This window comes from Crinia signifera, chromosome 3 (assembly GCF_055691185.1).
Source record: "Crinia signifera chromosome 3, ASM5569118v1, whole genome shotgun sequence".
NCBI classification, from domain to species: Eukaryota; Metazoa; Chordata; class Amphibia; order Anura; family Myobatrachidae; genus Crinia; species Crinia signifera.
Genome location: NC_139219.1, coordinates 73049362 through 73193540, shown reverse-complemented (window position 1 = coordinate 73193540; position 144179 = coordinate 73049362). Strand labels below are relative to the sequence as shown.

The 144179-nt window shown below is 44.1% G+C and overlaps 3 protein-coding genes across 10 annotated transcripts in view; 2 read left to right on the top strand and 1 right to left on the bottom strand.

The window, feature by feature from the left end:
- The window catches only part of LOC146063548 (two pore channel protein 2-like), a 52117-nt gene extending 5996 nt beyond the window's left edge, over positions 1–46121 (top strand). Inside the window, exons 2-19 of one of the 2 annotated variants that reach the window (XM_083176009.1) lie at positions 7591–7673; positions 14883–14997; positions 16685–16813; positions 17280–17396; positions 25404–25522; positions 26726–26827; positions 28776–28902; positions 30166–30367; positions 30705–30849; positions 30958–31143; positions 32281–32345; positions 32641–32728; positions 37066–37135; positions 37595–37814; positions 40290–40380; positions 42628–42741; positions 43646–43758; positions 44824–46121. In XM_083176009.1, the coding sequence (XP_083032135.1) occupies positions 7591–7673; positions 14883–14997; positions 16685–16813; positions 17280–17396; positions 25404–25522; positions 26726–26827; positions 28776–28902; positions 30166–30367; positions 30705–30849; positions 30958–31143; positions 32281–32345; positions 32641–32728; positions 37066–37135; positions 37595–37814; positions 40290–40380; positions 42628–42741; positions 43646–43758; positions 44824–44969 (2232 nt within the window). In that variant the 3' untranslated portion in view covers positions 44970–46121. Of the gene's footprint in view, positions 1–7590; positions 7674–14882; positions 14998–16684; positions 16814–17279; positions 17397–25403; positions 25523–26725; positions 26828–28775; positions 28903–30165; positions 30368–30704; positions 30850–30957; positions 31144–32280; positions 32346–32640; positions 32729–37065; positions 37136–37594; positions 37815–40289; positions 40381–42627; positions 42742–43645; positions 43759–44823 lie in introns of those variants that run through there. The other variant, XR_014471611.1, reaches the window with a different exon arrangement.
- Positions 46122–57698: 11577 nt separating this feature from the next.
- Positions 57699–120857, bottom strand: BUB1 (BUB1 mitotic checkpoint serine/threonine kinase). 5 transcript variants are annotated; one of them, XM_083176005.1, is made up of 29 exons: positions 120655–120857; positions 111400–111459; positions 107752–107893; positions 107423–107619; positions 106728–106774; positions 105659–105750; positions 103083–103153; positions 101326–101516; positions 98946–99088; positions 97990–98387; positions 97852–97904; positions 97055–97180; positions 94701–94837; positions 92077–92471; positions 91944–91996; positions 91525–91650; positions 89762–89875; positions 87531–87636; positions 86012–86084; positions 71470–71650; positions 69193–69289; positions 67307–67581; positions 66608–66754; positions 63722–63834; positions 63481–63642; positions 62797–62954; positions 59630–59807; positions 58725–58831; positions 57699–58287 (listed from the first exon to the last, which is right to left on the bottom strand). In XM_083176005.1, exons 1-29 carry the CDS (start codon positions 120675–120677, stop codon positions 58092–58094), a joined length of 4161 nt encoding a protein of 1386 aa, XP_083032131.1. In that variant the 5' UTR covers positions 120678–120857; the 3' UTR covers positions 57699–58091. The 5 variants fall into 5 exon arrangements, with proteins under 5 accessions (XP_083032131.1, XP_083032129.1, XP_083032130.1 ...); XM_083176003.1 differs by having other exon boundaries at positions 97055–97190; positions 97853–97904; XM_083176004.1 differs by having other exon boundaries at positions 71470–71647; positions 97055–97190; positions 97853–97904.
- Positions 120858–128681: 7824 nt separating this feature from the next.
- The window catches only part of ACOXL (acyl-CoA oxidase like), a 392072-nt gene continuing 376574 nt past the window's right edge, over positions 128682–144179 (top strand). For 2 of the 3 annotated variants that reach the window (XR_014471599.1, XM_083175998.1), the window contains exon 1: positions 128683–128991. Coding sequence is in view for 2 of the 3 variants with exons in the window: in XM_083175998.1 (XP_083032124.1) it covers positions 128864–128991 (128 nt within the window). In the remaining variant the exon portion in view is untranslated. Of the gene's footprint in view, positions 128992–144179 lie in introns of all 3 variants that reach the window. The other variant, XM_083175999.1, reaches the window with a different exon arrangement.

Below are 144179 nucleotides of genomic sequence, written 5' to 3'. Positions count from 1 at the left end.
CAGTAGCAAGCATGCAGAGGATATAGGGAAGACACTGATATATGTACAAGTCAGAATAGCTCGTAATGACATAACGATGCATGCACAGTTTATAGAACCTTACCGTCTTCTAGTATAATAAATGACACTTGCAGTGTTTATAGGAAGGAAATAATTGGAGAAGTCTCTTAATTTAGTGCCTCTATATAAATAATGTGACCTGTAAATAATGTACTTCCTCTTTGTCAGCCAGCACCTGTGCACTAGTAGTTCTCTGTTTAGAACCAACCAGGGGTCAGGGAACTTTTTTTTTACCTTTTACCCCCTCAAATATATTTAGATACGCCAACATTGCCCCCAGGGCTTAAAGTGGTCATGCAGAGTTGGGGGAACTCATTCATTGTTCTGTGCCACCTAATTACCCCCCCCCCCCCCCTCCCATTACACAGAGACAGGGCCAGTGGTAGGGTTTTGGCAGCCCCCTGCAATCTAGAATGCTTTTCTGTGAGAATTACTGTTCATGGCCAATGTGGAGGTTAAAATGTTCCACCTCACCATTAGAGGTGGTGGACCTCAGTTGCACCCCGTTCCCCCTCACTTTAACCCCTGATTGCCCCCTTTATTTGAAAGGAAGGAATGCCTATACTAATAATAATTATCACAGCAAAATATATATACTGTGTGTGTGGATTTATCTTACATACATTTAATATAGCCGAGGAGGGCTCATGATTGCAGCTGGCACCGAATACGCACTGACACTGATTATGAAATGGGGCTGAAGACTCCGCTGCCAGTGTCTCCTGGAACAAATTTGCATGAGCCAGGTCCCGGCGGTGCTCTGTACGGCAGAGCCGGGAGCTTCCTGGGGGTAATGTGCGGTCACGTTGCCGATTCATATGCATGCCCGGTTGTGTCTCGGTAGCTAGACTGTCCATTACTCCCAGGAATTATATTTTTGATCTACACCATAATTTAAAGACCAAAATATGATCAGTTTTGATCACTTATGCTTGTAAAGGCCCCCATACACCAATTGGAGAAGTCGCATTGGATCTCCTTGAACTGTCCAACTGCTTCCTGGGCAGCAGTAATGCATGCAAAATATTGTATACGATCATTTTGTATACAATACATTGCATGTGATCCCAGCAAGGCCTGCGGGATCTGATATATCTATAGTGCAGGCCTTGTAATCTAGGAGCCTCTATCCCATGCACCCGGGATGGATGGATGAAACCAGGCAAAAATGCTCTCGTTTAAGGGTTCTGTGGAGGAAATTGCACATGGATAATCCTTTTCGAAAGGAGCACAGGTGCTGAGAAAGAGGGAGGGGGTGGATACAAAGGGGGTTATTCTGGTTCAATCGCAAAGACAAATTCACTCTCAGATGGACAAAACCATATGCAATGCAGAAGGGGCCCCAGTCGACATTTTGACTGTCAACATTGCCCATGTCGACCTAATGCTTGTGTCGACCTTGCTGCCTGTCAATCCAGTGGTGTCGACCCAATGCTTGTCAACCTAGTTGGTGTAAGACCTAAGAACCCACACCCCTCAGAACAAAGGCATTGTCATCAGTCACATGACTAGTTACTAGTTTTGAAAATGTTGACGTTAGAAAATTTTGTTGAGTAGCATAAAAGATAAACTTTTTTATTGTATTATACAGGATATCAGATACTGTATATAGATGTATTAGCAAAGCATTTACATTATCCTCTGTTTAATAATTTCCTTAAAACCTCATTCATGTGTGTGCGCTATACCTACTGTAAGTATTTATGTAACAAATGTAGCTTTAGTCCATGCTTTCAGCATATTTGCTGAGCTACAGATTACTAGGAGAACGCGAAATATCTTAAACCCTTTACATACTATGCAATAAAGGCAGACATTTGTACGATCAGGAAAACCTTGACAATATTATCGTACACAGGGGCGCCGATTTATATTTTTCCCGGGGGGTGCTCCCCCCTGGGGACTAACCAGTCAGGGATCCTGGATCCAGCGGGGTCCTAGCAGCGGATATGCCGTCAGCAGCAGGGTCCCTGCGGAAGATGGGAACTAGCAGCGGTATTAATACCGCTACTAGTTCCCATCTTCTGCAGGGGCCCTGCTGCTGACGGCATATCCGCTGCTGGGACCCCGCTGCTGTGGCCCATGCCGTGGGTGCTCCACACTTTCCGTGGGTGCTCGGGCCCTTGAGCACCCACGGTTTTGGCGCCTATGATCATGCATATCGTTCAGTGCATACGAATAGTGGTTCATTATTGCCCACCATTCTCGGATGCACATTCAGTCAAATTTTGTCTGTTATTTATGACTGTGCATATTGTACAGTGTGTGTACTAGCGATAAAGATACATTTTTCTTGAAACAAGATGGTCAGCAGTAATGCAAACTTTTTTTTATCGTTTAAAATTGTTCAGTGTGGAAGCTTTATATCGTTCATTCTGTAGCTTCCGGGAGTTCAAGGGAAACGGTTAATAATATCATTGTCTGCCTTTGTCGCATAGTGTGTGTGTATGCGGCTTCAGCTTTGTATTCTGCTTATTGAAGTGTAGGATACAAATACTGTAGTGACTATTTCTTAATACAGTAAAAGTACAATAATAAACAATAGAAATTGTGTCTACTCCTAATAGATAACCGCTTACAAGCTATAAGTCAGCTATAAAGGCACAGAGAACCATTGTTTTTGTTGAGTTGGGTGTTAAAGTTTTACAGATGTTTCTTTTTATTTCCTCAGAATTGTATAAGGGTTGAAGCCAAAGAAAAGTAACAGAACTAAAGTCAGCACTATTATTACTATTTAGTTTTTGCTTTTCTAAAACATTAACTGTGGTGCATTGTCTAGGTTACGTTCTGTTGGCAGTCACCCGTAATTGCTGTCCTGTAAATAATATAATCAGGGAGTTTGGCACATTGAAATGCTTTAAAATGTTCTGCAACAGATATTGGATATATCCACTGAAGACCACTGCTACTATGAGCATAAGTATATGCCAAGCATTGGAAAGCAAAACCTTCTGGATCTTGGCCCTGATGGACAATACCATCTATAAATGGAGTTGCCAGTTCAAGTTCAGGACGTGAGACCACTTGGATTAACATAACTTGTTCAGAACATTAAAAAGTCTCCCCATGAGAGGTCCCGTCGCTCACCACAGGTACTATTCCATTAGATATCCATTTGGATGGTGAAACAAATAGCCCGAAAACCCTTGTTCTTAACTTGTGTTGGCTGCAGAAGCCAACGGACTTGAAGGTGAAGAGCCAATGGACACTCTCTACCTTCCCCTGCAGGTAGCACATAGCCATGAATGCAAAGTAGGGCTCCTGTGTCATAAACCTTAAATGTGTCCACACATCATAAAGGACATCTCTGATCAGAAATCTTCATGCATATGGCATTAATAAATGTCGTTATCATTAATAAATGTCGTTCTCATTAATAAATGTCTTTATGCAGCAGTTACATGGAGAAGAACCTGGTTGTGGCATTAGAAACAGACAGTTGTAGTAAATGGAGTGCATTCTATGGAGGGACATGTTACCAGTGGAGTACCCCAGCGATCTGTACTTGGATCAGTGCTCTTTAATATCTTTGTTGGCGACATTGCAAATGATATTGAAGGGAAAGTATGCCTCTTTACGCATGACACACAGATATGCAGAAGGGAAGACAAACAGGGAGGGGTAAAAGAAATGAATGATAATCTAGGTAGACTTGAGGAATGGTCAAGAACATGGCAGCTACAGTTTAGCACCAACATGCAAAACCATGCACTTGGGTCTCAAAAACCCAAAAGCTAAATATAGTCTAAAGGGTACTATAATGGAAACTACTGAGGATGGAGATTTGGGAGTCACTACTTCAAGTGACTTAAGGTGGGGAATCAATGCAACAAAGCAATGCGAAAGGCAAGTCAGATGCTTGGTTACATAGGGAGAGGAATCGGTCAGAGGAAAATTAAAGAAGTAATAATGCCACTGTCCTGCCTTATCAGGTACTCCAGTTATGGAGTCCATGGGCTGAATTGTCATATTGCACCCGATCTCCCATTGCCGGGCACGTGGGTGAAGGGCAATATGCAATTGATGTTTGTTTTAGCGCTGAACATTAGGGTCGGGTATAGTTGTGCATAGCACCCCTGTGCAGTGCCAGCTGAAATGACAGTGCTGCCAGCCGTGCAAACATTTGAATATGGCCCCATATCTCGAGAATTCTATGAATACATTAGAAAGCATACAAAGAAGGGGAAAGGGGGACATGATAAAAATGGTCAAAAAAAATATATCAGGGGTTTAGACAAAATACAAAACGGATATACAGCCACTAGGAACTAGTGGCTGATTGGGCACTAATATACAGTATATATTAAATAATACTTAAGGTTCTTGTGTAGTTTCATGGCGGCAGTTACGTAGTTGGCATAGCGTCCCTGTCAGAATCAGTGTAGTGTTCCCGCAGGCAGCGTAGTCGGCGTCCCTGTCAGAATCAGCGTAGTGTTCCTGCGGCCGCAGCCGTTGGGCTACGCTAACAGCGTAGCTTAAGCTGGCACCGTGAAACTACACAAGTAGTCAGTCAGGCGTCCCTGTTAGTATCAGAGTCGTGTTCCCGCCCATTCGCGGCCAGCCGGAGCTTACGTAGTTAGCGTAGTCAGTCAGCGTTACGCAGTTAGCATAGTCAGTCTGCACTTATTACATTGTGTGGGAACCGTTAACCATTTTAACCTGCCTGACATGACAGGTGTGAATGTGTTCCTGAAACACCCCCACTATCCACGCCAGCCCGAAGCTCTAGCTGGCGGAACCCCATAGAAGCCTATGGGCTTCCTTTTGCGACCCCTGCTGATCCATACCTCCCCTCCACCCTCCCCTCTCCCTCTCCCTTTCCCTCTGTCCATGCAACATTATGCAGTGTTGCCTGGAGCAGTGACCTCCTCCTCCCTGCACCTCTTCTGGGTGCAGGGAGGATGAGGAGGCAGGGTTTCTTCCGTCACTGTCCCCGTGCATGTCAAGAGGCCACGGAGTCTCAGCTCTTGCGGGACTTGGTGTCTTCTCTCTCCTGATGTGTCGGCTCTTCCTGGATCTCCTTGCATGGGTCTGTAAATGATGGGCAGTTTTGCTGTTAAAGCCTTAATGTGGGATGCTTGTTTGCGTAACCAACGTGTTTTGACTAATTTATTTATTAACAGTTTCTTATATAGCGCATACATATTCTGCAGCGCTTTACAGAGAATATTAGAACAGACACATCAGTCCCTGCCCCAGTGCAGCTTACAATCTATATTCCCTACCACATGTACACACGCACACAGACATTATAGGGTTCATTTTTGTTGGAAGCCAATTGACCTACCAGTATATTTTTGGATTGTGGGAGGAAACCAGAGTACCCGGAGGAAACCCACGCAAACACGGGGAGAACATACAAACTCCGCACAGTTAGGGCCATGGTGGAAATTGAACCCATGACCTCAGCGCTGTGAGGCAGTAATGCTAACCATTACACCATCCGTGATGCCCGTGAAGCCTTTTTCAAGGGAATTCCCCTATGGTGATACTGTAGTGAAAACCCTAAATTAACATACAGTAGCTGGGAACCCCACAAAGAACTGAGGCGAACCCATGGACCTTTTCCTCCCCCCCCCCCCCCCCCCTTTTTTCCTTTTTGATTAAGGAACCTTATGCCCATGTTTGTTTTTTTTTTTTTTTTTTTGGGGGGGGGGGGGGGGGGGTTGCTGTATGTATATATATATATATATATATATATATATATATATATATATATATATATATATATATATATATTTATTTATTTATTTTTTCATTTCACTTGCATCTATGTAAAAGAACTTGCAACGTGCTCTTCTGATTATTCCTTATCACAGGAGCTGCCCTTTGCGATACTAATCACATATGTTAATTGCTTGGTACATCCGGGCCTTTGTCCCAACCAGCCAGCTTCTAAATATCATTTTTTCAAACACTGTAAAATATAAGACAGAAGCTAATTGGCTTTTATCTCTCGAAACTTTATCTGTCTCTGCACTTTGATATATATACAGGTTGAGTATCCCGTATCCGAGTATCCGTTATCCGAATTATTCCGAAAACCAGACATTCCAGAAAGTGAAACAAAAATATTTTTTTTTGCTAAAAACTCACTGGGGACATTTGTAACAGCACTACTGGTGACATGATATGTAACTGGCACTATATATGTGCAAGAAAATGATTGCTTGGCATTCAAATTCAATATCTGAGATAGTACACAAATTTTGTTTCATGTTTTGAAACCTTGTTTTTTGAACAAATAAAATATATTTGTGTATATTTTATGTGGTAATAAAATATATTTGTGTGTATTTTATGTGTTTATACAGCATACATGCAAGATACTTCAAAATACATAATTGAAATATTAAAATATTACGAAATACGGAATAATCCGTTATCCAAAATTCTCCTGGTCCCGAGCATTTTGGATACGGGATACTCAACCTGTACAGTATATACACTAGTTATTAGCGAGTGAAAAAAAAAACTCCTTTTCAAATGATAAAACTCAATGCTTATGATAAATCATGCTCTAGCCATTCAGATCCTGTCATTTTTCAAACATTTGACAGATGGTATCGGAGTACATGATAATTAGGAGCTAATTGGCTCTTCGCATACATAATGGGGGTCGATTCTACTCAAAATGATGTAATTAGCGCCGGAAAGGAGCTACCGGCGCTATATTAATCAGCGCACTGCTTAGTTGCAAGTACCAGCATTTTCTGACTTAAGAACCCTGCTGCAATGCTTTTTGTGCTGTACTAGGGCACAAAACCTCATCGCTGTCCTAGCTTTGTTGGATTTCTGCTTGCACTGCTGACATTGTTTTGAATAGAATCTACCCCAACTTTTTTTTTTTTATGATTTTCAGCGAGTTTGATCACTCACTGATAAATGAGCTCTTGTATATGTATCTGTTCCCTGCATCACCACTCTGTTACAAAGTAAACACTCAGGAGGGATTCAGTCAGGGTAACAACCAAGGGGGCGCTAGAGCAGCTATGCAATATCCTGACACATGTAAGTCTTTCTGGTGATAATGGCCATGATTTCCCTACTACACCATGGGGTAAATATGTAATGGCTCCTCTTACCCCCCTCCTGGCCTGGTCTCATCCAAACTTGTATGTTTTTTGTATGTAGCCTTACAATGCTGAAAACAAACATCCATGAGGCCAAAGCTATGATTAGTGTGGCATACAGTTGCTGCTGCTCACGCTGCCGGGAGACTCATGCCTAATTGAATTGGCCACATGTAGGTGTGGAGTTCATGCTCACAATCAGTTAGTGGAATCTTTAGGGGCTGTCATGTGTGACCTGTTACTGGCCAACAGCGAAATACATGCAAACAGTGTTGTTGTGGTAGAGTAAGTGCATTTTGTCACAACTGTAATGGAAACAGATATTGGCCAGTGGGTAAAGGTTCATTTCCAAACCCAATTCTGCCTATGAGTAACAGCTTACTGTTATTACCTTACCCTGTTAAGGTGAAAGTTACACACAGTCCGCTTATTAACACTTGATTTTTTTTTTTCTCAGAGTTTACTCCTGGCTGCAGCATATGTGTACGATGCCCAATATAACAGAAACATCCCATTTGAAACGTCGCCTGAAGCGGTCAGGTAAGTACATTGTACTAATGGTATGAGACTCTGCTAATACCACGTAACAAGACAAGAGAGAGCGCTTGTATTATATGAAAGCACAGTTACTTTTAACAAAAGTTCATTTTAAATTGTCCACAAGTTCCATAGAGATCCAAATAATGAAAAAAAATGATTTTCCAATATTGTATTTTATTCGATTCTTTAGTAGTATGAAAAGTGTTCCAACGCGTTTCATCTTACAAAGACTCCATCAGGGGAACAAGTTACAATCTTTGAAGTGTATCGCAAGTGATATAATCCAACGGAATAGTTATATAATTATGGATAATAGATCTTTATTCCCTAATTGTAGGAACAGGGGTGAGTGTCAACCTGTAATTATGGAAGGCCCTTTAGCAAAAACTCCATTATCGTTGGGATAAAGTTTGAGTAAAAATAACCACGAGGGTATTAGGCAACGTATTTTCTAGTGGCTGTCCTGTGACTCCTTAAATTAACCAAAAAGGTTCCTGATTTGGTGCCAGCGATTTAAAGCTCCTGTGGGGACCTCCTTCTTCTATGGGATAAGCCACTAGAATGCTAATACCACATTGCAACAAACTGTAGGACCAAAAGCTTCATAATGTCATCCATTCAGATCAAACACTCGGACATCTGAGTGCAATTATGATTTCTTTCTCCTATAAATCTGTGGTATTAGCTCTTGGGTGTTTTCCAAGCCTACTAAATAGTTTGTGTCTTGCTAGCTTCTCCCATTTCTTTATGATTGATGTTAATTTATGAGAAACCTTTTGCCTTTTTACTAACTTCCAAATAACATTGAGCATGTGTGGTTGGGTACAAACAACTGTCTTGGCCAAGTAATACAATTACAGTATAATGGCCCTTGCACACTTTTGCATACCTCACACATTGGGCCAGATGCACTAAGCTTCAAAAGTGATAAAATGGAGAGTGATAAACTGCCAGCCAGTTAGCTCCTGTCTTACATGTCACAGACTGTGTTTGAAAAATATCAGACAGGAGCTGATTGGCTGGTTGTTTATCACTCTCCGTTTTATCATTTTTGAAGCTTAGTGCATCTGGCGGAATGTCTGCTTTATTAGTTAGTGGTCTTGATTCTTGGTCTTGATTCTGAGTTGGAAGTAAATAAGGAGCAAGTAAATGTACCAAGTCAAGCTGCAATGAAAGGGGTGCAAATACATTTATTTGCATGCAGGGTAAATACTGGCTAGGTACATGGAATACGGTCATTGGGTCAAGAAGCATGAAGGTTGACATGTTTTTTTTTAGCTGACATGTGCCAACAGGCGGTTTTTTATGCCCTACCATCCACTAGGGTGTGGTGGGAGAATAAAATAGTGTGCCGAGTGTAGTGAGGCATCGTGCCTGAAGCATGGGGAGCGTAATGAGGGGACATGGGGCTACGTTTCAGTGTCCATGTTGACTGTGTCGAAATTCGGGACCCCAAAAAAAGTGAAAACACCAGGTCGACCTTTTGACTGTCGACCTTCCCCATGTCGACATTCAGTCATGTCGATCTTCATGCATGTTGACCTAATGCTTGGCGACCTAGTTGCTGATGAATGATCCATACCCAGGTACATATTGTTCAGTGTGCACCAAAGATAAAGAGATATTTGTCAGGGCTCGACAAATACCGGGGGACCAGATTCTGCTTTGTCGGCAGCCCGACCACCCATCTCCCCCTCCTGTCAGACCAGCGGCTGCGCAGACCTTGCCTCCCCACCAGCCTGTCAGGCACAGGTTGGGAAAGGAAGATGTGCTCGCCCCGCTGCCCGTGTCTAAACGTTTAAGTGCGGCGGCAGCGGGCCCCATCAGGGAGATACTGCTTACCGCCAGCAGCCCCGTCCCTGCCTCTGCCCGGCTGCGGGAGCTCTGTGACCGCCCCCTCTCCGCCCAGCGCTGAAGCATAGTCCCTCTTCCGTGTTGTAGCAGGACCTCCGTGACATCCCCCTCCGCCTTGCCATGTGAGCTCCGTTGCAGCCCCCCTCCGCCCGGCCATGTGAGCTCCGTGACAAGCCCTCCCCCCCGCCCGGCCGTGTGAGCTCTGTGACAGCCCCCCCATTACAGGTCATTATGATGAATACAAACCTTTGCTTAGCAATTTTCACACCTATTTTGACAAATTCCCTTGGCACACAAAGGGTTACTATGGACTGGATTGAAACCTCTTTAATAAAAAATGTTTTTGATATATGTGAGAATTACTTCTCCATTTTGCCTAGGGAACTCCAGAATTGGACCTCAGGTACACTAAAGATAAGGCGTGTAACAGTAGGTGAGCAAATAGCATATACAGGTTACCGAGATTATTGGGAGATCTTTCATTTAGTATTTGATGTGAAAGAATAATTTCACCTTTCCATTTACATGAAAAGAACTTGAAGGCTGGGTCATATGTCCCACGCTGCTTGCCTACCTCACAAATATATCCATTATGTACAGTATGTTAATAAAAGAAGAGAATTAATACAATTGTTTTCCATCACTTTTACTGATCATTAAAATCATTCATAGTGGAAGCTCTATATTGTTCTGTAACCCCGGGGCATTCAAGGGAAATCGTTAATGATGCTGTTAGCTGTCTTTAGGGCATAGCGTGTATGCAGCTTTAGGGGCCCATTTATCATCAAATATTTGTGGCTAATTCCCCGAAAACATTTAATGTGTCGACCAATAGTGGATCCCCTGCACTTTAGGAATGCGTATTACAATGCGATCCTGGGTAGTAAGATTCTGCCCCGATGGAAATCTATTTACGATACTATTTATATGGGCCCCTTAGTCTCTATGCTCATATTAAATCTGTTCTACCTGCAGTGTACCAAGGTTTTATTCCCATGTGCAAAGTTATATGCTCTACTCCAACCATAGAATCAAATGTCCAATAAGGAAGAACAGGTCTGTCCAGCAAGTCACAAGCAGTAATATGGGGCAATGGTTACCCTTACTGTGTAAAAAACACTGGAGTCATGGGTATGATTCCTTCCATGGCACCAACTGTGTGGAGTTTTGTGTATTCTCCCTGTGCTAGCTTGGGTTTCCTCTGGGTATTCAGGTGTCCTACCACAATCCAAAATATGTGTACTGTGTGTGTGTGTATATAGTTACATAGTTACATAGTAGGTAAGGCTGAAAAAAGACTTGCGTCCATCTAGTTCAACCTGGTATAGATATCCATTGCTGATTTGGTAGGTTCTGGTATTTTACAGACAAATTATATTTCTTATTTGTACCCATGGATGTTTTTCTCCAGTAAATGTTTGTCCAACTTTGCCTTGAACGCATTTAATGAGCCAGCCGTTACCACCTCTCTGGGAAGAGAGTTCCAGAGTTTGACTGTTCTGACCATAAAGAAATTCTTTCTACTAGCTGAATTAAATCTTTTTTCTTCTAATCTATACTCATGCCCTCGCGTCCTAGATTCCTTTCTAGTAGAAAATAGGGTGTGTGACAGTTCCTTATATTGGCCCTTGATATACTTGTACATGTTGAGCATGTCCCCCCTTAAACGTCTCTTTTCTAATGTAAATAGTCCCAAATTGCTTAATCTCTCCCCGTAGCTTAAATTCTCCATTCCCCTAATAAGCTTTGTTGCTCGCCTTTGGACTTTCATAGTGTTCATACAAGCACCTTGCAGTTCCTCTCTCCTCCATGTAGTGTCGCTGTTTGGTCTGTATCAGAAGCAGAACACTAGATTGAAAGTGCGTGTATGTATAAATCAGCACATAGGGTGGGATTCTCTAATAACCCCCGGTGCACATCGCCGGCATTCTCATTGTTAATAATCGCATATGCAGTAACATATGCGATTATTAACTCAAAGGCGATGGCCAGTGATGTGCAGCGGGTTCCCCCCTCCCTCCCTGCACCCTTACCTGGCTGTAAGGGCTCAGTTTCCTCCTCCCTACACTCGGAAGAGGTGCAGGGAGGAGGAGGTCACTGGTCCGGGAAGCACAGCAGGAGGCTGCCCGGACACAGGTAAGGGGGGTGCTTTGCGGATCGGCGGGCGGCAGGGGATGCGAAGGGAAGCCCATAGGCTTCCATGGGGTTACGCCATCAAGAACTGGCGTAACCCCCCGCAGTGAAGCCCCAGCGCTGGTGCTTTGCCGCATATGAAAATGCGGTAAAACCCCCGAAAACTGGGTTTTACGGCATTTTTCGTTTGGTGAACCTCGCCCATTGTCACAGGTAAGTGGATACACCTAGACGTGACAGTGTGCTTATTTATACACCTACAATCCCACGGAGTGCGACTTGTCTCTCTGTTGCTGTCTTTTGTTAACCAGGGGAGCTCACTAAGCATTATTTGATTTTGCATAAATGCAGACTTCTGTCTCTTGCCTGGAAGTAAGAATTACAGTATCTATGAGAAAAGCGATTTGCTAGGGGTTCTCTATTTTCTGTCTTTCTGACAATACCCTTTTGTACCCTCTTGAATTACCATAAATCTATGTATAGTCTGTGTGAATTCCCTATCTTGTTAAATAATAATATATTGTTCATGAAGCAGAATGGGTGTTATTTATGATAATTAAAAAAGCTATACTTAGCCTGTGTACAGAGACATACATATTGTCAGTGGATGCAGGTCTGCGCCAGAAGCCAGTCAGTTGTCAGTGCTGTAACAGGGCTGCCAGCTCTGCGGAGTATCCTCAGGACACTGACCCCACTACAGGATGCAGTGTACCCATAGTAACACCCCTTTTAGGTATATGCCACATAAAACTACACCCATTTCTATAACCATTACCAATTGTTTAGCTTATAAATGCGCAGTAGGCATCAATGAAACGCGAAAACCTGTCTAAGCAACTGTATTCTGCCTATAAAATATAACATTTATATAAGCACAGCCAAACATATTACACTAGTAAGCCCGCTTGAAGCAAATGCTTCGATAGATAGTAAGGTACAGTAGCTAATGTGAGAGAGCGAAATATGTAGTTAGATAGATTATTTTTCTTTCAATATTACATTTTGGGTTTATGCAAGAAAATTAGGTTACAGCAAATAAACATGGGAACATTATTTTTGTTCTGCTTTATATTGTATATTGAAAATAGGGCTCATTCCTGATGCTACATACGTTCATGTTGTACTATTATATGTATCATTGGAGAAAAGGGAAGAATGTCCTTTAGTTAGGTGCACCTTACAGAAAGGAATCTAAAATATAACTTTTATTTATTACGTTTATAAAAGGCTGCGATGATTTAAAACCATATAACAAACAAGGGTGGGTAAACACACATAAAAAGTGGGGTGGCAGGCAGGTGTTCGCTGATAGAAGCTGGAATATTAGGATTAAGTTATATCCGCAAGGATGGTAGTGTGTAGGGCTAATGTTCGACCAGTACTATGTCTGGTACTTAGATAAAGCTCTGCTAAAGAGTCTGGCTTATTGCCCTGGTTTATCAGAATTAGTTGTGTGCTCAGTTACACTAACACAGTTGCCGTGTTTATGCTAATCACAGGCAATATTATAACACTGAACTGCAGCTATGATGGTCTTAGCTCTTCCTATATGTCTACTCTCTGTAGATATCAGAGAGACCTTAACACACGTGGATCAGTGTGTAATTGGAAGGAAGTGGGGGTATTTGCTGGGTTAAGTATGTCGCCCAACAGCAATAGTACCCCTATATACTAGAGTCCCAAATGAAGGGTACCCCTAGTCTGAGCACAAAACAGGCTGGAAGCCCTGATAAGGGCTATCAAGTCTGGATATTACTACACATCAATCAAAATGCATTATAAAGAAAATAATAAATCTATCAGCGAAGCACTGCTGCCTGCACACCGCTAGCCGGCGCGCTTCGCAGTTAAGCTTCCTCAGGGCTTCCTCAGGAAGCTTAACTGCGAAGCGCGCCGGCTAGCGGTGTGCAGGCAGCAGTGCTTCGCTGATAGATTTATTATTTTCTTTATAATGCATTTTGATTGATGTGTAGTAATATCCAGACTTGATAGCCCTTATCAGGGCTTCCAGCCTGTTTTGTGCTCAGACTAGGGGTACCCTTCATTTGGGACTCTAGTATATAGGGGTACTATTGCTGTTGGGCGACATACTTAACCCAGCAAATACCCCCACTTCCTTCCAATTACACACTGATCCACGTGTGTTAAGGTCTCTCTGATATCTATAGAGAGTAGACATATAGGAAGAGCTAAGACCATCATAGCTGCAGTTCAGTGTTATAATATTGCCTGTGATTAGCATAAACACGGCAACTGTGTTAGTGTAACTGAGCACACAACTAATTCTGATAAACCAGGGCAATAAGCCAGACTCTTTAGCAGAGCTTTATCTAAGTACCAGACATAGTACTGGTCGAACATTAGCCCTACACACTACCATCCTTGCGGATATAACTTAATCCTAATATTCCAGCTTCTATCAGCGAACACCTGCCTGCCACCCCACTTTTTATGTGTGTTTACCCACCCTTGTTTGTTATATGGTTTTAAATCATCGCAGCCTTTTATAAACGTAATAAATAAAAGTTATATTTTAGATTCCTTTCTGTAAGGTGCACCTAACTAAAGGACATTCTTCCCTTTTCTCCAATTGTCCATTTATCTTGTCCTGAGGTAGCACACCCCTACTAACATTTCCAGATATTATTGCTATATAGGGGTCCCTTCTATATTGCAGTCCTGTGCGATCACCCCAAACCCCCTCCCCTTCCTATTATATGTATCACCTGCTTATTCTCATAAGCTCTTTAAATAAAGATTTTTATTTTTTATTTAACGGTGCCCACATCATAAAATCCTAGTCATTAATCCATGTATTATTGCTCCTACAAGATCAGTAATAAATAAATAATGCTCTTTTAATGTACAGTAATTGTATGTGCCAACCATTGTTATATATTAATAAAGTGATTTTGTCACCATATTATAATGATTATTTTTGCTTCCGTTAATCACTAATTGCACTGTTAATTGGTCAGACAGCTTAAACTTCCTTTTTCCAGTGGTTGTCCAATCTGTAACTTGACATGGTTTGTTATATGTGTCATGTAAATCTAGAGGGCAATTTTTTAATTCTTTCCTCTTATTGGAAATGTTTTTATTATTACAGCACAGATCCTCATATAGGTGTATTTTATACTGTAGTAAATCTTGCACCACATCTTTATTCTCTCCCGTATTGCCTGCCTAGTTATTGTGTGTGTTTGTGTGTTTGCTTTGCAGACTTTACTACTTTTATAACCACTGGGTAATGCAAGTAGCAACCTACATCTGTATCATTGTTGATCTAGCTTTGGCGCTTTTTGAGGAGCCTGCTGTTTATCCGCTCCCATTCCTGGTAAGTATAAACTACAGAATGCAATTGCTGTTTTTATACACTCCAAAATAAATGTTTCTTCAGCCAGCAGAAACAGAATACTATCATCCGGTGGCTGGAAAAGTGTTCTTAAGTATGCTTTAAGCCAGTGGTTCCCAAACTGTGTGCCGTGGCTCCCTGGGGTGCCTCAGGACACTTGCAGGGGTGCCCCAGGTTGGTGGTCCAGGACCAATTCAAATTATTTATAGTTAATATTTTATGGGCAAAACCAGTGCTGGTGGCTGCCAATCATGAAATATGTGCACAAACAGATGCAAATCCTGCCCTTTACCACATAACTGACCCTAAGAATTGCATATAAACCCAATCTAATTCATTTTTGGGGGGCCTAGGGGTGCCGTGAAAAAAATTCCGATACTCTAGGGTGCCGTGATTCCAAAAAGATTGGGAACCCCTGCTTTAAGCAGTGGCGTGCGTTGGGGTGAGGCACAGCCTTTCCTGTCATACTAACATATATGCCGGAGTATTGAATTTTTAAAGAATGTCAAAAATACAAAAAATATATAAAAAAATTCTTATTTTTATTATTCTAATCATTTTTCTTGTCAAAACTCTGGAGTAAAAAGTCTATGGCAGGTGAGGCAGTGCCTCACCTGGCTAACTTTTCTGCGCCTCTCTTATCAAGTGTACTGTATATTGCTGCACATGTGTATAATGTTGGCATGTACCCCAGGGCTCATATATTGTGTGCAAATCTGGCTCTGCTACTTGCCAGGGACTCCCCTGACATTTACCTCACCACACGCCCCTGGCTTTAATTGCCACATTATTGAGAAATGACTGAAACCTTATTCAAATGATCTGACCTACAGCTAATTTGGAACATCACTGATTACATGATTGGCTATGGTATTATGTTATGTTCCACAGCCAATTCATTCTATGTAAAAATAAACGCATAAGATTCCAGTGTGATTCTATTTAATAGTCTGATTTCAGTTGATAAGTCGACATGCCATAGGTCATCATGAAAAGGGCCGACATGCCAATAGTTGACACAAGTTTTTTTTTTTTTTTCAAAATTCTTTATTTAGTCAAAGCTTCAGAATGCAGCAAAGTAGTGAAATACAGTATTTGAAATGCTATTCGAAGAGACTTGTGAGTCCATGTTGACCATTGTCGACATAGATGTGAAAAAAAGTGAAACTCTTTTCCTGTGCAGATAATTGTCATGTAGACCTTTTTCACGTGTCGACCTACTGACCTACTGCCTCTCAACCAATCTTGTTCAACCTATTGACTGTAGACCTTACAATCCACACCCATACATTCTTATCAAATTGAATAGGACACACAAGTAGCTTCTGCTGATTAAATTAATATGTGGCATGCCTATACTGTGTGAGACTGCATCAGCATCTGCATAGGAAATGCTATGTTTCAGTGTTTTCCATTTCACTTGCAGATGCTGCTGTGGGCACAAACAAAATATAGGTATGTCAAATCCGCAGGGTCTGTTTTGTATCTCATTTACATAGTGATGTAAAGAAGACACACTTTTGCCAAAAAAAAAAAAAAGATGCCAACGCTAGCATAGTTGCATGGTACCTGTCAGCTCACTTACTGTATGCCGAGAATCGCCCACTGCGTGTGGCATATTGAAGCAAGATGTATGTTGAAAACAGTAAAGAATTATTTTTATTTGCAGGCTACTTCCATAATTGAGGTCTTCTGCTTAATGGCATTTTTTGGCCGCCTTCTACATTATGGTAAAGTTACCCCTCGCAGCGTTTTCTGGAAAGACACGAAGAACATTTGCGTTATGGTCACAATATTAGTAAGTTATTTGTGCCGTATGAAACCTGCTGTTAAAAATCTATACAATACTGTTGAGCAGATGTACTTAGCCTTAGAGGGGGTAAAGTGGAGAGAGGAAATCTAGCAGCCAATAAGCTCCTGCCATTTTCCAAACACAGCCTGTAACATGGCTGTTAGGATCTGATTGGCTGGAAATGTCTCTCCGTTTTCTCTCTTGTCTAAGTCTTGGCCATACACCTACAGACTGATTGTCAGATCTGGCTGGTTGGAACAAAAACCTGGTAAAATCTGAAGGACAGTTTGGCAGTTTTCCAGCATTTCCAAGCAAATGGTCAACTGTCATCTGCTCTCATTCGTTACCAGGGTTTTGTTCTAACCAGCCAGATCTGACAATAAATCTGTAGGAGTATAGCCACCTTTAGTACATATCCCCCTGTTTATTTAAAAACCACCTGACTGTTAATGTTTGGTTTCTTTTTGAACAGCTCAATCTACTTGATCTGATTATTTATGGATCTTTGAGTATAGCTCAGATAGCCAGCGTCCGATGGTCGAGAGTGCTACGTCCAATTTACTTGGTGAATTTTGCTGAAAGTCGACAGGTAATAGATTATTTTGGTTTATATCGTTTATTTACTATGGTTTATATAGTGTATGATGCTTTGATGGGGGAAACAAAAATTTGCAGTGTATTACACATTAACCTTCAGAGTGCCATGATCACCCAATACATTTTGAAGGCATTTCTAGGACTGGAGAAGCCAGGGGTATCTCCAGGTAAGCTGGCTCTCAGACGTTATCATGTGGCCTTACACTGGGCTATTAAGCCCAGACATATATGTTACTGCTAATGGGATGGGTTTGGGAGTGTGGTGCCCCCTGTGTTGGTATGGCTGGTCTGCTCCAGGTTAGCACACCCTAACACTTTATTAACACTTATTTTTTCCTATCACATTGTATATATTTTGTATTTTAATCACGCCTTCACTTCCCTATATAGCACATATGTGCTTCTTATTAACCCCTACTAATTTTCATTTGTTTGCTGCCCTGGAGTACTCAGCCTGTGGCGGCATGTTGGGGGCCCACACCCCAGACCCATACCCAGTATTAGGGACCCCCAGTGACAGAGATGCCTTGACGTACGGCCTGGGGGCTTAGCCCTATATCTGCAGATATATGCAACCAAGATCTCTGTATTATCTGATTATTATTTAGTTATTTTTCACTCAGTGTGCAATTGGGATACAATATGTTTTTTTCCATTTCTAGGACTGTACTCCCCAATCTGTACTCTAGCTTTGTACATACAAACTCCAGATACATGTTCATTGCAAGTGAATCACATGTACCGTAGATCATGTGAATTAACTGCGTCCAACATCGACCTTTACGCCTTACTCAAAATCTGTCCCTAGTGTTTCCAGATTTAATTTTTGTTTTTAACATATATTTTTTGTCCTTCATATGACATCCTCTGAAATAGAAACTAAAGGAGTAATAGAAAATCAAGAACAGGAACAATTCCTATATGCTAGTTTGGATATCAAGCAAGAAGAAAAAAAAAGGGTTGTCACAGTTTGGTGCACCAGAAGAAAGACTCATAAAATGTTACTTTTATTAGTTAATGACATAAAAATGCAAAATTTTAAAACCCACACATACACACACGGTTGGAACAAACACAATAAAGGTAAAATTCTGTGTGGGTGTTTAAATGCACTTACAGTATTCTTATTGTATAACCGCTTCAGCTGGTACACTGTAACATTTCAATTCTGATGGAATCAGTAGGTACTGTAACAAAAATAAGCAACATTTGTTGCAACATATAAAACTATACTGATGGAATTGTATCCGTATTTCCAAATACTATAAGCTTCTTTATGATAGATTACCTTAGAAAGTGAATGTTATTATGTACAACCACTATATAAATCCATTGGATATCCCTCACTAAATGAGCTCAATTAGTGAGCTAAAAATCTGTGTCATTTGTAGCAAATGGCATATTCCAACAATTGCTGACCGTTGTTCTTGTATCCAAATTTATTTGAAAATCACGTATCCTCAAATATGTGTCCCTGATTTGTTAACTCAATGGGTCTCCCCTAGAGACTGGTAACTGTGATTTCACTAACGTCCTTTATGGGATACTGGGAATGGTCTTAAGACATTGGGTAATAGAGGGTATCCGCAGGAGACAGGCACATCTATAACTTTGAAGCTGGGTGTACTGGCTCCTCCCCTCTGATTCCCCACCCAGGAACCAGTTTAGAAAAATGTGCCCTCAGGAGAGGATGCACACTGCTGGAGCTCCAGAGAGTTTGTCTTCAGTTTATTTTCTTTTATTATTTTGGGGTTACTGTGTTGGACTCCACAGTATCCCTGCTTCGAGGGAGTCAGTTGAGGAGGGTTCAGCTGCAGGCCTCTTAAGGTACCGAGCTGTCCCTGCTGCAGGACCACTGTCCTGAGTGGGTGTTTGTACTCACGGGCATTGCGCTGCAGTGATACTCACCCCCAGCATGCCGCACACTCCTGACACAGTCCGAAGACGTCTGTGGTGAGTAAAAACCGGGGTCCCCACAGTGGGGTACCCCGGCTCATCGTGCGGCAAGATAGCGGTGGCGGCAGACGCGGTACCCTGCACAGGGGCTGCGCAGACCCCCCGCCACAGACTGGCAGCGGGTGACAGTCCCTGGGCTACCAGGGCAGATCCCACATTAAACGCTGTTCAGTGTAAAGGGCGCCATTAACTGACAGCCAGCGCCAGTATGAAGATCAGTGAAGCCCCTGCGCCATCACAGGGGGGCGGGGCTTCAGCGGAGCGAGGCCAGAGCTCTGAGCGCGCATACACTACTTCCTGCTTCTCCCTGGGCGCCATTACTGCCTCCAGATCACTCCTCAGCGGTGAGGTGTTGGACAGAGGAAATCTGCAGAAAACAGCAAGTGTATTTAGCGCTAAAATCGCTTAATTGATCACACTGTTTTGTGTTTGTGCGTGATACCAACTCCTAAATAGGAGTTTAGGTTGTACAGGGTGTGCTGGTCTCCTCAGTGTAATCTGAGCGCTCCCCCACGAGCTTGTTAAGCTACACACTTTCAGTGATAGAGCTCACACATACTGTAGATAGCTGCTATACACTGCACATTGATTTTATATATATATATTTCATTGTGATTGTGGTGTGTTTGTGGAAAGAGGTTACTTATTCCTTCACCATGGTAAGGAAATTAACCTGTCTCATTTGCAGCACCAAGTTTGTGCCTAAGTCCACCTCACAGATTACCTGTGAAGAGTGCATGTCCACTCAGACAGGGGTGTCACCCCAGATCAGTGGAACTTCACAATCAGACTCTCAGGAGCCTGAGTGGGCTGCTGGCATTAAAACCATGCTGCAGGCTGTGTCAACCCAATTGGCTGCAAATACAGTGCAGACCAAACAAGTGCAGCAGGACTTATCAGTTCTAGCCGCACGGGTGGATAATATGAATCCCACAACGGCCAGTCACGGAAGCGTGCTGCGGCCGCCATGTTGCCTGATTCAGATGATGATCTACAGGCAGGTGACGACACAGATGATAATGATCCCTGATTCACAATCATCCCTCAGAGGCCCGGAACCTCTTATCATAGCAATAAGAGAAGTTTTAGACCTTCCCTTAGCAGACATGCAGGAAGGCGACCCATTTTTTGGGTCACAAAGGAAACAGCAAATTGTTTATCCTGAACAAGTTGACCTTGATGAGACGTTTAAGGAGGCTTGGAAACAACCTGAAAAGCGTTTCCAACTGTCCAAAAGGTTTAAGTCCAACTTTCCCTTTGACCCCGTCACTAGAGGGGTGTGGGAAGAGCCTCCGGTTGTGGACGCTTCGGTGTCCAGACTGTCCAAGAAGGTGGTTCTCCCCGTTCCAGGGGCAGCAACACTGAAGGATAGTACAGACAAAAAGCTGGATACTACCCTTAAGGCCATGTATACTGCGAGTGGGGCGTCTCAGAGACCTGTCCTCGCCAGTTGTTGGATGGCAAAGTCCATTTATACATGGGCTTCTCAAATCCAGGAAGGTATGCTGGCTGATATGTCACTGGCGCAAGTTGGAGAGAGACTTCGCCATATCCAGGATACTGCAAAGATCCTATGTGATACTCAAAAGGAGCTTGGAGCTATAAATGCTCGCTCTTCCGCAATGGCGGTTTCGGGTCGCAGGGCCCTCTGGTTGAGACAATGGGTAGCTGACCCAGATTCCAAGCGTAGTGTGGAGAATTTGCCTTTTAAGGGAGAAAAGTTGTTTGGTAGTGAACTTGACGACCTCTTATCCAAGGCTACAGCCGGCAAGTCGACTTTTCTGCCGACGGCTCCCACTCACGCCAAGCGTCCCTTTCAGGGTCAAGCGTCTCAGTCCTTTCAGGCCTATCAGTCCTTTCGGCCTTCCAGGCCCAGGCAGAGGGCGAGAGGCTCCAGCTCGGCCGCCAGAGGGGGCCGTGGTAGGTTCAGAAAGCCCGCCAGCACAGGATCTCAGGATCGTGCCGCTAATGCCACCGCCTCTAAGCCTGCAGCATGACTCGGGTTCCGGCCCTGGAGTCACATGCGAGGTGGGGGGTCGCCTTTCAGCTTTCAGCCAGGTGTGGTCGGTCTCTCACCTGGATTCCTGGGTGAGGGATCTTATTACCAACGGCTACAGGTTGGAATTCGAAAGACCTCCCCCTCACAGGTTTTTCAGATCAGGGTTGCCGGCTCTGCCTGCAGAGCGGGTGAATCTGCAACAGGCAATACAACGCCTACTGACGTCACGGGTTATGATACCTGTCCCGCTGGAGGAACAAGGGAGGGGGTACTACTCCAACCTGTTCCTAGTGCCGAAGCCGGACGGCTCGGTACGCCCCATATTAAATTTGAAGTCTTTAAACCCCTTTTTAAAGGTTTACAAATTCAAGATGGAGTCCCTCAGGGCTGTAATAGCAAGCCTGGAGGAGGGAGAGTTCATGGCATCGTTGGATGTGAAGGACGCCTATCTCCACATACCAATTTGGGGTCCACATCAAGCATTCCTGAGGTTTGCGTTGAAGGATTTACACTTCCAATTCAGGGCGCTGCCATTCGGCCTGTCGTCGGCACCTCGTGTTTTCACGAAGGTAATGGCAGAGATGATGGTGCTGCTCAGGAGGTCGGGAGTCAATATCATCCCTTACCTGGACGACTTGCTGATCAAGGCAAGGTCGGCACAGGTCCTGCTGCAGGATATTGCAAGGACCAGACAGGTTTTATCCGAGCATGGGTGGATCCTGAACATCCCCAAGTCTTCCCTGACGCCGTCGCGTCGTATCCTCTTTCTGGGTATGTTCCTGGACACAGAGGAGAAAAGGATTTTCCTCCCTCGGAAGAAGATGGTTGCCATACAGTCCCTACTGACGGTGATTTTGGCAAAACCTCAGGTATCGGTTCACCAATGCATCCAGTTGCTGGGCAGGATGGTGGCCACCTTCGAGGCCATTCAGTTCGGACGCTTTCACACCAGGGTGTTCCAACTGGATCTGCTGTCAAAATGGTCGGGCTCCCATCTCCTGATGTACAAGAGGATTTCTCTGTCGCATCAGTCCCGGCAGTCCCTTCTATGGTGGACTCAGGAGTCGAACCTGCTTGCAGGTCGGAGATTTGGCATCCAGGATTGGGTGCGACTCACGACGGACGCGAGTCTGCTGGGATGGGGTGCTGTGACCATGGACAGAACCTTTCAAGGTCAGTGGACTCGCTGGGAAGCGAGACTCCACATCAATATCCTGGAGCTGAGAGCTGTATACTATGCAGTGTTACAGGCCCAGGATCTCCTCCAAGGTCAGGCGCTCCAGATACAGTCCGACAACGCCACAACTGTGGCCTACATAAATCGCCAGGGAGGCACGAGAAGCAGGACTTGCATGAAAGAAGCGTTCAAGATCCTGGCTTGGGCGGAACTGTACGTGGTGGCTCTGTCGGCCATCTTTATCCCGGGCGTGGACAATTGGGAGGCGGACTTTCTCAGCCGTCACGCCCTCCACCCCAGGGAATGGAGCCTGAATTCACAGGTTTTTGCAGCAATTGTGGACCGTTGGGGCCAGCCATCGATAGATCTGATGGCATCCCGGTTAAACCACAAGGTCCCCAAGTACTGCACAAGGACCAGGGATCCCTGCGCAGTGGCGATAGACGCCCTGACAATTCCATGGGTGTTTCCCTTGGTGTACCTGTTTCCACCCATACCACTACTGACAAGGGTACTAAAAAGGGTTCGAAGTCAGGGAGTGGAAGCCATTCTGGTGGCTCCGGACTGGCCAAGAAGGGCTTGGTTCGCAGATCTACAGAGCCTGCTGATCGAAGATCCTTGGCCCCTGCCTCTAAGGAGAGATCTACTCACACAGGGCCCTTGCGTCTTCCAAGATTTAGGGTGGCTACGTTTGTCGGCATGGAGGCTGAGCGGCAAATCTTAGCTCAGAAAGGTCTGCACTCATCAGTTATCACCACGATGATTCAGGCCAGAAAGCCGGTAACAAACACCCATTACTACAAAATCTGGAGAAAGTACGTGGGTTGGTGTGAGGAGCAGAAGGTTCCCCCTGCAAAGTTTAACCTGAACAGGTTATTGTGCTTCTTACAAGCGGGATTGGATTTGGGTCTCCGTCTGGGCTCATTAAAAGTCCAGATTTCGGCCTTGTCCATATTCTTCCAAAGAAAATTGGCTGTCATCCCGGAAGTACAAACATTTCTTCAGGGAGTGCTTCACATCCAGCCTCCCTTTGTACCTCCTACACCTCCTTGGAGTTTGGATGTCGTCCTAAACTTCCTTCAATCCTCCTGGTTTGAGCCTTTGGAGTCGATAGAACTGCGGTATATTACCTGGAAGGCGGTGGTCCTTTTGGCCCTAGCCTTAGCTAGGAGAGTGTCTGAATTGGGAGCCCTTTCCTGTAAGAGTCCCTATCTAATTTTTCACTCAGACAGAGCGGAGTTGAGAACAAACCCGCGATTTCTCCCTAAGGTGATTTCTTCCTTTCACCTTAATCAGCCAATTGTAGTCCCGTCTGCGTCAAGTTCACCGGATATTCCGGTATCCCTGGATGTGGTGCGCGTCTTGCGTGTTTACGTCCAGAGGACTTCAAGAATCAGGAAGACAGATTGTCTATTCATCCTGTATGACGCACAAAAGAAGGGACACCCTGCATCTAAGCAATCCATTGCTAGATGGATAAGGACTACTATCCAACAAGCTTATGTGACGGCAGGCCTGCCAACACCTTCGGTTTTAAAGGCTTATTCCACCAGATCGGTGGGCGCATCCTGGGCGGCTGCTCGGGGTGTGTCAGCTCTGCAACTCTGTAGAGCTGCTACATGGTCGGGGCAACACACCTTTGTAAAATTTTACAAGTTTGATGCCTTGGCCAAAGAGGATACCCAGTTTGGGCAGGCAGTACTGCAGCAGTCTCCGCACGTACCCTCCCTTTCTGGAAGCTTTGGGACATCCCCAATGTCTTAAGACCATTCCCAGTATCCCATAAAGGACGTTAGTGAAAAAGGGAATTTAATACCTACCGGTAATTCCTTTTCACGTAGTCCTTATGGGATACTGGGCGCCCGCCCTGTGCGGGGGTCTGGCTGCAGCTTTATTTCTGCTGATTAAAGTTCAGAAGTTCGCTTTAGTGTCTTCTGGTTATAAGGTCTAGTTCAGTGACCTTGTTAAAGAAAATCCACCCAGTTGGTGGTATTATAGTTGTTTATTATTTTGATGAATGCGGGTGTGCTGGCATGAATCTCACCACACAATTCACACTTATGTTTACATAGGTGACATATAAGTCCTCTCATATGTTCATTCTCCTTCGGGCACAGTTTTTCCATTAACTGGTTCCTGGGTGGGGAATCAGAGGGGAGAAGCCAGTACACCCAGCATCAAAGTTATAGATGTGCCTGTCTCCTGCGGATACCCTCTAATACCCAATGTCTTAAGACCATTCCCAGTATCCCATAAGGACTACGTGAAAAGGAATTACCGGTAGGTATTAAATTCCCTTTATTGTCATTAGTGACCATTATATATAAATTGATGGCTTTCTGTTTGCTGTTCAATAGGGTTGTACAATACCTCCCAGCTTTGTAAATTGCTAAATCTGGGCACATGAACAGAACACATCCACATTCTCTTTTGCTGAGGCATGACCACACTCTGGGGGCGAGCATAGCACAAACAAAATGACGAAACACCCCAGCTCCCCTTTACTTCTCTAAAAGCATCCCTCTCCACCAATACACAAAGGGCTTCAACCTCTGGGGACATGCCTTCCACTTCTTTACCCGCAATGGGAAAAACTGATAATAGGGGTGACTGTCTCCTCAAATATGGATGGTCTTGCTTAATTCAGGTCAGTTGGGAGATATGCTGAAGTAGATTGCGCCACAAATTGAAGAAAAGTCCTCAATTGCATAACAGGTCAAGGGTGATGGAGTGGTGGTGACCCAGCATAGCCACAGACGACCTCCCCTTCTGGCGTATATATGTAGTTTTTAGTATGACTTCTGATTGCACAGTATTTTCTGTTTTTTTATTTCCCCTAAACATGTTTATTGCCGTATCTTCTGCAGATTCGCCGAGCGTTCCGCAGTATCAGGAACACGTTACCGGAGATCCTCTATGTCTTCCTTCTCTTCATGTTTAGTGTCCTCATTTTTTCTCTCATGGCTCTGAAGCTTTTTGGGAACAGGTAAAAGATAGTTTACATAAACCTACCCACCAATCTGTGGTCCCAATGTAATAACCAGAACATACCTTTCACAATAGGTTCAATGTGAAAGGTACAAAAACGGTAATTAACCAGTAATATACTGTTTAAAGCATGCACTGTGAAAGGGGTAAAACTTGGTCTGACCCGGTTAAAGAAACTTTCAAAAGCCGGGTCAAAGCAGGTTTTGCAGTGTGAAAGCAGTAGAACTCTTCATAAATAATAAATAAATTATTCTTAGTAGCTTGGTTTCATGTATTAAAAAATGTATCCAAGATTTTTTGGCATATTACTTTATTTGGTACTTGTTTCCTAGAACGGGGCCCACGATTTCCATCGTATAGGCTTCTAAAAATCGCATCCCCCTGGAATATAGCGGCATGCGATGCGATGCAATTCGATTTTTAATTGTACAAGCACCCATGCCATGAGATGTGGTGGGTGCTTACAATGAGATGTAATCCCCAGTATCCACGGCATCCCGAAGTGTGGCGAGCGCAGCGGTACGCGTCCTCCGACCTTTTCATACCCCCACTATCCACATCGGCGTGGAGTTGATTTTTAGAGCCCGAAGCGTGGCGAGCAGACGCGAAATATGAGCCTGAAGCGTGACGAGCGAACACTGATTACTTAACATGTATTCCACGTCCCCTCGCGGGGCTCACTGCACTTGCCACACTATCTAAAATCAACTCCACGCCGACGTGGATAGTGGGGGTATAAAAAGGTCGGAGGCACCCATCCCATCACATCTAATGCCATGGGTACTTGTACAATTAAAAATCGCATCGCATCCCATTTGCTGCTATGCGATATTTAATTGTACAAGCATCGCGCGCATTGCACACCACTAAATAAGGTACACGATGGCATGCGATGGGCGCCGTGCTAGGAAACAAGTACCCTTTATTTTGCGGTTACTGCTAAGGGCTACGTTTTTTTTTTATATAAAGGAGTCAAAATGTGGATCTTAATTAGAAATGATACCAGGTACGAGAGTAATTTGTACTGTACATATCGCTTTGTGCCTCTGTGACGTCACTGGTTCCTAATGGATGGCCACCAGAAATGTTGCCATGTAAGACCGATGGGAAGCTCCTAATATCTCTGCTTTGCTGTAGTATAGATTTTAGCTGTATAGATGTTGTATGAATTGGCTCCATCTTCAATTCTTGTTATTTGCAGAAAGCTGAAGACCGCTGAAGGAGAGCCTTACTTTGAAAATTACCTGGATGGTGTATTTAATCTTTATGTGCTGGTAACTACTGCTAATAGTCCTGATGTCATGTAAGTATTACGGCATACAATGGAATAATTGCATAAAGCAAGGGTTTATTAGGTTCTTATTTCATATTTAGTTTGCTATGTAATGCAGCATTTTGAAGTTACTATTACTTTCACACAACAAATATGTTTTCATCAAATTTTCATCAAATTTAAAAATGAGGGTAACTGAAGTAATGGTGTGATTAATTTGAGGCCCATTTCTAGTGTGGATCTGTTTCTAATTTGGTGGTAGAGTTAATAAATATTTTAATTGACATTACACACATATACCTTTTTAGTAAATAAACTATAGTAGTCCAGGCATACCTTCCAACTGTCCTACAGACTGAAATTGGGACTGTTCTCTCTCCTTAAAGTCAGATTAATAGATCGTAATACACCCCCATATTTGGCATGTCATCCTCTTGCAGATGCTTTGTCCCGATTTTACAACAAGGAAAGTTGGGAGGGATGGTCATGTGCTGCAGGGATAATTCAGTCTCTGATTTAAAGCTTTTGAGATGAAACTCCTGATGAATATACAGTGAGATTGGTTGTTTGATAGTTTATTGCTCAAATAAAACCCCAAAAGCATCTTTGCCTTTTACATACTACAGCTAAAATGATGTGGTTTAGATCAAACAAAACTAAAACCCTATATAAGACCAGAAAATAAAAATAGTATAGTGTAAAAATGTAAATGAGTTTAGTCATGAATACTTTGCTAAAAACAAAACAAAAAAAAACCCAATTTAAACAGGTTTTTAATAGGACAAAAATAGTTTATCTATATAAATAATTCAATACACAGCAGCAGATTAGATTAATATGCCTGTGGAAGCATATAAAAAATCTCAGTCCTCATAAGAGAACAAGAACAAATGTGAATGACTATCTTGGCTTCTTAATTAGTGGATTATAAACTGACATGGAAGAATTTACACCACAAAGGGGTGTATTCAATGCTGGGAGGTGAGCGATGACAGCAAGCAGTGCTGTCTGCTTGCTGTCACCGCTCCCCAGTCAGTATTCAACTGACCCCCCTCCATACGCCGAATTGGCGAATGTGACTGCAGAAACAGCGAGACTCGCGGCTAAATGCAGCGGGCTCCCTGCAATAGCTGAGAGCCTCACTGTTTTGGGGAATCCTTGCCATCCTGTGACAGTGAGGATTCCCCCGAAACATTGAATACAGTGAGCGGCCAGCGCAGGGGTTAAACGGCGAGGATCGCTTGTTTTCTGTGATCCCCGCCATTTAACCCCCTCGCCGGCCGCATTGAATTCGGGCCTAAGAAAGAGGTCAAATTTTTATAAAGCAATTAATACTAATGACCAGTCAAATAAATCGCTGCATAGCATAGAACACGTTAAAAACTAAACAATAACCTTTATTAAAAACACATAAATGTTCAAAGAACATAATGCAAATCTATATTGAAAGGTGGATGATCCAAAAAATAAGAATAAGTAATGAAAAAGTCCTCCAACCACGTTAAATATGGACATGAACAATAAAGCAATGCGAAGTATTTTATGTCCACAAAACATAGTTGTAGGACTTTTTTATTTTTTGGAAGATCTACCTTTCAATATAGAAATGTATATTTGCATCACGGTCTTGCAGATGTATGTGTTTTTAATACATTTTATTGTTTAGTATTTATCATGTTAAATGCTATGTAGCGATTTTATTTGACCGGTCATTAGTTTTGCTTTATAAAGATTGGTAGTTAACCCTTTCTGTGTGGTGTAAATTCTTCCATATCTGTTTACAATCCACTAATTAAGAAGCACAGATAGTCATTCACATATATGAAGCATAGAAAACATTTGTTAACATTTTTTTTTTCAATATAATTTGGTGACACTGCCCCAATACATTTTGATGCTAAATGAAAACCGCTCATGTGTCCTCATGTCTGCATGTATCTGTATCACATGTTCATATATGATTCATTCTACCTTTCAGGATGCCAGCATATGACTACAATCGGTGGTACTCCATCTTCTTTATAGCCTATATTATTCTGAACACTTACATCTTTATGTCGGTCTTCTTGGCTGTTGTATACAACAATTACAGAAAGCACTTAAAGGTAGGCTATTAAGTTTATAGGGCTAGGGTTTTTAACTGAATGCTTTTTCTTGTTGATTAATCCCTTTGACAATGTTACAGTGACCTGATTTTACTTTTTACTGAATACTGTTAGTGCCAGAATAAAATATCTACAGGTGACCTGGAAAACTGGAACAGGAGGAACATCTTAAGAATGACCTCTGCCCTCCTCCCAGAATTACTCCTCACCATGTGCACTAGCAACCAATCACATTTTGTCTATCACCTTTTAGAATGAATTTAAAGTGATTGGTTGCTATGGGCATCCCCACTACTGTTTTTTTTAAATCAAGTTATTTTATATCAAGCATTTCAGTGTGGTTCTTGTCTATAATATATGCTGCAAATGGAAGTGTTGGAGCCTGTTTTGGATCAATGGCTATGTACAAGTTTCCAGTCATAGGACTACTATATAACATGTGGCATATGGACAGTGTATTACTGGGTGAACAGGACTGGTCTGGTACTATGTGCAAGGGACTTTTTTAAATATTTTTGTGCATAGATTAGTTTGACTGTGGGCACATGGCTTGTACATTTTATAGGTCTATATGATATATACAGCTGGTAGGTAGATTATGGGGCACAGAATAGTAACTCTTGGGTACTTTTGGTCTGTTGTTAGGGGGGCAAATGTCTGGTCATTATGACTAATAGTGTGTACACACGGTGCGATATGGCTTCCGATGTTGCCGATTATAGTGAACATCGGAAGCCATATCACATGCTGATTGTGTTTTTTTTAGGGCTTGCGAGCCCGATTCGCTGCCGATGCGCGCTCCCGTGTGAGCGAAAATCGGCAGCCAAATAGAGAGGACAGGCAAGACTATATAGTGCAGATCTGCACTATATAGTCAAAATTGTGCCCATGCATGCCGTGCTATGTCAAGTCCCGATACGATCTGATCGTATCGGGACTCGCATATCTACCGTGTGTACACACCATTAGTTGTACTGTCTACTGTAAAGAGTTGACCAACTTAAAGTGGTTATCCATTTTTTTCGCCTTATCTTTTATTTTATATGCAGGTTGTCTATTTTAAGTGCTTTGGTTACAAAATGGCTCTTCTGTGCTCATAACATTGTATACAATGACTTACAGAGGTCATGGAACCCATGCATAAAAACTTAGTCTTACTTAAAGACCACTAAAAAGACAAATATGGTGTGTGGGTTGCAAGAATATTTTAAAAATTCATCTCAACATAACTTATACTCAGTGACAAAATGTTTTTGCTCTCAGAATGAGATCCGTAAACTGGCTTACATGAAGCGTCGCAAAATGGCGGAGGCTTTTAATGCTCTTAAGGTGAAAGTGGGTCAAGAATTTGTTATTGCAGAGATCACTTGGAAACAATTGGTGAAGTTGGTGGCACCAGACATCACAAAATCACACCGAGAACTTCTACTAAGAGTATCTAAAGATGAACACCAAGCATATGTGGGTGAGTAGCCTTTTTGGCATAAATATACAATATAATTGATACTTCCTGAAAATTTTGCAACGGTTATCCACAAGTGTTTCTCCAATTTAAATTTTTATTGCAAACTTAATCAAATTAGTTGAGCAAGTTAGAGATCTAGGGGAAATACATAGATCACGACAGATTTAATCAGTGAGTACTTGACATCACATGATTCAGTAACAGAAAAGCAAATCTACATGACACTACTGCCTGAAAAACTGAAAAATAGGCGTCTGAGCATAAGGTCTTTCACTAGGATAGCCCAGTGGCTGGAAAATTGAGTAAAGATCCCTTACCTTTTCCTTCTTTCCCTCAGGAAAGCAAGCTTTCATACGTCTGGCTGACTTACTAAACATTAAGGTGATCACGATGAAGGCGCGTATGCATCCGTTTGAGTGCTGGATGCCAAACTTTTACAGATGTGCCGTGAGCCGGTTTATTCGCAGAGTTGTCAATCATAAGTAAGTGTACTTTATAGCAACTGGGATATTTTTAATCTTTGTTTTGTATGTGCATTTTATTGTTTTGATGGAATAGTAAGTGTTCTCTTTTTCTCTCTCCTATGTCAGAGGATTTGTTTATGCTTTCGATGTGGTCATTCTTGTGAATGCCATATTTATTGCCCTCGATGAACGAAACCCCATGATATCCCATGCTGAATGGGTGTTCCTTGCCCTCTACGTCATAGAAATACTTCTGAAACTCTACACTTATGATCCAAGATCTTTCTTTGCATTGAACCAATTTTGGAACTGGTAAGCTTGATTTTGTCTCTAATTTGTTTTTTATACCTATTATAGGTTCATACTTCAACATTCCCACTATGTTTGAAACAAGACGGACAATTCTGCTCTGAGCTGTGGCTTATTATTGGGGCAAAGTATAGCTTCTGGTTATGGTAATGGGCGGGAAATTGCAGCTTTAGTGGAACCCCAGTCTGTTTGTTGTCTCTTGTCAGAAATTAAATACATTTTAATATGCTTGGAACTGCCACGTAGCTACAGGCCCATGTACATTGTGTGTTTCTGTGCCTCATAGTTTTTGATTTACAGCTCAATCCCTACTTTACATATTAATTTGAAATTTTGACCCTTTGTCCATCACAATATGCAGATTTCAGAAATATGATTTATCATTGTTGTCTGACAGATGTGTATGCATACATCTAGCCTCAACATGCAATGCATGGCTGCAACTAGGATATGAAGCTATGGGTGCACCGGAAACAGTTGTCAGATTGGAGGTGTTGTGGCAATCACATACAGCACCAGGCCATCTGCATAAGGAAGAGTGGCAAGGGTTTTGTAGTTTCTTTTTCTGCTCAGACTATATGCAGTAAAAGTAAACTACAAATCCCATAAGGCATTGCACCCTTGAAAAAGTGGCCACTGATAGGAGCTCTGTGCCCAGTGAGCGATGACCGCTGCCATGATCAGGGGCCACTCTGCGGCCTGAGAACTGGAGCGAGCTGTCCTCCTGGGTGAGTGACTGATGCCGTTGTACCTATAATTTTCTGTTCAGTCTCATCCCAGGGGCACTGTTTGTACTGGTCACTAACTGAGGACATTATAAAGGCTACTACTGTGTGGTTTCGTGTGAATAAGGGGTACATCTGTGAGGTGTAGAATGAATAAGGGGTACTTTTGTGTGGTGTAATGTGACCTTTTTTTTGGGGGGGGGGGGGGGGGGCACATAATTATTGCCTTGAATAGGGTGATAGAAAGAAATTCTAGTTTCAGCCCTGCACCATGTATCACAAGATGCCTTGTCGTAGTGACCCCAGCAGCTCTGCTAGCCTCTGTTGTCTTTTTATTGCCGAAAATGCATGGCTTTTGTATTCCTTTTCAATTTTGTGTTCTTATGCGAACTTTTAATTTCCTTTAATTTGTCAGGTTTGACACCTTTATTATCATCGCAGCTCTAATTGCTACAACAGTCAATACATTGCTGAGTTCAGGTATAGTATGTCTGCTGTATGTAGTAATTAGTTCATGGCAAGTGTGTGGGTGGTGCACCGAATTCAGTTGAAGTCTGACATTTACACAAGAACGCATGAATGGAAAGGAGCAAGTGTAAATTGAACTGAAAATGAACAATATTCACTGTCAAAGAGTAATAGAACAGAGCTAATGCATTTAGATTGATTAAACTTCTTTGGGAAGCCGGCAATGGCAGTCTAGCCATTGTATACATTGGTTGGAAGATTGTAGTGTGACATAAACTGATTTCAGTGTCATTTTATTTCTACACAGTGAGTCAGTACAACAGCCAACAGGTCTTAGACATTGTCTTCATTCTCAGAGTTCTCCGACTCATCAGGATCATTGACAGCATTCAGAGGTATTACAGCTGTGTTCTCTGGCAGCCAAAACTCTGAGGCCCTTATTCAGATCTGATCCCAGTACAAATTTGTTCTCAAAATGGGCAAAACCATGTGCACTGCAGGTGGGGCAGATGTAACATGTGCAGAGAGCGTTAGATTTGTGTGAGTTATTTTGTTTCTGTGCAGGGTAAATACTGGCTGCATTATTTTTATACTGCAATTTAAATTTCAGTTTCAACACACCCTACTCAAATTTAATACTCTCTGCACATGTTACATCTGCCCCACCTGCAGTGCACATGGTTTTGCCCATTTTGAGAACAAAATTGTACTAAGATCAGATCTGAATAAGGGCCTGAGTGCCCATTTTTGGGAATGTGTCTTCACTGTATAATTCCCCCCTGTATATTTGATATATGGTGACTCTGGCTGATTAAACTTGCATGCAGTTATTACAGGAGTAATTATAAACAAATCAGGCGCAAAAAATATATATCAGTTAGCTAATTAGTCTCTCTATATGTATCACAAATAATAATTAAGGCGTGCTTGTGTCTGGTATAAATGTGCCGCTCCCAGAAAATGACACTGAAGGTCAATAATCAAGAAAATGTAACTAATTAAAGAGAGCGTATGTATACCAGTTCAAGTAAATTTATTGTAAAAATATCAACAATTAAAATACATTTAGTATCAATAAAACACATCAGATATAAATTCTTGAGCATTGTCCATTTATATAAACATTTTATTTGTAATGTCCAGAATCATAAATATATGCAAGTCTGGGTTTCTTCAAAGGACAGATTATAGCCACTTCTCAATGGGTTAATTTGTATCCATTAAAGTGCCTGTACTTGAATTGATTTGTTTCAAGAATGTTAAAATAACGCCAATTGTAATGTACCCTTAAGGTCTTGTTTGGAATTAAGCGGGCACTAATGTACTTGTAGCTCAGTCCTTGACGCGTTTCTCCATCATACAAGTTAAGGCCCCCATAAACTATGCGATTTTGGGCCGATTCCACGCGATTTCAGCACTTGGGCAGATAAATTGTGAGAAATCAGCCCAAAATCGTATGCGTGTGACATTTGATCTGATCCGATGCGCGGTCCCGTGCGCATCAGATCAGGCGGTGATATGTGTGTGCGCCGCAGTATCGGGCATGTGCCGGTGACAGTGGGGCGAGCAGCGGCTATTACAACTTTGAAATAACATTGTCAAATGACTGTCCGGCTTCTGCTGGGAAGGAGGCCGCTGATTGGCTGAGAGTGCTCTATCTCAGCCAATCAAATACCGGACAGTAATTTGACATGTTATTTCAAAGTTGTAATAGCCGCTGCTCGTCCGCCCGCTGCGACACACACACATATCACCGCCGCCTGCCCCACTCTCACCGGCAACCCCCCCCCTGCTGCTGTCCGCCCGCTGCGGCACACACACACATCACTGTCACCAGCACCCGCCCCCCCCCCCGCTGCTGCCTGTCCCCACTACCGCCGATGCTCTCCCGTCTGATCCTCACCGCCCTGCAGCTCCCTGTTGTTTTTTTTTACATGTGATATATCGCATGCGATTTATCACATGTAAAAAATGGCACATCAAGTGCCAAATTGTATGTGAGCCGCCCGGGGAGCTGCCTAATGTATGGGGGCCTTTACACCTGAGGAAACCGTCAGATTTGTATGACTGGGAAACGCGTCAAGGACTGAGCCTATCCCTTTGAGCTGTCCAGGTCTGTATCTGCCACCCTTCCAAATACCCACAGGAACATGCAGGTCTGATTGCACCATTTGCAGCACCCACGCCATACCATTCATCAGGCAGCGGAACTTTGTCCATACCACCATCCAGCATCCATGGTGAGACCAACGTGCGGCGCTGATGCTGCGCACTGCAGGCGGCTTCTAGAGAACAAAATCGGATCCGGTGCCCGTCAGACTTCTGACATGTGGCGCCGAAGACCGCTTTATGCAGACGGTGCCTGGGACATTAGTGCCCGCATAATTCCAGACAAGACCTAGAGGGTATATTACAAGTGACGTTATTTTAACATTCTTGAAACAAATCAATTCAAGTACAGGCACTTTAATGGATACAAATTAACCCACTGAGAAGTGGCTATAATATAATCTTTGAAGAAACCCAGACTTGCATATATTTATGATTCTGGACATTACAAATAAAATGTTTGCATAAACGGACAATGCTTAAGGCAGTGGTTCCCAAACTGTGTGCCGTGGCTCCCTGGGGTGCCTCGGGACACTTGCAGGGGTGCCCCGGGTTGTTGGTCCAGGACCAATTGAAATTATTTATGGTCAATTATTTATGGACAAATCCAGTGCTGGTGGTTGCCAATCATAAATATGTGTACAATCAGAAGGAAATCATGTCCTTTGCCACATAACTGAACCTAAGAAGCATATATAAACCCAATCTACCTAATTTTATATATTATTTGGGGGGCCTAGGGGTGCCGTGGAAAAATTCTGATACTCTAAGGTGCCATGATTCGAAAAAGATTGGGAACCCCTGGCTTAAGGGCTCAAGAATTTATATTAGATGTGTTTTATTGATACTAAATGTATTTTAATTAATATTTTTACAATAAATTTACTTGAACTGGTTTACATGCGCTCTCTTTAATTAGTTCCTATTACAGGAGCAGTTCATCTTTGTGTTGTAGAAGAAGTCATCTATTTAGGGCAGTGGTTGCCAACCCTGGTCCTCAAGTACCCCCAACAGTGCATGTTTTGCAGGTCTCCACACAGAATCACAAGTGCTATAATTAGCTCCACCTGTGGATCTTTTCAAAGGTGCCTGAATAAAGAGTGCACCTGCCGGGTGACCTGGAAAACGTGCACTGTTGGGGGTACTTGAGGACCAGGGTTGGGAACCACTGATTTAGGGCATCGCAAGACTTTTGAAATGACAAGATTATAGCACAGTGTTCAGCTTTTATAACACTGCTTTATAATTTTACCCATTCCTACAGCCATTTCATCCCACCTTCTGTTTAACCCTTTGAGTGCCAACATCTCTGTGAAAGATGTTCAAATGATCCGCTAAAAATGCCAGTGTCACTCACATTTGTTATACAAATTCAAATAAAAAATGTTGTGCAAAAAATATAGGTACTTGTGTATTATCGCATCGATTTTTAATTGTACAGGCACCCTGATGGGTGATTACTCTGTTAAATGCACCCCCATTGTTAACGCCACCCCCACTATCAACGCCAACCCGAAGTGCGGCGAGCGCAGCGGTACGCGTCCTCCGACCTTTTCATACCCCCACTATCCATGTCGCGTGGAGTTGATTTTAGATAGTGTTGCGAGCGCAGCGAGCCACCGAGCCCGAAGCGTGGCGAGCAGACGCGGATTACTTCACGTGTAATCCGCGTACCCTCGCGGGGCTCGCTACGCTCGACACGCTTCGGGCACTATCTATATTCAACTCCACGCTGACGTGGATAGTGGGGGTATGAAAAGGTCGGCGGGCGCGTACCGCCGCCGCTAGCCACGCTTCAGGTTGGAGTTGATAGTGGGGGTGGCGTTAACAATGGGGGTGCATTTAACATAGTAATCACCCATCAGGGTGCTTGTACAATTTAAAATCGCATTGCATGCCATTTTAATGGCATGCGATGCAATATTTTATTGTACAGTGCGGGTCTTTGGACCCGAAAATCGGGTCCCATCGCATACCTTAATTAGTGGTATGTGATGCGATGCGATGGGCGCCGTGATAATACACAAGTACCAAAATATATATAATGTCCTATATAATTCACTTGGCACTAAAAGGGTTAACAACACACCATTATGCCTATGTTTTGTGCTGGCACTAAGAAAGGATTACACAATATGAACATTTAAATGGATGTAGTAATAGGGCCAAACAAAAACTGTTTCATAGATAACATTTTATCAGTTTCCCATTTTTGCAATATGCATATTGCACTTATAATAGATTTATAAAAAATACCAATAGACAGATTTACATGTTCTGTAAGAAGACTGTCCTGGTTTAGTCTATTGCATTATACATGTCCTGGAGATGTACTGCAAAATAACCTATTTCATGTGATGATGTTAATTAGAATATCAATAATAAATATAAGTTATAATGCATACATTACACAGGGCCCCGTTGCGGAGAGTATATCAGTCATTCCCATCAGTCCCTGCACCAGTAGCACTTGGAATCTATATTCTCTGTCCCATAGACACAAAAAATAAGATTATTTTTGTTTTGGGGTAGAAGAAATCTTGCTGTAATGCTCATTGTTATCATTTCCATTATTTATTTTGCACTTAAAATAGCTTTTTATAGTGTTTACACTGTCTTGCAGGTTTCGGGTCATCATGAATACATTGATAAACATCCTTCCCACTATGTTCACATTCTGTGGTATTATATTAGTAGGTATTCTGTTTTTAAGTATGTTTGTGTTTAAGCAATATGTTTTTACTTAAAAAGTGGAGGATTCAAAAGTTGGTCTGAAAGCTGTAGTTAAGGCAGATGATTAGGGGCACCTAGAAGAGCGGACTAGGAAATCAGTTATGCTGGTCTTAAAGCCATCATTCTAGCATTTTGGCTTAACCCTCTATACATAAAATGCCCTTCTGTGATCGTATGAATCTAAAGTTTTATTTTTTAAATCTTTTGTTTTTTGTTTTGCTTAAATTGATGCTACTCAATACCATAGTTTGCTGAGCTTTCTACACTACAATAGATATTTTGTTCTTTGCCTGCCCTACAGTAGTATGTTGATTGTGTCATAGTCCGTACGGCAATGATGATGAGATGAGCCGGCTAAGTATACATAAATATCTGTTAAGCTACAGTATATTCCCATAAACCTGCATTCCTCCTCTTAGGCGATATACTACGTTTTTGCCATCGTCGGAATGGAAATTTTCAAGAACAAAATCCGTTTCTTTCCTGAGAATTCTACTCACCCTTACGCCCAGGAGTGTGGCGCAGAAGCCTTGCGGGACTCTGCCTTTGCCAGAGGCAAATACTGTAGGAATAACTTCAATGACATGGGTTCAGCTTTCATTGTACTAGTGGAACTGACTGTGGTCAACCAGTGGCATGATATCCTTTAAATGATAGAAAATGGGGTTCCCTCAGCATGTATCTGTTGTGAGGGAGGAGATAGAACTGGTGTAAATTCTATATACAGCTTCGGCTTAGAGTAACAATAAAAGCTACTATAGTTCCCATGAATTAGGGGTCTATTTACTAAGCAGTGGAGGGCGATAAAGTACCAGCCAATTGGCTCTACTCTTCATTACATTGTTCTGATGTAAACACATGGTACGATATGTTGTCCTTTTGTCCGGCATATCGTCCGTGTACACATTGCTCCAGTGCATTTAGTAAATAGAACTCCTATTCCTTAACAAACCATGTCTGCCGTAATCAGACTATATGCATAATATCCTAAAGCCTACAGAAAATGATAGTTTTTTTTATTCATATTGTATATTACTCAGTAGGTGGACTTTCCTACCAAATCCATACACACTCTGGATAATACAAAAAAAATTAAATTGCTGCCTTACCCCCACTCATATAAATACATTAGAGCAGGGGTAGCCAACTCTAGTCCTCTAGCGCTACCAACAGTTCATGTTTTCCAGCTCACCTCACATGTGAAAGGGTAGTGGATAACTGGAACAGCTCCCATCCGATGTGGTAGAGGCAAATATGAGCCAAGTGGTTCTTATCTGCCGTCAAATTCGATGTTTCTATGTTTTTGTCAAACACCCATGCAGAATCCTCCAATATCACACGTCATGAAAGGAGCCCGAAGCCCTAACCCCCTCCTCCCAGTTCCTCGTTCTGAAATCTTGTCTGACCAGACTTATTAGCTAGACACATTCAGTTATTTTTTCATGATGAACAGTTGCATCACTGTACTGTTCAATTGAAATTACAGTTACAGTCCATTTTTAAACCACTTACGATGCAATTAAAATAAGTTACAGAACTTGTGATTGCTTCATACACAATACAATTTTGATCTGACTGAACAAAATAATGTTTTCAGTACACTGGAAAGTTATATGATAGAAATAATTCTTCAATTACAAAACACACTTTGTGTGAGATATTCTACCTCAGGGGTGGCCAAACCAGTCTTCGAGTGCTACCAACAGTTCACGTTTTCTAGATCACCTAGATGCTGCAGTCATTATTTACTCACATTTTCAAACATGCTGCATTCATTGCTAACCAACACATTCTACAGATCCACAGGTGGTCTTGAAAACATGAAAGGTGACATTTAATAGGATGAGAGTTTTAGTAACTTTTCAAAATCGCCCATTATCGCACTTTTTAAAATCGCATTTTTTGCTGCAAATTCACATATTTAATGAGCTGCGTATTCCGGGCAAAAATTGCGATATGGTGCAATAATGGGCGATTTTTAGTCCTGAAAATTTTTTTTTTTTTTTTTTTTATGGCGTGAGGTCCCCCCTCCTGAGCATAACCAGCCACGGGCTCATTGAGCCGGACCTGGTTCCAAAAATACGGGGGACAAAAAATCTGGGGGGCCCGTGGTGTCATGCCACAGCCGAGGGACACTTTTTTACATAAGGTCTACCGGCCGAAACATGAGCGCCGTGGCTGGTCAGCCTTGGACGGGGTACCTGGAGGAGTGGGGACCCCCCAGTAAAGGGGTCCCCCCCCCAGGCTTCACCCATCCAGGGCTGAAGCCCGGGGCACTTCCTCTCGAATTCATTAAATATGCGAATTCCGGAAAAAGGGCGATTTCGGCTGTTTTTTGCCTAAAAATCGCACAAATCACATTTTCACATCTCATTAAATGTCACCCGGACTGTTGGTAGATCTTGAGGACCGGTGTTGTCACCCCTGTTCTACCTAACCTGGTTTGTGTGTGGATGACTTTGATGATTGAAATTTCATAATATTGGATACATTATATATGCTATTTTTTTTTTTAATCCATATGTTCATGCAATAGTCTACCAAAGAGTTGCTCCTAAAAAAAATATCACCCCTTTTTGTGTTTTGGGGGATGGTAGTTCGTTCCCTGTGCAGACCAGTTCTTCCAACACTCTGAGCGCTGTTGTTGGGGGGGTCAATGAGTAGCATGGTATAAAGCAGGTATTCCCAACCACGGTCCTCAAGGCACACCTTGCAGGTTTTATAGATATCCAGGCTTGAACACAGGTGACTTAATTAGTATCTGAGGGTGACTTAATTAGTATCTGAGGGATTCTGATTAAACCATCTGTGCTGAAGCCTGGATATCACTAAAACCTGCACTGTTGGTGTGCCTTGAGGACCGTGGTTGGGAATGCCTGGTATAAAGGATTCAACTAACAAAATGGTCTTAAATTATATATAATCCTTTCTATAGTTTGTCAAATGGATGATTTTGGAAATCTGTAGTGGAGTACTTGTAAAGATTTGTATAATCACCATGCAGGGCGGACTGACAGAAATATGGGGTGGATAGTTGTGATTTGTTTATTGTACCACTTTGATGTGTGCACATATTGTAATTAAGTTCAGTTTTTTCTTTTCTTAACATACTACTTCTCGCTACTGGGTTCTCTCTGGTAACCCGCCCGGAAGCCAAACTTTATTTCATCACTTTCCACGTGGTGATTGTGATTATGATCATCAAGTGAGTTTTACACTAAGGAATGCTTATGCAGAATGTAAATTTGTTAATAACACTCCGGAATGATAACTGGTGATCTTAAGTAGGCGAAACACATTAAACACAATGGAACTCACTTGCCAACCAGACAGAAAAAAAAGCACCTGTGACACATTGTGCCTACTTATCGGTCTCCTTCCCATAATGCCCTGCTTTCCAGTTAAACCTCCTTTCATTAAGAAGTTTGGCCTATACAACGTTACCAAGACAGATGAAATAATTTGCGCTGTCACAATGTTGCAGCTTCATAATGAGGTTTATTTAAAGAAGTATTGTAGCCTATAGTGAAGCCCCATACACAATAGGGGATAATGTAAAAGATATCGCTCAGAAAGGGGATTCTAAAAGGGCGCACGCACTGTTCAATCCAGCCAGTGGACGATATGTGTGTATGGGACTTAAGACATTTAGTTTTGATAGATTTTGGCAGAGATATTAAATAGACACCAGCCAAACGGGCAAAAAAAATACGCGGGGCACGTGCATTGGGATCGAATCTGCATTAAAGGCAGCTAACAATGTTCAATTCAGTGTCCTTTTCGAACTATATAGTCCAAATAATCGAAGTGTGTACACAGCAAAAGACTGATCTTGACCAAATCTCCAATTTAAAAAAGAAAAAAAAAAGTTATGTTCAGTTATTCAAACCCACCAAACATACATACATCTAACAATTCTAGATGTGTGTGCATTGTGAGGACAGCATGTTACTATTGCTTTTGGAAGTGGATGAGATTTTCCCATGTATCTATATGGGCAACGCATTCCATAGATATCTCTTAAAATAACATGTTCACTTGGGCACTGAGTGCGATTCCTTCTTAGTAATGGGAAAGAAAGCAAGCATGGTTTCATCGGTACTCTTTACTTAGAACGGCGCCGCCGATCAAAATCGTGGTCATCGCGGGTAAAAATCGCGGTGATCGCGGTAATCGCGGGCATCGCGGGTAAAATTGGATGGTCGCGATGCCCGCGATGACCGCGATCACCGCGATTTTCCCATAGGGAACAATGTTAAAAAGCCTGATTGACCGCGATTTTACACTTAAATGCCTCAATGGACCCGATTTTGGCATATAAATCAATGTAAAATGGGCCACACAGCCCAAATAGGGCCAATGAACCGTTAAATGTCCCCCCAAATTTTTAACGCCACCCCACGATCCACGCCAACCCGAAGCGTGGCGAGCGCAGCGAGCCCGCGAGGGGCGGCGGTACGCGTCCTCCGACCTTTTCATGCCCTACTATCCACGTCGGCGTGGTGTGAGAATATAATAGTGTGGCGAGCGCAGCGAGCCACCGAGCCCGAAGCGTGGCGAGCGCAGCGAGCCCCGCGAGGGGACGCGGATACCTTCACAGGTAGACGCGTCCCCTCGCGGGCTTCACAGGTGTCCGGGTCGCCACGGACACCTGTGAAGCCCGCGAGGGGACGCGTCTACCTGTGAAGGTATCCGCGTCCCCTCGCGGGGCTCGCTGCGCTCGCCACGCTTCGGGCTCGGTGGCTCGCTGCGCTCGCCACACTATTATATTCTCACACCACGCCGACGTGGATAGTAGGGCATGAAAAGGTCGGAGGACGCGTACCGCCGCCCCTCGCGGGCTCGCTGCGCTCGCCACGCTTCGGGTTGGCGTGGATCGTGGGGTGGCGTTAAAAATTTGGGGGGACATTTAAGGGTTAATGGGCTCTGTGGCCCATTTAACATTGATTCCTATGGCCAAATCGGGTTGATTGAGCCATTTAACACTAAAATCGGGTCCATCGCGACTTTTAACATTGTTCCCTATGGGAAATCGTGAGCATCGCGTCGCGGGCATCGCGGGTGCATTTATGTGCGGCCGCGACGCGACCGACACGATTTCCCTGTTTAACATTGGTTTCAATGGGAAATCGCGGGCATCGCGTCGGTCGCGTCGCGGCCATACATTAATGTACCCGCGATGCCCGCGACGGGCGCCGCACTAAGTAAAGAGTACCGTTTCATCTATCACAGCACCGACATAAATTGATAACATTTTCAATAAAAACAATATATAAAACAGTCTATCTTTACCAATCCTTGTTAATTCACTTTTATATAAATAGCTCCTTCTAGCGCTTGCTTCTATTTGAATAATATAAGCGTTGCATAAAGTGCCTCTCTTCCTTGTTTTCCTTCTACTTTTTCTTCTCATTGTTCTTTTTTCTCCAGAACTGATGTTTTTGTTTTATAGCATTTTTGTAGCATTTATTTTGGAAGCCTTTTTTGTGGAGTATTCACTGGAAAAGAGTGAAGTTGAAACTGCAATTGAAAAGAAGATCCAGGAGCTGGGGATGGCAGTACAAGAGTAAGTGACGTGTGAGTAGGGAAGGTGGCAAAAAGTGTACACAACTAACATGATGATTTTTGACACTTTTTTATTATTCCAGATACCTGTACAAACCAACTGATTAATTTGTTTACGATTTACACTTCATTGTCATTAGTCAACTTTATGTTCCTCCAATTCACTTTGTGTTATCTCCATATAACTATATGGTGATAAAACATATGTATGGCTTGTATTGTATATTATTTAATATTACTTATATAGTGCACACACATTCCGCAGCACTTGACAGAGAATAATTGAACTTTCACATCAGTCCCTGCCCCAGTGGAGCTTATAATCTATATTCCCTACCACATGCACACACACAGACACACATTATAGGTTTAATTTTTGTTGGGAGACAATTAACCTACAATTATATTTTTGGAATGTGGGAGGAAACCCACGCAATCACAGTTAGGACCATGGTGGGAATAGAACATATGACATCAGTGCTGTAAGGCTGTAATTCTAACCACTACACCGTCCGTGCTCTGTCCCACTAGAAGCTTCTTCAGCAACTTTTTTCACATGTAGAAGTATAGTAATCTATTTATCCATTTATCTAGAAATTGCATATTTTATTAATTGTTGTTATTGGTTTACTTCTGTAGTATAAGGTATGAATCATGGTGGTGCAGACATCTAGAAGGATGTATACTACACTCCCCACCCCTTATTATACTATTTTTTTACAATTCCATTCAGTTTGAGCTGAGCTACTGTAATTGCATTAAGGGATCAATTCGTTCAAGTGGGAGGTATCCAGAGAGGTGAAGAGTGGCTCAGCACTTACTTTAATTGTGATGGGACATCCAGCTAAATTGGCTCATAATTGTTGCTTTTTGTTACTGATCTTACTGTGGTATTCATTACAAAGGGGAGATCTTCCTTCTGGAAATTTAGTAGACAACATGGAACACTGTGAAAACGATCTTGGTGCATTTGGGGAAGTGAACCAGAGAGGATTGATGTTTAGAATAGCTTCAAAACGTAAGTGGGGTGTTTTTGTTTTTATATATTGTTTTACCATAGAAGTGTATTTTTATTTTTGTTAAATATCCTGATGGGTACACTATTAAATGCACCTGTTATTTACACATGTTGGGAACAGCTCAAACAATAGTTCCCTTGGATGCCCTAATCATATTTTTTAGGGCCTAGTTAATTCATAGCTGCATTATCATTAATATTGGCTTAGCTATAGAATGGATTCATGAAATAGAGGGGTGAGTGCACTGTACCTACTTATAACCAACGAATGCAGATATATTTATAATGTTCACTACCTGATAAAGATCTCCCTGTATAAAAAGAGATTTCGATAGTAAAGATGTTAGCATCCACCCCAATTAGTGTTTTCGGGATATTCTGCTAGTTAGGAGTCAAAATGCCCAATTGCAGGATAATGCTAAATAGAACATCGTTAAAGGGTACTTCCTCATCTTTGCGGCCACTGCTTATGCTACGGAACTTACGTACTGTCTTTGTGCACCACCACCCTGTGTCTACGCCACCCTCCTGTTGACCACACCACCATCTATTACCTTTAGTAAAGTTGTGGCAAGCGGAGTGAGCCACTGAGCCCGAAGCGTGGCAAGTGAAGCAAGCCCGCGAGGGGACAATGGTTACGTAGCAGTTAAGTAGTGGCTAACGTAACTGACATAGCGGTGGCCACAAAGATAAGGAAGTACCTGTTAAAATATTTGAGCAGTGATATCCTTAAGGGGCCTATACATATGGTGATATACAGGCATTTTTTAAATGATCTCACTAGATCGCTTAGAAAATGCCCCTACGTCGGTTGATGTGTAGGGGCGCTGCGTGTTGCTATCGTGCGCAGATATTAATAGCCAGGGCCAATGTTCCCACTAGGGAACACTAGCCCTGACAAATCGCTCAGCAGCACATCACTATGCAGCGCTGTGTGCTGCTCAGAATGCTCATAATCACATCTCCCCGTGTGTAGGCCCCATTCGATTTTAGTGCATTAGCCATATAAATTTAAAATTGAGATTACTATGAAATATATTACATGTGTTTTCCATTGTATTTCAGGGTACAGGACCGTGGATGCCTTGTTACAACGCATGTTTGAGGCAGAGATACCACCAGAGGATGAAGGCCCACCAATGGAGGATATTTTAAATCTTTCACCTGATGACCTGTATATTGAAAACCCAACATACCATACAGCAGCTTAGTATTGTATGTTTTATATTGGGAACATGAATAGGAAGGAAAGGTAGCAATGGTTTGTGTAGAGAATCACTAGCTCCCCACTGCCGCTATTCAATGATGTTTTTTTTTTTTTTTTTCTAATAAGAATATTTATTTTTATAATGCAATTCTTTTATTAAAACACAATCAATGTTAAAAAAAAATGAATAATTATATGAAGACCTCAAATGAAAGGCCCAGACTGGATAAAAAGCAAATCCTTCACAAGACTTGATCTAATTATTTTCCGGAGAAGACTTGTGGAGACTGACATATTGTGGGAGGGGCTAGGCTCTATCCTCATGAGTAATGTACAAAATGGCTTTCCCACATTGTTTGTTAATTTCACAGGCAAGGTTTTCTACACTCCTCTAACACGAAACCCAGAACCTCAACACAACTGCTCTTTTTCATCTCATTCTATGCACTTCACATAGCACATTAAATGATGGTGGAGGTCACTATATTATCAGATGCATTTGGAAAACCATATTCTTACTGTAAAGAACTATAGGTAAAAATGTAACTGCCTGTAAGTGCTGAAGGTGCAGTATTTTGTGCGGTTATGCCCATTTTTGTTAAAACCTTTTTTTAAAGCAACAATCATTTGCAAGGCAAAACCAACCTGGTTCTGCTTTGGAAATGATCACGGCTTGATAAAAAGAAGTGGGCAGACTCTCAAAATCCTGTACCTTTGGTAACTTTGAGGTTGTTACATTTAGGCCCAATGGATGGAGAGAACCAGAGTTAACTAAAATGGTAAATTGTATAGTATCAAATTAAAATATTGCTGCCGTCAGGCTAGTGCATCTATAATAATTACTTGTTTAGTTGGTCAGCACTAGTTTTCATAGCTCCACATATTTCTTATTTAAAGCACTTAATGTTTACATACACATGGATTGTAGCTGTCCATGTGTTTTAAGTCCAGAATAATCCATTGGTTGAATAAGTTATTGTACTCTTGTACAAATTAGTGTGTTTGTAATATGCTGTACTGGCGGAATGACTGTCCGGTACCCACAAAGCTTCAGGGTACTTACCGCACATCCTGATATATAATTACATGTCCAATGACCGTCTTCTATCTTGGAGCTGAATTATAATAAATCTGTTGTAAAATTATTAAACAGGAAAAAAAATGTATTCAAAATAAATGGATTATTTATAAGTACATGTAGACCTGTATTTATGTCAGAACGTTAATGGTTTAATGGTTTATATTATCTGTTTGTGTAAGGTATGGGGTCATAGGGTTGACAGTCACTTGGTCAATGGTGACATGCTGTTTTTTCTTTTTTTTTTTGGTGTCTATGTTGACATGGACACTGTATAAGTGTACCGCGTCCCCTTACATGGCTCGCTGCACTTGCCATGCTATGCTCAGGACACTATTATAATCTCACTCTATGCTCACTTGGATAGTAAAGTATGAAAAACCACCTTTTATGAAAAAAAAAAAGTGAAAAACTCATGTCACCCTAATGCTTGTAGACTACTGGTTCTCAAACACTGTCCTCACACAGTTCCCGTTTTCCAGGTCACTGTCACCAACTATGAGAACCTGTTGTAGACCTAGTGACTGCATCCCGTTGGTGTGTCATGCATAATGAGAGGTAGAGCTATAGTACAGAAAATGATTTTACTGGGAGAGAGAGCTTTCCATGCAGTCTCATAAGTGGTACTTAACACACTGATATCCCCACCACCAGACCTTTTATACACTATTGCAAATGGGCAGGTATCTGTTTAGCTACTATACTGAACAGAAGTGCCAGAGTTCCTCACCCATACAGAGAATGTATACATACTCATAAGCCTACTCGAAGCAAATTCTTCAAAAGCTAGTAGATGTACTGTAGTTTCACTTATTGCAAACAGATGGCAGTGTTTTGGAGTCGCACAGACACTAGACATATATATATATATATATATATATATATATATATATATATATATATATATATATATATATATATATATATATATATATATATATAGATGATGAGACCATGCATATGACTGCTATATCTCAGCATTATGCCTGTGTTTACCTTACTGCATGCCCTGTATACAGTTTAACCCTAAATACTATTGTTGGTTAAGTTCTCTTCCATTCCACACACACAGCTAGATGTACTACACCTATTTCTGTACTGCATATACCGTCATTAAAACTAATATGCAGAATTGCAGAGAAGATGTGACCTATAATAGACTAAGGTCAGAGAGGACCTATGCACAGAATTTACGTATACAGACCCGCATGTTACCAGCCATATAAATTGCAGGTGATTGACAGCTGGTGCAAATACAACGTAATGGTTAGGACAGTCTTCAGCACTAAACGAACCAGTGGTGGCCGGCTGCTAGCTAACGTGCATCTGAAGCAGAAAGGTGGTTTCTTTTATCTTGCATATACATTGCACAATTTCAAACATTATGCCGCTTCTATCACTGGTGAAGACAAAACAAGTTGAATTGGCTGAGAATGCACAGAATGAGAGAAATCGGGGAGGATGATGTACATTAGGTGGAATGCCCACCGAGCCACCAGATGAGCTTCCAAGAGAAGTACTTCGGCAACTTCTGATTGTACTGAAATGCATTCAAGTGAGTGCCTGTGGGGCTCTTACCACACAGATAGTAGCTGAGAGATATCCAGAAGAAGAGCCTGCTCACCAGAGGGAAGTCTAAGGAGCTTAGGAAGGTAGTAGTCTTTATTTCTCCTCCATCCACTAGGTGTCACTGGAGTAACAGTGGGAATAGAAGGGTGACTACAGGGTCAATGGCACTTTAAATTTAAATGAGTGTGGCCAACTCCTCCCCTTCTACTTCCCCTCCTAGGCAGTCTTAGAATGTGCCCTCATGGGAGCTGGTCACACTCTGGCTTGCTCCAGGGCATAATGTTATAGCTTAAAAATTTACAAGATTTGCACAGAGGACAGACAGGCAGGGTCATGCTGCTGCCTGTCTGCAATGTGGGAGTTGCCCGTGGGGGGGGACGGGGACCCAGCCGCAGCTACGTTCGGCTTGCGCCCCGGTCCCTGGCTGCAGAGACCACCGTCCCTCCCTCCCCTACCGCCTCCGGCCAGCACGGCAACTCGTGTGTAGGCCTGATTCCCCCCCCCCCCCCCCCTTCCGTTAGCCGCGGAGGTCAGTTTCTAAAAAGATGGCGGTAAAGCAGGGTCCCGTTTTAAACATGGCGCCATTAAAGGGAGAGGGAGCTACCGCATGGCAGGTTCCCAATGGCCCCAGCTTCTCCCCAGTGTGACTAGAACAGCGGGCGCCCATTTTATGAATCAGGACGCAGCTGCAGGCTTCCAGGAGGCTCGCCATGCTGTGACAGTCTCCGGACGCAAGAACAGCACTCTTCTCCCGGTGTCCATATCTGCTACAGCTCCCCGAGGTTCTGTGAGCAGACAGTGGGGTTAGAGCTTGGTGAGACAGATTGGGCTGTATGCAAATTAGGCTATAGTGCCCCCTGATCTATACCATAGTGCTGTTGTTAGCCTGTGGCAGCTTCTACCTACTTTTACTGGCTCTCCTGTCCAGTGTTTCACCCTGGTTATCTCTGTACTATCATCTTGTATGTGTGAACAGTTTTTAACTTGATATATTTAACTTAATAAATATATATATATATAGACACATATATATATATATAGACACACACACTGTATTTCAATCACAGTTAATATGGCAGGAGGAAGCTCCAAAAATTTGTGCAAGAAGTGTAATACAAAACTGCTGAGGGTAGAGCTTTCAGCCTCACAGAAGGACAGAAAAACCTCCAGAACACAGCAGAGAGATTTAACTCTGGCTGTGGAAGGTTTAACAAAAGCCTTGACCCCAGAAATGGTCCAGCCCACTCTCGGGGCCAGAGCACAAGATTCTCAGCCCCCCATGTTAAAAAGACTGCTTACGCAGGTTTTAGACACTGATACGGATGAGGACATGCCAGACCTAGAGGAGGGCGAGTATGCTACTCTAGACGCTGAAGAGCAACTAGCTTTACTACCCCAGGAGCCTGAACACCCAGGGATTAGATGATCTTATTGAAATGGTAAAGTTAGCTCTGGACATTGATGACGGAGCTGCTGCTCCCAGTCGTCCCTCCCTTTTTGGTAAAAAAAACAAAACGGGCAGCATCTTTTCCTCCTTCTGAGAAATTAGATGAGCACATGGTGTTGGCATGGAAACCCCTGATAAAAACAGTGGTGAGAGCTGCTCAATCAAACTAGTAATGCCCCCAGGTGCTACAAGGGAGGGGGATTTAACCCCCAGCACACCAAAGGGCATTAGTAATGAGATTTGAAAAACCAACATAATAGAGGGTCATTCACAGATCTTAGTTACATATATTTTGCAAAAGATATGATAAGCTTCCGGGCCTCGTCAAGGCTTCTCTGATACCAGAAGTCCTACACTACATGATAACTGCGCCCAATCTGGGCCATTGAATTGTCTACTGTAAGACATGGTAACAGCACTTACCAATATATCTAAGTTAAGAGCCAGCCTATCAGGAGTTACCCCTAAATCCTCCTGGTGGCACCACAGGAACCTGCATGCCCTCCAAATGCAGGTCCCAACAAATCCTGACAAGAAATTCAAAATTTCTTACAGGCTGTTGGCATCGAACCCCTTGGCTGCTGAAGGCAGAAAAAAAGGTGGAAACGCCCCCGGTGGTTGACCCTTCTCTCACCCGTCTGTCTAAAAAGACAATTCTACTGGTACCAGGGGCCACAACTCTCCGAGATGCCTCGGACCGCAAGCTAGAGCTTATGCTTAAGTCCATTTATACAGCGGCTAGTGTAGTACAGCGTCCGGCTCAAGTCGGATGCTGGGTGAACAAGGAAATGGGGGTTTGGGATGCTCAGATTGTTACGGACCTAAATCAAGGTGCTGATGTAGAGGGCCTTTTGCAATTGGCAGAACACATTCTTGAAGCTTCAGCCTATATGGTGGAGGCCTCTAACGATGTATCCTGCATCATAGGAAACCACATCTCTGCACTCTCTATTTCAGCAAGCAGATCACTCTGGCTCAGCCAGTGGCCAGCTGATGCGGAGTCCAAGCAGGCTGTTGAGTCCCTCCCCTTTGCAGGAGATGTTTTGTTTGGGCCCGAACTTGACAAGTGGATCTCTCAGGCCACAGCAAGAAAGTCCACTTTCCTCCCTTCCACAGCCCCTCCTCCTCCTGCTCGCAGCATGTTCCAGGGGATATCATTTCAGCTTCAGCCCTCACAACAGCTACAGTTTCTGGGGTTGATCTTGGATGCAGCTCTGCCGGACGACAAGATACAGTCCCTCCAGGCCTTAATTAGCCTGGTACTCCTTACCCGGCAGCTGTCTGTACACACATGCACCAGGCTATTGGGAAAATGGTTGCCTCTTTCGAGGCGCTCCAATACAGTTGGTTCCGGTCGAGACCGTTCCAACGTTGCCTACTCCGGCAGTGGTCAGGCTTTCAGCTACACCTGCACCACAGAGTGAGGCTGTCTGTGCGGGCATGACACTCTCTACTGTGGTGGCTGAACTCAAGCAACCTCAGAGAATGGAAGAGATTCAGCATCTGGAATTGGATACTGCTCACCACAGATGCCAGCCTTCGCGGTTGGGGAGCAGTCACCCTGGATTGCCAGTTCTAGGGACGTTGGACTCCACAGGAGTCTCTCTTATCGATAAATGTACTGGAGCTCAGAGCAGTATATTATGCTCTTTTGCAGGCTCATCCCACCAGGGTACAGTCCGACAACTCCACGGCTGTTACCTATATCAACAAGCAGGACGGCACGCGCAGTTGTGCAGCCATGAAGGAGGTAAGTCGAATCCTGATCTGGGCCCAAGCTCAAGCGTTGGCCATTTCTGCAATCTTCATACCCGGCGTGGACAATTGGGAGGTCGACTTCCTAAGTACACCAAGAAGAATGGTGTCTTCATCCGCAAGTGTTTCAACGCCTGATTCGCTGGTGGGGTTGTCCTCAGGTGGACGTCATGGTGTCTCGCCACAATTACCAGTTGCCCCTGTACTTCGCTTGGACAAAGGATCCACAGGCAGTAGGAGTGAACGCTCTGGTAGCCCCTTGGCCGTTCCACTTTGTTTACATCTTCCCTCCATTCCCACTGCTACAGATGGAGTACGGGCCATCCTTGCAGGGGATGGCGCTGGCGACGCCAGCCGCCATCCCCCGCCAGCGCCATATCGATGGCGAGAAGGGGACGCACGCGCACAAGAGGAGCGCGCGTCCCCTTCCGACGGCGCTTCCATCCGTTCCCCCGGGTCCCCGACGCCTGCCCGCCCCCCCCCCCTAACCCTGTCCGTCTCCCTGAGGCGGAGACGCACGCGCGTCTCAGTATGTTCATTGGCGAGGCTGCTGGTGGATCGCCAGCGGGGACATTCTGGCGATCCACCAGCAAGGATGGCCCGTACTCCATCTGTACCTCGGGTACTGCAGCGGATCCGGAGGGAGAAGGTCACGGTCCTACTGATAGCTCCGTATTGGCCTCGCAAGTTGCGGTACACCATCCTCACGTCTCTGCTAATCAACAGACCATGGCCTCTGCTCAGTCAAGGGCCTTTCCTCTTTCCGGACTTAGGTCATCTTAATTTGATGGCGTGGCTGCTGAAAGGTCCATCCTAAGGCGCGCAGGAATTTCAAAGGCGGTTATCCCTACCATGATGAAGGCCAGAAAGGACGTTACCTCAAAACATTACCACCGCATCTGGCGGGCTTATGTGTCTTGGTGTGAGGAACGTGGTGTTTCCACTACCCTTTTTAAGAAGGCAAGACTTCTTCTCTTTTTGCAGGCAGGCTTAGCTGCGGTACCCTGAAGGTGCAGGTCTCAGCATTGTCAATCTCCTTTCAAAAACGATTTGTTCTCTTGCCAGAGGAACTTACCCTTTTTCCAGGGAGTATTGCGGCTGCAACCTCATTTCCGTCCTCCTACGGCTCCCTGGGACTTTGATCTGGTCCTTGGGTTCCTACAAACGGCATTTTATGAGCCATTAGAAGAGGTGGATCTAAAGTACCTTACATGGAAAACGGTTCTCCTCCTGGCCCTGGCCTCAGCCAGAAAGGTCTCGGATCTTGGAGCTCGTGCCGACCACCATTTTTGGTATTCCATGCTGACAGAGCGGAGCTCTGTTCTAGCCTCTCCTTCTTGCCAAATCGGTATCGGCTTTCCACATCAACCAGCCGATTGTGGTGCCGGCCTTTGTGAAGGATACTCCTGAAACTAGGACTCTTGACGTAAGAGCTCTGCGTATTTATGTGGCCAGGATGGCATCCATCGGGAAGTCGGATGCTTTGTTTGTCACATATGATCCGGTCATGCGTGGCTGGCCGGCCTCGAAACAGACGTTGTCTCGATGGATTTGTCTTACTATCCCTCAAGCTTATGTCGCTGATGCTAGACAACCTCCTATCTCCATTATGGCGCATTATACACGCTTGGTGGGAACCTCGTGGGCGGCTGCCCGTGGGGTCTCTATTCAGCAGCTCTGTAGAGCTGCCACCTGATCTGGATGTCAGACTTTTGTCTGGGTTTACCTGTTAACACCAAGCGTCCAAACTGAGAAGCTGGAGCCGCAAAGGTGTCAAAGGGGGTCATGTTTGATGGAACTTCCTGGTATGTTCTTGTGTCGTGTGTATTGCTCAGTGTTGTTTCTCACTGATATTTTCACTTTTCAATCTATAATGGTTTGATTGTTAATGTGTGTTAAACCTCCTCTTTCTTCCAGCTCCCTTCAGGCACATCTTTGGGACAGCCTAGGAAGGGAAGTAGAAGGGACCATACTCATTTAAATATAAAGTTCCTATGCTCCCTGTAGTCGCCCTTCTATTCCCACTGTTACTCCAGTGACACCTGTGGACTCGGAGAAAAAGATTTACGGTAAGTACAAAATCCCTGTTTTCCATGGCCCAGAATTGGGAGGCAGAGAGAGCCAGCAGATGACATTTTACCTCTGGACTTGAGTGAGTTCTCTAGATTCTCAAGACATGATGTTTTTTGTTTATTTCTTGTGAATATACAGAGTAGATGCACTTGATTTAGAGGCTGCTGCTGAAGGAAGAAATGCAGTTTTGTCTCCTGGCTGAGACAAAGGCAGTGGATACCTCAGTGGTTAGCATACTGGTGTCTAGAACCACCTCTTCCCTAATATGTGTCACTAGAGACAACTGGACTATGAGTAGAAGCTCTCTTTCAGGGCATGCACCTTGCTACGGATGGACAAAAAAGACACAAGAACAGCCATGCAATTGCATTGGTGTGGGAATAGATCATTTTCAATTTATGGGATCCTCTAGTGAAGTCTCATTAGGAATAAGAAGGGTACCGCTTCTACCCAGATGAGCAATATGCTTGTCATAAGGGGAAGGAGACTACCACTTAGTACATTCCTTGGCAGGGAGCAGCTAAAAACTGTGACAGTAGGAGACTGAATAAACCTATTAGGAACAGTCCAAACCTCCACGAAAAATTATGCACTTTGCGTAGACAGGAAATTCAACAAAAGCCTGTTTTTGAGGTTTGTAAACTGGAGCCTTGCTCTTAGAGGCTAGCTCCTTGTCCTCAATGAAAAGGACCAATTTAACCACTTAAAGTAAAGCCACTATATCTACCTGAGACAGGGATTTCTCCTGCACAGAGGAAAGCTCAACATTGAAAGTAACAGACATATTATCCGCAGTAGGAGAAAAACTTTAGAGCCTGATGCATTACCAGACTGGGAAGAGGTTTAGGGGGTTATTCAATATGTGCCGATATTTCCCGAAAGGAGAAATATCAGCACTCACCTATTCAATGCTGCTTTTAACAAACGGTTTTGTTGGAAACAGACATGGATTGTCGAATGCATGGCCATTTTGCAACAATCTGCTGCCGTTTTCACTGATCCACGGACTTTCCAACACTTGACAACTAGAACATTAAATTCCCACTATAGAGTTACTATCGGGGGATACGGTCACTAGGTCAAAAAGCATTAGGTCAAAATGTCGACATGGGGGTTTCCACTTATTTTTTTGAGCGGTCAGGCGGTATTTCATGCCCTACCATTCACTATGGCATGGTGGGAGAATAAACTAGAGCCATGCGAGGGGACGCTGTACTACGTTTGTGTCCATGTTGACTGTGTCAACATTCTGGACAAAAGAAAATGGAAAAACCCCATGTCACCCTAACCCATGTCGACCTAATGACCCTGTCAACCTAACCCATGTCGACCGTCCAGCTCCATGGATATAAGTTGTGTAGCACTGAATACAGAGATCTCCTCTGGACCGGATCTTGTAGGGATGGAGAGACTGGTGGAAAAAGTTCTGCATGTACATAACAAGGGAGCTCCCAACTTTCTTAGGATCTTGGAAGACAAAACAATCCCCACACACCAGGATCAATCGAAGTAACAGGGATAGTTCAATGAATATAAGGCCACACAAGTATAGAGTGGGGCCTAGAGGAGGGGGAATACAACAAACACCTTAACCCAGTGGTACCCAACGCCAGTGTTCAAGAGCGAACAGCTAACCTTTTCCAGGTCTCCTCACAGAATCACAAGTGAAGTATTTAGCTCCACCTGTGGATCATTTATAATGTACCAGTGAGTAATGACTGCACCTGTGCACCTGCTGGGTGGGCTGGAAAATGTGAACTGTTGGTAGCTCTCGAGGACTGGAGTTGGCTACCCCCTGCCTTAGCCTGTCCAGGAGAAAGACTGCATAACAAAGTAAGCCATATAAAGAGGGTATGGGGTCATTAGGTTGACTATGTCTACAGTCAAAAGATTAACACATGAAAAAGTTCAACATGGTCAAAAGGTAGATGCTGGTCATGATTTTTTTTTTTTTTTAAATAGACTTGTTCATATTTTTACCATACCACTGGGCATAGAGGGAGAATATAAATGTGCCCAAAGTATGGCAAGCGCAGTGAGCCATGCAAGGAGACACTACACTTATACGGTTGTCCATGTTGACCTATGTATGGTTGATAAAAGCAAAGGGTTGACATACTGTATGTAAACCTTTTTCATGTGTCAACCAATAGTGGTTGAGCTTGACACTATCTTCGTGGTTGCTGATCATTAGTAGGGCAAAGTACTCATACAGGACAAACAGTCACATTCAGTGCAAGCTGCGGTAGGCTGGAAGGAACTTCTCTGTATACTGTAAAAGCACTTATTTTCACGCGGCTTTAATTTTCGCGAGCCTTCCGTAATCGTGAAACTTAAAGCCGCGCAAAATATCCCCCCCCCCCCCCCTTCGGGGGTTCTATTCACAGCAGGTACAGTAGTTATTCGCAAAATTTTCAGCTCGCGAATTTATACAGTAACCGTAGAGAGTTATACAGGGATGTAGGAGCCCGGCTTTTCAGGGACTAGTTGCAGTTGGCTGAGTGGGAGCATCTTAGATGGAGGGGAAAAAGTCCAGTAGCAGAAAGCCTCCGTTAGGGACTGCTCAAGGTGAGGAGCTAACAGGAAGACTCTACTGCCCTCTACTTACAGGAGGCCCAAGGCAATGGCCACCTACTTAACAGTGCCCCTTTAACTATGCCCTGCTGTGAATAGGAAGCTGGCTAACCTGTCCCCTGTGTCTTCACCATGGTTCCCAGCGTGCTGCGGAGAATCAGCTGACCTGCTTATCTGGCAAAGGGGGGTTGGTGGAGTAGCAGTGCAGGCATCCTGTAAGATGTCTGGCACTGTCCATTCAAAAAGCAAAATAAAATAAAAGATGGTACTTGTGTATTATCACGGCTCCCACGATTTCCATCTTATGGGATCTTATACAATTTAAAATTGTATACCATTGTATATGGCATACAATGAGATGAGATTTTAAATTGTATAAGCACACTAATGGGTGCTTTCAAGGTCAATTGGCCCCCCTATAAGATTTTTAATTGTATAAGCACCCTAATGGGTGCTTACAATGTTAAATGCACCCCCACTATCAACGCCAACCCGAAGCGTGGCAAGCGCAGCGAGCCCGCGAGGGGCGGAGATACGCGTCCTCCGACCTTTTCATACCCCCACTATCCACATCGGCGTGGAGTTGATTTTATATAGTGTGGCGAGCGCAGCGAGGGGACACGTAATACTTTACATGTATTACGCGTCCGCTCGCCACGCTTCGGGCTCAGTGGCTCGCTGTGCTCGCCACACTATATAAAATCAACTCCACGCCGACATGGATAGTGGGGGTATGAAAAGGTCGGAGGACGCGTACCTCCGCCCCTCGCGGGCTCGCTGCGCTTGCCACGCTTCGGGTTGGCGTTGATAGTGGGGGTGGCGTGGGGGTGCATTTAACATTGTAAGCACCCATTAGGGTGCTTATACAATTATAAATCTTATAGGGGGGCCAATTGACCTTGAAAGCACCCATTAGTGTGCTTATACAATTTAAAATCTCATCTCATCGTATGCCATATACAATGGTATACAATTTTAAATTGTATAAGATCGGGTCCCATCGCAGCACATCTCATCTCATTGCATACCATCTTAAGCCTTATGGTATGCAATGAGATGGGATGAGATGGGAGCCGTGATAGTACACAAGTACCTAAAAGATAGACTACTAACAGCAGCCCCGGTTATAAATGTGCATAACTCCTGCTAGCACCAAACAAAAAAACTGTCCTGGCTGGGAGATTAAGCTGCTGGTCAGTCAATGTTTTCATTGTTTGATGCCCAGTCCTTCAGCACAACCTATACCCCACTGCAATCCCTGTGTACCCCTATGGGGTGATGAAGAAAGGAACAGCTAATAGGATAGACCCACCACATAATTTGGTGAGTTAAAGTAAATGGTAGGTTTAATTCCAAAAAGCAGCTAGCTGATAAATGTAATCACCAGATGTAAATAGTAGGGAACTCATCCAGCCTTTAGTTGATTAAATATTATTACAAAATTACATAAGTTTATTAAACTTAACAGCTGAACAAACAAATAAAAATTATACATTGGTGTTTTTCTTTCGGTTCTCGGTAACACTTGAGGGGCAGGACAGATAGATATGAGGGTTTGCAAATCTTATTTGCACAACCCAAGCCTGGTATTTAAAAAATAAATAAAAATCAACATTTCAAATTGTAGAGGTGATCTCTAGCAAAGCTTAGAGAGAGAGAGAACATACACAATGAGCTCGGGTCATTTTACAAGAGCTGATTGGCTGGTACTTTAAGCTGTCCAATCTTTGATAAATGTCCCTCTAGATCAGGGGTAGCCAACTCCAGTCCTCGAAAACTACCAACAGCTAACATTTTCCAGGTCTCCTCACAGAATCACAAGTGAAGTAATTAGCTCCACCTGTGGATCATTTATAATGTGTCAGTCAGTAATGAGTGCACCTGTGCCCCCCAGCTAGGTGATCTAGAAAACATGAACCGTTGGTAGCTCTTGAGGACTGGAGTTAACTACCCCTGCTCTAGATCATCAAATCTAATGGAACGTATATAGAACGTATGTACTTTGTTTCATCACATATCCATTCCAATGGAATGTGATCATCCATTATAATTTAGAGGAACAATACATTTTGTGGAGCAGGGATATAGGGTTTCCTAATCCATAACAAAGGTCATCTTAGACACAGTGTTCCTGCAGGACTATTATCGCGGCACCTACTGTTCCAATATGTCACTGCAGCCTCTGATTTGTCACTCTAACATTAGCGTACAGTAAACCCCAGTAATACAAAACAGGAGACCATAAACTAATAATGTGTATTGTACAGGTACAGCAGTTGCAAGTCAGAATGGGCAAGAAAGGTAACCAACATTATGTACATACTATATTGTAAAAATGGTGTTTTTAAGAAATGTACATTAACATTAAAACTTCGGTTTATACTACCAGATGAATTTGCTTTAAAATTGAGCTGTATTCTTGATGTTTTTGTGGAACTTGAAGACTCCAGTGATACGTGATACTCCATATTCAACATCTAAATAAAATATTCTGAAAACACAGAAAGATTCTCCTCAGCTTAAACAAAATGGAAATCAACGCCTGAGTTTCTGTCCGTTCCATTGAAAATCAGTTTCTGGAAGGCGATGAGGCGGTTGCTTTCACTGGGACCCAATGATTGGGTAGAATCTTATTTTCTTGTAGGCCGGTTTTCTAAGAGCAGAATAGAAAGTCTTTTGAGCAGGGATTTTAGCTTGCTGGAGTAGATGGTCATGAATGAGGAGGTCAGATTCTCCCGCAAAACTCCAAGGGGAGATGGACTGTGACAGTCTGGAATATTCAGTAGTGTATGGAAAAAGTCCAACCACAATTCTCCATTTGGCAATCTAAAATAATGCAAAAAACAGTTAGTCTAAATCCACAGAAACTCAAATTGTGCTATAAGCATCATGGTCATAAATTAATATATAATACAAAGCTATGGTTCCCAAACATGGTCCTCAAGGCACCCCAACAATCCAGGTTGTAGGTGTATCCTTGCTTGTGCACAGACTGAAAAATGACTGAGCATGGATATTGTTAAGACCTGGACTGTTGGGGTTCCTTGCAGACTGTTTGGAAACCACTGCTATAGAGCAGGCATGTCCAAACTGTGGCCCTCCAGCTGTTGTGAAACTCCACATCCCAGCATGCCTTTCCATAGTTTTAGCATTTCCTAATTGCAAAACCGTGGCAAAGCATGATGGGACTTGATTTCACAACAGCTGGAGGGCCATCGTTTGGAGATGCCCGCTATAGAGGATTACATTTCTGTAGAACTGACCTTTTAAAATTTCGCTCTGTCCTCCAGACTCCATATTCCTCCCGCACCTTCATGTAGGTGCCGAACAACATGCAGTAGACTGTCCCAGCCACTCCAAAGTAATCCGTCTGAAAACAGCCATCAAATAGAAGTTCTTAATATATTTACAGCTAAATTAGCAACAGCATCCAGAAATGACATTAGGAAATTGTAGTAACTAGCTAGGAGCCTCTACGTAGGAGTATCCCTTTAACATTAATTTAGTGCCGTCACCAACCCACTGCCCACCTGCCTGCTTTGCAACATGATGATCTTTACTTTTTGCATACAGCCCTACTCTGCCTCTCACACACTACCATTGGGGTCACTTCAATATTTACCTTATTTTTTAAAGAAAAGCACTGTTTTTTCAAAGACGATAACATTAAATTAAATGTTAATGTAGTAAATGCCTATACTAGCTGCAAACGTCTGGTTTTTAAAGGAATGCCTACACTGGTGTATAGAGTCCCATTTTTAGAAATCTTCACTCCGGTGTTCTAATAGTACATTGTTTTTTTCTAAGACATTAGAAGACTAATGGAAGATTAGAAAGCCCTTTGTGCAATTATGTTAGCACAGCTGAAAATGGGTTTGCTCATTAGAAAAGCTATAAAACTGGCCTTCCTTTGAGCTAGTTGCATATCTGGAGCATCACATTTGTGGGTTTGATTACACTCTTGAACTGATCTTAGAAAAGAAAGCTATTACAATGTGAGAAACTGACAAGAAACTTTCATTTCCTACAACGGTATGTACAACTCCCTTCAGAGAACAGCACAAACAGGCTCTAAACACAGGAGAAAGAAGTGGGAGGCCCTGGTGCATAACAATAATTCTATGGATGTTTCAGGGAAGTACTACATCATGAGTTGATTGTTGTATACCTGGTAGTTCCATGGTTTACTGGTAAGCATTTCAACACACTGGAATCCGGATGTGTCACATTTTGCACTGAATGCTGTTCCCTTGGGGAAGAGAGTCATATCTATACTCTGACCAAAATCTATTAGTGCCAGTCCATGTGATACAAGGTCCAGCTTGGGGGAATCATTATCAAGAAACCTTGAAAAGAAGAAAAAAAAAATAATCATAAGAGCTCAACAGTATAATATTTTACTTTATGTTAGAACGCTTCTTTCTTGGGACATGCCTGCTACAACCCAAAGACAATGTTAGCTCATTCTTGAAAACCAGTTTTTTTATTTTAATGTGCATTCCAAGATATGTTTTTGGAGGAGAAGAGTGTTTTATATCCATATGTTCACATGTAGCTGCCCTGCTTACAATCATTAGACATGCAATACAAAGAAGCACCCCCCCCCCTTTCAAAAAATAAAATAAAAAATATTTTCCCCCACAGTTTGCAATAGGACAGCACAGATGCTTGGTTGAAGCTCAAGTAGTAACTACCCCCAGGATGACTGCCATATGTAGCTTCCGCAGAGGTGGGAACAACACCTTGTAGAACTTTGATATCACAAGTGAAGATGATCAGACTACTGCTCTACAGTAGTCTCGTGCTCTGATTGGTCACTAAACTTCACCTTTTTACAACAAATACACAAACAATCCCCCAGCAGCGTTACATAAGGGGAATGCTCTGCCCCCACAAGATAAAAACAAAAATAGGAAATATATGAAAAACAGCACTAGGGACACAATTATGGATAACAATAGTTTAATATCCTATATCGATTATTGGCCAGTGACAGTTATTCAAAAGAATAAAAAGTAAATTGAAATCAAATAGATTTCACAGCCACACCCCTTTGCGCCGATCGTCAGGCGGGACATTGAATCCCGCCTGTCGCTGTCGGGCTAACCGTAAACGGGCCAGGATCACAGCTGTCGGGAGGGATCGACTGCCATGATCCTTGATTGAATACCCCCCTAAAAATCCATAGTACTTAAAAACAGAGGCCAGAATTCGGCACATTGAGAAAGTATAAAACCATTACTCAAGATATCCTTGAAGGAACAGAAGATGGATGACATGAAGAATCCTAAAGGTAGGAAATCATATCCAGACAAAAAGTCTTCCAACCTTATGGTAAATGCATGAAAAGTAAGTTTGTTGCACCCTCAGTTGTGTAAATTATGACTAACACAACATAGCTCTTTACTTTGCACATGGATGACAAAAAAAATGGGTACTTGGCAAGAGTGTTCTGGCTTAAAATACTCTGGCTGGATGATATAAAGGTTGGTGAGATTAGCTAACCTCATCTGTAACCTCTTTCAATGTGGATTTTGAGGCATTACCAATGTTAAAAAAAAAAAAACCATGAACTAGATTCACCAAGGAATAATGACTGCATTAATGAGCTGTAGCCCTAGAAGTTAGAGCAATAGGTTAGTGAGTATGATGATACCAGTAGTAGTGCAGTGGTTACCAAAAGTTTTTAAATAAGTATCAGAATTTAATGGCATCCCTAGGCCAAAGCTTTCTTACTGACAAAATCAGAAAAAAAAATGAAGTAAATTGTGTTTATATCTCATCCTTCGGGTCAGTTATGTAGTAATGGACATGGGGCCTGATTCTGGTTCACTCACAAAGCACATTGTTTGCTAATGGACAAAACCACGTGCACTGCAGGAGGGGGGGGGGGGGGCAGATGTAACATGTGCAGAGAGTTAGATTTGGGCGACTTATATAGCTTATGTGCAGTGTAAATACAGACTGCTTTATTTTTACACTGCAATATAGATATCAGTTTGAAGTACAAACTCCACCCAAATCTAACTCTGCGCATGTTACATCTGCCTCACCTGCAGTGCATATGGATTTGTCTATTAGCAAACCCAATGTGCTTTGCGAGTGGACCAGAATCGGGCCCATGATTCACTTGTTTGTCCACAATTTTCCTATTACATTGGTCAGAATTAATTTAATTGCTCTTGTACCAAAAATCCAGGGCACCCCTGCAAGTCTTTCAAGGCACCCCAGGGTGCCATGGCACACAGTTTGGGAAGCTCTGCTCTTGTGCCATAAAATGAGACTTACAATGGAAACTTTCCTTCTCCATGTCCTCTCATTTAGCTAGATGGAGAGGTAGATTGTAGAGATGCCGGAAAAGGACTGCTTCACTGCAAGATGCAAGTGCCAAAGGTGAGTTCAGCACTTTACGTTAAGACTGCAGTTTGTCATTAATGCATGCTAATACAGACTGGAGAGCATCCCCCCACCACAACCAGGTGAGGTAAAATGGATATACAGTTTTAAAAAAGGAGTTCCACAAGCTCAGGCAGCCATATTGGCCCTTGTTCTAGTTCACTCGCAAATTCCCTCTCAAATGGGCAGAACCAGAACTGCAGGTGGGGCAGATGTAACATGTGCAGAGAGAACTAGATTTTTGTGCAGGGAATATACTGACTGCTTTATTTTTACACTGCAATATAGATCTCACTTTGAAGTAAAACCACACCCAAATCTAACTCTCTCTGCACAAGTTACATCTGCCCCACCTGCGGTGCACATGGTTTTGTCCATTTGAGAAGGAATTTGCCTCTGCGAGTGAACCAGAATAAGGCCCATTATGTGTAAACGTGGTATATAGGATGGTTTCCAAAGTTAAAATCCGGTTTAAGATTAGGGGTAAAATGGAGACCTGACATGCGATGAATCCGGGTTCTGCATATGAAAGGCATTAGATAATGAGATTTTGACAGGAAAATGGGCCTGCTATTTGCTCTTAATGCATCAGAGGCCACATCTGTAGTGTTCACCCACATTTGCAGCCAGGGACAGGGTTGGGTGTAAGAGAATTATGCATCATTAGTAAGTGGATGCATGGGGTACAATGTAACCCCTCTTGCCACGCTGCAGAGTCAGCACAAGGCCATGAGCCCACCCCTCATACTGGCAGCAGCAGGAATCTTATTATAGATGCGGAAGAGTTTGCAATCGCTGATGAAAATGGAATGGTAATCAATTGATCCTGTGGTATAGCTGGCTTCCATAACACAAGTTCTGTACGTGTTTACATTCTCCTGTTCTACAACAGATCACATACAAGAAGCAAAGAATGCTGCCTAAAGGACCAACACTCACTTTTCTCCCAAAGCAAAGTTATCAGGCTTGATGTCCCCGTGGATGATGCCAATGTTATGGAGTTGTTCCACTATGTATAGTAAGTTGATGGCAAAATACATGACTAGCGGCACAGGCATCACTTTCTCGACGACCTTCTTGTAAAGATTGATGGCGTTCTAGAGAACCAAAAATAATCAAAGACGATATTAACAAGAATTAATACACTTTCAATATTTCAGATTTGAATACCCTTTTTACCAATACATCCATTTTTTGCATATAGATAAAAGGATAATACTGTTGTCCTCATAGCAATAGATCCTCCATCTTGTTGTAGCAATGAATATACTATGAGCGTCAGATGAATGGGTAACTCCTAGGGGAGGAGCCTTGACACATGACATATATGGCTGTAACGAAACCCGTGTCCCAAACAGGTGAAAGGATCTTCTGTATGGTCTGCTTGACTGATCTACCGGCTATAGAAATTCCTCAATTTGTAATGTAATATTTAACGTATGTGTCTTTATGTCCTCCTTCCGTAAAAATAAGGGTGTATTAAATATAATAGTAATTATAAATATTAATGATCTAAGATGTGTGCCAGGTATCTTTGTAATTACCAGCACTTATTGTCGCAGTTAACATATGTGATATGCAAAAGAGTACTTGGCCCATGAAGCAGTGAAGGCTATATCTTACCAGTAGTGACCCCAAGCTGAAGAGATCTCCCACCAGTACACTCCCATTCTGGAAGATATGGGCAGAGTCAAAACTGATATAGAGATGCCTCAGCTCTGGATCCATTCTCTGTGTAATCTGTGTTCCGATGTAGAACTCCCACGGCTTTGCCGGCTTCTGGACCTGGTAACAGAAACACCATTGTAAGTAGCCCAAAACCTTACGGGTTACGTTATGCCACAATAAGAAGTCTAATATTTACCTTCAGAATAACTTCTCTATTGTCGCGGATTGTAATCTCTGATGTGGATGCTTGATACACATGTGCAAAAGCGCCTTCTCCAAGTAGTTGATCAACATGAAATAGCTGGGAACCTGTAAGAGCAAACATCAAGATATAGTCATCATGGTATATGCACCGTTCTGCATGTCAATGGGAAGGAGCAGGTAGAAGCAAGTGTAGTTACAATCAGGGATCCCACAAGCCATTGCAAAAGCCTTAAATACTGCTGAATTGCACTATAGCTCCAGCTGACCTAATCCCAAGGTTTACTTCATGTTGAAAGGGCAGTGGCACTGAAGAGCAATATAATTAGGCTGGGTACATATTGGACAAGTATCGGAATGCTATATTGCCCATATTACCCAGTGTTTACCTGAGGGCTGTCCTTTCGGATGTGCTGCACCCCCAATGATCTTGGAAAATGACAGAATGCAGGTGAAAGCGGCCACGAACAGTATATCACACAATATAGCATTCAGTGTGTACGGTGTAATAAATAATTATATATATATATATATATATATATATATATATATATATATATATATATATATATATATATATATATATATATTATACACACATATATTCCATGTAGTCTAATTACCCATAGACAAGGCGGCGCTCAAAACAGACTTAATAGTAATAATAAAAGTAGTTTTAGTAAGCCGGTGTTTCAAGGCCGGATAGCCTTTCATCTGAGTGTGAGTGAAAGTGAGTGTATGAGAGAAATATAAAAAATAAAAATAAAATTAAATACAATATATTTATAATTTTTATTTTTGTTTAAGTGGTGTGTAGAATTAAAGGTACTCTCTAAAGATTTGATTAAAACTGAATTTCTAAAACTTTATTTGCATGCCATTATGACAACCCTCCATAAGGATCTTTTTTCAAGACTTCTTCACATAAATAATTACTATATTCTGATTGGACATTGCATAAAGAGGTTCTCGTGAGCAATACCCCATTAACAACATGACATGTTAGCAAGACAGAAGTTATTTCTGAAGTTAACTCTCTTTTCCAACTGTACAGTAGCTGTGTTTCGCCCTTCTAGGCATTCCAGCATGGTGGTTGAGAGAGACAGACCCTTTTTAAAAAAGCCCCAGCCAGAGCTACCATCTTCTTTAGAAAATGGGTGGTCACATGGGTATAATCTTCTGGCTGCATGACACCTTACCCTTCTCAGGCACTCTCACCATTATATTCATGATCATCATTCATTGGGAGGGGTGCACCAGAGAATGTGCTGTCCCTCTCAACATTATCAGCTTTAAATTACATTTGTTGCTACATATTCACCTGCTCAAATTTGTAATGGGTACTTGTTTCCTAGAACGGCCACACCGATGTTGATCGGGTCGGTCGGATCGCATCTCATTGCGACCAAATCGCATGCGATGCGACCGACGCGATGGTCCCAATTTTTACATTGATTGAAATGTGAATAGGGTCCCTGGGACCCTATTTTACATTGGATTCAATGTAAAAGTCTCCCCAGACCCCAATTTTAACCCCCTCAACGGCACCCCATGATTGAAGCCAACCCGAAGCGTGGCGAGCCCGCGAGGGGCGGCGGTACGCGTCCTCCGACCTTTTCATACCCCTACTATCCACGTCGGCGTGGAGTTGAGAAAATAAAGTGTGGCGAGCGCAGCGCGGCGAGCCCCGCGAGGGGACGCGTATAACTTTACAGGTATACGCGTCCGCTCGCCACGCTTCGGGCTCGGTGGCTCGCCCCGCGAGGGGACACGTATAACTTCACAGGTATACGCGTCCGCTCGCCACGCTTCGGGCTCGGTGGCTCGCCACACTTTATATTCTCAACTCCACGCCGACGTGGATAGTAGGGGTATGAAAAGGTCGGAGGACGTGTACCGCCGCCCCATGCGGGCTCGCCACGCTTCGGGTTGGCGTCAATCGTGAGGGGTGACGTTCACAATGGGGGGGGGCATATACAATGAGAAATTGGCCTTATTGGCCCATTTCCTATTTTTTCCAGATTACAATGTTAAAAATATTTTAACATGGAACCCTATGGCAAAATCGGGTGCATCGCGTCGGTCGCGTCGCGTGCCATGTTAATGCACCCGACCGACGCGATGGACCTGACTTTGCCTTTGCCGGCAAAATGGACCTGATTTCAAAGGAAATCGGGTCCATCGGGGGTAATCGTGTACCTTAAGTTAAGGTACACGATTACCCCCGATGGTGGCCGTTCTAGGAAACAAGTACCTTTGTAATGAAATTAAACTGATTGCAGGACGCAATTCACTACACAGCTGAATCTTTCCCGTAGTGGTCACACTAATCTGTTTTGATGCTACGTCCTGACCGATGTAACCCAGGATGCACCTGGTTGTTTTTTTTTTTTTTTCTGTAATGCTTGATTGCACCTTCTCCAGTGTATGACACTCTGGGGATCCACCAAAGAGCATCAAGGAGATGGGATGGCCAAAATGCTGAGCCTGGCCTCAACCTAGCCCTCAGGTGCCTAAAAATCTAAACAAAAAGGAGGGAGAACTCCTCTGGCTCCTTTCCATTCGCCCATTTTTATTCGGCCCTGGTGTCTGTCATTTCAACAGGCTTTTAAGGAGTAAAGTATAATGTACTATGCAACTTTACTATAAAGGAAATATCCTGGTCAATGAAAAAAGACAGAAGGAGCATGTAGAAAAGATACGAATCCAGTCTTTGGCATATTACATACAAACTATGTACTTGTATTAAACAGGAGACCTCGTCCTATCTACAGGTTGCTGTGAGTCTGTAGTGTATAATGATCTATTACACAACCGCTACGAACGGGAAGATTATTGATTTAGTGTATGAATAATCTATATCACAGTTTGCCACACTTACCCAGCTTTGTGTTCACCTTGGGCCTTAGAGATGGCACATTGGTTTGCCACTGGTAGTAATTGCTCAGGCAGCTAAGTGGTGTTGGCAACGAAGACAGAAGATCAGCAATCAGCTTGTCATCCCAAGCATTGCTAACTATTACTTGCTCTGCAAAAATAAACCATAGTTCTGACAGTTACAAATGTTATTATGTACTGTAATTGTATACAGATTCCACAAATTTAAAAATCCTAAGCAACCAATTGCACCTGGTGCCGCCATTTACCGACTGATTCATTGCAACTACTTTACTCATTCTAGCATATTTCTATATATACCCGACACTGGGGTTTATTCTAGTTCATTCTTTCTGACAAAATCCTTCTTAGATGGACAAAACCATGTGCACTGCAGGGGGGCAGATGTAACATGTGCAGAGAGAATTCGATTTGGGTGAGTTTTTTTGTTTCTGTGCAGGGAAAATACTGACAGCATGATTTTACACTGCAATATAGATCTCACTTTGAAGAAAAACCCCACCCAAATCTAATTCTCTCTGCACAAGTTACATCTGCCCCACCCGCAGTGCACATGGTTTTGTCCATCTAAGAAGGATTTTGTCAGAAAGAATGAACTAGAATAACCCCCACTGTGAGGAAAATTAAGCTGCAACTACTAAATGGCTAACCTTAAACCTCTATAATACACCCAAATCCATACCTGGTTTCTGAATGGTCACCTCTGGTTCTTCTTCCTCATCATCCACACATATATTGAATGGTTGTGCGGTCACACCCCAGGGATCTTCAATGTTCGATTCAATGCATTGTAAGGTGTCTGAGAGTTTACATGATTCTAGGCGCTTTCCAGTGAGCTCCACCTCATCCGCCTGCAGCTTGGCCTGTGTACTCTGTGCGGGAAACTCGCTGTACGAGGAAGCCGTAGGGACACACTCCGCTAGTTTAGACTGCTCTGGACTTTGCTCTTGGATAGGACTACCAATACAAAATTTGAAAACAGCAGGTATAAATAGTACAGTATTACGGTTGTGCCTATCACATACAATTTCTGATTACCGTGGCTATAACCAATTGAAAAAAAAGAAAATTGGGAGACTTTTTACTTAACCCTTGGAGTTTCAAGGGAATTTGTCAAAAAAAAAAAAAAAAAAAAATGATTTTCTATATAACATTTTTTGGGTTGGATTTATATAAGAAATGTGAGCAACGCTGGCATTTTTAGTGGATATTTTGTGCATCTCTCAGATGTTGACGCTGAAAGGGTTAAAAAAACAGCAAGAAATGTAAAGTGTGTGTGTGGGAGGGGGGGGGTTCATATATATCACTGTCCTAAAGAACAAATAATTGTTCCTAATGGTTTTTCAATATAAGGTTTTTCTAACGTTTGCATTTTTTATATTAAATGCTATATCTTGAAAAGGCAAAATTGACAAAAGTGCAAGTCTACGTTCAAATCGAATTTGCAGCTGTGTAAAAGGGATACTCAACCCTTTAAATACAAAAAAAGGTACTTGTTTCCTAGCACGGCGCCCATTGCATGCCATCGTGTACCTTATTTAATGGTGTGCGATGCTTGTACAATATTGCATAGCATCGCATGCCAGCAAATGGGATGCGATTTTTAATTGTACAAGCACCCATGCCATGAGATGTGATGGGTGTTTACAATGAGATGTAACCCCCAGTATCCACGCCATCCCGAAGCGTGGCGAGCGCAGCGAGCCCCACGAGGGGCAGCGGTACACGTCCTCCGACCTTTTCATACCCCCACTATCCACGTCGGCGTGGAGTTTATGTTATATAGTGTGGCGAGCACCGCAAGCCCCGTGGAATACATGTAAAGTAATCCGTGTCCCCTCGCGGGGCTCGCCACACTATCAAGGTCGGAGGACGCGTACCGCTGCGCTCACCACACTTTGGGATGGCTTGGATACTGGGGGTTACATCTCATTGTAAGCACACATTTCATGGCATGGGTGCTTGTACAATTTAAATGGAATTGCATCGCATGCAGCTATATTCCAGGGGGATGTGATGCGATGAGTTTTGTAGGAGCCCATACGATGGAAATCTTGGGCGCCGTTCTAGGAAACAAGTACCCAAAAAACAAATATATACAGAAAACAGCGCTTTTGGATTTCACACACTTGGAATTGACATAAAATAAATATTCTATGTAAAATCCAAAAGCGCTATTTTCTGTATACCGTATAATGCTATAACTTGTTTGTAGGGGTATGTTCAAATTTGTTCAATTCGTATAAAATATTAAAAAGACATAGCTTACAAAAACAACTGCCAATGTTTAACACATCTGTCCCATCCATACAACTGCCCCAAATGCCTATCAAACGTGTTAACCTTTTATTCCGCACTTTGCAGACTATAATATAATTGCTTCGTTTAGCTAATTGAAAACTTCTAATTGACTAACTGATCATGGGGGTAGGAGTGTCCAAGGGGTTTGAAATCATGTCCCAGCATTTTCCGTAACTGCGAACAATTGAATATGCCCCATAGTACTCCAATAAGTAACGTTAGACATTTCAGAACCATTCATTCTTCCGTACACCCAATGTACAATACCTGAGTTTCCTGATTTTTGATGCCTGTACGATTTTGTCCTCCGAAAAGTCAAAACCCATCTGACAGCCCTTATCTTGATCTGCAGCAATTACATTTTCTAACAAGGAAAATAAACATGGGAGTTGTACAGCAAATAAAAATCATAGTGCTGCCATCATAATTTGCCATTAGTAAAGACTTGTGATTAAAACAGGATTTGTATACTTCTGTTAAATCATTTCTCTGCGGGACAATGGACCATGGGGTTGTAGAGACTCTATAAAGGTGATTGGTACTTATACATAGAGCAGCTTTGTTAATACAAGAGACTCCTGTTTTAGCGCCATTGATTCAAGTGGTTCAAACGGATGATATTGAAATGCATTCATCAATTAATTCAAGTCCCTAGGAGCCAGTGGAGGACCACCGTGGACAAACGTGTTACACCCCACAAAAAAGTCTGCATTACTGGGAAGAGTGGCAAACTCAATTTTAATTGGCTATTCAGAGGATCATTTCAAAAATAGGAGTATACAAATTGGAAACCACCTCTCCATACACCAAGAAACAGAAGCCTTCCAGACCCTATGACAGTAACTTACAGATACAGCAGGGTTTATTTATGAAGATGTTGATATGGGCAACCAAATCATCTTCTAGAATGTGCTAAATAAATGGAAGGAAGTAGAATCTAAAAGGGGAATACAAATTTTCTAGATGTGCCGAGACCATTGGCTGCATCACTGGCTCTGGCAGAGCGATTACACAGGACATCCCGAGTAACCAGAGAATTCCTCAGATATCGGCTGATCCGATGCATCAGAGGATCACAAGAACAGTGGTAGGATATTCTGGCATTAACGCCCACTGCTGATGTAAACCCAAGTACAGCGGATTTGCGGTTCTCGATGTGGACCATCCGTAGCACCAGCCACACAAACGAATACCACTTTCACACAGAAAATTAAATACCCGGGTGAAGCAGTTCCACCTGGGAATTTCATTAAATACACGGGTCCTTTTTTTGTGTGAAAGGGCACACCCGTGTCGTAAATGACCCGGGTTGACCCTTTCACACAAAATAAATACCTGTGTTATTCAGCAAATTACCGGGTAGAAATTTTCAACACGGTAATTTGCTCTTCTGTGTGAAGGAGGGTCAGGCTGCTCCCGGCAAAATGACACGGCATTTGAAATGCTGTGTATTTGCTGGGTTTTTCAGACTTTTCTGTCTGAAAGGGGTATTACATAGCATTTGACAGTTTGTACCTATAAAACGAATGGTATGCTCGCGACAGCATCTAGGTAGAGCAGTCAAAAGATCGACCAATTTTGAAAAACAGTCGACATGCATTACTTAAAAAAAAATGTTGACACAAATATAAAAGTCATCATGGGTTTTTCATAAAAAAAATTTGTAAACCGATTTGTTCATACTTAACCATGCCAGTGGGCATAGAGGGAGAATAGAAGTGTGCTGAGGGCACACTCGCTGCGCTTGTCATACAAGGGGACACGGTACACTTATACAGTGTCCGTGACGACCTATTACAGACACCTAAAACCGTGAAAAACTCATGTTGACATTTGCTTGTTGACGTAGACACTGTCGACCTAATGATTCACACCCTTAATGAATAGCACCTCTACTAGAGGGTCCAACAAAGATAAGCGGGGTCACTATAACAAATGAGGTGGAGGGGCAGTTCCCTTCACGGTCATCCTGGCGTCGTACAGCTGGGCCATGGATAAACTAGGCTGAATGCGTCAGACCTGTGGCAAATATTGCGAGCGCCTGTGACAGCTGAAACCTTGGAAATAAAAAGGAAGAACAAACCACCTTGAGGTACTGGATTTAAATTGCCACATGGCATTTAAATGGAGAATCTACATCCACATGGTTCAGGGTCACCTTGGTGTATGAATGAGAAATTCTATATCGTACCTATGTAACATTCGTTTTAAATATGTCTTGTACATCCTGCATGCAAACTATACCACAGGAAGCTCAAGCAGTACAATATGGCGTATAACCCAAAAAACTATTTGGGGTCAATCCAATCACCTGTGAAGTGGGTGGGTTACTGTTGTCAGCATTTGCACACCACTGCAACCGCAACACAATTCACAGCCCCTCCTTCCACAGCTGGTTCTTTCCCTGGCCTTATGGAGTCTTGCACACTGCCTTATGTGGCTGCTCTATATGTGCGGCACTTACTGACACCACTTTGCAGCTGTGTGTAATTGGATGGACCCCCTGTCCTAGAAGACCTAAAAAAAAAAGTAAGGACTTGCTACCTTTATCCTCCAGGATCTGCCAGTCTTGATTGGGTGTCTTGCTGTTGGAAGGAGTGGATGCAAGTCGAGCAGCCAGTGCGAAGTCTGTTGTGCTGTTTGGGCTAGGGGCCAAAGTTTTGTTAGAGCGTACAGCCCAAATGGTGCAGTCCTCTACCGGTGATCCAGTTCCTTGGCCCTCCTGCTAAGAGTTACCTTATGTTATATGCATTCACTAGTTCTTCACAAACTACATTGTTCAGGCATCAGACCTATGGGGTGGTATTCAATTGTTATATCACGCCCGATCTCCTGTCTAAAGTGATGGGACATCATGGAACAACATTCAATTTATCTATTTTTTTCTTTTGTGCATATTGCCCTCCATATGGTCAGCCAACCATTCATGCATTTCAGCTCACCACCTCCTGGGATAGCGAGTTGAAATTCTGGTGAAAAAAACAGAATACCACCCATGGGCCTATGGAGTTGAACACGTTTTTTTTTTTTAAAGCCACCAAAAAATAGGAATTTAATACCTACCGGTAATTCCTTTTCACGTAGTCCTTATGGGATACTGGGAATGGTCTTAAGACATTGGGTATTAGAGGGTATCCGCAGGAGACAGGCACATCTATAACTTTGAAGCTGGGTGTACTGGCTCCTCCCCTCTGATTCCCCTCCCAGGAACCAGTTAATGGAAAAACTGTGCCCGAAGGAGAATGTACATATGAGAGGAATAACATATATGTCACCTATGTAAACATAAGTGTGAATAGTGTGGTGAGATTTATGCCAGCACACCCGCATTCATACAAAACAATAAACAACTATAATACCACCAACTGGGTGGATTTTCTTTAACAAGGTCACTGAACTAGACCCTTGAACCAGAAGACCATAAGGTGAACTTCTGAACTTAAACAGCAGAATAAGCTGCAGCCAGACCCCCGCACGGGGCGGGCGCCCAGTATCCCATAAGGACTACGTGAAAAGGAATTACCGGTAGGTATTAAATTCCTATTTTCACTAACGTCCTTGATGGGATACTGGGAATGGTCTTAAGACATTGGGGATGTCCCAAAGCTTCCAGAAAGGGAGGGTACGTGCGGAGACTGCTGCAGTACTGCCTGCCCAAACTGGGTATCTTCTTGGGCCAAGGCATCAAACTTGTAAAATTTTACAAAGGTGTGTTGCCCCGACCATGTAGCAGCTCTACAGAGTTGCAGAGCTGACACACCCCGAGCAGCCGCCCAGGATGCGCCCACCGATCTGGTGGAATGAGCCTTTAAAACCGGAGGGGTCGGCATGCCTGCCGTCACATAGGCTTGTTGAATTGTAGTCCTAATCCATCTAGCAATGGACTGCTTAGATGCAGGGTGTCCCTTCTTTTGTGCGTCATACAGAATAAATAGACAATCTGTCTTCCTGATTCTTAACGTCCTCTGGACATACACACGCAAGACACGCACCACATCCAGGGATACCGGAATATCCGGCGAACCAGATGCAGACGGGACCACAATTGGCTGATTTAGGTGAAAGGAAGAAATCACCTTGGGAAGAAAACGCGGGTTTGTTCTCAACTCCGCTCTATCTGAGTGGAAAATCAGATAAGGACTTTTACAGGAAAGGGCTCCCAATTCCGACACTCTCCTAGCCGAGGCTAGGGCCAAAAGGACCACTGCCTTCCAGGTGATATACCTCAACTCAATTGACTCCAATGGTTCAAACCAGGAGGATTGAAGGAAGTTTAGAACAACGTCCAAACTCCAAGGAGGTGTAGGAGGTACAAAAGGAGGCTGGATGTGAAGCACTCCCTGAAGGAAGGTCTGTACTTCCGGGATGACAGCCAATTTTCTTTGGAAGAATATGGACAGGGCCGAAATCTGTACTTTTAGTGAGCCCAGACGAAGACCCAAATCCAATCCCGCTTGTAAGAAGCACAACAACCTATTCAGGTTGAATTTTGCAGGGGGAACCTTCTGTTCCTCACACCAACCCACGTACTTTCTCCAGATCTTGTAGTAGTGCGTGTTTGTCACCGGCTTTCTGGCCTGAATCATCGTGGTGATAACTGATGAATGCAGACCCTTCTGAGCTAAGATTTTCCGCTCAGCCTCCACGCCGACAAACGTAGCCGCCCTAAATCTTGGAAGACGCAAGGGCCCTGTGTGAGAAGATCTCTCCTTAGAGGCAGAGGCCAAGGATCCTCGATCAGCAGGCTCTGTAGGTCCGAGAACCAAGCCCTTCTTGGCCAGTCCGGAGCCACAAGAATGGCTTCCACTCCCTGACTTCGAACCCTTTTTAGAACTCTTGTCAGCAGTGGTATGGGTGGAAACAGGTACACCAAGGGAAACACCCATGGAATTGTCAGGGCGTCTATTGCCACTGCGCTGGGATCCCTGGTCCTTGTGCAGTACATGGGGACTTTGTGGTTTAACCGGGATGCCATCAGATCTATCGATGGCTGGCCCCAACGGTCCACAATTGCTGCAAACACCTGTGAATTCAGGCTCCATTCCCCGGGGTGGAGGGCGTGACGACTTAGGAAGTCCGCCTCCCAATTGTCCACACCCGGGATAAAGATGGCCGACAGAGCCACCACGTACGTTTCCGCCCAGGTCAGGATCTTGGAAGCTTCCTTCATGCAAGTCCTGCTTTTTGTGCCTCCCTGGCGATTTATGTAGGCCACAGTTGTGGCATTGTCGGACTGTATCTGGAGCGCCCGACCTTGGAGGAGATCCTGGGCTTGTAACACTGCATAGTATACAGCTCTCAGCTCCAGGATATTGATGTGGAGTCTCGCTTCCCACCGAGTCCACTGACCTTGAAAGGTTCTGTCCATGGTCACAGCACCCCATCCCTGCAGACTCGCATCTGTCGTGAGTCGCACCCAATCCTGGATGCCAAATCTCCGACCTGCAAGCAGGTTCGACTCCTGAGTCCACCATAGAAGGGACTGCCGGGACTGATGCGACAGAGAAATCCTCTTGTACATCAGGAGATGAGAGCCCGACCATTTTTCCAACAGATCCAGTTGGAACACCCTGGTGTGAAAGCGTCCGAACTGAATGGCCTCGAATGTGGCCACCATCCTGCCCAATAGCTGGATGCATTGGTGAACCGACACCTGAGGCTTTGCCAAAATCACCATCACCAGGGATTGTATGGCTTCCATCTTCTCCCGAGGGAGGAAAATCCTTTTCAACTCTGTATCCAGGAACATTCCTAGAAAGAGGATACGACGCGACGGCGTCAGGGAGGACTTGGGGATATTTAGGATCCACCCATGCTCGGATAAAATCTGCCTGGTCTTTGCTATATCCTGCAGCAGGACCTGTTCCGACCTTGCTTTGATCAGCAAGTCGTCCAGGTAAGGGATAATGTTGACACCCGACCTCCTGAGCAGTACCATCATTTCTGCCATCACCTTCGTGAACACACGCGGCGCTGATGACAGGCCGAATGGCAGCGCTCTGAATTGAAAGTGCAGATCTTTCAGCGCAAACCTCAGGAAAGCCTGATGTGGACCCCAAATTGGTATGTGGAGGTAGGCGTCCTTTACATCCAGCGATGCTAAGAACTCTCCCTCCTCCAGGGTTGCTATTACTGCCCGGAGGGACTCCATCTTGAATTTGTAAACCCTTAAAAAAGGGTTTAGAGACTTTAAATTTAAAATGGGGCGCACCGAGCCGTCCGGCTTCGGCACGAGGAACAGATTGGAGTAGTAACCCCTTCCTTGTTCCTGCAATGGGACAGGTGTGATAACCCGTGACGTCAGCAGGCGTTGTATTGCCTGCTGCAGGTTCACTCGGTCTGCCTGTAGAGCCGGCAGACCTGATTTGAAGAACCTGTGAGGGGGAGGTTTTTCGAATTCCAGCCTGTAGCCGTTGGTAATAAGATCTCTCACCCAGGAATCCAGGTGAGAGACTGACCATACTTGGCTGAAAGCTGACAGGCGACCCCCCACCTCGCAAGTGACTCCAGGGTCGGAACCCGAGTCATGCTGCCGGCTTAGAGGCGGAGGCATTAGCGGCACGATCCTGAGATCCTGTGCTGGCGGGCTTCCTGAACCTGCCACGGCCCCCTCTGGTGGCCGAGCTGGAGCCTCTCGCCCTCTGCCTGGGCCTGGAAGGCCGAAAGGACTGAGAAGCCTGAAAGGACTGGGACGTATGGCCCTGAAAGGGACGTTTTGCGTGAGTGGAAGCCGTCGGCAGAAAAGTCGACTTGCCGGCTGTAGCCTTGGATATAAGGTCGTCAAGTTCGCTACCAAATAACTTTTCTCCCTTAAAAGGCAAACTTTCCACGCTACGTTTAGACTCTGGATCAGCTACCCACTGTCTTAACCAGAGGGCCCTGCGGCCTGAAACCGCCATTGCGGAAGAGCGAGCATTTATAGCTCCAAGCTCCTTCTGCGTGTCACACAGGATCTTTGCAGTATCCTGGATATGGCGAAGTCTCTCTCCGACCTGCGCCATTGACATATCGGCCAGCATGCCTTCCTGGATTTGAGAAGCCCATGTATAAATGGACTTGGCCATCCAACAACTGGCGAGGACAGGTCTCTGAGACGCCCCACTCGCAGTGTACATGGACTTAAGGGTAGTATCCAGTTTTTTGTCTGTACTATCCTTGAGTGTTGCTGCCCCTGGGACGGGGAGAACCACCTTCTTGGACAGTCTGGACACTGATGCATCCACAACCGGAGGCTCTTCCCACACCGCTCTAGTGGCGGGATCAAAGGGAAAATTGGACTTAAACCTTTTAGACAGTTGGAAACGCTTTTCAGGTTGTTTCCAAGCCTCCTTAAACGTCTCATCAAGGTCAACTTGTTCAGGATAAACAATTTGCTGTTTCCTTTGGGACCCAAAGAACGGGTCACCTTCCTGCATGTCAGCTAAAGGAAGGTCTAACACTTCTCTTATTGCTGTAATAAGAGGTTCTGGGCCTCTAAGAGATGACTGTGAATCAGGGATCAGAGCCCCGTCGTCCACATTATCATCTGTGTCGTCACCCGCCTGTAGATCATCATCTGAATCAGGCAACATGGCGGTCGCAGCACGCTTCCGTGACTGGCCCGTGGTGGTGCTTATATTATCCACCCGTGCGGCTAAAACTGTTAAGTCCTGCTGCACCTGTTTGGTCTGCATTGTATTTGCAGCCAATTGTGTTGACACTGCCTGCAGCATGGTTTTAATGCCTGCCGCCCATTCAGGCTCCTGTGAGTCTGATTGAGGATTAATCTGGGATGAACCCCCTGTCCCACTCGTTTGAGTGGACATGCATTCCTCACAAGTAATTTGTGAGGTGGATTTAGGCACAAACTTGCTGCTGCAAATGAGACAGGTTAACTTCCTCACCATGTTGAAGGAATGAGTAACCTTTCTTCCACAAACACACCACAATCACAATGAAATAAATATGTATATATTCAGTGTGCAGTGTATAGTAGCTATATATGTGTGAGCTCTATCACTGGAAGTGTGTAGCTTAACAAGCACGTGGGGGAGCGCTCAGATTACACTGAGGAGACCAGCACACCCTGTACAACCTGAACTCCTATTTAGGAGTTGGTAACACGCATAAACACAGAACAGTGTGATCAATTAAGCGATCTTAGCGCTAAATACACTTGCTGTTTTCTGCAGATTTCCTCTGTCCAACACCTCACCGCTGAGGAGTGTATCTGGAGACAGTAATGGCGCCCAGGGAGAAGCAGGAAGTAGTGTATGCGCGCTCAGAGCTCTGGCCTCGCTCCGCTGAAGCCCCGCCCCCCTGTGATGGCGCAGGGGCTTCACTGATCTTTATACTGGCGCTGGCTGTCAGTTTTAATGGCGCCCTTACACTGAACAGCGTTTTATAGTGGGATCTGCCCTGGTAGCCCAGGGACTGTCACCCGCAGCCAGTTTGTGACAGGGGGTCTGCGCAGCCCCTGTGCAGGGTACCGCGTCTGCCGCCGCCGCCATCTTGCCGCACAATGAGCCGGGGTACCCCACTGTGGGGACCCCGGTTTCTACTCACCACAGACGTCTTCGGACTGTGTCAGGAGTGTGCGGCATGCTGGGGGTGAGTATCACTGCAGCGCAATGCCCGTGAGTACAAACACCCTCTCAGGACAGTGGTCCTGCAGCAGGGACAGCTCGGTACCTTAAGAGGCCTGCAGCTGAACCCTCCTCAACTGACTCCCACGAAGCAGGGATACTGTGAAGTCCAACACAGTAACCCCAAAATAATAAAAGAAAATAAACTGAAGACAAACTCTCTGGAGCTCCAGCAGTGTGCATCCTCTCCTGAGGGCACATTTTTCTAAACTGGTTCCTGGGAGGGGAATCAGAGGGGAGGAGCCAGTACACCCAGCTTCAAAGTTATAGATGTGCCTGTCTCCTGCGGATACCCTCTAATACCCAATGTCTTAAGACCATTCCCAGTATCCCATCAAGGACGTTAGTGAAATAATTGCTGCTGGTATTCAAAGTAACCTTCAGCCAGTATATTTATCCCTATATTAGTATTTAAGAGGGAACAGAAAGAACTCTACAAATAAAGGCCAGTGCAAATGGTAGAAAGGGACTGCCACCATTTTTTGGTTTTCCATAAGTTATGAATCAACATATGTTAGCATACCAGAACTATTTTTATATCGCAGTGCATTCAGGCATTAATAATGGACTTGTAGATGCACTTTCCGAAGAGTTACAGGAAACTAACACTTGTTTTAAAGCTTATTAGTAGCTGGAACTGGTCATTAAGCGATAAGTGGATTTTTTTTCCCACACAAACAATAAACAACTTTACATAATCATCAACTAGTATAAGCAGATTCACAAAGCAAAAGATGCCAGGGTTTTGTGTGGATAAATCTATACATACAGAACATAGCACATAAACAACATCATCAACAACAATAAAATCATACAGAACATATCACATTAAAAAAATAATAATAATAATCATCATGTAGGAAGAATAACTGACCGGAAACTGTACAGAATAGAACATACAAAAGGAGGGATACACAGTGCAGCAATAGACACAAATAACAGGTGGGGGATTGTGTACCAAAGTACGCCTGGAGAATTTATAAGGGGCACCGACTATCAGATTTGAGAAGGGCATTGGCTCTTGAGAGACTGCTCATAAGAAATTGCTGCATTACCCAAACCCACCCTAGAACAGTATAAAGGGTCACATGCAGCCATCCAGGGAACACGGTCTCTAGTTAACCACATAAAGCTGTAAATAGGAGTTTACAGAGTCAACAGCACATACCAGGCATATAAAAGGGTTAGATAAAAGGTATCCTAATACCAGTCCTACCCATACATTTCCCAATCAGAGACCAGAACGAGAAAACTTGAGGGCTGGACCAGAGCAGGTGCCAGAAATCAACCCCAGATGCTCCACATGTGGCACAGGAATCAGAAGTCAACTGCCAAACCGAGATCCAGTGAACTCTATAATGTACAGAGTGCCCCAGTCCACCTTACATAATCGCCTAAGGGAACGCAGATCACCAACCAGAATCATATTATATTGAAGAATATACCAAATATATAGGACTTCCAGCTGGACAAGGCAGGGAACGCAGATATAGTGGGGAAAGCACTCCCACACTATGCAGAGATTATGCGTGAATCACAAATACCTATAAAATCGGTTTATAAGGTCACAAACCAGGCTACGCTGAGCAAAGGATTGCATTATCCCATTCTTATATACATAACCCACAGTATCCAAGCCTTGTGACTGCCATGAGGACTTCCCTTCAAGAGTGCGGAATTCAGATATTGTTGTTCAATAGTGGACAGCCACTGCTGCAGACAGACCAACTTTGTGTCCCAGTGCGTGATAATCAGGACAACAAGAGAGTACAGATGAGTGGGTTCTGTTTTACTTGGTTCTCATCGCCAAATGATCACAATTTTGGATTTTTACGACTGGCTGTCACGTGCTTGAGATCCAAGTAAAAACAAACCCGCTCAGCTCTACAAGAAAGCAGAGACATTCCTCAACTAAAAATAGGATTTTAATACCTACCGGTAAATCCTTTTCTCGAAGTTCTTATGGGATACAGGGAGTCGTTCATAACGATGGGGAAAAGAGCTTATCCGAAGGAGACAGGCACATATAAAAATTTATACAGGGTGTACTGGCTCCTCCCCTCTGCTCCCCTCCCTCTAGCTTCAGTTAAGTGAACTGTGCCGAAGGAGAAGAACAATATAAGAGGAATATGTGTATATTTACCGTGGTGAGATTCATCCAGCACACCCAACATTCAACATAACAGACCACATTAGCAACCCCATAACCTGGGAAGTCTAAGGGCCTAAGAACATGTCAACATGACAACTATTTTGAACTGTGTTCCAACTGGAACAATGCATAGAATAATCACCTAAGTGACCATGTACACTCGTGAACCTTTAAGGTACACTATGTAAGATTAAGTTACCTAGGTAACCTACACCCTATGTCCGCCAGGAACAAGAAGGGTAGCAGAAGGACCCAGAATTGGTCCATATCTCACAAAGTGAGCAAGGCAAACCTCCGCACAGAGGCGGGTGCCCTGTATCCCATAAGAACTTCGAGAAAAGGATTTACCGGTAGGTATTAAAATCCTATTTTCTCTATCATTCTTATGGGATACAGGGAGTCGTTCATAACGATGGGGATATACCAAAGATATCAGAACGGGCGGGATTGTGCGGAACCTATTGCCGCAGCACCGCTTGCCCAAACTGAGTATCCTCAGTGGCCAGAGCATCAAACTTATAAAATTTGACAAAAGTGTGTTGGCCAGACCATGTGGCTGCTCTACACAATTGTAAGGCCGAAACTCCTCGGGTAGCCGCCCAGGATGTCCCCACGGAACGAGTAGAGTGAGCTTTCACCCCAACAGGCATAGGCAGCTTTGCTACCGCATAAGCCTGTTTAATGGTTGCACATATCCATCGTGCAATAGACTGCTTGGAAGCAGGACGTCCAATCTTTTGGGCATCATAAAGGACGAAAAGTCCATCAGTTTTTCGAATCCTTGCTGTTCTCCTGATGTAGACACGGAGAATCCTTACTACGTCCAAGGACGTCGGCACCTCAGAATGAGGCCCACCAGCAGGAACCACAATTGGCTGGTTCACATGGAACGCAGACACCACTTTGGGCAGAAAACGCGGGTTAGTACGTAATTCTGCCCTGTCCTCAAAGAATATCAAATAAGGACTCTTGCAAGTCAACGCCCCTAGCTCCGAGACCCTCCTAGCCGAAGCTAGGGCCAGTAAGACCACTGTCTTCCAGGTTAAATATTTCAGGTCAATTTCCTCCAAGGGCTCAAACCAGGAGGATCTAAGGAACTTCAGCACAACATCCAAGTCCCACGGTGGAGTAGGGGCCACAAAAGGAGGTTGTATGTGCAATACTCCTTGCAGAAATGTCTGCACTTCAGGAATATTAGCCAGTTTCCTCTGGAAGAAAACTGATAACGCAGATACCTGCACCTTCAAAGAGCCTAGGCGTAGGCCGAGATCCAGACCAGCTTGAAGAAAGCTAAGAAATCTTTCAAGTCTGAACTCTGATGGAGAAAACTTTCTCTGTTCGCACCAACCCACATATCTTTTCCAGATATGGTGGTAATGTGCAGCTGTTACCGGTTTCCTTGCACTTGTCATAGTTCTGATGACCGAAGTGTGAAACCCCTTCTGAGTCAGGATCTGCCGTTCAACTTCCAGGCCGTCAAACGCAGCTGTTCCAAGGCCTGGAAGACGCACGGTCCTTGCATGAGTAGATCTCTTTGCAGGGGTAGGCGCCACGAGTCCCTTTGTAGACTTAGAAGTTCCGGGTACCACGTTCTTCGTGGCCAGTCTGGGGCCACCAGAATAACCTCGGTTCCTTCTCTTCTTATCTTCCTTAGCACCCGAGCCACTAGGGGAATCGGTGGGAAGACATAGACCAGGCTGTTGAACGTCCACGGTATGGAGAGGGCGTCCACTCCTTCTGCCTGAGGGTCTCTTGCCCTCGAGAAGTACCTGGATACTTTCCAGTTGTTTCTTGATGCCATCAAGTCTACCAGTGGGGTCCCCCACCGAGCCACCAGAGAATTGAATACCTGGTGGTGTAGACTCCATTCCCCGGGGTGGAGCTCGTGGCGACTGAGGAAGTCTGCTTCCCAGTTGTCCACCCCGGGTATGAAGATGGCCGAGAGCGCTTGGCAATGCCTCTCTGCCCAGGACAGGATCTTCGATGCTTCCCTCATACAGGGCCTGCTCTTGGTCCCGCCCTGTCTGTTCAGGAATGCCACCGTGGTGGCGTTGTCTGATTGTATACGGACCGCCTGACCGCAGAGGAGAGGGCCCGCCTTCAGAAGTGCGTAATACACAGCACGTAACTCCAGGCTGTTGATATGGAGGCGTGTTTCCCATAGGGTCCACTTGCCCTGAAAGGACTGACCCATGGTCACTGCCCCCCATCCCGTGAGGCTTGCATCCGTGGTGACTAAGACCCAATCCTGGATGCCAATCCGACGCCCTGCCAGCAGGTTGGGCGTGTGGAGCCACCACTGTAGTGACAGCCTGGTCCGAGATGACAACGCAATGCGCCGGTGCATCTGATGGTGTGAACCGGACCACTTCGCTAGGAGATCGAGCTGGAAAATCCTGCTGTGAAACCTCCCGAATTGGAGAGCCTCGAAAGAGGCGACCATCTTTCCCAATAGGACAATGCACTGGTGTACTGTCACCTGGGGGGTCCTTAGCAAGTCTGTGACCAGCCGCTGGATGTCCAACACCTTGTCCTGTGGCAGGGACACTCTCATGAGAGCTGTGTCCATCACCATGCCCAGGAACTGGAGTCTCTGTGAAGGGATCAGAGAAGACTTTGCCAGATTCAGGAGCCAACCATGGCCCGACAGGGTCTGTATGGTAACTTGTAGAGCTGTCTGTAGTTCCTGTGGCGACCGCGCCTTTACCAACAGGTCGTCCAAGTATGGTATCACGCAGATACCCTTTTTTCTTAAAACCACCATCATCTCCGCCATCACCTTGGTGAATATGCGCGGGGCTGAGGACAAGCCGAATGGCAGTGCGCGAAACTGATAGTGCTCGTTTAACAGCGCAAACCTCAGGTATTTCTGATGAGGGGGCCATATTGGGATGTGAAGGTAGGCGTCCTTCACATCTAGGGACGCCAAGAACTCCCCCTCCTCCAGTGCCGCTATCACGGCCCGCAAGGACTCCATCTTGAATTTGGTTACTTTCAAGAAGGGATTCAGGGATTTTAAGTTCAGAATTGGGCGCACTGACCCGTCCGGTTTCGGAACTACAAATAGGTTCGAGTAATAACCCTGCCCCCTCTCTAGGGGAGGGACCTGGGTTATAACCTTGGCCTGCACCAGCTTTTGGATTGCTTGCTGCAACACCACTTGGTCCTCTGGGGACGCTGGGAGGCCTGATTTGAAGAACCTCTGAGGTGGCTGAACTGCAAACTCCAGCTTGTAGCCGTGCGTAATAAGAGCCTGTACCCAAGAATTGAGGCACGAGGCTTCCCAAACCTGGCCGAAGAACGCCAGTCTGGCTCCCACCTCTGCCGGAGCTAATGGTGGAGCCCCACCGTCATGCTGCGGGTTTTCCTGCAGCTGCCCCAGATGGCCGCTCTGCGGTGGCCGAAGCGGAAGGCTTCCTGAATTTACCACGGGAGCCTCTTGCAGCGTTTGAACCACCTCTTGCTTTAGGGCGGAATTTACTAGCCCGAAAGGACTGCTGCTGGGAGTGAGCCTGAAAAGGACGCTTTGGCGCCTGTGGAGTGGATGGCAGGAAAGTGGACTTTCCCGCCGTGGCTTTAGAGATTAATTCGTCTAAATCACTCCCAAATAACCTGCCACCTGTGAAGGGGAGGTTTTCTACACTCCTTTTGGAGTCAGCGTCAGCAGCCCACTGCCGGAGCCAGAGGGATCTGCGCCCAGACACTGCCATGGCTGAGTTACGGCCGTTAATGGCACCTAACTCCTTCTGCGCTTCACACAGAACTTTAGCAGTGTCCTGAATATGGTGTAATTTTTCAGACACCTGCGCAACTGTCATGTCGCCCAGAAGACCTTCCTGTATCTGGGAGGCCCACGTGTATATGGACTTGGCCATATAGCAACTAGCTAATACAGGACGCTGACACGCGCCACTAGCAGTAAAAATGGACTTCAAAGTGTTTTCAACCTTTCTGTCCGTGGTGTCTTTAAGTGAAGACGACCCTGGTACTGGGAGTACCATCTTTTTGGCTAAGCGAGACACAGAAGCATCAACCTCTGGTGGCTCCTCCCACACCTTACGTCCCTCAGGATCGAAGGGAAACGTGGACTTAAACTTTTTAGCCACTTTAAACCTCATTTCTGGGTTATTCCACGCTGACTTGAATGTACTTTCCAGGTCAGCCTGCTCAGGGAAAACTACCTGTTGCCTTTTCTGAGTAGCAAAGAAGGTATCACCTGCTGTGGATTCAGCTAAGGGAAGGTCCAACACCTCCCTGATTGCCATAATCAATGGCTCTGTGCCCCGCAGTAGTGACTGTGAAGCATCAGGCTCGTCATCACCTGCGTCTGCATCATCCATATCATCACCATCATCCCCATCATCAGCCCCGGAATCAGGGGTTTGAGAGGGGGTCTTTCTCTTACGAGTATCCCCAGGGGTGGGAGTAATTACATCCACTCTGGCAGTGAGGACAGCCAGCTCCCTTTGTACTCTCTGGGTCTGTGCTGCAGTAGCAGTTAACTGTGTAGTTACAGTCTCAAGCATGGTTTTTATACCTGTAGCCCAGGCTGGCTCCTGTGAGCTGTCCTGTGTGCTACTTTGCTGCCCAGTTAGTTGTGGGGGGACCCCAGTACTTTGAGGGGACATGCATGACTCACAAGTCACCTGTGATGAAGATGCTGGCACAAACTTATCACTGCACACCATACATGTAAGTTTCCTCACCATTGTGACAAACAAACAGTCTCCCCTCACACAGCGCGCACACACAGTGGATATGCAGTGTGAAATTAACCAGATAAATACTATGTGTAGCCTTATCTGATCTGTACAGCTTAACAAGCCAGTGGGGTGGTGTACAGAGGATAATGGAGGAGACCAATACACCTGATAACCTTAGCTCTCCGATTAGAAGAGCTGGTAATACAGTACAGTATCAATAACAGTACTTTACAGTGTAAGCAGGCAAGTGCACAAGTACACAAGCGCTGAAAACCTGAAGCTGTCTCTGCCAGCAGATTCCCTCTGATCCACACCGCTGAGGAGTGTCTGGAGCAGTATAATGGCGTTTCCAGCAGCCAGGGAAGAAGCAGGAAGCAGGTTTTGGCGCCCTCACAGAGCTGGTCTCACTCTGGGTAAGCTCCGCCCAGCGTAATGGCGCCGGAGCTTACCTGCGTTTTATACTGAGACTGACATTGGGGAATGTCCAAATCCTCTTTGGTAACTGCCCTGGACAAAACAGGAACTGTACCCTGTCTCAGTGTAGGCAGGGGGTTACGCGGTCCCTGTGCAGGGCACCGCCATACCGCCGCCATTTTGCCGCACAATAACCCGGGGACCCCACGGCGGGGGACCCCGGGGTAATACTCACCACAGACGTCTTCAGACTGGACTAGGGGTGTGCGGCGTGCCAGGGGTGTGCGCGCTGCAGCGCAATGCCCGCGGTAACATCACCCACTCAGGACGGTGGTCCTGTGGCAGGGACAGCTCGGTACCTTGAAGTGGCCAGCAGCTGAACCCTTCCCCTAGTCTCCCACGACGCAGGACTGCTGTTAAGTCCAAACAGCAGCCCCAAAATAATAAAGAAAATAAAACAGAAGAAAAACTCTCTGGAGCTCTTCCTGATGCGTGCTTCTCCTGAGGCACAGTTCTCAAACTGAAGCTAGAGGGAGGGGAGCAGAGGGGAGGAGCCAGTACACCCTGTATAAATTTTTATATGTGCCTGTCTCCTTCGGATAAGCTCTTTTCCCCATCGTTATGAACGACTCCCTGTATCCCATAAGAATGATAGAGAAATAAAGTGTAAAGAGGTTAATCTTAAACCACCACAATCTTACAGAAACCAAGTAGTGAAAGGTGAACAAGCTGAGTAGATAACTAATCTAGCACCATGTCCCCTAGACCCATACATAGTCTAAGGGTATTTGATTGGTGGTTCTTTTTTCATCTTTTCTTTTTCGTCCCATTTTCATGTGAAATTTTTCACCCATGCCTTTTTCAGATCAATAAGCAGGTAAGTCCAGCAAAGAGAAGTCCAACAGGACGCCCTCTGCTGTATGGACTCCACCACCTGGGACTGCTGCTATTTGGTACAGTGCAGGTTCTAAACATAACACTGAGCCTATCATATTCTAACAATTGATCTGGATATTCATACTGTTCTAATATTTAATTTTACCTTTATTGTATTTTATACATTTGCTTATTAAAATTGTCTATTCAATTGATTCACTTGGCAGAGGTTATAATTTAAGCACTGCTTTTCCTTCTTTTTTTCAGACACCAGAGATTAGACTGGGCAGTCATTTTACAAATGGAATTACACTTACAGTTTTAAGAGTACTTTTGAGTGCAGGACGGTCTCCAAAGGTGTTCACTGCCAAAGGTCTTCCACCGGAAGGTCTGGGAAAAAATAAGGGCCACAGTTTGAAAACACACTCAGCATACACATTAGTGTTCATTCTAGCACCCACCATCTTTGAAAACCCATGCAGTGCCTCTTCCCTGCCTGGGGTGTCGCTGTCTCCTGTGGTGTTTCTTGCACAGGTCTGGTTTGCATATCAATGCTGATATACAGATCACAATGCTAGAAGCACTACAGCACCACCCCAGGCAGGCAAGAGGAACTGCATGGGTTTTAAAAGATGGCGGGTGCTAGAATGAACACTACACATCTATTTTTGTTTTTAGCTTTAAAAATTTATATTTCTTCAGGAGAAGTCAGCAATAAAAATGTAGAGGCAAGCAAAACCGCTTTGTAAAAGAAAAGCACTGCTTTGAAGTAATAAAAATGTTCAAACTGTAAAATGAGCTGTTCCAAAAGGGCAAAAAACAAACAAAAACGGAACATGAAACAGGAATGACAGTGGGCCAGGAGTGGTATACAGAGAAGGTGGTGCTGAATGAGAGGCCTTCACCTTCTTGAGGCTGGTAATGGAGACTGCGTAGAGTGTAAAATAGGCGCTGATCGATCTCCTGTAAGATCTGTTACTACCCACTTATCCGGGAATCACGCAGCATGCACAATATTTCATGCTTAAAACTAGGCAGTTAAGGAGAGAAAACAAAAACTATCATCCGCTATACATATGGCACCACAAGCGATATTCAGCACCCAATTACAGAACTGCATAAGCAAATAATCAAAAGAGAATAATTGACAGTACAAGTATAGCGTATATAAGCATAGCTGCATCAGCAAAGAATAAAACAAAAAAAAGTGACAAAAACCTTAAGTCAACTTATAGACACCAAAAACTGAACTTTCACGTGTTGATCATTTTCCTGTGTCGACCAAAATCCTGTCCATCTAATAATCTGCACCATATACAATTTTACTTGGGCACTAATTACATCAGGGGGGCCATATAAAAGGGACCATATAAAATTTTACTTGGGCACTAAGCAGAGGGACCATATAAAATTTTACTTGGGCACTAATTACGTCAGGGCCAGCTCTAGTCAAGACTCCGAAAGAGCCTGAGTACTCTTAAGATCAATCTGAAATACCAGTATGTAAAACTGCATTGTCTCATAATAGTCATGCAAAGGTTAAACAGACGCCTGTCTGCACGACAAGGTCTTCTCTAGCACCTGTAGTAAGAGAATATTGTCCTATTTGGTACACTATCTGGTAATTGGTGTTCAAGAAGTCATAAACTTAAAATTCATTTCTGGTAACAAAAAAAACAAAACCTTTTATAAGGCAATAAAACACAAAACTGCATGTGGGTCCCCTGCATTATGTTACTAAAGACACTCCCAGGATACGAATGGCAATATGATCTGTAAATGCTATAGGACTGTTAAGGAATACCTCAGAAACAGCATATCTAGGCAGTCACTCACCCATTTACTTTATTTGCATCATCTTCAAAAATACAAAACGCGTTGGGCTCTGCAGGAGCGGCAGTCTGGACACCGAAGAATCCACCTGCATTTGAATTTGTATTATCTATAAAAGAAAAAATATTTTTTACATATTCAAAATGATAAAACAAAAATCAACTTTCAATAACCAAAAACTTAAGCCAGCAAAAACCACCAACAACAATATTTTAACCCTTTGAGTGCCAACATCTGTGAGAGATGCGCAAAAATATCCACTAAAAATGGCAACAGCTCTGTGAGAGAAATGCAAAAGGAAGGAAGGATTGGACATCCCGGTATAATGCAATACTCCAGCGGCTAATCCATCTACGCCCTGCTGCAAAATCTTTGGAGAGGATACCAGGATTGTCACTTGTGAGAAGACTCCAGCGGCAAATACCATCATCCGCAAAATAGAGAGGACTCACATTTGAACTGCTGTATACAAATTCCTCCAGCGGTGAGATATATTCAATTTCAGTCATAAAGACGTCTTGTTATAATACTTGCCAATAACCGAGGAACGATTACTCCAGATATATTGTGCCATTCCCCCATGCCATTGTGCTGCTCATTTCAGACCCATTTCTTAAAATATTATAAATTTTTCTTGTCATGAATGTTTTTTAATAAAAATACGAATTATTAAAGTAGACAGTCCCGCTTGCATATATATGTTATAAATTGTCAAAATGATAGCGCTGCTTTTTCACCTTTTTTCCATTGTATGTATCCTTGACTATACACCTCACACAAGCAGCAGCTCATTAGAGAAACCGCTCCCAGAGGCGCCTGAATACACCCATTGGTAAATTGTATGGCAGGAAAAAAAAAAACGGTACTTGTTTCCTAGCACGGCCACAATCGCAGGTCATTTCTAATGGTATGCGATGCGACTGACGCGATGCCCGTGATTTGCCATTGAAATGCATTAAAAAAGGTCAAAATCGCGTCGGTCGCATCGCATGCGGCAAAAAAAAGCATGCAATGCTACCGACGCGATGACCGCGATTTTACATAGGGAACAATGTAAAATACCTCAATTTACCCAATTAAACATAGGGAACAATGTTAAATGGCCCACAGACCCCAAAAATCCCCCCTGAAGTGTGAAATGGCCCCCCAAAAAATTGTTAACGCCACCCCACGATCAACGTCAACTCGAAGCGTGGTGAGCGCAGCGAGCCCGCGCAGGGGCGGCGGTACGCGTCCTCCGACCTTTTCATACCCCCACTATCCACGTCGGCGTGGAGTTGACAATAGAAAGTGTGGCGAGCGCAGCGAGCCACCGAGCCCGAAGCGTGGCGAGCGCAGCGAGCCCCGCGGATACCTGTGAAGCCCGCGAGGGGACGCAGATACCTGTGAAGGTATCCGCATCCGCTCGGCACACTTCGGGCTCGGTGGCTCGCCACACTTTCTTTTCTCAACTCCACGCCGACGTGGATAGTGGGGGTGTGAAAAGGTCGCCACGCTTCGGGTTGACGTTGATCGTGGGGTGGCGTTAACAATTTTTTGGGGGGCCATTTCACACTTCAGGGGGGATTTTTGGGGTCTGTGGGCCATTTTACATTGTTCCCTATGTAAAATCACGGGCATCGCGTCGATCGCATGCGATGCGACCGACGCGATTTTTTTACCTGCGATGCCCGAGATCCAAATCATTGTGGCCGTGCTAGGAAACAAGTACCAAAAAAACTTTGCTAATGTTGGTTGGCTCTATGAGAAATTGACAAAGCCAATGAGAGCACAGCCTTTACCCCAGCAGCAGCGGGCAGCTTTAGAATTACACAGACCTGTTACAGTTATAGATAGTAAATATACATATAGAATATGCAGTGACAAAAAAATACCTACAAGCGCTAAATGTCCACAAATGTATACGTTAAAGTATTCACCTTGAATCGAATAAACACAAAACCTGTTAATACAATCACAGTTCCTACAAGACTACGTACCTCTTTTTTATTGCACAATTACATTACGTTAAAAAAATACCCCACTTTCCCGTTGCAAATTGTTGTTGAAAATTTGAAATGTTTCTCAAATCAAATGTACAGAAGTTATAAATGTGTTGACACCAAACAGATTCTAAATATTGACAGATTTAATTCTAAATCTATATTAAAACATCAAGAAGCTTTGCAATGAAAAATAACCATTTACTTTTAAAATCAAAATTAGAAACGGTTCTAAAATAAAAATAAACCTACTGTCATTTCGGCAGAAAGCCTCAATATCTGGATTATTTGGATCAGTTGTTTCAAACAAGTTGGTATCCCCATCTTCAGGGAGAGTAGATGTCTGGAATATGTCCATTATAAAACCTGAAAAAAAAATGGAATGGTTTCCCCACTGCACGAGATAACAAGTAACAGTATATAATATCAAAACACCAATTTAAAGGTTCCTTTCACTGCAGCCTATACTGTGGCTCAAACACTTATGAGAACCCTGAGCCTTATTCAGACTTGATTTGCAGAAGACTATGGGATAGCCGCCACCCAGACAGAGAACCCACCCCATGAAAATCTGCAAATGGATTGCTGCTCTGATTCCCATTAAATCAGGCCTGGCCAACCTGTGGCGCTCCAGATGTTGTGAAACTACAATCTATCATGCCTTGCCACAGTTTTGGTATAAGGTAGTGTTAAAACTGTGGCAAGGCATGCTGGGATTTGTAGTTTCACAACATCTGGAGAGCCACAGGTTGGCCAGGCCTGCATTAAATGATTATCCCTGTCCGTGCAAGTGTGGGCAACTCTGAACCTTCCACAACTGGGCGACAGATACAGGCTGCTCGAGGCCGGCAATGACATCACAGATCCTCCCTGAAACCACCTGGGTCTGCTTTTTTCCCGAAACTCCCAGAAATGGCTGATCACCAAATGCCAGTTTCTTGTCAGATAATTTGTGAGGGGATTGCAATTAGATTATATGCTGATTTGTTGCCATTTGGGCTTGCACTGGCATGCCATGATCCATACAAATGGGTAGTCATTCGATAATCAATGTGCGGATTCGCAAGCCTAAAAGCAAACCAACTCTAAATAATCCCCCCACCCGGGCACCATTTATGTACTTGGTGTTTGTCTATTATACCCCTTTCACAAATAAACCATACTCTATCCCAGCTAGAACCCTGGACACTAAATGCAGGTTGAAGCCAAGCATTCAGCACATTCCCCCAGAATCGGTTCACATGTAGCCAGGGGCGGATTTAGGGGTCAGGCCACCCCTAGGCACAACATTTTTGTCCGCTCCCAGAGACCCACACGTGACCGGTGAGGGACACACAGAGGCTGCCGCACAGGGACACATAAAAGCTTGACGGGCATCGCACCATAGTGACCGCGGACACAGAGTGACAGATCCCTTTACTGAGGTGAGTGTAGTGTAGCCGGCAGCTCTGCGGTCCAACATGCAGCTGCACAGATAGTATTAAGTATTGTTTATGACGCTTTTTTGCCATCACATACTGTGCTGTAAAACATTGCCCATACTGGGAGCTACGCTCAGCTTGCACAGGCTGTTATCCATCACACCAGAGGCAGCTGCATACAGCAGTCCCTATTCAAAATGGACCAAATGATACAGATTAAGTAGAAATAAAGAACTGGTTCTCTTCTAAAACCTTAAAGACTGCTGAACTTAGAAGTGGTTTAAAGCCTTTTTTGTAAGCAAAACCATACCCTATGTGGTTGATATAGAGATGGTCATAAAATACATCCTATAGGATCTGCATTTGCACATTGTATGAATAAAAACATACTTCGGTATTGAAGATACATGCATATAGGGCTGTAGGCAATCAAACCGTGCATGTACAGTCTAGAGTCTGCCTCTAGAACTGAAAATGAGTCAAGTGGCAGATGTGTCACCTTGACCAGGACACAGAACTACAACCTATGAAAACACCCAGCTCTAACCAGCCTCTGAATTTATTAGTGGACATTAGAATTAGTTAAAGTCTTACCCAGTGCTTCTCTTGTGTTGACTGTGGGTGAAGGGAGGACTTTTGATGGCGTTGCTTGCATGAATCCCATTGATGTGTTTGGAGTAACATGAGAAGTATTTGCTGAATAACCAGACGAGTTTCCAACTACAGCCACAGCAAAACAAGAACAGTTAAAAGTCATAAAAACCTAGACTAGAAATAAGTGATTAAAAATGTATTCACCAGCAGAACACAAATAAACCAACACATAGAGCTATAATTTCACTTTATCTCTTCCCAAATAAAAACAAAATATCCCACAATTTTAGGCATTTAAACATTGTTGAGGTTACTAATTGCACTTTGCGCACTGGTTTATATAATGGATGGCTATAATAAAGGCTACAGTGACACAATGGTGTAAAATAAACGTGAGGTAATATATAGACAAAGATTACCTTCCTTCATCCCAGCTTGTAATTTTCCCACATGGCCACTAGAGTTCAGGACACTATTGAGAAATGAAACAGATTAAAATGTATCAGCAGAAGATACTGTACTTCGTGGCAAGACAGGACCTGTAAAACTTACTGTCTGGAGGCCTCAAGGAAAGAAGCTGCCGATTTCTCCAGCACAGAAATCGGTTTGGTGGACACATGTGACACTATAGGTAATGTGGGCTGCATATGGTGCAATCCTGTATCCGGTCTGAGATCCGCTATGGAGTGGGCATGCTGATCCAGTCTTGGGACAGCGAGATGACTCAATGGTTGCTCAGCAAAAGAAGGTTCGGACTGACTGATCCTCAAGCCAGTTCCTAGAGAAGATGAGGACTGCAGCACAGAAGGAGCAGGAAGCCCAATAGAAATGTGATCAACAGATGCATTCTTGTGCGACCGATCCTCTGGAGCACTATGTGCTCGAAGACCATAGGTTTCTAGTCCCAATGATGGCAACATGCTGGACTCTGTAGGAACGGCTTGCATCTTTAAATGAAAAAATCAGGATTGGTTATAAGGATAGAGTGTACATTTACACTTACAGGGTTTAAATATTTCATATCAACCACACAAATTATACATACACTGAATATCTGCAATGCAATTCATTCACATGGAGAGCAAACTCCAAGCAGTGATTGATGTAGGTTTTTCAGGATCTACATGCCTGACCTCCTGCCATGAGGGATAATTGCAATCCCACTAAGCATTTACGGTAAAGGCCTGCTGCATGGCTAGGCAGCATTAAGACACTCGCTAGGGGGCGTGGCCTGGAGTAGCATGGCGTAGGACGCACATACCAGCTCTCCCACTACTATCCTGCTGGAATATCCTGTTTAAGTGGCTGCCACTCACTCTAGCTGGACTACAACTGTAGTCTATACCCCCCCGGTTCCAGGTGCGCTATTTTGCAGAGTTCTGTTCCTCCGTCTGACCGCTCACCGTCCAGGGAACCTACACGGCCTTGCCCTTCAGCGTGACCCTCCTGGCTCCGGCGCCTGTTTTCTATCTGGGCGGCAGCAGTCCTCCTCCTGCAGCATTGCCCTTGTAATCAGCCCCCCTGCCTGTCTGTGTACCTTGCAGATTGGGACCCCGACGGCTGTGAATATATCCGGTTTTGCACGGAGAGCAGGCTGCGACCGGTGGCCATTTTGTGCCCCTCACAACATGTTTATTGGTAGAGTGCTCGAGATTGTGCTTTGAACTATTCGGATTCTCCTGTCATATTCCCTCTACTTGCCTGCCGACTGCTAGTCTATACTTTCATTTGCACTGGTGGTAAATGCTGGTGGCGTGCTAGCCGCCCCTGGCTTGCTGCTGGTGTCATATAATCAGCGTTAAAACTCCATCAGGTGCTGATTTCCATACAGTGGATCAGTCATCTGGCTGTGGTTGGAACCATGGCTGATTCTATGCACCTAATTATACAGGCTCTACATAGAGGTTACTGAATAGGTTTGTGAGCACACAATCTTTATCCCGTGCTTATGAGAAATGTATTGAAGAGGCAGAGCTAGTTACACCTGCTTGCTATATCTCTCAAACTCTTGAAAATCCTGGGACTGGACATATGTTGGACTTAATCTCCCCTGTGATCCTGTTCCAGTCAGAGCACGGCCGTTATACTTGGTATGGATCTCACTGGGCTACTGTGGGACACTTCCAGAGTATCTCTGCACCTCCAATGAGGAAACTACGTCCCCTGAATTTTCTACCTTTGGTTGCTGACCATTACTGTATTTGCCCTTACATGTCCTGGAATGTCTGTCATCATATTTTTGATACGCCAGGGCTTTGCGATTTGGCCGGACTAATGTTGTAATCATTTTGTGATAGAGGATCTCTACTTCTCAATGTCCCCTTTCCCTGATCGTTTAGTTCACATAGCTACGTTGTGTTATGATACCTGTCTATTTTTGTATTCTGATAACAAATACTTCTGTACGAGGTCCTATATATAATCAATATCTGCCTACAGTGGGAGAGCTGGGTCTATCCTTGCTTCAAGGCCATTAATACTTTGTCCCTAATTTTGGGTGGGAGGGTGGTGAGGGATTGTTTGGGTAGGTAGCGAATAGTGGGATAAAGGTTGTTGTTTAAGGGATCCAAGTATACCTAAATTGGGGTCAGGCTATACAGGGTGGTGGTGGTGGTGGTGGGGGGGTTTGAGGTAGGTTTGCTTTGGGGTTTTTTTTTAATTTTTTTTTGGTAGCTGGATTTACTTTATATATTTTAGTTGTGCTTCCTACACTATGGGAGGGCTTTGTCCATATTAGCCTGTTAGCACTATTATACTATGCATTCATATATACGATTATACCCCATAGGCGCCTTCAGGTTTCAGTGCTATAACGGCTATATGATGATCCCTATCACATGCAAGCATTCCAACAATCCTTTTTGTCCCTCTATGTATGCATGCCGAAGTTATATTTGTCCCCGCTAAATGTGCAATTGTCTTTGATGCTCTGGCTACCTATGTAACGGTTATGGGGTGTTTATTGTTATATGAGCAAAAACCTTCAATAAAAAAATTTTGAATAAAAAAAAAAAAAAAAAAGACACTCGCTAAGCAGCAAATATCCGCTGCTTAGTGAACGGTCCTGAATCAGGGGCTATATTTGGTGGAATGTGGTCCAAGAAACCTTACAATGGGTATTTTAATCAGTACAAGAAAAGTAAAAGCTTCAATAGAAGCTCAGGGATGATACTTACAATTACTTTACGTTCTGGAGCAGTCGGACATGCGGCTCCCGGTACATTTGACAGGCTGCTCAGTTGCTCCTGTTTTAACATCTGTTCATGGAGAGCTGCTTCTTCTTTCATCTTCCTAGATTTCTTCTCTTCTTCCTCTGCTCATGGATAAAACAGAAATTGCATGAACCTGATACCTAGAACCCTGGACACTAAATGCAGGTTGAAGCCAAGCTTTCAGCACATTCCCCCTTTTACACCTGGGTGACTGACCCGGGTTATTCCCTGGTCCACGCCATGCTCCGTTTCGGTGTGGACGCTTGAAGTGGAGGTCATCTCCAAGAGCTACTGTCTACTCCTTTCAGACATTTCACAGGTCATGCCTTTCAAACCACAGGTGACTGGGTCGGTCTGCAGAATAACCCTGGTACTCAGCAGGGTCACGGACAGTGAACACTCATCCGATATTGGTTCACATGTAGCAGAAACCTAAGTCAAGCCGCAATACCCGGCAAAAACCCGGGTAGTAAGGCTAGGTGTGAAAAGGATATCAGACAGAGTATCTAGTGCTCTATATCCAAAGGGAAAATTTGACCCAGTAATTATGGGGGTACTTGTGTATTATCACGGCGCCCACGAAATCGGCCGAAAATCACATGCAAAAATCGGATGCGATTTTGCGGCCGATTTTTTTTCGGGCGATTTGCATGCTGTTCCATCATTGCACACTTTGCACACCCCCGATTTCCATCGTAGTGCATCGCATGCAATATAGTGGCATGCCATGCGATGCATGTGAAGCGATTCGATTTGTAATTGTACAATCACCCTGATGGGTGCTTACAATGTTAAATGCATCGCCATTGTTAACGCCACCCCCACTATCAACGCCAAACCAAAGCGTGGCGAGCGCAGCGAGCCCCCGAGGGGCAGCGGTACGCGTCCTCTGACCTTTTCATACCCCCACTATCCACGTCGGCGTTGACTTTAGATAGTGTGGCGAGCGCAGCGAGCCCGAAGCGTGGCGACGCGGAATACATGTAAAGTAATCCGCATCCGCTCGCCACGCTTCGGGCTCGGTGGCTCGCTGCGCTCACCACACTATCTAAAGTCAACTCCACGCCGACGTGGATAGTGGGGGTATGAAAAGGTCGGAGGACGCGTACCGCCGCCCCACGCGGGCTCGTTGCGCTCGCCACGCTTCGGGTTGGCGTTGATAGTGGGGGTGGCGTTAACAATGGCGGTGCATTTAACATTGCGAATCACATCGCATGCCACTTGCTGGCATGCAATGCTATACGATATTTAATTGTACAATCAGGGGCATTTTCCCGAAAATCACATCGCATACCATCGCATAGTACCTGGGGGTGTGCAAGGATGGAATAACATGCAAATTGGCAAAAAATCGGACGAAAATCGGACACAAAATCGCATCGCAGATCAAATCTGCCAATAAATCGGCCGCAAATCGGATGAGATATCGTATGCGATTTAGATGAAATCGGGCGCCATGATAATACGCAAGTACCATTATGGGCAACATGTATACGATAAGCGCTCAGATCATCAGTGCTTTTAAAGCAAAACAAACTGAAAATCAAAGCCCAACTATATGCTAGTAGTATCTCTATACATCTACACATTCTTCCTGTGGTGTAATTTTGAACATGCCAGACCAAGCCAATGCATAGATAATTGAGAATATAAAAACATTTGCATGTTGAAAATGCAAATAGTAAATAGACTAAAATGCTTGATTTCTGATGAGGACAAACCAATTCTAAAAAAAAAATTGCAGCTGCACAGATAGTATTAAGTATTGTTTATGACGTTTCTACACCCCAGAATACTGTGCTGTAAAACATTGCCCATACTGGGAGCTACGCTCAGCTTGCACAGGTTGTTATCCATCACACCAGAGGCAGCTGCATACAGCAGTCCCTATTCAAAAAGGACCAAATGATACAGATTGAAGTAGAAATGAAGAACCGGTTCTCTTCTAAAACCTTCAAGACTGCGGATCTTAGAAATGGTTTAAAGCATTTTTGTAAGCAAAAATATAACTTAAAGTGGCTGATATAGAGATGGTCATAAAATCCATCCTATAGGATCTGCATTTGTACATTGTATTCTTCATAAAAAAACATACTTCAGTATAGAAGAGGCATGCAAATAGGGCTGTAGGCAATCAAACTGTGCCTCTACCCTCTTGAGTCTGCCTCTAGAACTGAAATGAGCCAAGTGCCAGATACATGCAGCTGAATATACTGGCAGATGTGTCACCTTTAGCAGGACACAGAACTACAACCTATGAAAACACCCAACTCTAACCAGCCTCTGAATTTATTAGTGGACCTTAGAATTAGTCTTACCCAGTGCTTCTCTTGTGTTGACTGTGGGTGGCGGGAGGACTTTTGATGTTGTTGCTTGCATGAATCCCATAGATGTGTTTGGGGTAACATGAGAAGTATTTGCTGAATAACCAGACGAGTTTCCAACTACAGCCACCGCAAAACAAGAACAACAGTTAAAAACCTAGACAAGAAATAAGTGACTAAAATGTATTCACCAGCAGAACACAAATAAACCAACACACAGATAATTTCACTTTATCTCTCCCTAATAAAAAAAAAAAAAAAACACAATTTTAGGCATTTAAACATTGTTGAGGTTACCAATTGCACTGTCCTCACTGGTTTTTATAATGGAAGGCTATAATAAAGGCTAAAGTGACACAATGGTGTAAAAGAAATGAGGTAATATGGGATATGGTCATTAGGTCGACACCATTAGGTCGACATGTGTCAGGGTTTACATGGGGTTTTTCACTGTTTTTCGAGCCGGCAGGCGGTATTTCATGCCCTACCTTCCTCTAGGGCGTGGGGGAGAATAAAATAGTGTGCCGAGTGTAGCGAGGTACCGTGCCCGAAGCATGGCAAGCGTAGCGAGGCACCGAGCATAAAGCATGGCGAGTGCAGCGAGCCATGCGAGGGGACCCGGTGCACTTTAACCTGTGTCCATGTTGACATTCGGTTAAAAAAAAAAACTGTGAAAAACCCCCATGTAGACCTTTTGGCTGTCAACCTAAAGACCCTGTCGACCTAATGACTGTCTAACAACTTGCTGGTGACCAACTGATCCACATCCAGTAATATATAGACAAGATTACCTTCCTTCATCTCAGCTTGTAATTTCCCCACATGGCCACTAGAGTTCAGGGCACTATTGAGAAATGAAAAAGATTAAAGTTTATCAGCAGAAGATAACGTACTGTACTTCGTGGCAAGAAAGGACCTGTAAAACTTACTGTCTGGAGGCCTCAAGGAAGGAAGCTGCCGATTTCTCCAGCACAGAAATCGGTTTGGGGAACACATCTTCTGACACTATAGGTAATGTGGGCTGCATATGGTGCAATCCTGTTTCCGGTCTGAGATCCGCTATGGAGTGGGCATGTTGATCCGGTCTTGGGACAGCGAGATGACTCAACTGTCGCTCAGCAAAAGCAGGTTGGGACTGACGGATACTCAAGCCAGTTCCTAGAGAAGATGAGGACTGCGGCACAGAAGGAGCAGGAAGCCCAATAGAAATGTGATCAACAGATGCATTCTTGTGTGACCGATCCCCTGGAGCACTATGTGCTGGAAGACCATAGGTGTCTAGTCCCAATGATGGCAACATGCTGGACTCTGTAGGAACGGCTTGCATCTTTAAATGAAAAGATCAGGATTTGTTATGAAGATAGTGTACATTTACAGGGTTTAAATATTCCATATCAACCACACAAATTATACATACACTGAATATCTGCAATACAATTCATTCACATGGAGAGCAAACTCCAAGCAGTGAGTGATTTATGTGTTTCAGGATCTACATGCCTGACCTCCGGCCATGAGGGATAATTGCAATCCCAAGTCAGGCATGGTCAACCTATGGCCCTCCAGCTGTTGTGAAACTAAACATCCCAGCATGCCTTGCCATAGTTTTAGCATTCCCTAATAGCAAAACTGTGGCAAGGCATGATGGGACTTGTAGTTTCACAACAGGTGAGGGCCATAGCTTGGACATGCCGGCATTTGCGGGAAAGGTCTGCTGCATTGCTAGGCAGCATACAGCATTAAGACACTCGGTAAGCAGCTTAGCGAGTGGTCCTGAATCAGGGGCTATATTTGGCAGAATGTGGTCCCAGTCACCTTAAAATGGGTAGTTTAATCAGTACAAGAAAAGTAAAAGCTTCAATAGAAGCTCAGGGATGATACTTACAATTACTTTACGTTCTGGAGCAGTCGGACATGCGGCTCCCGGTACATTTAACAGGCTGCTCAGTTGCTCCATCTTCTGTTTTAACATCTGTTCATGGAGAGCTGCTTCTTCTTTCATCTTCCTAGATTTCTTCTCTTCTTCCTCTGCTCATGGATAAAACAGAAATTGCATGAACCCGATACATCTGACCCAGCCAGGATCTAATTCTAAGCACTGCTCATGCGGATGCAAATTTACTGTATTAAGCGGCAATTTCTATTTGCTAGTCATTAAGCCTAAATCAGATGTAGCACTAATACACCTAATAAGGTTTACGTTTCCTATCATGGTGCAGACATAAGATTTCCTGGATTTGGCAAAAGCATTAGGGAAATATGGAGCAGACACCAACATCTAGAGATAAACTAAACTATGTAAACAAGCTTAAAAGGTTGCCATACACAGGGATCAATAAATCAAAAGTATATATAAAATACATTTTATCCCATGAAATTTCTGCCACCTTAAAAAAACAAAACAGGAAAACTAGTTAGTTCTAGAATGTCCAGCTACCTGGTGATACTGGGTGGCAACAGCAAAGGGCGACTGAGCTGAAAGCCGCTCAAAACAGCATAAATAGCTCTGCGCTATACAAAGCCGTCCTCTCCCCTCCGTCGGCGCTGGGCAGGGGGAAAGCCGCATTGAGCGGCTTTACTCCCAGCGATGAATACCATAATCGCTGTCCATACACTTTGGCCATAGTCGCCCAGTGTGTATGGACCCTTAGAACCGGTTGTCTGTCACACTGCAAGCTCTAACAAGGGCTGCTAACAGCAGGTTTTAAGAAACCACGGCTTTGAAAAAAAAAAAAAAAAAAAACAACCACAACAAAACAACCCCCTCCCTCCACCTTTCAATTTTATTTTCTTGCCAATGGAAAAAATGTACAATTGAAAACTTTTAATAGTAAAGCATATTATCCTGCATATAGCCACCGTCGCCAAAGCCTGCAATGGCTTGTTAATAAGAAGTACCATGTGCGGTGAAAACAAACATATTTGGCCAGCTTTAAGGCTCTTCTCCCAACAGATGCATAGACCTGCCCAAATGGCTGCACTGCCAACTGTCCATGCACCTATACACATACATGGTCAAATCTGATGTACAGTAGCCACTGATCTCAGGCCAGATACAGTAGATGGATAGGAGAGGAAACGAATGGTGGAATAGAACCTGGGACCAATAATTTGTTGGGGCATATACCAGCTACATATTTGGCGGAAATGCTCTAAAATGACATTATTGGTGGGTGGCAACATTACAGCTAAAGTACCTATTTCAACACACTAAAACACAGTACTCCAGTGTTTTTTTTTAACTTTCTTAAATCACTGCACGTTAGAGTATCAGCATTTTGTTCAAGGCACATCTAAGGTGAACGTTTTATTGATATACATTTTGATTAATATATTACATTAAGTAAATTGCGGTCTGCTCTATGTTGTTATGGAATACTTAAACTAATTCAAATATTGAGGCCCTTGACAAAGCCGTGGTATCGGCAAAACGCATCAGTGCTGAGAGGGTGTATACTACCAAGCCTACATACAGTACCCTGCATTTGTGCCAGAGACCGGACCAGCCTCACCGGATTGCACCATTCACACCTCCACCTCCCTCATCTGTCTAGAGTTGGCCCGCAACAAACTGCAGTGGTGTTCACAGACAAGCCAGGGAATGCCATCCCACAGGTGAAACCCAACCCCACCCCCAAAAGATCGGGACCCCACAAGTGGAGTCATCCACTCATTTACAACTGCTAGATACAGTTACATGTTGGATTACAATTATTGGATCCCCTCTAAGAGGCAACATAGGAACGGTTCTGGACACCTAGAAGACTCTCAATGCGGTACCGTATGGTCTAACCTCTTCCAGACACTATCCTGCTATATTCTTTCTTATTATTGCAATAGTTTATGCTTTATGTAATAATTTTATTTTTATATTTGCATTATTAAATATTTCTTATATTATCATATACATTATTTGCAACTCAATATTTTAATTTATTTAAGAATTCCATAACAACATAGCGAGGAGCACAAACTCGCCCCTCTTTTTGTTTATCTTTGTACGGGTGTAACAGGTGCAGCACAGCTTGACAAAGCTTCTCGATTACCTGAGGCCCTTTTCCATATTAAGTAAATTGCGCCTACCTGTCATGTTTAGGGTCAGTTTTATGGTGGTGTACAGAGTTTTGATTCTGAATGTTTTATTCACCAACATAGGTTTATGATCAAAGTAATAGGCAAAACCTATTTTTATTTGGTCCTGGACCACCCCTGGAAGGGTCTCCTTTATTAGGCGGTCGATGAAAATAAAAAAGGATGAGAATTACCCCACAGTTGGATCTTCCTGCGCTGCTCAGATTTCTTTATGTAGATACTGGCTCTGAATTCCTCCAGTGAAAGCTCACAATCCCCACAGAATAGTTTGTCCTTACAGTACATGGGAACCTGCTTGAGTTCAGAGCAAGATGTGGCAGGTTGGGGCACTACTGCAGACTTGGAGGTGGTTACAAATTTGTTCCTAGGAAATGGAACACAGACACAACTTAAGAATGGAAAACCTGGTATATCATTTTGTTGAAAATAGATATTTCACTTAAAAACAGAACATTTTAAATGTCAAGACTGAAATGATCTGATAGTACATAATGCAGATTGTTATGTATTCCGCACCACACAGATCTCTATAGTCTACTATTACCAGAAAAAGGAAATGTTTTCCATAGGCAGAGTCACATAATACTTGTGGTATATGCCTGACATGTGACATTTACATAAACAGCCAATGTAGAAACAAACTCTATACCAAGATGTGGCAGTGGCGAGATCCTGGCCAAGGTTTTACAGTGGCAATTATAATAAAAGGCAAATTCACAATAGGTTGGCCTTTTAAAATGCTTGTAATTGGAAACATTGGTGAGACGTCAGGATCTCACTGATTCCTGCAGTTAGTAGCCTATTACATTGCCACCTATACAATAGTGCAGTGGTTCCCAAACTGGGTGCCTCAGAACACTAGCAGGGGTGCCTTGGTGGACCACGATCAATTCATAGGGGGGTAATTCAATGATGGTCGTCCTCCCGCAGCCATCTCCCGACGGGGGAGATGGCTGCGGGGCCCTATTCAATGCGGTCTTCCCCGACAGCAATGAACAGGGGTTCTCCGCAGAACGAGCCCGACATCACAGACTGTCGGGCTCGTTCTGCCGAGAAAAGCCGGAAATAGGCGAGCTCCCGGCCGGAGCTCGTCTATTTCCGTCCTCAGCTCGCGGCCACACCCCCTTCTCGCCGTTCGGTACATTGAATCCAGACTGCCGAGCTCCAGTCGAGAACGGGACAGGGGCACGTTCCCCTGACATTGAATACCCCCCATATTATTTATGGTTATTTACAGGCAAAACCAGTGCTTGTGGCTGCCTATAATAATATATGTTGACACACAGGAGAAAATCCTGTTCCTCACCACTTAATTGTGATATATTTTTACAATTTACTTCATTTAATATTTTTTTTCTGAATTTCTCAATAAGAAACGTGGCCTAGGGGTGCCTTGAAAATATTTTAAGGTTCTAGGGTGCCGTGATCCCAAAAAGTTTGGTAAAATCACTGCACTAGTGCAATGGTTGGAAAACTTTTTTGAATCACGGCATCCTATTGTATAAGAATTTTATCCACGGCACACCTAGGCTTAAAGTTTCTTATTAAGAAATAAAATCTGAATTAAATAAATAGTGTTTATTAAGTCATGTTTAGGTTTAATTATGCTGTGAGGCACAGAATTAGCTTCTGTTTGTCTATATATTTTATGATTGGCAGCCATAAGCACTTGTTTTGCCTGTTATAATTACCATATTTAATTTGAATTGGTCCTGGACCACCAACCGAAGGCACCCCTACAGGAGTCCCAAGGCACCCCAGGGAGCCACGGCACACAGTTTGGGAACCACCGCACTAGTGTATCCTGAAACGGCTTCTGAACAAGCTTAACATAAAAGCTGATTTTAGAACACCCAGCACAGAAATAAAAAGGACTAAGTGTTTCCTAATGAGAACGATCAACAGCATTGAGTACACTGAGAACACTTACATACTGGACTCCTGTGTGCAGAGGGGCACTTCAGAAGGTTTTACAATTGGATTCTGAATTCCTGTAGCGTTCTAGATGGTGTGAGAGAAGGAAAGGGGGAAAACAAAAAAAGTCACTGCCATATATTTAACATCAACTTTTTATTAATCTTTACCCATTCATACAATGCTCACAAGATATTAGGTAGACACAAGCATTAGGTCAACATAGGGAAGGTCGACAGGGACGGACAGACAAAATGTCGACATGGAGTTTTTCACTTTTTTTGGGCCAACATGTGCTGAAAGGCGGTATTTCATGCCCTACCATCGACTAGGGCATGGTGGGAATATAAAAGTGTGCATGAAGCATGGAGAGAGAAAGAGCCATGCAAGGGGACACAGTGCAGTTTTTTAGTGTCCATGTTGACATTCCGGAAAAAAAAAAAAAGTAAAAAACCACGTCGACCTAATACTTGTAGACATAAATGCTTGTCTATCCTATGATCCATACCCGCTCACAATACAATGCATTTAACGGCTGTACACATCACAACAGTAAATTAATACATTTAAATAAATATATAAAATAAATAAATAAACAGGAACAATAGACAATAGGTAGGGATAAAGTGCTTATCTTTAGGTGGAGGAGGTGGTAGTAGGCAGCACCAAGGCGTTTCGTCTAGGGGACTTCAAGGGGAAGAAGTCGTTCCCTGGAAGAAACGCATTGGGTGCTTCCTACTACCTCCTCCTCCACCTAAAGATACGCACTTTATACCTAAATATTGTCTGCTGTTTTTCATGTTAAAAAAAAAAAAAAAATGTCTATTTTTTTTGGTACTTCGGTAATATCTGGGCTCCCGGTTTTCTTATGAGACCGAGACCGCCTCCGCTTGCCATGCTTCGGGCACGGTGGCTCGCCACACTATATAAAATCAACTCCATGCGTAGTTGGATAGTAGGGGTATGAAAAAATGGGGTGCATTTAACATGGGAGCCCAGATAATACATAAGTACCATTTTTACTGTAATTTTTTGCCTACTGTTTTAACAAGTAGGTTTTAAAAATTATATATATATCGTATACCTGCATATTGTAAAAATATATATATTTTGTTTATTCCACATATAGCTGTTTGTCATATGACATTTTAGTTGCTTTACCGATATTTCCTATTCCACACGATCGCCGAGTCTTAGTAATATCTTAAGGTCCATCCACACCAAGCAGTTTTTACCCGTTTTGGCGATTTTCCATGGGGTGGACAGCTTTCCCTAGCAGAACGCTATGAAAAGCCATCCACCCCATCACTTAGCAGAACGCTATGAAAAGCCATCCACCCCATCACTTATCTGCTAGTAATACATGCAGATGAGCAGCCAGGCCAGCGATGATGCGGGAGCGCTCATCAGCGCTCACCTCTGCCCCGTACACACTGGGCGGCTTTCAAGATGAAAGCAGCTCAGATGAGTTAACTTAAGTTGCCTAGTGTGTATGTATGCAAATGCAAGTAAATGATTGAATTAGGATACAACAGCAAGTCACCTTAGAAAGCTGCAAGTAGCTGTAGCGAAATGCATTAGTTACCTAAAAACACCTACCTCTAAAGTGAATATAAGTGCTTGAAGCAGGACCTGGACCCTAATTCATACAGCCCTTTTGGAAACTATACGATTTATGGCACTATTCTGCCATCTGGATTCAGGACAACGTGCATCTAGGGCCTTATTTTGGTTCATTCTTTCTGACAAAATCCTTCTTAGATGGGCAAAATCATGTGCACTGCAGGTGGGGCAGATGTAACATGTGCAGAGAGAATTAGATTTGGGTGGGGTTTTACTTCAAAGTGAGATCTATATTGCAGTGTAAAAATAAAGCAGTCAGTATTTTCCCTGCACAGAAACAAAATTACTCACCCAAATCTAATTCCCTCTGCACATGTTACATCTGCCCCCTGCAGTGCACATGGTTTTGCCCATCTAAGAAGGATTTTGTCAGAAAGAATGAACCAAAATAAGGCCCCTAGTGAGGACCCGGCCGCAGAATTCTACAGAAATAGAGTGCAAACCGTTTCCTGCAGCAATGGCCATTACGGTAACAACCTATACTTCATGACCTTTACCTTTGGTTACTGGGGGGTACATAGAAGGATCTTTTTTTTTTGGATCTGGTCCAAATAGAACAGCAACAAGCACAGCTTATTGAATATGCAAACAAATATATTCCTGACGTCCTACTGTGAGTTAAATTAAGCGATACTTGTGATCTTGTTAATGTTATGGATAAAAACTATTAAATTGGTATTTTATATTGAAGCCATTCATTTGCTGACTGTGGAGAATGCTGATACAAAACGAGAACCTAGGCTTAATCATATTGATTAATTGTTTTCTTCAATCAATTTATGGTGGAAATCTGCAAACTGAAGATGTCCAACACGTTGCCATTGCCTTGTCCTACATAACTGCAGCCTGCTCTCCTGTGGTTGCCAAATACCGATGTGATCAGTGTACCGCATGTCTCAGCTAACATTATACAATACTTTAGACGTTGCCCAATTAAACAGTACAAGGGGTTATGAAATCATTTATTACCTGGCATTTGCCAAGTGATGAGGAGTCTGCATCCAATGCCGGAACAATCTGATTTATAATCTGGGAATCTCTCAGAGGCTGCACAGACAGAGCTAAGGGAGTGAGATAAATAGGAGAACATAATACAGTGAAACATTTATATATACAAATGTTATTGCTCTATAACTGGGGTAGCCAACCCTAGTCCTCGAGAGCTACCAACAGTGCATGTTTTGCAGGTCTCCTCACAGAATCACAAGTGAGCTAATTAGCTCCATCTGTGGATCTTTAAAATGTGTCACTGATTAATGAGTGCAGCAGCTAGGTTGTCTGGAAAATGTGAACTGTTGGTAGCTCTCGAGGGCTAGGGTTGGCTACCACTGCTCTATAATATTTCATTCGTTGTGGTATACAACGCAATAAGTAAAGGGTGGGAAGCAAAAGCACATGCGTTTGCGCATCTACCTGGCGCAGTTCACAGGAAGTGGCTTAATAAAAAAAAAAAAACACACACACCGGTACGCCACCTGTCTCAGCATGACCAGCCATTGTAGCCCACAACAGAACCACCTGCACCCGATACAACAGAGACACTGCAGGACGTTAAGGTTCCTTCCAGCACAGAGCGGTTTTATGGTGTTAGGCAGCAGCAGCAAATGATACACAGTGATCACATACTAAGCTCGGATGGCCTGGACAGTCTGCAATGTTATTTTCTTATAGTTTTTCCAATTCACCAATAAATTGATTTACTTTTATTACCATTCACAATATGGCAATTATGCTCCATAAAAGAGAAAGCACAAGTACAGCTGGAGCGCCCCCACTGTCAAGCCGGCGCTCCATCTGACTGGGGCCCACGCACGTCCCAGTTTCCTGGCGGTGGGGGACGCGAACCCTGCCAGTCTCCGCTTTAGGGAGATGGGCAGGGTTGGAGGAGCGGGGAGTTGGGATCGGGTGGCGGGGAGCTCCGTAGTAAGGTGGCTGGCAAATCTACCGCCAGCCCCTGCAAGAATGAAAGGCGCTCCATCTGCATCTATATAAAAATAAGTGATTTACTGACAAGATATTCAGAGCTAATGAACCTTACCTGCTCGATCTGGGGGATTCTTTTGAGAACACCTCGTTTGAAATGCTCTGTATTTGTAAAAGAACAAGAAAAAAAAAAAGTAACCGTCAGTGATGTAACTGAAACAGACCTACGAGAGCCAAGTAAAATATTTAGTGGTGCAAAAATTACAAAAACTGAGTAAAGCTGGGTACACACTATGCAATATTTGCAAATGATACGTACAAACATCATTAATGAGATCATGCATATCGTCTAGCGTTTACCTAACTATATTGTTAATACATGCTCCAGCAGGTTGCTAATGTTCCCCACCTCCCCCCTCAAGTGCAAACTCAGTAACAAGCTGCAGGAAAAATTTTCAAGCTGTCACTGTGTGCCTTCCACCGCCCCCACCCCTACCCCTGTCTGCGGCGGGTGCCAACTGTGATACAAAAAGTACATGACCCAGAGCAGAGAGGAGTTGGAGAATGTATTAACCACATCATTTATAATTAAATGTATGCAGGAAAGAATGCATGACATTACCAGCATCACTAATAGAATGCAAGGTTAATGTCCCACGGTACTTAGTGACAACATTAGCACAAATGGAAGGCTGCACTAGTTTGGGCAGAACGCATTTCAGCAGTGGATTTCAGGTTTAGAGTGGAGGTGTTGCCCATAGCAACCATATTCTATTTATTTAGGGGTATCAGATGTTTCTGTACTCTGACCTGTAGTTATGTTCCAGGATATCCTTAGGAAGGGCAGAGTTTTCAAATGCCTTATGGTAGAGGACTCTTGCATTGTGCACATCTCCCTTAGCTTCTAGCTGCTGGGCCCAGACTATATACAGAGCAGCGGAATGGGTTCCTATACCTTGGTTGTACAGGTACTCAAAGAACTGTGTAGGCTCACTGATAGTGTCGGACTGCAGAAAAAGGACAAAAGAAGCAAATAAAGATTACTCTTCCACAAGCTACGACTTAGAAATTGAACAAGTAGCTCGATTCGCTTAAAGACTTTTCACAGCAAAGAGGATGAGTACAAATGGATAACTCACAAATCGAATGCAGTATTTGATATATCGCTCATCATTGCAGTATTTCTTTTCCCCGATAAAGTTCTGAACTAAACGTTTCAACAATGACAGGATGTACGGCTTTTCTTGTGGAGGTAGAGTCTCTTCAGCCCACAGAACATACCTGGTAAAGGAGAAGAGATATAGTGGATATTTATTTATAGTTTCTTATATAGCGCAGCATATTCCATTGCGCTTTACAATTGGAAACAACAGTGATTAAACAAACTGGGCAGAAACTGACATGGAGGTAGGAGGGCCCTGCTCGCAAGCTTACCCATCTATAGGGATAATAGGAGGGATACATAAGGGTAGAATTCCATAGCATGTCAGTCCCACCAGATTACAAGACAGTCCTGATGGGATGCAATTAGATATAAATGCTTCTGGAGGTTGTGTGGGGGTTCCTGAATATGATAGGCTTGCCTGAAGAGGTGAGTTTTAAGGGAATGCTTGAAAGTTTGGAGGCTAGATGAGAGTCTTAATGTGCTTGGAAGGGCATTCAATAGGGTGGGTGCTACCCGACAAAAATCCTGCAAGTGTAAGTGGGAGCGAGTAATGAGTGTGGATGAGAGACGCAGATCTTGTGCAGAGCAGAGATGTCGGGTGGGGATATATTTTGAGATAAGCAAAGAGATATAAGTCGGTGTAGTCAGAGTAATGTCTTTGTATGTAAGTAGAAGTTTATATTGAATGCGGCAATATACAGGCAACCAATGGAGGGACTGACAGAGCGGATCAGCAGACATTGAACGTATAGCCATGGAGATCAGCCTCGCATCTGCATTCAAATTGGATTGCAGTTGTGAGTATTTTCTTAGGAAGACTGGTAAAGAGGCCATTGCAATAATCAATGCGTGATATAAAGGATTAGCGTTTTTGCAGTGTCTTGTGTAAAGTACGGACGAGTTTTGAATATGTTTTATAGATCTCTGTAACATGATTTAGGGCAGTATTCAATGAAGAAAATTCTCTGTGCATGGCGAGAGATTTTTTCTCTCGCCATGCACTCTCCGTGTTCCGGAGCCTCCTGCTCCCACTATTCAATGTATTTAAGACTCGCCGCCACTCGCGACGAGTCTTAACCCCTGCAGCGGACGAGCGTCCGCGGCAGGGAGCTGACAGGGAGCCGTGGGACGGTGGCATCCAGGGAGATTAAAGTCTCCCTGGATGCCCCAGAACATATGTGGAGGGTAGGGGGCCCCCCCGGGACCCAGGCAGCACAGGCTGCCCCCCCCTATAGCCAGCGGGGGACCCAGTATTCACTGCACCCGATCGTGCATATTAACGATCGGGTGCAGTGAATATATGAATATCTAATGAGCGGCTCGAGCGCTCCGGCCCCCTGCTGGCTGCACTGTGTAAAAAAAAAAAAAAACAATTAAAAAAAATATATTTTTTTTAATTAAATATATATTCATGTGCTATAAGCACATGAATAAAAATAACATGCCCCTTCACAGAAAAAAAAACCTGATTTTTTTACACCAAAATTAAAAAAAAAAACCTTTTAGATTAAAAGTTCACATTCCAGCTCTCCATCAAAAGATGGAGAATTTCTACACGGAGAGAGACGGCGAAAATCACTTAGAAAGACGGCGAATATTTCACATTGAATAGGGTGGTTCACTTTTGGAGAGCAAAATGCTCCGTCCAAGGCGAAAAAAGCAAAATTTCTCCATAAAACACGGAGAATTTTTCTCATTGAATACTGCCCTTAGAGACAGATTGAATGTGAGGAATGAAGGACAGTTCAGAATCGAGGATGACCCCTAGGCAGCGAGCTTGTGGAGTAGGATTAATTGTTGTGTTCTCAACAGTGATAAAGATATCAGGTTGGTAACTACTCTCGGCTGGTGGGAATATAATTAATTCGGTTTTGGAAATGTTGAGTTTGAGGTGGCGAGATGACATCCAAGATGTGGCAGAAAGACATTCAGAGACACGGAGCAATACTGATGGTGACAATTTCGGGGAGAAAGATAGATTTGATTATCATCAGCGTACAGAGGATACTGAAATCCAAAAAAAAATTGATTAGTTTCCCAACTGAGGAGGTAAAGATGGAGAAAAGCAGAGTACCTAAGACTGAGCCTTGTGGTACTCCAACTGACAGAGGTAGTGAGGAGGAGGTACAGTACAATCAGAGAAGCGAACACTGAAAGTGTGATTAAATAAGTAGGAAGAGAACCAGGAAAGGGCTGTGTTCTGAAGACCTAGGGATTGTAGTGTTGGTTTGAGAAGAGAGTGGCCGACAGTGTCAAAGGCAGCTGAGAGATCTAGAAGAATAAGAAGTGAAAAATGGCCTATCGATTTAGCAGTGGCCAGATCATGGACTACTTTAGTCAATGCTGTCTCTGTGTAGTGTTGGGAACAAAAGCCTGACTGAAGTGGGACAGATAGATAGAGGTTGTTCGAATGTATAAATCTTATACCCTTTCACACCACTATGCCGGGGTCAGATCCTGGAATTTGATTCTGGGTCGAGCATTTTCACATTAACCCCTTAAGTGGCACTCCCGAAAATTTTCCGGGATATGCTCCAGTGCGCAGAGTGGCAAACCCGGAAAAAATTCTCGTGAGTGCCGCTGCCTGTGCTCCTGCCCCGCCTCCCTTCCCCAGCTGTGTGCAGCGTGACCTTGTAATGTCACGCCGCACACAGCCGGGTTGCCAGTGGCAGTGCCAGGCAGCGGCTGATGGACTGTTCAGCGGCGCTGCCCGAACCCAGGGGTTGCAGTGATAGGGGGTTTTTTTTTTTAGGGAGTGCTTCCCAGATAAAAAAAAAAAAAAACACACCTTGCCCAGTGGGGAGCGCTCCCTAAAAAAACAAAAACACACTTAAGGGGTTATACTACAATAACTAATAAATAGCTATAATACAAAGGGCTACCCAGGTTTATCCCTTCTTATAACCAGGGTCAAATTGCTAGGATAGTTGAACCGCGTTATAAGCGGTGGTGACCAGGGTTCGACACGCCAGCATATATAGAAGGATAAATACAGGGAATGACTGCTATAAATGTAGTATGATTGGCAAGGAAAGTAATTAGGGAAGCCAATCCCGGGGAATTCGGGATTGAAAAAATGCCCAATCCCGGGATTGGCTTCCCTACTATTAAAAACCCACCTCGGCCGCCCCGCATATATCCTTACAGATGCGTGGTGCGGCCGGGTGGGCGAGATGGGGTGATGGAGCCCGGGCTGGTCCGCTGGTGGCCCGGTGTGCCGGCAGGTCCGCTGCTGGGCGGGCTGGTCCGGGGACAGGACAGCTGGGCGGGCTGATCCGGGGACAGCCCGGGCTGGTCCGCTGGTGGCCCGGTGTGCCGGCAGGTCCGCTGCTGGGCGGGCGGGCTGGTCCGGGGACAGGACGGCTGGGCGGGCTGATCCGGGGACAGGATGGAGGCAGACAGCCGGCATTAGACTGCGCATGCGCAGTCTAATCCCGAAATCCCGGGATTGGAAACTCCAATCCCGGGATTGAAATCCCGGTGTTTTGGGGGCCAAATCCCGGGATCCTGCGTATCCCGAGATTGGCCACCCTAAAAGTAATGTTATTGCATTGATTTAGTGGAAGCCCTATTAGTCATCTATCATTACTCCATAAAACATGCTGATGTATGGATATCTGACCTGTCCCATTGATCCAGCGGGTCATCGCCTTTATATCCCTGAATGTATGCTTCATACATTCTGTAAAACAAAACAAATCGTTAACAATACACATGCAGTGTATCTGAGCCTTGTTAGTAGAAGTCTGAGAGCCTAAGTATCACAATAGTATAGGCAATGCTGTATGCTGATCATCTATACACAGATATAGCGATTTATAGCATCAGATACATCATTTTTCTTATTTTTAACCTTTTACAGAACAGATGCTGAATCCTGAACGTAAAGAAGGTGTTTCCAGTTGCTATGTATTCCCGGGGGGGAACACAATACGCCATGCATAAATCGGACAGTGGCCTCCCTTAGTGAACTGGAGAATACATAATAAGGTGAAGTTTGACCAAACACTTAAAAAATATATAAAAAGTAAAAACTGCTTTGCCACCTAAACAAGGATGAAGGGGGAGAGGAAAGAAAAATAAAATAAAAAGTGTAGTACTGTAGTTTGAGAGCCACATCCTGCATAGCATACTCTACACCAAAAAGGTTACCTGCGTCCCCATAATAGAAGTGTCCATTCTAGGACCGGCCATCTTTGAAAACCCATGCAGTTCCTCTTCCCTGCCTGGGGTGTCGCTGTCTGCTGTAGTGCTTCTAGCACAGTGTGGTCTGTATATCAGCACTGATATGCAAGCCAGACCTGTGCTAGAAACACCACAGCAGACAGCGACAGCCCCGGCAGGGAAGAGGAACTGCATGGGTTTTCAAAGATGGCGGGTGCTAGAATGAACACTACAATAGGATGTAAAACTGTTGCAAAGTCTTTGTCAGTGGTCTATAAAATTCATATGTAGGTTTAAAATAGTCCAAAATATATAGAGAAATAAGAGGCACTCACCAGTATCAGTTATGCAAATAAAAAATGCTGGGTATTTATTCTAAACTTCATATCTAAAAACATGATTCGTGTCTCAACATTTCCGTCCTCTCCGAACCATCGTCAGGAAAATAATCCATATGCATCAATTGTTATAAAGCCACAGCACAAACCAAACAGCACTACCTACAGCAAGGTACCTGCTGCTGGTCTACTCATATGTATACCCATGCTCAAAAAGGGTGCCAAATCATCACATCCTGTGCCTCTCTGCGTGTCAGGCCAGACTGCAGAGTGATGTCATTTCCGGTTTATATAATATACAATAATGACAAAGTCATCCCTGTTAATAAAGGTCAAATGTATCTGGGCACAAAAATAAAACGGTCTAATACCAATTGACTGGACAGGCAGTCTATGATGCCTGCAGCGTCCTTTACTGTAGCCGGACCTGCCGCGGAGTCCAGAAGTTAAATACTGGAAGTGACGCGCATGCGTTCCACCAGCCGCGTCGCTCAGTAATTGTGTACGAGCACCAGGGGACAATAATGATGGATAAGAGGATGTATAGCTGCTCCAACCGCTGGGTCTACATACAGCAATAAATCTTGCTTGTCTCACAGATTATCTATAAATTAATACACATATTAGTGATTGCGTTCCCCTGGAAACCGGATTCCTCACCAAAGGTTCCTAGGTAGTATAAAGGACTATCAGGACAAGTGTTTAGCGCATGATCAAGCTAACGGGACAGAATATAGACAAAAGTGGACATTGACACAAAACATTTACTTATCTAATAAAACGCACAACATCTAGTGTTCCCGCCAGGCTGTTTTAGCAAGGCGTTGCGTCCTGCCTGATTTTTAAAGGGCAAAATGTGCCCTGCCCCTCTAGCAGCGCCCCGCTAAAAGTCTGCTTCCGACCCAGCTGGTGTGACCGGGGAAGCCCAGCGCCGCTGTAGCGGGTGACTCCCAGCGCTTCCCCGGCAGTGTAGAGCCTTAGGAAGAGCCAGGCCAGCCCCTTTTTTCGTGACTGCGCGCCCATGCACACCCCTTTTGTAACGTTGGCGGCCCAGGACCTCCCCTTTTCGAGATGTCAGTGCGTCTGGTCCCCCCCCCCCCGCAGCGGCGCCCTGCCCTCCCTGGTTCCTAGGAGGAACGTTAAACATCTTTCAGAAAAGTCTAGTATAGGATAAAAAGCACCAGATTTGTGATGTACACAGAAATAAACACAAGTTTCCAATCTAGCCTAGTATAGATAATATAATTCATGAGTGTTGTTCGCTCAAAGTTGTAGGCAAGGGGTTACACAGTGTTGACATCGGCCATAAACTGGAAAAGTTTAAATATTTGAGAAAACTAAGGTTCATCCAATGTAGCACAATGCTAACCATACAGAAAAAAGGTGGTAGACTGCGCTCATTGATGACAGACTGAGGAATTAACATTATAATTTTTAATTATACAAAATAGCATGCTGTAGTAAACATATAAAAATACAAGGTACAAAGTACACAATATAAAAGAAGGGGAGGGGGGAGGGCAGGAAAAATTGAAAATAGCTGCGTCCACTGTTAGAGTGATATCACCTTAGTTAGAGAGTCCACAGTCCAGTGGGTAACCGTTGAAATGAGGAGCGAATAGATGTATCAAAAAAAAGCTGGCCGCGGCGGTACTCAAATGTAGTTTTTCTTCCGATTGCAGTAGGGGGTAGCGATCCTCCCAACTTGGATAAGAAATATTGGTTGAGTGTCCGCTGTATGACCCTGGGTGGGTATTAGACAGGCGGCTTGCCTTCAAGAGGTGAGTGCCTCACTCCAGGTCGAGGCCAGTGATGGTAAACAGGTGAAAATCTCCAAACGGTTTTCAGTGGAAATGGATGGCAGTGGCAGGCAGCGTTTTGTGGTGGGCAGTTAGGAGCCTGGGCCAACGCGTTTCACTGCACAGAGCAGCTTTTTCAAGGAAAAAAAAAGCTGCTCTGTGCAGTGAAACGCGTTGGCCCAGGCTTCTAACTGCCCACCACAAAACGCTGCCTGCCACTGCCATCCATTTCCACTGAAAACCGTTTGGAGATTTTCACCTGTTTACCATCACTGGCCTCGACCTGGAGTGAGGCACTCACCTCTTGAAGGCAAGCCGCCTGTCTAATACCCACCCAGGGTCATACAGCGGACACTCAACCAATATTTCTTATCCAAGTTGGGAGGATCGCTACCCCCTACTGCAATCGGAAGAAAAACTACATTTGAGTACCGCCGCGGCCAGCTTTTTTGATACATCTATTCGCTCCTCATTTCAACGGTTACCCACTGGACTGTGGACTCTAACTAAGGTGATATCACTCTAACAGTGGACGCAGCTATTTTCAATTTTTCCTGCCCTCCCCTTCTTTTATATTGTGTACTTTGTACCTTGTATTTTTATATGTTTACTACAGCATGCTATTTTGTATAATTAAAAATTATAATTTTAATTCCTCAGTCGGTCATCAATGAGCGCAGTCTACCACCTTTTTTCTGTATATTTTCCATAGGGATTGACACCCCCTTTTTTTGACAGCCGCTAGCAGAAGCCACTCATACAGGCGCCCCTACAGTTACCTCGGTAACTGACACCCCATTTTTTCTACAATGCTAACCATGTCCCAATCACTGTCACCATAGAGACTGCACCAGGACCCTATGGAATAGGATTTCATTGTCCCAAATGTATATCTTCTACAGCAGTGCAAACCACTACAGGTCCAGTTCAGAACTGTGCCCAAAGTTTATACGGGCCGACGATGAGATCAACGTAAGAACACATTAAGTGGATTGTGCTCATTGAGTGTGACGATCCACTTCGCCTCGAGTTTCTTTCGCAGAAGTGCTCGATTGCCTCCTCTTGGTGGAATAGGGACCCAGTCTATGATTCTTCTCTTGATAGACAATACTTGGTGCTGTTTAGCCAGGCAGTGTTGGGCCATTGGTTTATTCGTTGAACCATTAGTTAGAGCTTTACAAATCCATTACTATGCAACCAAGAATGCCGAGTTGCTAGATTCCGGAAATGATGTATCGGCACATACAGCAAGTCGGGCAATACAGCACCCGGAAGTGAGGTATAGACACCAGACGTCCTGCTGCGTCAGGACGCCGGTGTTACCATGGTGACCCTGTTTTGCAAGCAACCGTGAACAGGAAGCCCGTATGCAGGCAGAGGACTATGGGACTTGTAGGAAGAATGTTAATTAGAGTCCAGCTGGCATACGGGAATAGGGTACAAAATAAGTTAAATGCCTTTGACCAGGACACCTTGAAAAAGTCCTCTGGATGAGGATGAAAAGCGTTGGTGAGCTTGGCATTTGATCTTCAGTTGATGGTGGACGGAGAGGGCTGGGAGACGCCGCAGCGAGGAATCCCAGTGTTAACACCACTGCTTAATTGTGCTACATGCACTTATGGGACTGCTTTACAACCAGTTCCCAACACACTCAGTAATTATTCGTCTGTGCCCTTTTAGAGGATTGACCATCATGCACTAAGCATTTTACAAGTGTTTTTATTGGATGAATTGCTTTTTTAGAAATAAATGTTTTTATGATTGTTTGTTGTGAAATCATGTGATTATTATGTACTCCCACAATTTGTCATTAAAAGGGAATTGTTATTGGGACATACAGTACTTCACCATTGAATGTTTGCATTATTTTCTTACATGTACTACTAACCATACGGAAGAATTTCCTGTATGATCCAGAAGTTGAGCGCCTGTGTGTGTGTTCATTTATTTGATAGATAATCTGTGAGACCAGCAAGATTTATTGCAGTATGTAGACCCAGCGGTTGGAGCAGCTTTACATCCTCTTATCTATCATTATTGTCCCCTAGTGCTCGTACACAATACCCGGGCGACGTGGCATGAGTGTCACTTCCGGACTCCGCGGCAGGTCCGGCTACAGGGATGCTGCAGGCATCATAGACTGCCTGTCCAGCCAATTGGTATTAGACGCTTGTTTTTATGCCCAGATACATTTGACATTTATTAAACGTGATCACTTAGTCACTATTTTATATTATATAAACCTGAAATGACATCAATCTGCGGTCCGGCCTGACACGCAGAGAGGCACAGGATGTGATGATTTGGAGCCCATTTTGAGCATGGGTATAAATATGAGTAGACCAGCAGCAGGTAACTTGCTGTAGGTAGTGCTGTTTGGTTTGTGCTGTGGCTTTATAACAATTGATGCATATGGATTATTCTCCTGACGATGGTCCCGAGAGGACGGAAATGTTGAGACACGAATCATGTATTCAGATCTGAAGGTTAGAATAAATACCCATAACTGAGACTGGTGAGTGCCTTATTTCTCTATCTATTTTGGACTACTATGGTTCTGGAGGTCACCCCAGCAGTTGGACTGAGTAAAGGCCCCCATACACTAGCCGATTTTGGTCAGATTTCGGCCAGATCAGTCGGATCTGGCCGAAATCGGACCAAAATCGGCTAGTTTTGATGTCCCCTCAGATCCGATGCGCGGTCCCGTGCGCATCGGATCTGCGTCGGGTGGTCGGACCTGCTGCACGTCCGACCACCCGACTTGGGACCTAGTGGGGCGGCGCGGCGGTGGAGGGAGCAGGGGGGGCTGGGGAAGCTGCGGGGGACACAGGCGGCATAAAGCCGGGCAGGGGGAGCCGGGAGCTGTCAGTACTGAATAAAAAAAAAAAGCCCATACAATGAATGGGCGGCCTGTGATTGGCTGAGCGCTCTCTCAGCCAGTCAGCAATTGGCTGAGAGCGCTCAGCCAATCACAGGCTGCCCATTCATTGTATAGGCTTTTTTTTCTAGCACTGACAGCTCCCGGCTCCTTCTGCCCTGTCCGATTTATCACATGTAAAAAATGGCACATCAAGTGCCAATCTAATCAAGCTCCCCGGGGAGCAGCCGAGGAAGCTCAGGGGGAAGTCGGGGGCGACTTGTCCTAAGGACAAGTCGCCCTAGTGTATGGGGGCCTTTACATACCTGGCCATGCCTTGATGCATAAATCCATCAGTACACATCGATGTATGTAGTGTGTACCCGGCCTAACAAAAGCAAATTTGTTCTCAAAATGGGCAAAACCATGCTGCACTGCAGATGGGGCAGATGTAACATGTGCAGAGAGAGTTAGCTTGTTTAATTTATTTCTGTGCAAGGTAAATACTGGCTGATTTATTTATAAACTGCAATCTATTTTTCAGTTTGAACACACCTCACCCAAACCTAATTGAGGTATAAGATTTCCACTATTTTTCTATTCGATTTTGTTTATAGAAGCGAATTCAAAACGAAATCGAATAGAAAATTGAATGGGCATCAAATGGTTTATCTACATTTGATGCAGATTCAATCTTGATGCGTGCTTCTGTGTAATATAAATTGAATAGAAAAATGGTCTTGGCATGTATAACATAGTCAAAATCAAATGTGAACACTGTAACCAACCCAGACCTGATAGGGGTCGAATAGAGAGTGAAATCTCACCCTGTATACACACCATAACTCTCTCTGCACATAATATTTATCGCATCACACGTGCAAACACATGTGTTTTTTTAAAAACACATTCGATTTATCGCAATGCGATGTGCAATATGTGCCATTTGAAACTGTTATATATTCCCAGATAGCCCAACCCTCATGCCATCAGCAGATTTCAGGTTGCAAGGGGCATGTGATTTATCACATGCACATCAAATGCGGAAAAAGCACTTCTAGTGTTCATTCTACCACCCGCCATATTTGAAAACCCAGGCAGTTCCTCTTCCCTGCCTGGGTTGTCTGCTGTAGTGCTTCTAGCACAGTATGGTCTGTATATCAGCACTGATATGCAAACCAGACCTGTGCTAGAAACACCACAGCAGACAGTGACACCCCAAGCAGGGAAGAGGAACTGCATGGATTTTCAAATATGGCGGGTGCTAGAATGGACACTACACTTCAGATGCGATTTATTGCATGGGGAGCCTGAAAATAGAAAATTTTGCACAACACTGGTCTGCATTTCAATGGTGGAATCCATCGATGGTAGATAATAGAATTTTTTCTAACCATCGCTGGTTGCTGCTAAAATAGCCATCCATCGATGGAGGATGTGTTGATGGCCATACCTATGAAGGTTAATTGAAATGGTGCTACAGTGCCTAACAATACATAAATGAGCCAAAACAAGAAAATAATGATTTACAGTAGAAGGCAATTTATGACAAGTACGTGGTAAATAACGACAGATGCATCAGGATACTGGACACTAAAGTAATTATTAGAGTGACAGATATATTTATATTCTAAAAGCTAGTCGCACACTATCCACCCTTGAGCCGCATGTGGTCCTTTTGCATGCAATATCAGCTAAGCCTGCCTGGCTCGGAAGCAATCCAACATATTGCAGCCAGTGTGACTCGTAGGCTCCAGCACGATGTGCATTACATTGGACCTCCTGTCAAACACATGCAACTTGGACACTTTGCAAGAAAAAAAAAAAACATCCAAATTGCATGTGAATTGCCCTTAAGAAAGTCCATGAGAAGAGTGGGCCCTGCTCGTGAGAGCTTAAGTTCTAAAAGAGTAATATTATTGCAGAATTGTGTTCTTGTATTATAGATTAGGAGTGCAACTTTATCACAACCCTTTCATGCGACAGATTGCATGGAAAGTGTCACATCTCATGACCGGCGCAGATCAGACAGGCTGCCATAAATATTTATCGCAGCCCTTGCTGTGATTGCACACGATACACTGTATGCAAGAGGTATGTATCAATGTATCGTATACGATCCTGCTGCCAGGGAGTTGGCAGGGTATCACATGCGATACTTCCCACTAGTGCGGCCCTCCAGATGTTGATGAACTACACATCCCAGGATGCTTTGCATTAGTTTTGCTATGTGGCCATGCTGAAACTGATGCAAGGCATGCTGGGATGTGTAGTTCATCAACATCTGGAGGGCCGCAATTGCCCAGCCCTGCACTAGTGGATGGGGGCCTTAAGACTGTAAAGCTGGCCATACACTAGTGTGACTTCTCCACTCGGAGTAGTCGCACATGATCCCCCTTGACATAGGCGCTGATACTGTGGGTGCTCAAGGGTCCGAGCACCCATGGGCCAGAGTCCCGCTGCTGGACAGCCGTATTAACTTGCGGCTGCAGCACCCGCATAGTCAGACCCGCCGCCTGGGAAACAGTATGCCGGGACGCCAGTAACAGTGTATTCCATCCTTGGAGTAATATGCGGATGTGGGGCAGGCCAGCCTGTGCATGCCATGCAGCATCAGCACCACGCACTGACTGAGTAGCTCAGCAGGGGCCCACCAGCCCCCCCCCTGTCACTGGTACTGTGGGGGCATTTATGTACTTGACCGTAATGTGTAAAAAGGGGAACTCTGCTGCCGTAATTTGACTACTAGAGACAACTGTGCTGCGTAATATAAACTGGTATTTTTTGGCTACGCCCCTTCCCCACGAAGCCACTCATCTATATTTTTGGCTTGAGCACCCACCAGCAACAACATAAATCGCCACCTATGCCCCTTGATACATCGTATATGGACCTTTTTGCATATGATATATTGCATGCGACCCCAGCCAAACCTGTCTGCGATCTGACATATCTATCTGCAGCTGGTGCGACTCACAAGCTCTGGTGGGATGTGCACAGGCCACTATAAAACTTCCTGCTTCACCTCATTAGTGAGGCGAAGCAGGAGGGGAGACCGAGAAGATGTATTAACATCTTGCCCGCCAAAGCGGGGGAGCGCTAACTCCCCACTCCGGCGATGTCCCCTCCTGGAGACAGCGCATCAGTTAAAACTGATGCGCTGTCTCCTTTCCCCCGGCCGGCTCACTGCGCATCATGTGCGGGAACTCGCTACTCTCACGAGATCCCCAGCGCAGCTCAGAGCCAGAGCTGTCCCTGCTGTGGGCATCGCCGCCTGCAGCTGTCGAAGTCGATAGCTGCAGGCAGCAGTCAACGATGCTGACCGTTCATAAATTAGGCAGGCGCGCAGTACGAAATATCGTCCCTGCGCTATGCCTCCTGCCCCACGCTCAGCGGAACCAGATCGCGTGCACATCGTGAGCGGGTCCTACAAACGACTGACGACCCGCTCACGATAAGTGTGTACCCTACATCTACCCCTGATTATCATATCTGACCTGATGTCAGTCTCATGCGATTTGGACACTTTTCATTCAATTGATTGCCGCAATCGCATGAAAAGTGACAAAATCGCACGTGAATCACCCTAGTCTAGTGTATGGGCATTTTTAATAAGACGTCCCATAGCGGTTGGACTACAGGTGCCAACATGTGACGGGGTCCCTCGGTAACGGTATGTCCAGTCGACCTGCTGCACGGAGCAGAGGCTGAACACTTACTGCACATAGTTTTGGATCTCCATGTTTGCTGCTGGGCGATCCCGGCTCCGGTGAGCTGCGTTACGTATATACACGGCCTCCGCCCCCGCCGCTTCTTCGTTCTCTTCCACTGCAGCACATTCAATGATTCAAAATCATCCTCGGAAGCATCGGTTTGAAATGTGCGGCAACCATTGGTCTACGCAATATTGGTTACAGCCAATGACATTCAAAGCGAGACAGGGCGGAAGTGAGACAGAGGAAATAAACAAATCTACAGATGACACGTGATACACAGGCGCTGCCATGTTTGTTAAGGGCAAAACTGACTACTTATTTAGCAATTGTGACAGGGAGGCTACTCTAGTTCACCGACCTTTTGACTACATTGACGCAGGGAAGAAAACATTCACTGAAACTGCCAAATCATCTGATAAAAATATCTTGCTAAGATGTGTTTTGAGCGTTATTTCTCAAGCTGGCTTTTAATGCAATTTAACTTATAGAGACTTTTCATACAGCTTTGGAAAAAGGCTTTTTAAATCTTATTTTGACATTTAAGAAACAAGTGGACAGGAAAACCTGTGCAGTCATGCCACAATTGTGAGCAACTGTCTGAGGGTCTTTCCAATGCACTGCAAAAGTCATTTTAGCGTATAGCCACACTAGGCAGCTGTCCAGGGCTCCATAATTAGGCCTTGTCAGAGCATCAAGGCATCATTCTATACATCCCTCCCAGCCTGAGCCCAGACAGTGAATAGCTGTCAGCATTCTGATTTGTGAATGACTAGAGCTATCCACCAATCAAAATTCTGATAGCCATTCACTTGAAGCATGTGGAGATGGCGCAGGACCACAGGAGGGGGCACCTTATGACTTTTTTTATATTGGTTCCAGTTATTGGGTGGGTAGGGGCCTCAGTTTATAGCTTTGCCCAGGGCTAGGGATGGCCATCTGTGCAGTTGCCATCGATGGTTGCCTTTGATGGCAATAATGCAACCAGCCATCGATAGTAACAAACTATGTGATGGATGACCATTGATAGTTTTACCTATCGTTGGTCATCCATTTTCTTTGACTGACTGGCCCTTGGGCCAATCAGAAAGTGGGGATGGGGCTTCAGAGGTATTAAGAGCAGGGCTATGCTCCGTGTCACAGCACATTGGGGGGGGGGGAAAACATCGGTTTTGCTGTGCCATCGATGTAGGGAAACCATTTGTTTTTCAAAAGTATTAAACATTGGCCATAAACCATCAAGGATTTTGAATCATAAATGGTCAATGGTCATCCCTATCCAAGGCCTACAATTCTGTTAAGATGGCCCTGTTGATGGCTTGGTCCTTCTCTGTAGCTGCAAACACCCAGACGTGGTGTACGCAAATCAACTTGTTTGCCCAGCACATACGCTTTAAGTGCTTCTGTGCATGAGCAAATTAAACCTATCACTGGATCACCATCACATGTTTGTGATTTGATGGCTTGTAGCCATCGCATCTCATGATTCAATGATGATTCCATGTCCTTCTCTAGCCTGGCCTTCAGGATTCTCCAGTACTGCTCCAAACTCTGGACAGCCCTCCCGCACCCAATCAGACTTGCCTCCCAGCCATCAAACCATTTTAACACATGAATAACAGTTCCTGAAAGTAATCTGCTTACCTAGTAGAACCTTTTGTCTGGAGCATTTACATTTGTGTTGACACCATGCCAAGAAGATACATACAGTAGGGGTATATTTATTAAGCCTTCGGTGGTGATTAAGTAGAGAGAGATAAATTACCAATGCATCAGCTTTAAAGATCATTTACAAATATCTTCAGATATGAATGAACTGAAGAAGTATTGTAAAGGGTAGTGGCAATAAATATTATGCAAGAGACTGAGAAACACAAAGAAAATAATAGTTATTGCTACTAAAGTGGGTTAACTAAGCTACTGCATCATGGAATATATTTTATATTTAATATATTACTCATTAAGGACATACTTATGATAAATTATCTGGGATTAGATGTATTATATACTGAAGCTTGGTGAAAACTAGAGCATATTTAATTAAGTCGAAACGATATGAGCAAATACAGATAAGAAAGTCGGTTGTTTAACCTTTTCACACTGTACAGTATGCAAAGCAAACATGTGATATATGTTTTTGTTGGTACCTGGGGTTGTAGAGAGTAAGGTTTGACTTCATGGAGGTAGGGCTAGGCACTAGTTAAGGAGGGGTAGGTTGGACAAGGGTAAGTATGGATTTTCATTATGTGGCTGCTTATTCGTGTACATATTCCCCTGAAGTTATATGTAGTAGTATCATGGATGATCAAATTAAGAGGAGTCGGGAAGATGACTCCTATTAGCAGATAATAACATAATACATATAAGACCTTTACTTCAGTATTTGTAATGTTCCAGCTGTCATCCTGTCATTTATTTGTTTTTGTTTTTTCATAATTCGCTAAGTACGTTTAATTTGTCAGACACTATGGTGGTTTTGTACAAATGGAGGTTAGTCCAGATGGCAGATGATTTAGACAAAACATCATTTATTAACCAGATAGAAACAGAAATAGATGCAGCATGGATGGTGTAATGGTTAGCATTACTGCCTCACAGTGCTGAGGTCATGGGTTTGATTCCCACTATGGCCCTAACTGTGCAGAGTTTGTATATTCTCCCTGTGCTTGTGTGGGTTTGCTCTGGTTTCTACCACAAACCAAAAATATACATGTAGCTTAATTGGCTTCCAACAAAATTAACCCTAGAATGTCTGTGTGTACATGTGGGCCACAACGCTTCGTGCGAATGGCTCAGTGACAGTGCAAATCGACGAAGCCATTCCCACAGGGACCATGCGCATAAGTTATTTTGCGCATACGCAGAATAAAACATCGGTCCCCGTTGCCAATCCGCCTGGGACCGATGAATTGTAATGACCCCTTTTAGTTCTTAGATAATATGCAATCTGTTATCTTGTGTTGGTTCATGTTCTTTTTATCTTTAATGTTGAGAATGTTTTTTTCAAGCTGCTCCAAAGTAAAACAATTGACTTTTATGAACATGATTAAAATTTAGTTGTAACATTTGGAGAGCATAGAGCGAATAAGTGCAGAGGTCAGAGTAAGTAACCTTTCTACCTCTTATCTTCAATACTAGTCAGTGTTAGGAAACCTTTGGAGCAGTGACGAATGGATCTATATAGTCACGTATGTCTCTATGAACCAGTGCATCCTTCCTTCTAGATTTATATTGACAGTTACAATATTGTTCAAAAACTGTTAAGCGGAAACATTTTTTTCTTAATTTTAATTATTATTTTGCTAGGTACTGGAGGTAATTAATGGAAAGATTAGCAGGCATCAGGCAAAAGGCAACAGAACTAGTTAACTATCCACTGAACACAATGATAATGGATCTTACAAGTAAATGGATATTTCAATAAAAAAGTATTGCCAAACCACTATAATCACACTTATATATCTACATATAGGGGGTGATTCTGGTTGCCCCGCAATGCTGTGAAATTCGTAGGGTCCTCCAAAGGCCTCCCGATACCCGCATGAACACCCGCCACCCCCCCCCCCCTTGCATGCCGGCGGGAAATCATTAGATGGTCGCCGACCATCAAATAGTTTTGCAAGTGCTCGCAGATCTAAGTCAGTCTCTGCTGGCATTAGATCTGCGGCGCCCTGTACGGCTGACGTCAGTTGTCCGTCCCCCCTCCCTGCACCAGCGGCACCGACGTATCTCCATAGTAATGCCCAGCGTTTTCATGGGAACGCCCATGGAATGCTGGGCGTTCCCAACAGCACGACCAAAGCCTGCCACCCCATGCCCTTCACCCGTACTGCTGTGTGCGAGTGTCTGGCAAATAATCAATTCGCCGTGGCCACTCGCACCCAGCGGCTGCACATGCGCATTAATGTTGATGCGCAGTCGCTAAACATCACTCACCTGTGCGAACGCGCAGGGGAGCGATGAGATCAGAATCAGGGCCATAGTAAGGATCCCAACCATCCTGAAAGTCACAATACCCAAGTCAAAATACAGATGAAACTAGTGTGGCCAATCCCGGGATCGGGATCGGCGGGATCCCGGGATTTGGCCTAAAAAAGTCTGGGATTTCAATCCCGGGATTGGAGAATCCAATCCCGGGATTTCGGGATTAGACTGCGCATGCGCAGTCTAATGCCGGGCAGCATCTGAGCACTCGCTCAGACGCTACCCGGCTGTTCCCGTAACCTGACCCGTAACAGTAGAGGTCACGCTGCGCAGGCCACACGTCACCAGTGACCGCCTCTTCTCCGCCGCCCGCCAGCACGCCGGCCTGACTCCGCCCGCCTGCCCGCCTCCGCCTGCCCGCCTCTTCTCCGTCGCCCGCCTGCCTGCCTCCGCCCGCCTGCTGTCTTCTATGGAGGTGCACTTGCCGGGAGGCACCGTGCACCTCCAAACCCACTCCCGGCCGCCCGCCCGCACCCTAATGTAAGTAGATGTGCGGGTCGGCCGGGGTGGGTCCTATGCTAAAAATGTTTTTTTTTTTTGGTGGGGATGCCAATCCCGGGATCCCGGGAATCCCGGGATTGAGCATTTTTCAATCCCGGATCCCGGGATTGAAAAAATGCCCCGGGATTGGCATCCCTAGATGAAACCCAATGGTAAGTATAGGTTAAGTTTAGGGTTAAGCTGCTGGAGGGGAGGGTAAGGGTTAAGCTGTGGTTTAGGCTGTGGAAAGGGATGGTTAAAGTTAGGCTGTGGGAGGGGATGGTAAGGCTGCTGAAGAGGAGGGTTAGGCTGAGGTAGGGGATGATTATGGTTAGGCTACGGGAGAGGGTGTTTAGGGGTAGGCTGCAGGAGTGGATGGTTAGGATTAGACTGTGGGAGGGGACGTTTTGGGTTAGGTTGCAGGATAGGCTGAGGGAGTGGGAAGGTTAGACTGTGGAAAAGGAGGGTTAAGCTGGGTTAAGCTGTGGGAGGGGATGCTTTGGGTTACGCTGCTGGAGAGGGTGGCATTTAGGGTTATGATGCGGGATAGGCTGTATGAGTGGATGGTTAGGGTTAGGCTGTGAAAGAGGAGGGTTAGGCTGCGGTATTCAACGAGTCAGGGGCTCGCTGCCCCAGACCGGCGAATTTTAACTCCTGCGGTGGATGCTGCAGGGAGCCTGAGGACGGCGGCAGGCAGGGAGATGGAAGTCTCCCTGCCTGCCACAGAACGTTTGTGGGGGTGAGGTGGGCTCCCCGGGTGCCAGGCAGCACAGGCTGCCCCCCCCCCCCGGGGGTGCCAGCAGGGGACCGGGTATATTCACTACACCCGATCATGCATATGTAATGATCAGGTGAAGTGAATATATGAATATCTAATGAGCGGCTCGGCTCCGGCCCCCTGCTGGCTGGTCTGTGTAAAAAAAAAAAAAAATATATATATATATATATTTTTTTTTTTTTATTAAATATATATTCATGTGCTTACAGCACATGAATAAAAATAGCATGCCCCTCCTCAGAATAAAATTCCTGATTTTTTTACACCAAATGTAAAAAACAAAACACTTTATTTTAAAAGTTCACATTCCACTTCACCATAAAAAGGTAGCGATTGCTACTCGGTGAATCATGGCGAAAAAAACCTTGAAATGTATTCGCCATCTGGTCATTGAATAGGGTGATTCACCGTTTTAGCCAAAAATTCGCCTTACAGCACAAAATCGCCATAAAAACCTGGCGAATCAGCCTCATTGAATACCGCCCTTAGGGTTAGGCTGTGGGAGGGGATGGATAGGGGTAGGTTGACGAAGGTTACCGTTTGGTTTTGGATACTCACCAAAATTTTTCAGGATGCATTTTTGCAGCACAGGTGACTATCGAATTACCACGCATGCGTACGGTAGGCAGCATGCAAGCACAAGTGATTTGTGTGACTGGAGCCTGTGATGGCTAGCTAATTGACACCCTGCAGATTCGCAGCCATGCACATGGGCGGGGAGGGGGGGGGGGATGCAGAAGCTGAGGCAGCGTGGCAGCATTCACCTGATTGCTGGGGTCTGAAATCTGACAGCCCAACGATCAGGCCTGAATCGGGCCCTTAGGCTGGGTACATACAATACGAAAACAAGCTCAACTCTCAATATCGTTAACGATATTGCTGCTGCTTATGGAGGACTGATCTAGATCACGGGTAACGCAGCTTTTTACCCAAAAATATATTTAAATACGCCGATGTGACCCCTTGATTTGAAAGGAAGGAAATCATATAATTTTAATACACACTGTACCCCCAGAAATTGATAATATATCCTGCTAGTATAGTACACAGCCTGGCAGAAATTAAAAAATGACAATGATTACCATGTATGGTTGTGTGTTAGGTACAAAATTTGTACCACACACAGCCATACATGGTAATCATTATCATCATCAATGGCTGCCAGGCTGTGTATGGTATAGCCATTGTTAATGTGACGTCCAGGCAACTATTAGTGTCAGTATTTCAAGATGATATAGTGACAGGTGACAGTATAGTGACAGTCTGTGCATTTTTTCCCCTAGACTAGCAAAGAAACTCGGTGCCACATTGGCAGTACAGACTCCGCGCTGCCGAGATGGTGCAGCAACTAGTCGACTCTACTGAAGAAGCGGGCGGACTTGGAGGTGGGGACCGAGGCATCACGCAGGGAAGTGTGTTATACATCCCCAGCCCTCGCCAGATCCTCTCCGCTGACTAGAGCTGGTGGGGGGTGTGTGTGTGTGGCCAGAATGGTGGATAGCGGGGGCTGGCGGAGGCTGTCGGCTGGCGATTCTATCCTGCCCCCCCCCCCACCTGTACAGCAGCCAGGGGGCTGGTGAGCACTGGAGCATCCCCCCCGCCTGTAATTTTCATTGCTGCACCCCATGCTCCCCAGTGTATACAACTGACAGTATGGGTCAGCTAATTGGTCAATCTACATTTGGGAGTCATCCAAAAGTGATTGTGATTGCCTCAGCCAATCCCTGAATGGCCAGGGTTATAAAAGAAGAACTTTAAACACTTCAAAAAGGGTCAAAATGTTGACATGAAAAAGTAGACACATGAAAAGGTAGACATGGTGTCAATGTCGACAACTGTTGACATAGACCCTCAATTACTGTAACGTATGGCTCGCTGCATTTTCCATGCTTCGGGCACACTATTATATTTTCCCTCTATGCCGACATGAATGGTGAAGTAAAAACAAGACGGTTTAACAAACAAACAAAAAATTCATGAAAACCTTATGTCTACCTTTTTCATGTCGACCTTTTGACCATGTTGACCTATTGCATGATGACCTTTTGGGGTAGACCTACTGACTATCTAGACAGGCTCCAGTATGAAATGCCGGTGGTTGAAATACTGATGCCGGAATCCCGACTGGCGCAATGCCGACAAGGGGGGGTTGTGGATCGCCCCCCTTGCGGGCTCGCTGCGCTCGCCATGCAGCGGGTGTCGTGGACACCCATAGAGGGACAAAGTGCCGGCATTGCGTTTGTATATTCTCCCCATACTTGCATGGGTTTCCTCTGGGTACTCCGGTTTCCTACCACAATCCAAAAATATACTGGCAGGCTAATTGGCTCCCAATAAAAATGAACCCTAGATTGTCCGTGTGCATGTATATGTGGTGGGGAATATAGATTGTAAACTCCACTGGGGCAGGGACTGATGTGAGTTTTCAAATATTCTCTGTAAAGCGCTGTGGAATATGTGTGCGCTATATAAGAAACTGTTAATAAATAAATAAAATAGTATAGTGTGTACCCAGCTTTGGATTGAGCATTTCACTGGAAAAAACTAAATCAGTCTCAATAATCCCAAGGAACAGGTCTATAAAACCCTGCCCTTTGTCTGGCACCTAGGGTGCTAACAACTCTTTACTAACAATCTTCTAGAAAAAAAATGCCCTATGAAGCAGTTACTGAACTTCTTAATAAGAGAAAACCCACTGATAACATAAAAAGGACCCAGGTGGCCGCGCGCTCCAAGGAGATGGAATAAATGGGCGCGGGCATGCATGACAGGAGCGCGCTCACCATCCTTTCCAGGATCCGGTCGGGAGCGCGCGTAAAGGGGCGAGGACGCGCCTGTCTCTGTCTGCACACAGCCGGCAGCAGGCAGCACAACTGGAATCCTGGTAACGCTGTGATAGATCCAGGGGCGCCTGGGAGAGTGCATAGGGTTACCGTCAGTCGCTGTACAGCTCACTCGCCTCCGGAATACAGCATGGAGAGAGATGCTGCGGATCTGGGTATCGGCCACGGCACCATGTCCCGGTTCCTGGACGGAGACTTCTGGGGAATGAAGAATGAGCTGCGGAGGCAGATTGCCGGGAGTCCGCTCTTCCAGCAAAGGTACCGCTAGCAGTGCACTGGCAGCTGGGATTGTGCCATAGGGCATGCACAGGGCCTCTGCTAGCAGAATATGATATAATGCTGTATGCACATGGCTGCTGTGCTGGGGGATTCCTACTTATTAGCAACCTGCTGCTTTCCAATTGCTGTTGTAAGGGCATCTAGTGCAACACAAGAGCCATACATACTCATCAGGTGCATAAGAATGTACTTACATGTACACTCAGCATTATCTAATGAGGTTCTACTTATACCCCTCTCTGACCTAAAATATGGGTCTGACCTGGGTACTAGTCATGGTCTCAAACAGTCTCACATTGGTGTGAAACCACGTTCAACCCACAGGCAGGACACGGGATAGTGGTGGGAGATGAAAATCTCTTCAACGCTGGTGACCGGCTCTCCATGGGATTTTAACGAGACAAGGGTCAAATTACCCAGGAAGGACCCCGGCGACAGTGCTGCAGCTCGGACATGGGTTATTGCCTGGTTGGTGATGTATGGACCTGGGTTAAGGCGCAGTGTGAAAACTATGAAAACGCCAAAGCTTATAACCCAGTCGACCAACCTTGCAATTTATCCCGGAAGGGTTAAACCCAGGTCGCCCTCTGTATAATGGACGAACCGTGTTTAATGTGAAATCGCCGGACCCGGGTCGGTGCCAGGTAGAATGCGGGATCGAGATCCCAGGTCTGACCTGGCATTGAGACGTGAAAGGGGTAGTTACCCCTTTCAGACTGCAAGTGCTGGGTTGCACCCACGATTGGGACTGGTCCGTGCCAGGAGTGACCTGGCATTTGCGGTCTGAAAGCTCCCACAGCAACCCGGCTTATTGACGGATTGCTGATTTCTGTTGGGGAAGGGCCTTGAAATGCTGGGTTGCTGGACCTGGGAAATGTGGCTGTGGCACTTTCACACCACAGATCAACCCGGGTTAACACGGCAATAACCCGGGTTGATTTGGCAGTCTAAAAGGGTAATAGCTACCCAGGTCACAGGATTACCCCCTGGGTTATTTTTCAAAGCCCCCTTTGAACAATGACCCAAGTAGACCCGTCAATAACCTGGTTTTAGGGACATTGGTTAACAGAAAAAGCACACCATAGAATTTGTAACAATTTAATTATTTAGAATAAAAAGAAGATACATTGATCAACATAATGTAATTGAATTAGGGGAATTGGTAGTTGCAAGCATCAAATAAAAGCTCCACTCGACAGATTTAGGACAATTTTCAAATTGGCTGAAAGAAACACTGGGTGCGAAAGGCTGATATGTTTTTGCAATTTATCATGAGATGTTTTCCCAATTTTTTTTCCACCGGCTATTCAATTTGGACGCACCAAAAAAAAAAAAAAAAAACGAAAAATAATTTTCACCCCAAAACACACACTGAAACCTGTTTGTTTTCACTAGAAAAAGCCCTGCTTATGTCCAAAAACGGGTCTGATTTGGGGATTTGTTTCCCTCTGTAAGGGTACATGCTGGAGCAATGCTAAATTGACCAACAATCTAAAGCCTCCTACACACTTGGTGATCTCAGCCAACAGTGATATTGGCCATGGGTTGGACCCCTCATCAGTACAGGCAGAACGAGGAAGGGGGTCACTAGATGTGTGGGAGTGCACATTGTTAACCATATTCAGTGTACACACTAGAAGATATAGGCCCTTATTCTGCTTCACTCACAAAGACAAATTCCTTCTCAAATGGACAAAACCACGTGCACTGCAGGGGGGGCAGATGTAACCCGTGCAGAGAGAATTAGATTTGGGTGCGTTATTTTTTTCTGTGCAGGGAAAATACTGGCTGCTTTATTTTTACACTGCAATATAGATCTCACTTTGAAGTAAAACCCCACCCAAATCTAATTCTCTCTGCACAAGTAACATCTGCCCCACCTGCAGTGCACATGGTTTTGTACATTTGAGAAGCAATTTGCCTTTGTGAGTGAACCAGAATAAGGGCCATAGTCAAATATATCGCACAGAAAGCTCTTTCTGAGCGACAGCTTTTACTATATCCTTAGTGTGTATGAGGCATCTAGCTTCAGTAAAAAGTATGGATTAGAATGATCAAATCTTGGAGCGCAAAATGGTGAAGTTCCCCATACCAATCAGTCAACTGTCTTTTTACATTATCTGCTAGAAAAATAACAGAAGTTGATTGGTTCCTGTAAGAAACTTTTCTTTATCGCTCTCCCAATATTTGATAAATCTCCCCCGTTCAAGGCCCCCATACACAGGTACAATATGACTTGTCTGAGTGACAAGTCGGCCCTGTTTTTATGTGAGCTACACTGGCAGCTCCCCGTGAGGGCTTCATCCAATTTGGTGCTTGATGTGCCTCTGATGATCCAAATCCGATATTACATACGTGGTGCATGTATGATCTACAGGATCCAAATCATACAGGAACACGCACTGGATGGACCTGATGTCAAACACTCCAATTTCATCAAATATGTCATCCTGATCGATCGGAATTGGATGAAATCAGACCGGTGGGGGCCTTAAGTCCGCAGGCCACTGGTTCCCCGGGTCCAACCTGGCTTTGTGATGTGAAAGCAGTATAGTCAACTTTTGACCTACAGTGCCTTCAAAAGGTGCAGTGATTAAATAAAGCTTAAGAACCACTTCCACTGGCTATGAGCAGTAAAATGGATAAGAGCAGCAGTGGCAACAAATGGGTTTATTGACCAAACAGCTTTTCAGGTCAAGGGTTCCATTCCCACCATGGCCTTAACTGTGCAGAGTTTGTATATTCTCCCCGTGCTTGTGTGGGTTTACTCCAGGTACTCCGGTTTTCTCCCACAATCCAAAAATATACTGGTAGGTTAATTGGTTTCCAACAAAATTACCCCTAGATTGTCTGTGTGTGCCAGGACATGTGGTAGGGAATATAGATTGTATGCTCCACAAGTTCCTGGACTTCCCTGGTAATGTGTGATCATACATTACCATGGAAGTCCAGGAACAGAGCATTTTCTCCCTGAAGGAGTACTTGTGCAGACCTGCAAGCATCTTCCAGTGTGCACACTTCAGGTATTGGATGTAAATAATACCACTTTCACACCAAAAATCCATCTCTGATCTGGATCATGGAACATGGGTTAGAGCTGAATTTTAGGTTACTTATCCCTTTCACACAAGTGGATGAACTTTGGTTATTTATCGATGATCTACGTTCACGCTAGACCCGGGTCTTCCAATTACTTCTGTCTAACCGTGTATGCTTGGAAATGATGTCATCTCCAAGCTTTACTGAACCTGTCGTTCAGCTCCTTTTAGGCTTGACCTGGGTCATCGTGACACTGATCATGTATTTCACACATTTCCCTTTTGTGACCTGTGAGCAACCCTGGTAGCAACCAGTTTCCAGACTATGTATACACACTGTCTAGATACAGTCATTAAAATAAATAAATTAGTTGGACAGGGTCAATGGGTCGACCAATTCAAAGGTTAACATGGCAGTAGCCGACACACACGCAGTTAACACAAGTTTTTTTTTTTTTGAGGGGGGGGGGGGGTGTTTCCAACTTTTTCTTGGTTTACCATCCATCTGGTGCAGGGACCACCTGCCCCCCCATGCTGCCTGGACCCTGCAGCAGTCCTGCTCCCCAGCGCAGGTCCAGCCAGCAGATTCCTGGAGCAGGTAAGCGCCAGAGCCCCCCCCCCGCGCGCTGGCCGGAACCTGCAGCAGTCCTGCTCCCCACCGCAGGTCCAGCCAGCCGACTCCAGGAGCCCCATTAAGGTTGAATGTGAATGGACCAAAAACTTTATTGAAACTGTAATTTACCATTTACAAGATAAAATGTGAAGGGGTTTAACTGGCTTTTAGACTTTTTTTTTTTTTAAACGTTTACCAAAAACAGGTTAAAAGCAGGTTTGCAATGTGAAAGCAGCATTACTGTTTTTAATTTCTACCTGTTGACCTATTGACCCCTGTTGACCATAAGGGGCCAACCTATTGTGTGTCTGTCTAATAACTGTACACCTGTACTGCCCAGGGTCAAAGCCCAGGCCCTTTTGACCCTTTCACACTGAACCAGGACCTGGGTCACCCTGCCTTGCCCCAGTAATGTCCCGGGTTTTTCGCTCATTGTGAAAGAGGTGAATAAAGTTATTTTTCAGTGTTCCTTTTAATTGTAAAGCACATCAGATATTCATATTACCATGCATCAGGCCCATAGTGGTTTAGGCACCTGCCTGAGGTGTTCCCTTAGATAAATAACATGCCACCTAGCTATGCCATGTTCTTGCTGTATCCCGGCTTCAATCTACTCTAATGGACCAGGACCAGAAATAAGTACTTATTGACTTTAGTGACATGAAGTAGTCATTAGGGAACCATTTAGAAATGCTGCAGAAGTAATGAATCATGCCATATCCAGTGCTACAGTTTGTCAATAGGAAGTGGGGGAGGAATGAATGAAAACAGACAGCTGGACTGAAGCAGTGAGTGATTCCGACACCATTAAGTAAGGCTTATACAGAACAAATCTACATAAGTAAGCTACTTGTTCAATATAAACATTAAATGTGCTGCAACCCTAACATGGAATGAAGCTAATTGTCACAATATGCAAAAATAACATTCCAAATCATTTTATGCATAAAATAATGTTATAAGAATATATTTATAACACAAATGACTATAAATTGATTGTTAGCATCATGACCGATACATCAACTATTAGACCTTCAATTGATTTCAGTTTCGTTCTTATTTACACTTTTTTTGGTACTTGTTTCGTAGCAGGGCGCCCCCAATTTTGATCGTACTGCATGTGATGCAATGCGATTTTTAATTGTACAAGCACCCTAATGGGTGCTTACAATGTTAAATGCGCCCCCATTGTCAACGACACCCGCACTCCCATTGTCCAAGACACCCGCACTATCAACACCAACCCGCGCTTCGGGCTCGTATTCCGTGACCCCTCGTGGGGTTCGCTGCGCTCGCCACGCTTCAGGCTCGGTGGCTCGCTACGCTCGACACACTATCTGATCTAATCTGATGCCACTTTATAAAGACTTTCTTATACATCAATCCACGTGCAGGCACTAATCCGGAGCTGATTCTAGCTTTTTATAAAATTCCTAAATATCCCTTCATTTACAAGGAGCTTATTATGCTATATTGTTGTTATTGCTTTTATGTGTATTGATTTTTTATTATAGTAAAATTCATAATAATCAAATTTCTCCAGGTGTGTGGCGCTCTCTTTTCATTCACTCACATATATATATATATATATATATATATATATATATATATATATACAGAGGCTGGAGGTGCGGCACTCGTAGCTTCGTTATCAGCGACTCAATAAACACACCGTGACACGGTAGCTTTGGTGATCAACGTTTCAAATAACTTGTATTTTTCATCAGGATAAAGGATATAAAAACATGCACATACCTTTATAGGTGAATACAAACAAGAGCAAAAACAACGTGCCAGTGAAAGGAGGCCCGCCCTACCGTGGGTGGGGGGTGTATAGTGACGTCATCTTAAGGCGCCGGATAGACGCTACGTGGTTACCATAGTGATATAATGAAAAATCTGCACGGACCAAGATTAACATTGGTTAGTCTCCATAATGGGTACGACAATCATAATAGGTATAGTATATATAACCTTGTGGTGCGATACAGTTACACATCATAACGGCTGTATGCATTACTAAGCGTTTCAAAACATAACCTATCAGCGACATTGCTGGGTTACCGTGAGGACGGTCTGTGTAGTTGCGCACGCATTCGGGTTGCCGTGGAAACGACCTGCGCTGCAGCATACACAATGTCGTAAGTATATTCTATAAATAATGCTTACGAGAATAAAAAATATATCATGAAGCAAATGAAAAGTAACAGCACAATAGTATATAAATGGGATGATCACACATATTATGGAAGCGGCAAGAATCATGCTAATAATTAGCAATATATAAGGAGAAGAAGAATAATGCACAATACACTTGAAGGTATATAAATCATTTGAAAACTGAAAAAGAAATATTTTCATTAAGGCCGCGGGGTGCAATGACATTAAGTCTGTGGATCCAGCGTGTCTCACATTGGATCAATTTTTTGGATATGTTACCGCCTCTGATAGAAGGTTTTACACAATCAATCATACGGTATCTGAGTGTATTTAACGCATGTTTTTTCTCAGCGAAGTGGCGTGCCACTGGTTGGTCACTTTGACCGCTGATGAGGGCTTTTTTGATAGCGCTGCGGTGTGCTCCCATTCGCTCCTTGAATTTACGTTCTGTTTTGCCGATGTAGCATAAGCTGCAGGGGCATATTATTTGGTAGACTATATATTTGGATTCACAGGTGAAATGGTGGCGTATTGAGTATTGTTTGCCACTATGAGGATGGGAGAATGTGTCACCAGTCAATAAGTGTTGGCATGTTACGCAGGAACATTTAAAGCAACCATTTTTGGGGGGTTTCAAAAAGCCCGCATACATACTGGGCGATTCTTTGAATGTTGTTTCCGACTTCACTAACAGATCTCGTAAATTCCGGCCCCTGGAGTAACATGGCATTATTCTTTTGGTGGTAAACGGTAAGGAGGTATCAGACTTTACTATTGGCCAGTGTTTTTTGATGGTGGCAGTTACTTTAGAGGAAGCTGAATTATATCTGTTGACCCAAGGGATGCGGGTCTCTAAGGAGGTGACTTTGTCGCTATCAGCAGATTTATTAATGAGGGCTGTTCTGTCCATTTGCAGCACTTTGTTCTTGCATACTTGTAAGTCATGCATAGAATAACCCCTTTGTACGAATTTGCTTATAAGATCTTCTAATTGTTTGGCACATTTGTTACTATCATTGTTGATGCGGAAAACCCGTATCATCTGTGAATAGGGCAATCCCTGGATCAAACTTTTTGGGTGACAGCTTTGAGGTATTAGCAAAGTGTTTCTGTCTGTTTGTTTAGTATACACCGAGGTTTGTAAAGTATGTTTATTGATTTCAATGGCTATATCCAAATAATGGGCTTGTTTTTGGTTCACTTCATAAGTGAATTTGACTGGGTTATTCATGGTGTTATAGCTGTTGATAATTTCCATGAGTTCTGTGTCATTGCCCCTCCAGATGACCAAAAGGTCATCTATATAGCGTTTGAATAAAACCACCTGTGAAGTAAATTGTGGATTAGAAAAAAATGCATCAAATTCTACAGAGAACATAAATATATTTGCATATGCAGGTGCGACCGAAGAGCCCATCGCACACCCCTTGATTTGCATAAAGAATTCTTTGTTATAAATGAAAAAGTTGTTAGTTAGTATTAGTTCCAATAGCATAAGGATAAACTGAATTTTAGAAGCAGAGAAGTCACTTTTGTTAGTAAGGAACCTTTGTACTGATGTCAAACCCAGGTCGTGTGGAATGACCGTATATAAGTTTACCACGTCTATGGTTGCTAACCAGCATTGATCCGTAGGCAAAGTTAGTGAGTTGAATTCACGTAATAACGAGGTGCTGTCCAAAAGAAAGGTCGGCTGTACTTGGATCAGTGGTTGAAGCATAGAATCAATAAGTGTCGCTGATGGCTGTAATAGAGATCCATTCGCCGACACAATCGGTCGACCTGGAGGTGGGTCCATCTTTTTGTGAATTTTGGGAACTGTGTACAGCGTTGGTACAATCGGGAATTCTGGTACCAGGGTCTGAGCCGTCTTTTCCGTGATGATTTTCATGTCGACACCAATTTGTAGTATCGCCTTAAGTTTGGTGGTACATTCTTTTGTAGGATTGTTGGATACTTTGCGATACGTGGTATTGTCGGAGAGTTGACGGGTTATCTCAGAGTGGTAGTCTTGCAGATCTTGAAGGACAATTCCTCCGCCTTTGTCTGCCGGTCGTATGATTAATTGTTCATTTTGCGACAATGTTTTTATGGCGTGTCTCTCTTGTATGGAAAGATTAGGGTGGGTGGGTTTAGCTTTTTTAATTAGGTGAGTCACCTCTTGGTCTACCACTCGTGCAAAAGTTTTTATACTAGCATTAAAAGTCTGTGGATCAAATGTGGATGGCGGACTGAATTTCTTAATAGCCTGAGGAATAATTTCCTGTGTAGTAGGGTTATTCGCTGGTCTATTATGAAAAAATTCTTTTAGCTTCAAATTGCGGATCAAGTCATTTTTTTCAATTTGCCATTGCAGATCTTCAAATGGTACTGTCGGCACAAAACTAAGTCCTTTAGAAAGGAGACTGATTTCGCTGGTAGATAACTCGTAGGAAGAGAGATTAAATATTAATATTTCTTGTTCGTCGGTAGGCGATTTGCTCGCCCTCTGCCTTTGCCTCTGGCATTGTCCACCTCGTCTAGTAAAACATCTCCGCTGGCTTCCCTGGCTCCCCGGGTGCGAACTCCTAAAGGGCCAGTAGCCTTGCGGGTTCTGTCAGTATCACTGTTAGAGCTCACTTGTTCTTGTGAGGAATCAGTGTCAAGGTTACTTTTAAATCTTCCCGTATTGCGTTTGTTGCGTCTGAAGAACGGGGTTTTCTTATTGCCGGTGTTAGAGGGGTTTCCTGACAGCCAGCGGTAAACTGTATGCCGTTCGTAATCCCCTTCCACCTTAATTAACTTTTCTTTTTTAAAAGCCAAAAGATCTTTTTTGTAGGTGGCTACCTGAGTACTCAGGCGGTTCAGCCAATCCACTTCTTTGTCCGTTTCAGTTTTCAAATGATTTATATACCTTCAAGTGTATTGTGCATTATTCTTCTTCTCCTTATATATTGCTAATTATTAGCATGATTCTTGCCGCTTCCATAATATGTGTGATCATCCCATTTATATACTATTGTGCTGTTACTTTTCATTTGCTTCATGATATATTTTTTATTCTCGTAAGCATTATTTATATAATATACTTACGACATTGTGTATGCTGCAGCGCAGGTCGTTTCCACGGCAACCCGAATGTGTGCGCAACTACACAGACCGTCCTCACGGTAACCCAGCAATGTCGCTGATAGGTTATGTTTTGAAACGCTTAGTAATGCATACAGCCGTTATGATGTGTAACTGTATCGCACCACAAGGTTATATATACTATACCTATTATGATTGTCGTACCCATTATGGAGACTAACCAATGTTAATCTTGGTCCGTGCAGATTTTTCATTATATCACTATGGTAACCACGTAGCGTCTATCCGGCGCCTTAAGATGACGTCACTATACACCCCCCACCCACGGTAGGGCGGGCCTCCTTTCACTGGCACGTTGTTTTTGCTCTTGTTTGTATTCACCTATAAAGGTATGTGCATGTTTTTATATCCTTTATCCTGATGAAAAATACAAGTTATTTGAAACGTTGATCACCAAAGCTACCGTGTCACGGTGTGTTTATTGAGTCGCTGATAACGAAGCTACGAGTGCCGCACCTCCAGCCTCTGTATGTATTATTACTGTGAGGGCACCGGCTGCAGCTATACTTTCGTTCTATAGGAGTGCCAGACCTCTGCGATATATATATATATATATATATATATATATATATATATATATATATATATATATATATATATATATATATATATATATATATATATATATATATATATATATAGTGTTCCTGCTAGGCTGTTTTAGCGGGGCTCTGCGCCCTGCCCGGTTTTTACAGGGCAAAATGCGCCCTGCCCTGCTAGCAGCGCCCCGCTAAAACAGCGTGGTGCCTGCCCTGGCTGTGTGCACGGGGAAGCGCAGCGCTGCCTTAGACGGCGATTCCCAGTGCTTCCCCGGCAGCACGGTAACTTCAGCGGTGCCGACTTTAGTGACGGCGCCGACCAGGCCCGCCCCTTTTCGCGACGTCGCAGCCCGGGCACGCCATTTTTCGTGACGTCGCGGCCCGGGACCGCCCACAATTGTGCCGTCGGTGGGCCCGGTCCGCCCCCCTTGCGTTGCCCCCGTGCAGCGGCGCCCTGCCCGCCCTCATTTCTAGAGGGAACAAAAAAATATATATATATATATTTTCACCACACCTTGAAAACGGGGACTTTGCATTTAAAGTAATAAATTCCACTTTGATTATATACAAGACCCTGGAGTGCCGCAGTTTGTCTTCAAACATCTGATTATATATATCTATATATATATATATATATATATATATATATATATATATATATATATATAGATATATAGATATATAGATATATAGATATATAGATATAGAGAGAGAAAGAGATACCCAGCGCAATTAAGTCCACCACAGTCTTTGTATCAGGTCCAATCCACAATCCCCAATGTGTGCAGCTCCAAACAATAGGATCCAACCACGAATCCAGAGTGTGTATTTTATGGAAAGAGAATAGATAGAGCGCACAGTCAGAAACCATATATAAATTTATAATAGTTTTACTGATATTTTTAGCAAAGATAAAAACTGACATACATGGGATAAAAATATAGGTAAATCGCCACAATACGGCGCTTGTCACCAGCACAGCGGGGTCGACCAGATCTTCAGGAACACGCAGGGTGATCAGCCTAGCGGGGTTCGTCCACCCGCCGCAGTCAGGACAGAGCCGAGTAAGTCTTCCACCGGACCAAAGGACGTCAGCCGTCAGCAAAGGAAATTAGCCACGCGTGGCTCTGTCCTGACTGCGGCGGGTGGACGAACCCCGCTGGGCTGATCACCCTGCGTGTTCCTGAAGATCTGGTCGACCCCGCTGTGCTGGTGTCAAGCGCCGTATTGTGGCGATTTACCTATATTTTTATCCCATGTATGTCAGTTTTTATCTTTGCTAAAAATATCAGTAAAACTATTATAAATTTATATATGGTTTCTGACTGATGGTTTCTGACTGTGCGCTCTATCTATTCTCTTTCCATATATATATATATATATATATATATTGAATGGTGGAGCAAGCTTCTAATTTTCGCGCCTGATTGTTCTGTTGTTTTATATTGTTGCTTTTACATTTGCCATTTTGAGAGAACAGGAAAGTCTTGAGTCTATTTTTGAAGGATTCTACATTGGGGGCCTCTGGCACTGTGCAGGGATAGCTGTACTGGTTTTTCGTGGAAGGATCCAGACTTCTATTGCAGCCCTAGTGATGAAGGTTCTAAGAAAAAAAAAAAAAATTAAATTCTCTGAGACATTGATACAGAAATAAAAGTAAATGCATGCTTTTGTTCCTGGGCCTATTACGGTTACAAACCTGGTATACTGTACACCTATTTTGCACCCCCCCCCCCCAACAATAACTAGTCGGAGAGCTGGTACCTCACCAGAATCCCAGGAGAGGGACACCCAATAATACTGTGCATGGCGGCTGACCTGACCCTTAAATCTGCCCGTATCCGGTGTATGGATCAACAATGTCTTCCATGCTTAGATGAATGCGTCTAGTTAGACGCCTAAAGATAGTCGACAGCATCTAGATGAACAGTATAGAGTTAGATTATAATAGTGTTGTCCGAAGCATGGCGAGCGGACACTGTACACTTATTTGGTGTCCATGTTGACCTATGTCGACATAACCACTAAAAAAAGGGAAAAACTCATGTTGACCTTGTGACTGTCGATTACGCTCTTGTTGACCTAACGCTTGCGTCTAACTTGCGTTACTGTCATTCTAGATGCTGTCGACTATCTTTAGGCGTCTAACTAGACAGGTTCTACTAAGCGTGTTTCACGTGTAACCTGATCGATCCAGACCCAATCGATCCACTATACCATAACCAATCTGCCCCCCCCCCCCCCCATGGTAATGACTCAATCGTCATTACCCAATTTTGCGCCAGTAGCTATTTTCTGCCTTCTCTTGTCACTGGCTGCTGCTATTTGTCCAGACCTGGATTAAAGCATTAGCAGGTCACCATTAATGCAGATAATAAGTCTGCCAAAAGGAAGTTATTATATAAGTAATTATATACACATTGTTCACTTTGAGTCACAATTAAGCTTTTACTTTATCTGACCTTTTTGGCACTGCATTCATGTTCTATGTTAAGTGGCATTAATTGGATTGACCTTGCAGGTACAGAAAACGAACTGTCATTATTTTTATGCAATTTTATTTCTTTCTAACAAATTACTGTTGCACGTTTTCAACATTGTAGTTCTTGTGTGGAATGGAGTGTGATCAGTTTGATAATTTAGTTATTTCTGAATTTCTTCATTTGTGACTGTGGATCATAAACTATGGCACAGAAAAGCAGGCAGGAACAGCGGACGGGGGAACGATGTTGGAAGCACAATTTGTATTGTGAAGACCAGTCATATGACTACTTGATCCTAAATTCTTCCCCTTTCTCTCACTGGAGTGTTCACAGGACTGTACTTAGAGCTCACGCTGCCGTTCCTTAGAGGAAAAGGAAATAGAATGTTTGGAGCGTGCGCTTCCTTGTATTACGTGTATGATTATACTGTTAAAGCAAGCTTTTCACCATAATATCAAGTATTATTCTGGCTGATCTGACACTGGGTGACTTCTTAATATAAATCTACATTAATCTGAAAGCACATTCCTGCAAATATTTGCTGATGCATAATCCTAGCACAGGTGTGACTAAAGGCCCCCCATACACATGTGATATGGGCCCGATTTCACCCGGTTCCGGTGGATCTGATCCGATGCGCAGTCCCGTGCGAATCAGACCGGAGTTGGAGTTGCTGCATGTCCAACCTCCGACTCGGACCACCTCCTGGGGGGCGGGGGGGGGGGGAAATCACATGCGATCCTTCAGATGCAGAAGGACTGCATGTGATATATAGATCACACAATCTTGCGGGTGGCTCGCGGGGCATCGGATGCGACTTCTCCTATCGGAGAAGTCGCATTGTGTATGGGGGCCTTAAGAAGCATGTCCTGGTGATTGAAGCATGTTGCAGTACTGAGCCTGAGGTGTGTGCTGACTGCACGCAATGCCGATATTTGTGCCATTGAGTGATTATTTGCTGCTGCGCATGCACAGATTATTTTGAAAACACCTATGGGTACACTGAGTGTACCCACAAAGGCTCTTTATGGAAGCTCTGGTAGCAGAGATGGTGAGACAGAGTGATAGGCATTCCTGGGCAGTGTCTGGGAGGTCTGAAGGGAATACACAATGGGCCATCCAATGGGTGTGCAATGGGAGCGTTGTGGGCGTATCAATACAAGCTGCCTGAATTCTCATACACAAAGCCACCGTCATCAGATACCTTGTTCTGACGGAGACAATGCATATGCCATTGGCAGGTTGATGCTGGACATTATGATGGATAATGGACTGTGTGGAGCCATGAGCGGCACTACTGCGAGCAGTGGCTCATAAAGTGGATGTCTCAGGGCTTGCACATTCTGGAGCAGGCATCAGCACCTGAGGAAGGCTTTACATAGTATTTGCATATTATTGAAACCATCTGATCAGAGGTATATGGGACAAGGGGGGGGGGGGTGCTATATGTTTTATATATTTACCGTATAATCTGGATTGTTGCAAAAAAAATCATGATTTGTCACAAAAATTTAACTTAAATAGGGATTGAAAACAGATATACATATATATGTACTGTATATCACTTCTACCCAGTCCATCCGAAATAAGAAATTAAGTTTGGTTAAAAATAACGGGAATTGTGGGGGAGTGGTATCAATCCATCTCTGAAGAATCGTCTTCTTACCCGCCACAGTAAGGGCTAGTAACAGTTTTTGCTTTTTTTTGTCATATGCAAGTTAGGATCAAGCACACCCAGTATCACCAATTTTGGGGTAAAGGGTACATATGTGACTGATTTGGCTTCCGCATATCTTCTAATAAGATGCCAAAAATAGCGAATTATAGGACAGGCGACATTTCAGGCATATATGTGTTGGGGAGTTTCCAATATGGAAACACCGGAGAGGGGACAAATATGAGTTGTGATATATATTCAGATAAAGTTCTGTATACATGCTAGATATAAGAGAGAATAGAAGAGCCTTTTCTAATATTGCTACGGTCAAGGTAGGAAAATGTACCAACCATGCAGACATCCCTCCCTTTATTTTAGCGTCATAAAGGATTTGTCTTCAGAAAATATAATGAATAGATATAACTTTACCGGATAGTACTGGGTAGGACAAAAGGGTATCTAAGGTATTGTTCCAGTCTGCATCTGAAAAATGAGTAAGTAAAATCTATATTAGTGTAAACCGAGCTATTGTGCAACCAATCACGTAGAGACTCAGAAGAGTGGCATGATTATAAATGACTATATCAGGGAAGTTTATGCCGCCATTACATTTTGGCTGCACAAGTTTCCGCATTGCAATGTGAGCACCTCCACCCTCCCAAATGAACCTACGGAAAATAGATGTAATTTGTTGAACGTCAGTTTTAGTCAACAAAACTGGGAGTATCTGTAGTGGATAAAGTATCTGTGGGATTGCGACCATTTTCTGTAGGCTCTCCCTAAGTAAGATATTGGAAGATGTTCCCAATTTTTTACATCACTACACACACCGGAGAACACTTGCCCTTACAGATCGCTCAACTCACATCGCTGTGCAGCGCTGTGTGTTAAGCGATCTTGCTGAGTGATCCTGAGTGATCTACATGGCTCAGATTGCTCAGTAACATCTCACCGTGTGTATGGCCTTCTAGAATGAATCTACTGGTTTATCTGTCATTTTAGAGGCTGTGTTTGAAAATTATCATGAGCTGATTGGTTTGTACTTCTCTCTTCTCTTTATTGCTCTCAAATCTTTTATATATCTGCCCAGAAGTCTTATGGTGTCCATACACTACTGCAATGTTTCGCAGCAGTGTATGGGCCAACCGACTCCCTTGAGAAGCCCAAGACCTTCTCAGCGGCAGGATCGCATGTGTTACATCGCATGCGGTCCTTTCATATGTGATGTATCGCATGCGACCAGCTCCCCGCAGGTCCGACCATGCATCGGACCCGAGGGGTCATCAAACACATTCGATTTGGGCCGATTACTTGGCCTGATCTGTCGGGATTATGTGAAATCGGGCCAAATCGTACAAGTGTATGGAAGAGTTGACTCGTGCTACAAGATGAGACTAAAAAGAAAAGTGGCATAAATATTTTTGTTTTTAAAATTACTGCTGTATTTATATCTTTTGACTCTGTAAATGATGTCTGCATTCACTGTTGTGTATTCTGTAATATCAGACACTGATTGGGGAGCTGACCAGGGTAAAGGCGAGCGGAGAG

What these genes read in the sequence shown, in the direction of transcription:
- BUB1 (XM_083176003.1), bottom strand. Translation starts at nt 120,677, where the DNA reads ATGGAGATCCAAAACTATGTGCA. An exon ending in TCAAATACTGCATTCGATTT is followed by an intron (nt 107,620 to 107,751) that starts GTGAGTTATCCA and finishes CTTTTTCTGCAG; the next exon opens with TCCGACACTATCAGTGAGCC. An exon ending in ATCCTGGAACATAACTACAG is followed by an intron (nt 106,775 to 107,422) that starts GTCAGAGTACAG and finishes TTACAAATACAG; the next exon opens with AGCATTTCAAACGAGGTGTT.